General features: G+C 37.4%; 1 protein-coding gene across 8 annotated transcripts; it reads right to left on the reverse strand.

Moving 5' to 3' along the window:
- Nucleotides 1-18,581: 18,581 nt before the first annotated feature.
- Nucleotides 18,582-106,059, reverse strand: LOC131157165 (uncharacterized). 8 transcript variants are annotated; one of them, XR_009137237.1, is made up of 17 exons: nt 105,852-105,991; nt 105,384-105,447; nt 98,262-98,403; nt 97,205-97,434; nt 94,355-94,392; nt 94,176-94,255; nt 90,697-90,764; nt 87,667-87,982; nt 87,231-87,343; nt 87,088-87,153; nt 64,664-64,720; nt 64,341-64,431; nt 64,162-64,229; nt 56,229-56,266; nt 55,981-56,091; nt 25,745-25,810; nt 18,582-18,647 (listed from the first exon to the last, which is right to left on the reverse strand). XR_009137237.1 is itself a non-coding variant. In XM_058111104.1 (16 exons), the coding sequence occupies exons 1-16, from the start codon at nt 105,875-105,877 to the stop codon at nt 46,955-46,957; spliced, it is 1,596 nt and encodes a 531-aa protein (XP_057967087.1). In that variant the 5' UTR covers nt 105,878-106,038; the 3' UTR covers nt 46,710-46,954. The 8 variants fall into 8 exon arrangements, 7 of the variants coding, with proteins under 7 accessions (XP_057967092.1, XP_057967087.1, XP_057967089.1 ...); XM_058111104.1 differs by lacking the exons at nt 18,582-18,647; nt 25,745-25,810 and adding an exon at nt 46,710-47,042 and having other exon boundaries at nt 105,852-106,038; XM_058111105.1 differs by lacking the exons at nt 18,582-18,647; nt 25,745-25,810 and adding an exon at nt 48,712-48,943.
- Nucleotides 106,060-144,179: the final 38,120 nt, after the last annotated feature.

Raw genomic sequence — 144,179 nt, forward strand, 5'->3', positions numbered from 1 at the left:
CATCTTAAAATGAATATCAATGCCCTGGTCGACCGGACTAGCATGTGGGAAATCCCAACATCCTGGCCGACCAAACCTTTAGGTTTAATATGACTTGGTCGACCGAATACATGAAGTTTGGTCAACCGAACTAAATCTGGTCGACCGAACCTTGGAGTTCAAAAATTGCCTTAAGTCTGGTCGACCATCACTGCAGTTCAAAAATACTCTCGTTGACCGAATTGAGCAACCTGGTCGATCGAACCTTAAAAATGGTTGATCAACCCTCTCGGGTTGTCCAATTTTTATTGAAGTTAAACTAGGTTATTTTTAATTAAACTCACTTAATCTTTTTTAAAAATACCCAGCGTGTCTCCAACAGCTATAATTTCTCCCAACTCTATAATTACTTCCTCATTTGCAAAATTAAGAGATAATTAGGATTTTGAGATTAGCCAAATTTCTCTGAAAATCATTTTGGCCAAAATCATTCATACTCCTATATTTCTTCAAATATATTGCCAAAATCCACTTCCTATATTCATCTAGCCATTTATTTTGAGTGAGATTGGTTTGTCATACTTGTAGACACCCTATTTTTGCCTGAACATATTAGGGTTTTGGGAAGAAAGCTTATAAAAAGGCTCTTACGGGGGCACTCACACACAGTCGTGGGGGGAGGAGACAAAAAAACAAAAAACAAAAAAAAAAGACCTAGGCCTCTTATCTCTTCCCTCTCTTTTCCATGCACAGCCTCCCTTCTTGCTAGCCATCTCCATCTTTTCTCCATCTCGCAGCCCCTCACAGGCTCACTTGCAACCGCCACCCCACCTCTCTCTCTCTTCCATCTCTCTTCCCTTTTCTCTTACTGTCACCCCCGCACACATAGCAGCACACCTACCAAGCTGCTCCTGTGATGACCCGAAGAATAATAGTATTTAAATAATGATTAAAAGGGTGGAAAATGGAGACAATAATAGAAGGAGGAAGTCGACGACATTGCACTTTGGAAGGAATAACTGAGAGAAGTTATCAGGGCCTCATCGACGAACACGGGGGATTCGTCGACGAGGGTATAAGAGGACCTCGTCGACGAAGACACGATTCGTCGACGAGGAAATACCAAGAGAGGTTTTGAATAGACTGAATTTCGTTGACAAGGAGTGACTTTCATCGACGAAATTATTGAAGGACTCGTCGACGAGATGACGTGGCTCATCGACGAATCCAATCCTATAAATATCAAAAACCCGAATTTAAATGTCAAAAATTAGCAAAATTTCACACACACACTCTCTCTCTCTCTCTCTCTCTCTCTCTCTTCATTCGGTTTCTCTCTCTCTTCTATCTTCGATTTTAGGCCGGATTTCCGCCGGTTCGACGATTTGAAGGCACCACGATACTTTTGGGGAAGTTCTCTCTGAATCTGCCGGAGCGGATCATTGGTAAAAGCAAGTTGGAAATCATCCCTCAGTTGAGGTAAGACTTTTTAAGTCAAATTTGGTCTTACAGTAGTTATAGGAAATGATATACACGTGAAAATACTGAAGTTTAGTACTGAGAGTTTTCATTTTCAGGGTATTGATTAGGAAATCCTACGGGTGTGAGACTAGTGTTTAAAGGGGCTTTTCTCAATCGTCAGGTAAGAGAATAAACTAAAACAGTTATTTTTCATGCAAATTATTATTATGTATGAGTAAATTTACTTTCAGAAAAGCATGTATTATATTTGTATATTACGAAGGAAATTGTACATTTGGGAAAAATACTGCTAATATGTTGAAATGAATCTGTGTGTATGAGATGTCAAAAACTATGATTTGAGAATACAATGTATGGTTTTATATAGCAAATGTGTGGCATGAATATTATTTTACGAGGAAAATATCATGATATGGCAATCATATAAATGAAAAATATTTTGATAAATTATGAAAGAATATAGTACATTATGATGTTGAAATTACATGATAAATTGATTATTTTCAGAATGATATACATATATGAAATGATTTTGGCGCGAGGTCGTATTTATGTATGATTTCAGCGCGAGGTCATATTTATGAGACGATCGGCACGAGGCCGTATTTATGAAATTATGAAAGATGCTATATTATCATGTACTATATGTTATCAGAACCCAGATATTAGTTTAGTTCAGTTCAGGAGGTCGGTACCGTAATTTACAGATTAGATATCTATGATCAGATTGTTGCTAACCACCCCAAGAGGGGGTGGGAGATGGATAGTCGATGTGGCTTTCAGTAGAGTGTGGACGTCCACCTGGCAGTCCGGACCAGGGTGTGGCGGACCCATTGTACTTACAGACATTTTTGACTCGGCAGTGGTCGACCAGCCATTGTCGGGTCCCGCCTTCGGGTTGCACAACCCGTCATGGGAGGGGGGTAATACATGACATCAACTAACTATTCATCCTGAGTATGTTTTCAGTATTACCAGTTATAATAGATGTTTTATGTACGATATGATTTATTAGCAAATATGAAAGTATATGATTATTCAGTACGATATGATGAATGTTTACAGAAATGTGAAATGTACTTTATATGTATAATTGCCTTAAATGTTCATGTTACCACACAACTGTATTTAGTTTATTTTCCTTTACTAAGAAGTGTCTCACCCCCGAACTTAATTAATTTTTTAGGAGACCCTGAGAGACCAGTGGGTCGTGGCTGCTGTTGAGCTTATTGAGTTACCCTACTAGGAGGGTAAGATTCTGATATAGAAGCAGGAGATTTTTGTTGTATGATCCTAGGATTAATTTGATTTTGGAGATTGTATATAAATACAGTATATTGATGATGTAGTAAACTCTGGTATTATGTTTTATGATTGGATGATTGAGATTTTACACTTACTGCTGCTTAAGTTTCCGCTGTGATTGACAGGTATTCCCGCTACCCACGGGTTCAGGTTGATTTTTCTATTTAATATATTTCATTTTATATTAAGATTTTTAAGGTCGTTACAGTTTAGTATCAGAGCCTAGGATACTAGGTTCTGTAAACTCTAGAGTGCAGCAGTAATAATACCAGAGTATAGGTTAAGAGGATTTGAGGTCTGATTTTGTAGTTTAGATGCAAGACTTTCGTGGTGGGTTGTGTGATTTTCCTGGGGTGACGATTTCAGGAAATTCAAATTATCGTCGGGTTGGGTATCTAGGTTGCAAGATTGAACCTCAAATTAAGATCAGAAGAATATATTATATGATTTGAGTAATATGTATAGTGAAGGGGTTCTGAGTTAAGTTATTTGTTTTCAGGATGGACCCTGGTGGCAATAGTGCGCACGCTAGTGGAAGTGAGGGTGCTGGACCCTCAGGCACCGCGGGTAGTGATTCAGATGCTGTCTTACGTAGCGTGGCACAACAGGTTATGACATAAATTGCCAGGAGTTCGAGGGAACAGGGTGGTCCATTGGCAAGCCATAGTAGTTCGATAGAGAAATTCATAAAGATGAATCCTCCAGCTTTCTTAGGGGGAATGAAACCTGTAGTTGCTGAAAACTGGGTGCAGGAGGTAGAGAAAGTGTTTGCAGTACTACAGTGTTTGAAGGAGCAGAGGGTACTATTTGCCACATATAAACTGACTGGAGAGGCCGAGAGATGGTGGTCGGCGGTGATATTATTAGAGCAGCAGAGGACTGTACTTGTGGAGATGACGTGGGAGTGGTTTAAAGAAATATTCTTCAACAGGAATTTTCCAGCCTCGTTCAGGGAGGCTAAGATTGAGGAGTTCCTGAATCTGAAGTAGGGACAGGTGTCAATGCAGCAGTATGCGACGAGGTTCATCAAGTTATCTCGCTTCGCCCGTACATCATTCCAGATGAGGTGAAGAAGGTACGATAGTTTGAAAGAGGCCCGAGGAAAGAAATTTATAAGCAGGTATCGATACTGAAGTTGCAGGACTTCGCCGAGCTAGTTGACTGAGCTATTATAGCAAAAATTGGTGATCGGTTGGAGGCCGAGGAGCAGAGACAGAAGAAGAGATCTGCACCTTCCGGTTCCTAGTAGGGAGTCAGCCGTGCTTCATGGAAAAGAGGTGTTTATTATAGAGACCGGAGACAGGAGATTGGGAATCGCGGTTTCTAGGGTGTGCAGCCATCTCCATCTTACCCATCTTGCAGGAAGAGACACCTGGGGGAGTGTCGTGCTGGGCGGGGTGTCTGCTACAGGTGTGGGGAGTCAGGACATATGATGAGGGAGTGTCCGACACAGATTGGTGCTGCCCCTGCTCCTAGACCTACTCGAGCAGGTTACCAGGTGCCACGGGGAGGCCAGCAGAGGAATATGGCCCCAGCCAAGGTTTTTTATTTGACGTTGAGCGATGCTAAGGCGGCCGGCGACGTGGTGAGAGGTACGGTTAATATGTTTTCATTTAAAGTTATTACACTTTTTGATTCTAGTGCCACACATTCGTTTGTGTCCTTGGGATGTGTTAAATTATGTGGGGTTGAAACACACTCACTAGGTGTCGAGTTATTAGTGGCTACACCGACCGGGTCAGCGGTGAGATGTAGTAGGATGCTTTATGGTTGCCTAGTTGATGTTCAGGGAAGAATTTTATCTGCTGATTTGGTGGTGCTAGATATGCACGGGTTTGACATCATCTTCGGCATGGATTGGCTAGCAGCTAATTCTGTTATTATAGATTGTCGTGCAAGGGAAGTGATATTCAGACCTCTAGGAAAATTAGAATTCAGATTTACAGGGTCACGAGTGCAATCTTTACCTCGGATAGTCTCATCTGTTTAGGCGAGGAGACTGCTCCAGAGTGGCTGTTAGGGATTTGTGACTTTTGTGAAGGAAATGTCAGAAAATGAATTAAAGCTTATCAATATATCTGTGGTGAAAGAATTTACAGATGTGTTCCTAGATGAATTACCAGGTTTGTCGCCTGATCGTGAGGTAGATTTCCCTATTGATCTACTTCCAAGTACAACGTCGATCTCTAAAGCACCGTACGGAATGGCGCCAGTAGAGTTAGCAGAACTGAAAGATCAGTTGTAAGATTTTCTTGATAAGGGCCTTATACGACCTAGTGTATCTCCGTGGGAAGCTCCAGTACTGTTTGTGAAAAAGAAGGACGAGTCTATGAGGATATGTCTAGATTACAGGAAGATTAATAAGGTGACTATTAAGAATAAGTATCCTCTACCCCGTATCGATGATTTGTTTGATCAGCTCCATGGTACACGGGTATATTCTAAGATTGATCTCAGGTCAGGTTACCATCAGGTAAAAGTGAAAGCAGAAGACGTCTTGAAGACGACCTTCAAGACCAGGTACGGGCATTACGAGTTTCTTGTTATGCCATTTGGTTTGACGAATGCTCCTGTGGTATTTATGAACTTGATGAACAAAGTCTTCTACCAATACCTAGACCAGTTTGTTGTTGTTTTTATTAATGATGTACTAGTTTATTCGAGGAGCTATGAGGAGCATGAGACGCACTTGAGGCAGGTTTTGCAGACACTTCGGGAAAAGAAATTGTACGCCAAGTTCAGTAAATGTGAATTTTGGCTTGAGAAGGTTGTGTTCTTGGGGCATGTTGTATCTGGAGATGGTATTTCTGTGGATCCTAGTAAAATTGAGGCGGTAGTGAATTGGGCTAAACCGATGAACGTCCAGGAGATCATGAGTTTCTTGGGGTTAGCTGGTTCTTACCATCATTTCTTTGAGGGGTACTCAGCTTTATCAGGACCTCTGACACGACTGATTAGGAAGAATGCCAGATTTGAATGGGACGATAGTTGTGAGCAAAATTTTCAAGAACTGAAGTAGAGGTTAGTTACAGCGCCTGTATTGATCATCCCGTTTGGGGGTGAGGGTTATACTATTTACAGTGATACGTCCTTGAAGGGACTTGACTGTGTACTGATGCAGCATGATAGGGTGGTGACATATGCATCAAGACAGTTAAAAGAATACGAAAAGAACTACCCTACCCATGATCTTGAATTGGCTGTAGTGGTACACGAATTGAAAATTTGGAGGCATTATCTGTACGGTGAGCAGTGTGAAATTTTTTCCGACCACAAGAGTTTAAAGTATTTCTTCACCCAGAAGGAATTGAATATGAGACAGATAATATGGTTAGAGTTAATTAAAGATTTTGATTGTACTATCAATTACCACTTAGGGAAAGCAAAAGTAGTAGCTGATGCACTGAGCAGGAAGTCTGGGGAATAAGTGTTGGCAGTTATGGAGATCCAGCGCCCGATCATGATGGATCTAGAGAGACTCGGCATTGAATTGATGGAGAGTAATATTCCAGTATGTATCGCCAGCCTAGTGGTACAGCCTACTCTGCAGGAAAGAATTAAAGCCGCCCAGAAAGAAGATCCAAAATTGGTAGAGGTAATGGACAGAGTGCAGAGTGGTCAGGGAGAGGAATTTTGCATTTCAGATGACGGAGTTTTGCGGTTGCGTTCCAGACTGTATGTTCCTGCTGATGCTGACGTTAGAAGGACTATTTTAGAGGAGGCTCACAGACCCTTGCATGCGGTTCATCCCGGTAGTACGAAAATGTACAGAGATCTGCGAGAGTTTTACTAGTGGAGTGGTATGAAGAGGGAGATCGTCGAGTATGTAGCCCAGTGTTTGACGTGCCAACAGGTAAAAGCTGAGCACTAGAGCGGGTCTGTTGCAGCCGCTATTTATCTTAGAGTAGAAGTGAGATCATATATCCATGGACTTCGTTTTAGGGCTGCCGTCGACATCTCATGGCTAGAATGCGATTTGGGTAATAGTAGACTGATTGACTAAGTTCGCCCATTTTCTCCCTATCAAGATCAGCTACTCCCTTGGCCGATTGGTAGAGATTTACGTTCAGGGGATAGTTCGTTCCCATGGAGTACCAATATCCATAGTGTCAGATCGAGACCCGCGTTTCACGTCACAATTTTGGAGGAGCTTGTAGGAGGCTCTGGGGTCTCAGTTATCGTTTAGCATGACATTCCATCCTCAGTCAGACGGACAGACTGAGAGGACGATACAGATACTAGAAGATATGCTCCGTGCATGTGTATTAGATTTTGGGGGTAGCTGGACTCAGTTCATGCTACTGGTGGAGTTCGCGTATAATAACAGTTACCAGTCCAGTATTGGCATGACACCGTTTAAGGCCTTGTACGGTAGGAGATGTGGATCTCCTTTGTATTGGGACGAGATAGGTGATTGGTGAGTTATGGGACCAGAGCTGGTACAGCAGGCGTACGATAAGGGTCGGCTTATCAGGGAAAGAATCAGTGCATCTCAGAGCCAACAGAAGAGTTATGCCGACAATCGCCGCAAGAATTTGGAGTTTGATGTGGGTGATCACGTATTTTTGAAGATAGCTCTGTTAAAAGGAGTTATGAGGTTTGGTAGGAAGGGTACACTTAGCCCTAGGTTTATCGGTTCATTTGAGATTTTAGAGAAAGTGGGGCCGATGGCCTATAGGCTAGCTTTGCCACCTACACTATCTAGGATGCACGACGTTCCACGTATCTATGTTGAGGAAATACGTTCTAGATCCTTCTCATATTATCATCTATGGTGAGTTAGAGCTCAGTGATTCACTAGTCTATGAGGAGGTACCAGTGCAGATTCTGGAAAAAAAGGAACAAAAACTACGTAATAAGAAGATTCCTCTAGTAAAGGTTCTATGGAGGAATCATGTAGTAGAAGAGGCTTCTTGGGAACTCGGGGAGCAGATCAGACAAAAATACCCGCAACTGTTCCAGGAAGATCAGATGTAATTAAGAAATGTGAGTAATATGTAATGTTTCTTTTGCAGGTACATGTAATATTCTAGTAGTAAGAGGTATTTTAGTTTTAAGGGAAAATTTTCTTTTGTATGTGTAATCTCTCAAGACTTGAAATGTAATCACGGTATTCCTCCGCCATAAGTAAGGGTAAGTAATAAAATAAGTAGACCATTTTGCCTACTAAGGGATGATAAATTACGTGAATAGAAAATTTCAAGGACGAAATTTTATAAGGAGGGGAAAATGTGATGACCTGGCAAATAATAGTATTTAAATAATGATTAAGAGGGTGAAAAATGGAGACAATAACAGAAGGAGGAAGTCGATTTCGTCGACGAACGCGAATGCACTTTGGAAGGAATAACCGAGAGAAGTTATCAGGGTCTCATCGATGAACACAGGGGATTCGTCGACGAGGGTATAAGAGGATCTCGTCGACGAAGACAAGATTCGTCGACAAGGAAATACCGAGAGAGGTTTTGAGCAGACTGAATTTCGTTGACAAGGAGTAGCTTTCGTCGACGAAATTATTGAAGGACTTGTCGACGAGATGACGTGACTCGTCGACGAATCTAGTCTTATAAATATCAAAAACCCGGATTTAAACGTAAAAAATTAGCAAAATTTCACTCTCTCTCTCTCTCTCTCTCTCTCCATTCGGTTTCTCTCTCTTCTCTCTTTGATTTCGGGCCGAATTTTCGCCTGTTCGACGATCTGAAACCACCACGACGCTCTTGGGGAAGTTCTCTCCGAATCCGTTGGAGTGGATCGTTGGTAAAAGCAAGTTGGAAATCATCCCTAAGTTGAGGTAAGACTTTTTAAGCCAAATTTGGTCTTACGGTAGTTATAGGAAATGATATACACGTGAAAATACTGAAGTTTAATACTGAGAGTTTTCATTTTCAGGGTATTGATTAGGAAATCCTACGGGTGTGAGACCAGAGTTTAAAGGGGCTTTTCTCAGTTGTCAAGTAAGAGAATAAACTAAAGCAGTTATTTTTCATGCAAATTATTATTATGTATAAGTAATTTTACTTTCATAAAAGCATGTATTATATCTGTATATTACGAAGGAAATTGTACATTTGGGAAAAATACTGCTAATATGTTGAAATGAATCTGTATGTATGAGATGTCAAAAACTATGATTTTAGAATACAATGTATGGTTTTATACAGCAAATGTGTGGCATGAATATTATTTTACAAGGAAAATATCATGATATGGCAATGATATGAATGAAAAATATTTTGAGAAATTATGAAAGAATACAGTACATTATGATGTTGAAAGTACATGATAAATTGATTATTTTCAGAATGATATACATATATGAAATGATTTCGGCGCGAGGTCGTATTTATGTATGATTTCGGCGCGAGGCCGTATTTATGAAACGATCGGCACGAGGCCGTATTTATGAAATTATGAAAGATGCTATATTATTATGTACTATATGTTATCAGAACCCGGATGTTAGTTTAGTTCAGTTCAGGAGGTCGGTACCGTAACTTACAGATCAGATATCTATGATCAGATTGGTGCTAACCACCCCAGGAGGGGGTGAGAGATGGATAGTCGATGTGGCTTTTAGTAGAGTGTGGACATCCACCTGACAGTCCGGACCAGGGTGTGGCGGACCCATCATACTTACAGACATTTTTGACTTGGCAGTGGTCTGCCAGCCATTGTCGGGTCCCGCCTTCGGGCTGCACAACCCGTCATGGGGGGGAGTAATACTTGACATTAGCTAGTTATTCATCCTGGGTATGTTTTCAGTATTACCAATTATAACAGATGTTTTATGTATTGTAACGTCCCTCAATTTGCTAACATAAATTATCACATAATAAATAAAATGGTCAACCCGAACCCGTGGGTAGCGGGGACACCTATCAAACACAGCGGAAAACCTAACAGCAGTAAACATAAAATCTCAAACATCCAATCATAAAACATAATACCAAAGCTTTCTATAACATCAAAATACTGTTATGATATACAACCTCCAAAAGTCAAAATAACACTAGGATTAAATAAAAAAAACTCCCGATCCTAGTTCAATGTTTACCCTTCTAGTAGGGAAGCTCAAATCACTCAATGGCGGCTCTAGCCCGCCGGTCTCACTGGGTTTCCTGAAAATCATTTAATGTTCGGGGGTGAGACACTTCTTAGTAAAGGAAAATAAATTAAATACAGCTGTGTGGCAACATAAATATTTAATACATTTATATGTATATAGTACATTTCATAATTCTATAAACATCATCATATCGTACTGGGTAAACATATATTTTCACATTTGTTAATAAATCATATCATACATAAAATCATCTGTTATAATTGTAGTACTGAAAACAAACCCAGGATGAATAGTTAGCCGGTGTCATGTATTACCCCCATGACAGGTTGTGCAGCCCGAAGGCGGGACCCGACAATGGCTGGCCGACCACTGCCGAATCAAATATGTCTGTAAGTACGATGAACCCACCACACCCTAGTCCGGACTGCCAGGTGGACGTCCACACTCTACTGAAAGCCACATCGACTATCCATCTCCCATCCCCTCATGCGATGGTTAGCACTAATCTGACGTAGATATCTGATCTACACATATAGCTACGGTACGGAGCCCCTAAACTGAACTAAACTAACATCTTGGTGGTGATAACATATAATACATGATCATACATATAACATCATTACGGCCTCGTACCGAAAATATAGTAATTACGGCCTCGTGCCGAAAACATAAATACATGGCCTCGTGCCAATAACATAAATACGGTCTCGTGCCGATAACATAAATACATGGCCTCGTGCCAATAACATAAATACGGCCTCGTGCCGATAACATAAATACATGGCCTCGCGCCAATAACATAAATACGGTCTCGTGCCGATAACATAAATATATGGCCTCGTGCCAAAATTGTTTCAGGTATATATATTCTGAAAATACATCATTTATCACATAATCGTCAAAACCATCACAACATAACTCATATTTTCATAATACCTGAAATCATGCTTTGTTCGTAAAATCTTTCACATCATAATACATTTCACATAAAATAATATTCATGCCACACATATGCTGTTAAAAGTTATACTTCATATTCTAAAATCGTGAACTACTTATATCTCATACATATATATACATTTTAATCATCATAGCAGTATTTTCCCAATCGTACATTTCATTCGTAATACACAATATAACATATGCTTTTCTGAAAATAAATTTACTCATAATCAATAATAATTTGTATGAAAAATTACTGCTTTAGTTTATTCCCTTACCTGACTATTAAGAAATTCGTTAGGATCCAAAATTTCACGCCCTTGGCGCCCGAAATTTAACTCTTGTAATTTACATTTTTTCTCAAATTAATTAATCTATTTCTCCAAAATAATACTCATCTAGCCTTCCTTAGGCTCCATATACCTCAAATTAACATTTAAACTATTATTTAAATCCCCACTTAATTTTTCAAATTTTGCCTGCGAGTCCCAATATTACACCCGCGGCGCTCACCCGGGTCCTAAATTCCAGAAATCCTACTTCAGTCCCAAATGCTTAATATTTTAGCATTTCTAAATTAATGCTAATTAATTAAAAATAAGTCCCTTAATAATCGCCGCACTCCAAATTTGGAGTTTTGGCCCAACACCCTCACGAGAATTCTGTCCCACTAGACTTGTAGATAATCATCCCTAGATTCTTGTGGTGGTATCCGTTCGTCAATTGGGCTTATATTTTGCAAGAAATTAAAGAAAAAATTAAAAATGGCTTACCCCAGGGAATACGCTTACGCCGCTCCTACCACCGATCCGCTCCGGTAGAAATGATGGCAGCGGCGAATGGAGTCCAGTGGTATCTTCGAATTTTCGATCAGGTGAAAATCCGTCACGAAATCGAGGAGAGAGGGAGAGAGAACGTGAGGAGAGAGAGAGATTACAGATTGCAGGAGGAAGAAAAAAATAAATAAATAAATAAAGAACAAGAAGAAGAAGAAGATGATGTGGGGGGGGTGCTGCGCCAATTTCAAAATCACCTGAAGCTTCCTTAAGCTTCAGGTGATGTAATATATTTATATATATATATATATATATATTAATATAATAATAATAATAATATATTTAATTAATATTAATAATAATATATTTTATTAATAAAATAAAAATAAATTTTAATTAATTTTTTTCCTTTTCTTTTAAATCCGATTAATTAATTAATTAATTAATTTATTTATTTATTAATTTATTTTTATTTATATATATATATATATTTTTGGAAATCAATCCACTAATCTTTATATCTCTTTTTGGATTTTTACATGTACGATATGATTTATTAGCAAATATGAAAGTATATGATCATTCAGTACGATATGATGAATGTTTATAGAAATATGAAATGTACTGTATATGTATAATTGCCTTAAATGTTCATGTTGCCACACAACTGTATTTAGTTTATTTTCCTTTACTGAGAAGTGTCTCACCCCCGAACTTAATTAATTTTTCAGGAAACCCTGAGAGACCGGCGGGTTGTGGCCGCCATTGAGCTATTGAGTTACCCCACTAGGAGGGTAAGATTCTGATCTAGGATTAGGAGATTTTGTTTATATGATCCTAGGATTAATTTGATTTTGGAGATTGTATATAAATACAGTATATTGATGATGTAGTAAACTCTGGTATTATGTTTTATGATTGAATGATTGAGATTTTACACTTACTGCTGCTTAGGTTTCCGCTGTGATTGATAGGTATTCTCGCTACCTATGGGCTCAGGTTGATTTTTCTATTTAATATATTTCATTTTATGTTAAAATTTTTGAGGTCGTTACAACTTCGTTCTCTCCCGCCATCACACTCACCATTTGCAACAACGCACGTCCTCACCCTCATAGCTTAAGAACCTTAACAATAGCTGTGAACTAAGCACGGCCACCCTCGCTACCAAACTTCGGCAACCGCACCTCCATCGGAAACCACCCTCCAACTCTAGTAGTCTCCCACATCGCCACGCAGGCAAGCTGCTGCCCACACCGCTGCGCCCAGTCATAATCACCGTCACCACCTTCCACCCCGTTGCCGTAGCCACCTCACGACTAATCTTCAGCTCCTGCAAACTTAGCCACGACCCATCAACAATAGCAACTCCGGCGATCTTCCATCCGACATCACCAATATGACAACCTTTTCCAACCCCGTTCGCCAACATCCCCTTGTCGTGAGTTCCCTGGTAAACTCCTCTCCACATGCACCCACACACACACACACATACATACTCACACAGAGCATGCACAGGTATATATATATAGATATGTATATGTATATATATTTATTCATTTTGGTTTTATTTGAGTTTCAAAATTTTAATATATATATATATATATATATATATATATATATATATATATATATATATATGTATGTATGTATGTATGTATGTATCTAATGTTAAATTATTTATTTTTTTATTGCAGGATTTTTTTCCTCTTCTTTTGTAATAATGTATATTCAAGTAGTATGTATACATCTAACCTCAAATTTTTTTTTGCAGGGTTTTCTTTCTTTTTATAATAATATTTATTAAGGTTATATAAAAATATATATATATATATATATATATATATATATATATTTAACGTCAAGTCATTGTAGGAGTTTTTTTTTTAGAATAATATTTATTTATGTGCTATATATATATATATATATATATATATATGTACATATCTGACGTCAATTTATTTTTTTTATTGCAAGTTTTTTTCTTCTTTCTGTGAAAATATTTATTTAGGTTTTTATTTTTAGGGTATTGACTATGCATGTTAAATAATGAATATATATTAGGATACAATATTTAACAGTAGATGTTGAGTAAGTATTATTCATATTTATGGTTATATTTATTCAGGGTGTTTGTTATTACGACATATGTTTAATGTTTAACGTTTATATGTTTAGGGATGTGTACTAATTTTGGTGACCATACTGAATAAGTATATATTATTTTTAGAAATAACTCGTTTCCATAACTTCACAACTTCCTTGTCCTCTCATTGGTTTCCATATTTTAACCCTAAGTTCGATTTGTTTCCTTAGTTAATGGTTTACAAATGTGTGTATTGTACATATCCTTAATTGTATATTAATATTAAAGGTAACTATTATATTATTGAAACATGTATATTATCTTTATTACTATTATTAATAATATTTGTTATTATTATTATTATTATTATTATTATTACTATTATTACGTTTATTATTATTAATATTATTATTATTGTTACTATTATTATTATTATTATTATTTATTGTTATTATTATATTTGTCATTATTATTAATATTATTATTACTAATATTATCATTATCACTATTATCATTATTATTATTATTACTATTATTAGTTATTATCATTACTATTATTATTCATTTTTTGAAGTATATGTATATTCAATTGCGTTATTTTTCGTATTTGTATTAATTTGTTATTAGTTTAGTATTATGATATTTTTGTTATTAAATATTCTCAATTTTTTTTCCTATGATTGCAATAAAATGGGTATAAGCTTTTTTAAACTTCACGTACCTCAGTTATGAGGGAATATATATATATAATGTATATATTTTGTATTATTTATTTATTTATTTTGCATGTGCATTTCACAAATTCGTAAAAGGGAGTAATTTTAAAGATTTATTAAATTGGATCAGTGAGTTAATTTTTAATTAGTTAGGTACCGTTCATAAGAATGGGTGTGTAAGAGGTGCTAATACCTTCCTCCTCACGTAACTGAACTCACGACTCCTGCTTTGGTAATGCAGACTGATTCTACCCTTAATTGGGTAGTAATCAAGTGTTTTAACCACACTAAAATGTTAGTGATGACTCCAATATTCCTGTTTTTCCCGAAAATTTAAACCACAATTTTTATCTCGCCACCCAGGGGCACCCGCGCTCTGGGACGTCGCGACAGCTTGGCTACTCCGCTGAGGATGTTTGAGAGTCGAGCCAATAATTAATTAAGAATTGTCCCAATTTAAATTTATTAAGTCTTTTAATTATTCCACTTTATTTTGTAAATAAAATACTCCCATATTTGAATAAAATGGTTTGTAAAAATTATAACACGTTCGGACTTAGTAAAGACATATGTTTCCATAGTCGTAAATATCCTTGAATTAATATTCATAAATATCCTTGAGTAATGTTCCCAAATAGGTAGATGTCCTTGATTAATGAGAATATTTAGTGCCCATATATGTAGATATCATTGATTAATATGAATTTTTAGTTCCCATATATGTAGGTATCCTCGATTAATGAGAATATTTAGTTCCCATATAGGTAGATATTCTTGATTAATATAAATATTTAGTTCCCATATAGGTAGATATCCTTGATTAATGAGAATATCTAGTTCCCATATAGGTAGATATTCTTGATTAATGTAAATATTTAGTCCCCATATATGTAGATATTCGTGATTAATGTGAATATTTAGTTCCCATAGATGTAGATAGCCTTGATTAATGTGAATATTTAGTCCCCATATATGTGAATATCCTTGATTCAATGTGAATATTTGTTACTATGTTTGAAAATATTATGGATTTAATGTGAACATTTAGTTGCCCTATTTAATACCCTTGATTTAAATAATTGTTGTCAGTGTTGTTTGAATAAGCATGTGATTAATTGTGAATAAGCATATGACATGCATGTGGGGTAGCAGGATTTGGCTAAGTTGGGATTCACACACTTTCACACGCCTTCTACCTGGGCTTTCCTTGTTAAGATTAGATAGGAGTGTAATAGTGTCAGTCCCTTCGTGATAGAGTTTGATGAGACCTGCAAACCACTCCGCTCAGTACGGGCTTTATCCGGACCCCTATTGGGGAGGATTGAAGTTCAATCAAGGGACCTTGTCATAAATAAGAAATAGAGCCTAGCCACACATAACTATCCAGAATCGCTTGCCTAGGATATAGCCCTAAAGAACCCTATATATACAATCCTACCTCGGGTCGGGACAAGAGCCACATCATCCTCCACATACTGTCATTTGTATATATGTTTTGAAATACTTTGTGGTATGTCATGCATTTTGCATCCATATTAGGCATCCATATCACTTATCCGATATTCTGGGAAAGTTTAATTTGATAATGGAAGATTCACATTTAACCACCAAATATACCTCGTACCCAAAAATGGAAAATGAGATCTAGCCCTAATCTGTGATAGAAGAACTACCCTGGTATATGCTTGTAGGTTTTCCCTAGAAGAATTGAGCCCACTAGCCCATACCACAGACCCCCAAAGCCCAATAGCGAGACCTAGGCCTACTCTTTAAAAAATAAAGTACTTCGCCTAATCATTTTAAAATATGGGTCGATCCAAACCTTTTCAAATAACTCAGGCCCAAGTCTTTAAAAAAAAAAAAAAAAAAAAAACCGGCGGCCAACCTTTTTCTAATCAAACAACCGGACCTAGGCTCAATTTTCAAAAAGTCAAACCCAAATTTCAAAACCCAAGCCTGAACCCATTTTTAAATAAAAATCAATCCCGACTCCTTTTAAACAAACCAAACTATATGAGCCATCACTAGAGAAGTGAATAATTAAAGAAAGAACTGATTACTCAGCAGATAAGTCAACTTTTCGAGGGTCATCAGAGAAAGTAAATGTCCATCAGAGTTGGTTTAATTTTGAAGTCTTTCATTAGTTGATAAGACTTTTCTCAGAATTCTGGCAAAGTGGTTGTTTGGGTTGCATTGCGCTCATGCATTCATGCATAATTTCACGCATAGTCATGCATGATAGGCTGCATGCAAGTTCATATCTCTGTTTGTATGTCTGATTACACTAGTTACATCCATGCATAAACACCTATCGCATCCCATGATCATGCATTAAACATTCATGCATTCCATAATAATGCATTCATGGTTCTAAAAAAGGAAGTTTGATCCGTAGCTCTCTTAAGGAAAGAAGCCGCCTAAGTAATCAAAAGCAATATTGAGACCACTATGTACCCATACAACACCAGGCAAAAGGCAAGAGAAATGAGTAAACAACTGAAAAACAGAGTTATGGGTCTGGAACAGGGACAAAAGGAAATAAACGATAAAATAAGTAAGGTTCTAGAGCTGTTAATGAACAAAGGAAAAGCAGTGCAGGTTGATCCTGAGACAGATGCAGACCCCACTCATCCTCTAGGGTTCACCTCAGATCATGGACAAACATCAGCTCCACCACCTGTCATCATGGAGGGTTCAATGCCAAATATCTCTCCATTTATCCCTACTGTGCCAGCACAGGGGTTCCTAGTGGTAGGAACACCCCAGGTAGTAGCTTCTGATATGGGGATGAACAGATCTGAAGTTGAGCGTCGTTGTGACGTGCTGGAGGAACACTTGAGAGCCATTGAAGGATCTAATATGTTCGACTCCGTTAATCCTAATGACCTTTTCCTGGTGCCGAGGGTCACTTTGCTGCCAAAATTCAAGATGTCGGACTTTGAAAAGTTTGACGGAACTTGGTATCCTAGAACCCACTTTGTGATGTACTATCAAGCGATGATAGCTTACTCAAATGACAAAAAGCTAATGATGCACTACTTTCAAAAAAGTTTGACCGAGTTTGCTATACGTTGGTACATTCAGCAAGATAAGGCCTAGATCCGCACTTGGAAGGACTTGGCCAACACCTTTGTTACTCACTACCGCCATGTGACGGAGATGGCACCTGACCAAATGACTTTATAAGAAATGGAGAAGAAATCCACAGAAACGTTTAGAGAATATGCTTATAAGTGGAGGGATATGGCGATCTAGGTGGAACCCCTGGTAAGTGAGAGGTCATTTCTTTGTTCGTGAGCACACTAAAAGACCCTACCGCATGCATCTTTGGGGAGAAACTTCCCACAATTTCATTTATATTGTGGTTGCAGGAGGGAGAATTGAAGTCAACATCAAGGCGGGTCTAGTTACGGATGGTGGAAACGAGGCCGGTTCGGGCAAGAAATAGACCAATAGGAAGAAGGAGGAGGAGGCACAAATGATCCAGGGCAGTTTAATTGGAAGAATTAGTACACAAGAGGTGGGAACCAATGGCTAAAGAGAAACTTTGTTGTTGAACCTTCGGTAAATCAAACAGTGCATACGAGCATGAGACCCCAATTCATGGCTCCTAGGCTCATGCCAACCCCTCAGAATCAACAAGCATGAGACAAGAACGTATCTAGAAACTTCCGAAGGGTGGACTCCATTCCCATGACATATGCCGAATTATTTTCTCAGCTATGGGAAAGAGGAATGGTATCTGCAATCCATGGAATGCCCATTACGAACCCTCCTCCGCAGTGGTATGATCCTGAGGCCCATTGTGAGTACCATGCTAACTCTCCCGGCTATACTATTGACCGATGTTGGGCCTTTAAGCATAAAGTGCAATCATTAAGAGATGCGGGATGGTTAGCTTTTGACGACAAACAACCAGAAGTCTAGGGGAATCCTCTACCCAATCACGGGGAAGGAAGTGGTTAACATATCTGGAAGATTCTTGAATCAATGGTTTTACTTGTAACATCCTCAAAATTCTTACCATTTATATATATATATATATATATATATATATATGTATGTATATCTACATCCATACCTAAGCAGAGGAAACAAAAATCATATAACCATTTATATATATGCTATACAATACCAGAACCCAGTGTATACATGCCATAACCATACAAAATAAAACCCCCCAGCATCAACTACCTCAAAAATACAAAACTATACCAAAAACTCACCCTATAACCAGGGTAATCAAAATACTCTCTATCCGCGAGCCTGATTTGCTCGCCCAACTATCTCACCTGAAAAATGGTAATGTAATGGGGTGAGTCAACGCTCAGTAAGTGGAAATATGCTATTACTAGTGTGTGACGACCAAGTCATAAAATTATAATAATAGTATTTGAAAACTGTAGAATCTAGCAATTCTGTACAATACATGTATAATAATTTAAAACATTTGTATCATTTGAACTTTCTATCATTCATAGTGATACATCATACTATATACAACAAAAGCTGTAAAGTTGTATGCATATACATAACTGTGTTCTTTCCTTGGGACTCTATATGTCATGATTTGACCCCTCATGACAGGGTTGTGCGGCCCGTAGGCGGGACTTAACCTGGTCGGCCCTCCAGGTAAGTCACTATACTCTACACTACCTAAGCCTGGTCAAACTGCATACTCTCTTAGGCGCGGGACTGGCTACCTCAGTCCGGCCAAACTGCATACTCTCCTAGGCGCAAGACTGGCTGCTACCTCATCAAATCGATCCCCTCAACCCAACGAATTGGGGAACTGTATACTCTCCGAGCACGGCCGACGGTACCCACATACTATTTGAGATATGTGGTTGCACTCTATCTGTATCTAGCAATGGTACCGTGCTCTGTAATCTATATTTGTACTGTATCTGTCTGTAATTTTTCCACAGGGATCTGATACTATATATATACATACTATACTCTTTATACTGTTTTCATTATATTTCCAAAATAACCATAACACTATATTGCTATACTGTACTGTAATATTTGTAGCATCTTGATGCTATAATGTGTAATCTATCTGTACTTTCTTTCTATATAATCTGTCTGTAATCTTTCTTTCTATATAATCTGAGTGTTATGGCATTTAGGAAAACACAACTTTCTATATATACTGAATATACTATTCTGAATAAATATCTGTATACTGATATATATATATATATATATATGTTTGTGTAATCATCTGAATAAAACTGTATATGTATACAAATTATGTCTGTATAAAATCTACAATTATCTAACTATATCTGTATAACTTGAAATACTAAAAAACTGCATATCAATATCATGTACTCAGGCCACACATACTTTGAAAATTCACATTCTATATAATATTTGGCATACATGCATATATATATATATATATATATATATATATATATAATTTATGATAACATAAATAAGTTCCTAGTATAGCATATTTTCCTTATCTTTGAAAAGCTCCTACTATACTTTAGCCCGATACCCGCAGGGCTCTCCACTCAACACCCTGAAAACTACATCATCCAGAACAAAATATCAGTATTTTCTTACCTACAACATTTCTCATTACTGAGGGAAAGACAAATACTGAATAAAATGTCTTACCTTGAGATTGGGATGAAATCCAAACCAACTTTTCCAACAATCAGCTCCGGCAGACTTGCAAAGAACTTCGCTAGGAGTGTCGTGGTAACCTCAGATCTTTGATCCAGCAAGAAACGGACCCGAAAACGAACAGAGAAGCGGGAGAGACCATATGAGAGAGAGAGAGAGAGAGAGGAGAGAGAGGAGAGAGAGAGGAGCACTGAAATTGGATAAAATCCGAGTTTTTCACTATTTATAGGGCCAAATTCGTCGACGAGACACGTCACCCCGTCAACGAGTCCTTTAGTAATTTCGTCAACGAACCTTACCCCCTCGCTGATGAAATTCAGACTGCCCAAAAACCCCTCTCGGTATCTTCTTATCGACGAAACTTGTCTTCGTCGACGAGGTCCTCTTATGCCTTCGTCGACAAATTCCCTGTGTTCGTCGACGAAGCCCCTTGAAATTCTCTTCTTTTTAATTATTCAAATAATATTATTATTCAGGTTGTTACATTCTCCCCTCCTTATAAAATTTCGTCCTTGAAATTTACTATCTGTATCTCCATCTATACACTTCATCATTCCGTACAAGAAAAAGGTCTACTTATTTTATTTCCTGCCCTCACTTGTAGTGGAGGAATACCGTAGCTACATTTATGTTCTGGGAAATTACACATATAAAACTAAAAACTATCTACTAACTAAAATCAATACATGTACCTGCAAAAGAAATTTATCTAACTATTATACTTTACCTGAGTACCTCTATACCTCTTGGAACAACTGTGGGTATCTCTGTCTGATCTGCTCCTCGAGCTCCCAAGAAGCTTCCTCTATGGCGTGATTCCTCTACAAAACTTTAACTAACTGTATTTCTTTAGTGCGTAAAGTCTGAACCTTTCTATCCAAAATCTGTACTGATACTTCTTCATATGCCAATGAATCCTTAAGCTTTATCTCTGCATAGCTAAGGATGTGAGATGGGTCTAGGACGTATTTCCTTAACATGATAACATGAAACACGTCATGAATTCGAGCCAAAGCTGGCGGCAAAGCTAACCTGTAGGCAACTGACCCTATTCTCTCAAGTATCTCAAAAGGACCAATATACCTAGAACTCAACTTGCCATTCTTTCCAAACTCCATAACTCCTTTCAGAGGAGCTATCTTCAAAAATACTTGATCTCCCACATCAAACTCCAACTTCCGGCGGCGAGTGTCTGCGTAGCTTTTCTGCCGACTCTGTGCTGTACTAATTCTTTCTTTAATTAATCTGACTTTGTCAGACGCCTGTTGTACTATATCTAGACCCAAAACTCACATTTTACCTACTTCATCCTAAAAAAGAGGAGAACGACATCTCCTGCCATATAATGCCTCGTAAGGTGTCATGCCGATGCTAGCCTGATAACTATTATTGTAAGCAAACTCAACTAACGGCATAAACTGAATCTAACTGCCTCCAAAATCAAGCACACAAGCACAAAGCATATCTTCTAGTGTTTGAATTGTTCTCTCAGTCTGATCATCTATCTGGGGATGGAAAGCAGTGCTAAAAGCTAACTGTGTACCCATAACTTTCTGAAAATTCTTCCAAATTGTGAAGTGAACCGAGGATTTTGGTCGGAGACTATGGATACTGGAACACCATGGACGCGAACTATCTCCTGAACATATATCTCTGCTAACCTGTCCATGGAATAGCCGACTTTAACAGAGATGAAATGAGCGGTCTTCGTCAAACGATCCACAATCACCCAAATCGCATTCAACCCCTGTCGCACTGGTGGTTACCCCGTAACAAAATTCATAGAAATGTGGTCCCACTTCCACTCTGGAATAAACAACGGCTGCAACTACCCTATTGGCCTCTGGTGCTCAGCTTTAACCTGCTGACACGTCAAGCATTGCTGAACAAACTCGGCTATCTCCCTTTTCATTTCACTCCACAAAAAGTACTCTCGCAGGTCCCTGTACATTTTTGTACTGTCGGGATGGACCGTGTATAGGGATCGTGAGCCTCCTTTAGTATAATTCTCCTGATTTCAGTATCTGCAGGAATACATAGCCTAGTACGGAATCGAAAAGCTCCGTCATCTGATATACTGAACTCCTCTCCCCGACCATCCCACATTCTAGCCATCACCTCTGCTAACTCTGCATCATCGCCCTGAGCTGCTTTAATCTTCTCGTATAGTGTAGGCTGAACCACTAGACTGGTAATAACTGCTTGAGGACTTTTCTCTACCAATTTTATATTGAGCCTCTCCAAATCCATCAGAATTGAGTGTTGAATCTCCATAGCTGTCAATACGGGTCCCCCTAATTTCCTGCTCAGAGCATCTACCACTACATTTGCTTTTCCTGGGTGGTAACTAATCGTACAATCATAGTCTTTAATAAGTTCTAACCACCTTCTTTGCCTCATATTCAACTCTTTCTGGGTAAAGAAATACTACAGGTTCTTGTGATCCACGAAAATCTTGCACTTTCCACCATATAGGTAGTGCCTCCAAATCTTAAGTGCATACATCACTGCAGCAAGCTCTAACTCATGGACAGGATAATTCTTCTCATATTCTTTAAGCTGTTTGGACACATATGCAATGACCCTGCCATGCTGCATCAACACGCATCCAAGACCCTTCAAAGAGGCATCACTGTATATTACAAAACCGTCCTCCCCAGATAGAATAGCTAATACCGGAGCTAATACTAACTGCTGCTTTAACTTTTGAAAACTCTATTCATAGTCATCAGTCCATTCAAATTTTACATTTTTCCTCGTAAGTCATGTTAATGGACCTGATAGCCTGGAGAAACCATCCACAAAGCGCCGATAATAACCTGCTAATCTTAGAAAACTCCTAACTTCCCGAACATTTCCCGGCCTTTCCCAATTTACCACTGCCTCTATTTTACTCGGATCTACTGATACTCCTACTTCTGAGATCATATGGCCAAGAAAAATAACTTGTCTTAACCAAAACTCACATTTCTTGAATTTCGCATACAATTTTCTTTCCCTTAATATCTGCAACATTAGCCTCAAATGATACTCGTGCTCCTCAAAACTCCTCGAGTAGACAAGTATATCATCAATGAACACAACCATAAACTGGTCCAAATACTAATGAAACACACGATTCATCAAATGCATGAATATTGCTGGTGCATTAGTCAACCCAAATGACATTACTAAAAACTCGTAATGCCCATACCTGGTACGAAATGCGGTCTTCAAAATATCTTCTGCTTTAACTTTCACCTGATGATAGCCTGACCGTAGATCAATTTTAGAGTAAACCTAGGTCTTCTAGAACTGATCAAATAAATCATCAATCCTAGGGAGAGGATATTTATTCTTGACTGTCAGTTTGTTTATCTCCCTATAATCGATGCATAATTTCATGGTTCCATCTTTCTTTTTCACGAACAGAAATGGCGCTCCCCAGGGCGATACACTGGGCCTGATAAAACCCTTATCCAGTAATTCCTGTAGCTGATCTTTCAGTTCTTTTAACTCGACTGGAGCCATACGGTACGGTACTTTAGATACTGGTGCAGATCCTGGCAACAAGTCTATAGTAAACTCAACCTCATAATCTGGTGGCAAACCAGACAATTTTTCTGAAAATACATCTGAAAACTCTCTCACTACTGGTATATCAGCTTGTCTCAATGCTTCTTTTGGCACTTCTTTTATGTAGGTGACATACCCCTGACAACCATCCTGTAGCAGTCTCCTCACCTGAATAGCCGACACCAGTTATAACGAGGCACGCATGTGTGAACCCGTAAATCTAAATTTTGGCTCACCCGGCGGTTTGAAAATTACTTCTTTCTTATGGCAATCAATACTAGCGTGATAAATAACTAACCAAACCATACCCAATATCACATCAAATCCCTGTATATCCAGGACCACAAGATCGACTAAAAGCACTCTCTCCTGAATATTTACTGAAAAATTCCAAAGTACCCTCCTGCATCTAATCACAAATCCCATCAGCGTACCCACAGACAATTCTATATCTAATGGATGTGTCTCTATTCCAGCTATTTTCACATATCCCGCCCATATAAAAGAGTGGGTAGTACCTATATAAAAAAAAATAATAATTTTATATGGTAAAACAATCAGAGTACCTGTGACCACGTCTCTAGTCGTCTCAGCGTCTCTCGGTGTCAACGCGTAGACCCTCGCCGACGCAGTGTTCCTTTGCTGACCACCGCGGGGCGCCTGATATCCACCTTGAACCGGTCTGGGAGCCTGTGCATAATTCGACGGCATCAGACACGATCGAGCCATATGATCGGGCCTCCTACATCGATAACAAACATTCACCCCCAGTCGACACTCACCAGGATGTCTCCATCCACATCTAGGAAAAATGGCAGGAAGCTGTTCGCTTTGAAATCCACTATGCTCTACCATCTATCTCTGGCATTCGCCAAATCTACCCCCTCTCCAAGGGCCTCGACTAGGACCCGCCTAAAAACTCGAGGGCACAGTCCTCTTTCTTTGACTCTGCGTCTCAGTCTCCCTAGGCAAACTTTCCTCTGCTATAATAGTCTTGACAACCAACTCTGAGAAGTCCTAGATCCTCAGTATTGCCACCTGCCTGTAAATATCACACCTCAAGTTTCTCTCAAACATTCTAGCCTTCTTTGCTTCATCTGGGACAATATAGGGACAGAAACGCGATAGCTCAATAAATCTCGCAGCGTACTGTTGTACGGTCAACGACCCCTAGGAAAAACTCAGAATTCCTGTACTCGAGCATCTCTAACTGAAGAAGGATAATATCTATCAAAGAACATATCCCTGAATCGGGCACAGGTCATCAGAACTGGTATCACCCTTTGCTCCTCCAACAGTTTGGTGGCTGACCACCATCTCTCGGCCTCCCCTGCTAGCCTATATGTAACATATAAGACCCTCTTCTCATCGGTGCAGTGAAGTACTATCAAAATCTTTTCTATCTCTTACACCCAATTCTCAGTAACTATAGGATCGATCGCTCCAGAAAAAGCTGGTGGATTCATCTTCATGAATTTCTCTATGGTACATCCCTGAGCTGAAGATGGACCTCCCTACTCTCTAGAGCTTAACGCTATCTCAGCCATAACTTGCTGAGCCACACTACGCAACACAACATCTGAATCCCCACCTACTGCGCCAAAAGGACCAGCATTATCATTCCCACTAGCGTGAGCGCTATTACCTCCTGGGTCCATCTTGCAAACACATAGAACACCGTTTCATAAATCTATTTCCCTACAAACCCAACTTATTCAACTAAAACTCTAAATTTTCTATAATCCCTCATTCCTGATCCTAACCCCAAATCACATCCTATAACCTAAATACATAACTCGTCGATAGTTTGCTATGGCTATCTTGAAGTTGTCACCCCAGGAAAAACACAGAAACCACCACGAAATCCTGTATTCAGATCACAGAACAAAACCTCAAATCATTTCTCTATATTCTGGTATTGTTTTCTGCTGCACTTTAGAGTCTACAGAACCTAGCAACCTAATCTTTAATACCAAATTCTAACATTCTCAAAATTCTTACCATTTTTTTTATATTTTTTATTTTATATATGTATATCTACATCCATACCTAAGCAACAAAAACACAAATCATATAACCATTTATATATATGCTATATAATACCAGAACCTAGTGTATATACGCCATAACCATACAAAATAAACCCCCCCAGCATTAACTACCTCAAAAATACAAAACTCTATCAAAAACTCACCTTATAACCAGGGTAATCAAAATACTCTCTTTCCGTGAGTCTGATCTGCTAGCCCAGCTGTCTCACCTGAAAAATGGTAATATAATGGGATGAATTAACACTCAATAAGTGGAAATATGTTATTACTAGTGTGTGGCGACCGAGTCATAAAATTATAATAATAGTATTTGAAAACTGTATAATCTGGCAATTCTGTATAATATATGTATAATAACTTAAAACATTTGTATCATCTGAACTTTCTATCATTCATAGTGTTACATCATACTATATACAATAAAAGTTGTAAAGTTGTATACATATACATAACTGTGTTCTTTCCCTAGGACTCTATATGTCATGATTTGACCCCTCATGACAGGGTTGTGCGGCCCGTAGACGGGACTTAACTTGGTCGGCCCTCCAGGTAAGTCACTATATTCTACACTACCTCAGCTCGGCCAAATTGCATACTCTCTTAGGCGCGGGACTGGCTAACTCAGTCCGGCCAAACTGCATGCTCTCCTAGGCGCGAGACTGGCTGCTACCTCGTCAAATCGGCCACCTCAACTCAGTGAACTGGGGAGCTGCATACTCTCCAAGCACGGCCGATGGTACCCACATACTATCTGAGATATGTGGTTGCACTCTATCTGTATCTAGCAACGGTACCGTGCTCTGTAATTTATATCTGTATTGTATCTGTCTATAATCTTTCTATAGGGATCTGATACTATATATATACATACTATACTCTTTATACTGTTTTCATTATATTTCCAAAATAACCATAACACTATATTGATGTACTGTAAATACTGTAATATTTGTAGCATCTTGATGCTATAATGTGTAATCTATCTGTACTTTTTTTCTATATAATCTGTCTATAATCTTTCTTTCTATATAATCTGAGTGTTATGGCATTTAGGAAAACACAACTTTCTATATACACTGAATATACTGTTCTGAATAATATCTGTATACTGATATATATATATATATATATATATATATATATATAAAATTTATGATAACATAAATAAGTTCCTAGTATAACATATTTCTCTTACCTTATCTCTGAAAAGCCCTTACTGTACTCTAGCCCGATACCTGCAGGGCTCTCCACTCAACACCCTGAAAACCACATCCTCCAGAATAAAATATCAGTATTTTCTTACCTACAACATTTGTCATAACTGAGGGAAAGACAAATACTGAATAAAATGTCTTACCCTGAGATTGGGACAAAATCCAAATCAACTTTTCTAATGATCAGCTCCGACAGACTTGCAAAGAACTTCGCCAAGAGCGTCGTGGTAGCCTCAGATCTTCGATCCGACAAGAAATGGGCCCGGAAACAAAGAGAGAAGCGGGAGAGACCATATGAGAGAGAGAGAGAGAGAGAGAGAGGAGCATTGAAATTAGATAAAAATCCGAGTTTTTCACTATTTATAGGGCTAGATTTGTCGATGAGACATGTCACCTCGTCGACGAACCTTACCCCCTCGTTGACGAAATTCAGACTGCCCAAAAACCCCTCTCGGTATCTTCTCGTCGACGAAACTTGTTTTCGTCGACGAGGTCCTCTTATGCCTTTGTCGACGAATCTCCTGTGTTCGTTGACGAGGCCCTTGAAAATTCTCTTCCTCTTAACTATTCAAATAATATTATTATTCGGGTTGTTACATTACTCGTCGATCATAGAAGCTAAAATACTAGATTAGCAAGCTTTTGATTATCCAATCCTTTTCATATGATGTGCTTTTGTTTTCCTTATTGTTGTTTTCCTTTTGTAATCCGTTGATGCCTTTGTCTCGGAAGATTTTCTTTCATCAATAAAATGAATTAAGCATTTCATTATATCACTTGCATCATAAGTTCAGTTGCCAAATTTTGTTTGCTTACGTTTCATGCGGGAATAAGGAAAGTAACATTGCCAGTATTCACGAGCCGGAAAGATATGTTAATTTTGAAAATTTCATCCAAGAGGCAGAAGTAGAGAAGGATGAAACAATCGTTCTCACCTTATTGAATTCAGATGTTATGAAGAAGTATTTTACTCTCTAAGGAATGGAACGAAGTGGTTGTGTTGTTTCGACAATTACATGTCAGTTCATCACTTATGTTTTGATCAAATGATAGATGATCATCTTTGGCCAACTAGTTATCTATAAAAAGAACCAAATATTGATTTACCATTTGTTAACCTATTTGAACCTGATTATTAAACCAATTTTTCTTAAAAGTCAGTTCACCAGAAATTTAACTTGTGTTTGGATGCCTTAACGTTTGGCGAGTCGTTCGAGACAATAATTATTACCAAAAGGATGGTAGACCATTTTTCAACTACCCAAAAGAAAGGAAAAGAAGAAATCTCTTACAAGCCCTTTTGAACTTAAAAAAATTTCAATTCTTGATTAACCAGTCAAAGGATCACACCCCACACTTGGACAGTTTTAAAAAGATCAGTCCCAAATGAGGTTAAAATAAAATGCTAAAATGTCCTTCATGAAAGGAAAAACAGAAAGTGTAGTAAAAGAAGAATATGTAAGAAAAATAGAGAAAAAAAGAAAGAAAAATAAGCAACATGATTCATATGTGATCTTTGACTAGCGAATACCTGCGATGAGATTAATAAATTTTGAGCCTTATTTAAATATTTCTTTCTTTAACCCATACCCCTAGTCTACATTATGATTCAAATGAAAGTCCTAACCAGATTGGTATACATTGTTGTCTCAAATAATTTGTCAGACTCAATGTTGAGTCTGAACTACGTAATAACCTGATCCTGAAAAGGTATGTAGGCAGCTTGTTTAAATGACAAGTTCGATCAATATCTTGCAAAGCGCCTCAACTCTAACTGGGGGCATAAAACGTCATTATGAGATAGAATTTTTGAGCTTTAGTTTCCCTTTTATTCTGAAAACCTATATCTTTAAGCCTACGTTTTGTCTCAAGTCTTAAAGACCATCTTGAGATCAAAACATGGATTGAACTTGATTAAACTAAAGACAATAGTTAAATGAGAGATTTCCAGTGGTTTCATAGTAGAAGAGGAAAAGTGATCCTTGAAAAGACTAGGGCATTTGGTAAAAAGAAAGAATCAGTCATTCAATTGGATACATTAACATCAACGTCATATGACTTTTGAATATTTGTATGAATTTTTCTTGTGATAGTATTGAAACATGGTAAAACATTTATTTTGTGCGCGTTACCTTTTGACTTAGTAAAGTGATGTCCTAATTGCATAATCATTCTAAAAAAAAAAACCTTCTTAATCTTCAAAGTGTTAAAAGAGGATGGGTAGTCAAAGGGTTTCAAAATCATCAGTAGTTTCTATAAAGAAGATCTCTGTAAAGGAAGAACAGTCTAACTGGGGCAAATGTCATGTCAAGTTTTAGAGATCTGCTAACATCAGGGTCAAGATCAGTGACAAATAAATTCAACTGGGACAAATTCCGAGTTGAGTTTCAGTGGGACCTATTTAAGCACATTCTTATAAGATTGAAGTATGAAAACAGGGTCAAGATCAACTATAGATCCATTCAACTGAGGCAGATTTTGTGATTGAGTTTTATTTGTGCAAAGTGAATCACCTTCATGACCGGATGAATCAAGAAAATTGAGCCAAGATCAGTTACAGATCCATTCAAATGCGGTAAGTTTCATGTAGAAATTCAAAAAAATGGCCAAAATAAAAGATGAGGTTATTGATCATAGGCGCGCTAGGAGAAAAAATTCATGCATTGCCATGCATTTCATCCACCACCATTGTAATGACCTCAAATTCTTACCATTTTTAATATATATATATATATATATATATATATATATATATATATATCTGTGTATTAACATTCATACCTAAACAGCGGAAACACAAATCATACAACCATTTAGATTTATGCAAAACAACACCAGAATCCAATATCTACAAACCATAGCCATACAAAAATGTCCTTCTATCATCATCTACTCAAAAATATACCCAACTCTATCAAAAACTCACCCTAAATCAGGGTGATCAAACACTCACTCTATCCGCGAGCCTGATCTACTCGCTTAATTGGATCACCTGAAAAATGTTAGAGTAATGGGATGAGTCGACGCTCAGTAAGTGGAAATATGCTATTACTAGTGTGTGACGGCTAAGTTAAGAATACTTTTAAAAATAGCAACTAAATTGTAATGCAACAATTTGTAAAATACATCTTTCAAGCATGTCTATCTTTCTCAATTTAAATTATATTGTATCATCTGTATTTTCTACTTTTCATACTGATAATATCATACTATATTCATCATACACTGTAATACTGTATACATATACATAACTGTGCTTTATCCCTGAGACTTTGTACGTCATGATTTGACCCCTCATGATAGGGTTGTGCGGCCCATAGGCGAGACTTCATTTGGTCGGCCCTCCAGATAAGTCAATATACTCTACACTATCTCAGTCCGGCCAAACTGCATCCTCTCCTAGGCGTGGGACTGGCTACTACCTCGTCTAACTGGCCCCCTCTACCCAGCGTACTGGGGAGCTGCATCCTCTCCGAACACAGTTAGACGATACCCACATACTATCTGAGATATGTGGTTGTACTCTATCTGTATATAGCAACGGTACCGTGCTCTGTAACTGTATCTGTATTGTGTCTGTCTATAATCTTTCCACAGGGATCTGATACTATATACATATATATATATATATATATATATATTCTTTTACTGTTTTCGCCATGTTCCAAAATTACCATAATGCTATCTTTATGTACTGTATATATACTATAAAACTGTATACTGCATCCGTAGCATCTTGATGCTACCTTTGTATCTCTGTTTGTATATTCTGTATGTTATGGTAATAGGAACATGACATGCTAAAACTCTGTGTGTACTGTTCTGTATAAAACTGTAATATAAATATTGATCTGAATAAAACTGTATGCATGTATACATATATATGTATCTATCTGTTTCATGAAATTGTTCATAAGAATACTGTATATGCATGTAAATCTCTCTGTATAGTCTCTGTGAATACATCTCTATATCTACACCTGTATATTCTGTATAATTTCATATACTAAGAAGAACCATATAAACTGTACATACTGTCTACTTCCATGCATTCCGTATAGTATGATATATATTATAAAACCTATATAAATTACTTCATCTCATGAAAATCACTTAGGTCACACAATCATTTAAACTCATATTTGATAAAAATTGTATAATAAACTAGCATGAATATACATCTATAAAATCTTTGTTAACTTTATTAAAACTCCTAGCATAGCATATTTCTCTTACCTTAACTTTGAAAAGTCCCTATATAATGCTGGCTCTATACCCGCAGGATTCTTAATTCAACATCCTGAAAACACAATATCCTAAAACAAAATATTAGTATTTTTCCGCCTACATCATTTCCTATAACTGTCATAAGATCAAAATCTGGAAAAAAGACCTTACCCTAAATTTGGGATGAAATTCAACTTTGTTTTCCCAACGATCTGCTCCGGTAAACTTGTAGAGAACTCCGCCAGGAGCGTCGTGGTAGCTTCGGATCGTCGATCCGGCAACTGGTAGGGCCGGAATCGAAGAGAGATGGGAAAGGATTCGTAGAGAGAGAGAGGGGGGGGGGCATTGGTAAATGGATAAAAATCCTGGTTTTCAAATATTTATACTATCAGATTCATCGACGAGACATGTCACCTCGTCGACGAGTCCTTCATTAAATTCGTCGACGAAGCCCCATGTTCGTCGACGAAATTCAGGCTACCCTCAGAACTCCTCTCGGTACTTTCTTGTCGACGAAGCCCTGTGTTCGTCGACGAAATCCTTTATGCCCTCGTCGACGAACACAACTATGAGCTTCTTCTGTTTTTGCTTCCCTTTTCCTCTCTTTTAATATTTAAATATCGTTATTTTTCCGGGTCGTTACAACCATACATTTCATGCAGTACTATACATTTCATATATTGCATAGAAAAATAAATGAATACATATAGCAACATATCCCTGCATTCTAACATCACAAGTTAGCAACATACATGCATATAACAACATATCATTGCATTCTAGCATCACGAGTTAGCAACATGCATACATATAGCAATATATCCCTGCATTCTAGCATCACAAGTTAGCAACATGCATGCATATAGCAATATATCACTGCATACTAGCATCACAAGTTAGCAACATGCATGCATATAGTAACATATCACTGTAGTCTGGCATCACAAGCAGTAATAGAGCTTCCTTCACACTTGTCTTGTTGAATAAGTTTTTGAAATGATCATTTGGCATCCTGGACTGAGCAATTCCGGTTGTGCTAATATTTGAAACTGGGGCAACCGACCCCAGGCATACATTGATTTACCTAGAAACTGGGGTAGCTGACCCTAGATACACATTGATTTATTTTGAAATAGGGGCAGCAGATCCCAAAGACAAGTGGATTCATTCATTGAAATCAAGGCCCTACACCCAAGTGGATTTCCCCAATAGAGTAACCATTTTTCAAACTTTGGTTTCACACCTTATTACTGCTTGAAGTGGCTCGGATCCTCGTATCCGCTACGGCACAGATTCTTACATTCGCAGCAAGTCATTATTGTGTCTTATGGCTCAGATCATCGTATTAGCTATGACTCGGATTCTTACATTCGAAGTAAGCCATTATTATGTCTTATGGCTCAACTCATCGTATCCGCTACGATTCGGATTCTTACATTCGAAGCAAATCACCATTGTGTCGTATGGCTCGGATCATCATATTCGCTACGGTTCAGATTCTTACATTCGCAGCAAGTCAGCATTGTATCGTGTAGTTCAGATCATCGTATCCGCTATGGCTCGGATTTTTACATTCGAAGCAAGCCACCATTGTGTCGTATGGCTCGAATCATCGTATCTGCTACGATTCAGATTCTTACATTCGCAGCAAGTCATCATTGTGTCGTATGACTTGGATCATCGTATCCACTACGGCTCAGATTCTTACATTCGAAGCAAGCCACCATTGTGTCGTATGACTCGGATCATCGTATCCGCTACGGCTCGGATTCTTACATTCGAAGCAAGCCACCATTGTATTGTATGGTTCAGATCATCATATCCGCTGCGACTCAGATTCTTACATTTGCAATAAGCTATCATTGTGTTGTATGGCTCAGATCATCGTATCCGCTACGGCTCAGATTCTTACATTCGCAATAAACCATCATTGTGTCATGTGGCTCGGATCATCATATGCGCTACGACTCTGATTCTTACATTCCAAGCAAGCCATCATTGTGTCGTGTGGCTCGGATCCCCGTATCTGCCTCGGCCTGGATTCTTACATGCAGTGCAAGTCAATGCTGCATACTCCCCACTTGGATTCTTAGATTTAGTGCAAATCATCCCTAGTTGGTAGAAACAAACGACACTTGATTAACCTGAAAGCCATAGGTAGTTGTATGACCTGGCTAAAATAAGTATCTTTTATCTTTGCAGGCTTGTTGCTATAAAAACATAGGAAAGTTCCTATCGTTACATTGAAGCAACAAAGCCTACAAAGAGGGATAACTGTAGACACCCTATTTTTACTCGGACCAAATATAATAAAGAGTTTTTTATTATTATTATTATTAGGGTTTAGGGAAGAAAACTTATTAAAAGGCTTTTAGGGGGCACTCACACACACAACCGTGGGGGGGGGGGGGGAGACAAAAAAAAAAAGAAAAAGGCCTAGGCCTCTCATCTCTTCCCTCTCTTTTCCACGCACAGCCTCCCTTCTCGCCAGCCATCTCCATCTCGCAGCCCCTCACGGTCTCACTTGCAACCGCCACCCCACCTCTCTCTCTCTTTCTTCAATCTCTCTTCCCTTTTCTCTCACCGTCACCCTCGCACGCGCAGTAGCACACTTACCAAGCTGCTCCATTCTCTCTCGCCATCACGCTCACCATCTGCAACACTGCACGTCCTCACCCTCACAGCTTGAGAACCTTAACAATAGCCATGAACTAAGCATGACCACCCTCGCCACCAAACTCCGGCAACCGCACCTCCATCGGAAGCCACCCTCCAACTCCGGTAGTCACCCACACTGCTGCGCCCAGTCGTAATCACCATCACCACCTTCCACCCCGTTTCCGTAGCCACCTCATGGCTAATCTTCGACTCCTGCAAACTCAGCCACGACCCATCAACAACAGCAGCTCCGACGATCTTCCATCCAGCATCACCATTATGACAACCTCTTCTAGCCCCGTTCGCCAACACCCCCCTATCGCGAGTTCCTTGGTAAACTCCTCTCCATATGCACCCACACACACACATACACACTCACACAGAGCATGCATAGGTATATAAATAATAAATATATATATATATATATATTCATTTTGGTTTTGAGTTTCAAAATTTTAATTTTTTAATTTTTTTTACTGTATGTGTTGTGCCTATTGAATGGTTGAGTTTATATATGTATCTAATGTTAATTTATTTATTTATTTATTTTATTGCAGGATTTTTTTCCTCTTCTTTTGTAATAATGTATATTCAAGTATTATGTATACATCTAACCTCATTTTTTTTTTATTGCAAGATTTTCTTTCTTTTTATAATAATATTGATTCAGGGTATATATATAACGTTATTTCATTGCAGGAGTTTTTTTTTTTTTTTAGAATAATATTTATTTAGGTGCAATATATATATATATACATATCTGACGTCAATTTGTTTTTTTTTTATTGCAGGTTTTTTTCTTCTTTCTGTGATAATATTTATTCAGGTTTTTATTTTTAGGGTATTGACTATGCATGTTAAATAATGAATATATATTAGGATACAATATTTAACAGTAGATGTTGAGTAAGTATTATTCATACTCATGGTTATATTTATTCAGGGTGTTTGTCATTACGACATATGTTTAATGTTTAACGTTTATATGTTTAGGGATGTGTAGTATTTTTGGTGACCATACTGAATAAGTATATATTATTTTTAGAAATAACTCGTTTCCTTAACTTTACTACTTCCTTGCCCTCTCATTAGTTTCCATATTTTAACCCTAAGTTTGATTTGTTTCCCTAGTTAATGGTTTACAAATGTGTGTATTGTGCATATCCTTAATTGTATGTTAATATTAAAGATAACTATTATATTATTGAAACATGTATATTATTATTATTATTATTACCATTATTACGTTTATCATTATTAATATTATTATTATTGTTACTATTACTATTATTTATTGTTATTATTATATTTGTCATTATTATTAATATTATTATTACTAATATTATCATTATTGTTGACCTTATAGGTCACATCCGATTTTAATAATGACAAATACTCTAGTATTTGATAGCTTTCAAGTTTGTGTGCAAGTTTATATTAGCAAATCAATTGATGGCACACAAAGTAAAGCCTGAAGACCCTGAAGACTATTTCTTGTTGTAATTTATATTATTTGGGCCTGTAATAATTTATATCAGTCTATAATAATATCTGCATGTCATACATGTAGGTTTTGTAAGCTCAAAAATGACCGTAAATTGATCATAGGGACTGAATGACCTTAGGGCACACTTCAGTCGACCGAAGGTCAATCGACGCTATGTTTTTGGGAGACCTTAGTAAGACCTTAGAACCCAATACTAATGCACATATATCATATAGAATTTAGGAGTGTTAAATATAAATTGAATTGAATATTATAGGAAAATTTAAGAGAGCTGGGGTGGTCGAACCCTAGGAGTTCAAAATTCTTTGAGTGCCCGGACTGTTGAAAAGTCAACAGATGACCTAGCTCTCGGGCAATTGAACCATTTCTATGCGTATCTTCCACGAGTGCCTGAACCCTCTAAAAGGGACCCCTCACCAACTCGGGCTACTAAGGAATTTAGTTCAAAATAGGTCACGGGTGACCGAACACGTGCGTTTGGGCTACCGAACATAGTATCGGGCACTTGAACCTACGAACAAATGTTTCTGACTTTTGTTCAAGTTATCGAACCTACACTCAGGCCGCCGAAATGTTTTTAAGGATTTTTAAAAAAATGAGTCTGGTTGGGCGACCGAACCTCGATTCAGCCACTCAAACCTTGTCGGGTTAAAATTATTTTAACTAAGGTAAATACAAGTTAATTTGGGTTAATACTTCCTAAGCATTTTAGAACTTTTCTAATAATACTGAAGGTCCCAAACGATTATATTTTTTACCTTACCTATAAATATAGGCTCATTTGTGAGGATTAGTAACAATTAGCAAAAATCATTAGTGCAAAATCCTCTCTTTTTCAAAAACTCATTGCCCAAAATAATCTCAAATACTTATTCTCATGATACATTTTAGCATTGTGAGAGTTTATTGAGTGGACTAATGCTTATTAGAGGTTGCTTATACTCCCATTATTTTTCTTGATTGATTGTTATTGTTTTTAGGGAGTCAAGCAAGAGTTTTCCCATAGATTTTTATTTGATAAATCTAGTGTTGGGAAAAACTCATTAGCTTAAGGATCTTTGCATTGTTATTGCAAAGATTCCTATAGCTTGATTTTGTTGTATAAAATATTTTTAACAAGCTATTATTTTGTTTTTCAAACAGCTCTTGAGCCTACTTTCTTGAAGAAAATATTTTGAGTTGTTTTGAATATTTGCAGCATCTTTGAAACCCTGATTTACTATTGAGATTTGATATATATTGTTTCAAAGAAATAGCTTGATTAGAACACTCTTGATCATATTAGTAATAATACCTTGTTGAGTGTTGCTTGCACAAAATCACATCACTGACCTTACATTTCCTATATGGTTGATGTGTGATTGATTAAGTATACTGTGCGTATTGTAGTACATACCTGCTTAGTTGAGAAGCACATTTCCGTGTACGTCAAATTCCATATTTGTTGTATTTTAGGTGCAGGTCTGAAGAGGGAGACTAGCCCTGTAGAATAGTCCCGATCTGGCTTAGACCCGATTAGGAAAGCTAGGTGCGCTATCCTGGTAAGGTATGTTGGTTGAAGTCAACCCCTTGAATTGACCTAGTTGTAACAGGTGTCGCTCCACCCGTTAAGTGAGTGGTAGTGGAATCCTTGTACTAGTGTAGCCAAGGCGGGGACGTAGGCAGTATTGACTGAACCCCGATAACATATCGTGCGGTTTCTTTACAATTCTGCAATTTATTTACTGTACCTATATGTTTTATTGTGAATGATTGAGTTTATTTTTGCATAGATAGACCCTAGGTTGCGTCACACTGCTGATCTTGTTTAACCTAGGAAGAATTTAAAATACCCAAATCACCCCCCTCTTGGAATACACCAAAACTAACAATTATCACTATTATCATTATTATTATTTCTATTATTAGTTATTATTATCATTATTATTATTATTATTCATTTTTTGAAGTATAGGTATATTCAATTCCGTTATTTTGAGTATTTGTATTAATTTGTTATTATTTTAGTATTGTGATATTTTTGTTATTAAATATTTTCGATTTTTTCCCTATGATTGCAATAAAAAGGGTACAAGCTTTTTTAAACTTCACGTACCTCATTTATGAGCTTTAAACCCTATTATTTTAAGTTTTACATTTGAAAAACATTATTGTGATATTTGGTTAAGGTTATAGAGAGCTTTTGATTAATTACATTACAAGCACATTATCTTAAAATCAAAAATTTTACTCTCACATACACACTTTGACATACATACTGTTGAGAGTTAACACATTAGTTAACAAAATCTCACTTGAGTTTAATATCCTATCATATATAAGTGCATTAATTGATTAAGCATAGTGGTACATATCTGCTTAGCGTAAGAAGCACATTTTTTTGTACATAAATTTGATTATTTGTTGTATTCTAGGCGTAGACCTGAAGAGGGAGACTTGCCCTGTAAAAAGTCTTGAATTGGCTTTAATCCGATTAGGAAAGTTAGGTGCACCATCTTGGTAAGGTGTTGTATTCGATGTCGCTCCACCTGTGAAGTGAGCCCTTAGAGGAATCCTCTTACTTGTGAGCTTGAGACGAAGACATAGGCAGTATAGGCCGAACCCCGATAACATATCGTGCGTGTACTTTATATTTTCGCAATTTATTTTCTACACTTTCATTTTCAACATATGTATGTTACATGCCAGATTCATTATATGCTTCATATGTGTTGATTAGATTTACGATTAGTTAGACAGACCCTAGGTTGTGGTTTTACTGCTGCTGGAGTTTAGTTGAACGTAGACATAAATTTTTAAATACTCAATTCACCCCCTCTTGGGAATACATCAATTTCAACAATATGACTTAATGCTCAGATCGACCATAGACAAACCTTAAGGCAGGTCGACTAACGTTGGATTTTTTGGTTTTTAAATAGTCCCGGTCGACCAACCAAGTAACGTTTAAATCACCACGATTAACCGAACACACTGTAGGCTAGAAGTCAAAATGTTGACCATGTCTCGAGCGACCAACCTAAAATGAACATACCTTCCACGGTCGACCGAACCATGAAACATGGGTTTTCCACCTACCCCGGCCGACCGACCTTATGGGTCAAAAACACCTCACTCAACCGACCCTTATAAACCGGCAGACCAGCCTTATGTTCGAGCGACCGAACTTATGAAGGTTTGGCAAATTGCATTAGCTCAGCCAACCGATCATTACCCACAGCTAACCAAACCTATTTCTGAAAACAAATTGGTTGTGAGTGTTCGATCAACCGACATTGAAGGTTAGCCGACCGAACCTCTCAGGTTCCAAATTTTTTAAGGGATTAAATGTAATCAATTTTTAATTAAACGATTTGAAAAATACCCAACGAGTCCCTAACGGCCATATTTTTCTAAAAAACTATATATGTCCCTTCATAAGCTTAGATTAGTAATTTTGATTAGCAAATAATTTTCTCTCAAATATTTTTAATCTCTTATTAATCAAAATTACCCCACTTATATTTTTATTGCAAAATCATTGTTGGGATAAAATTTTTATATTCTCCAAACTCTCTTTATTTATTACTCTATAGAAAATCTTTTGAAAGAGAACATATACTTTTGTTTGGGCATTTTGTTTTTTTTTCAAAACCACTTACTCTCTCAAGCCTTCGCTTTTGTAAATCAATCTTTGAGAGTAAGATTAAAGGTTTTTCACATTATTTTGCTTTGATAAATATTTTTGTGGATAAATTTTTATTTGGGTTTAAATCTTTACTGTGCATACATATACATTATTTTTCAAAGATTGAAAATGTTATTACGAGAAAAACACCCTTAATCTCTGAGCAATATTTTATATCATTAGAGTGTGCATTTTGAGCTTAAACATGTATATCTTTACTAGTATTTTTTAAAAGCATTTCATATATACAAAAAATATTTTTATTGCACTAGTTAGGTTCATCCCGTAAATTGAATAGGAGAGTTTCCACCCCGTAGGGGGGACCAATTAGTTTCAGCCCGAAAATTGAATTAGGGATTTTCCGCTCCGTAAGAGAGACCAGTTCGGCTCAACCTAATAATTGAACTGGAGTATTTCTCGTTCTGTAAAGAGAGGTGTGAAGGTTGGGGTCAGCCCTATTAATTTGACTTGGGGTTTACCTGCCCCCGTGAGGAAATGTTGTAAACAGCTTCTACTCTCTCCGTTTAAGTGAGCAGAAACAGTGGAATCCTTGGGAATATGTCCAAGGCGAGAAGATAGGCTGATTCGGTCGAATCTCAATAACAAATATCATGTGTTCCTCTTTCCTTATCTCATTTAATTTCTCCACTTTAATTTTCATACGTATATGTTTGTTCATTTACAGTTATAATCATTTGCATGCACACATTCAATTTAAATGAGATTTGCGGCACTCATGTATGTATGTATTTATTTTTCAATTTTTTTACAAACACGTGTATATTTTGAATGAAATATGATATGTGGTGAATCGACGCTTACTTTAAATTAACCAAAAAATTTTGAAACCCAATTCACCCCCTATTGGAATCATACTAATTCCAACATTTTGAAATCCCAGGAGATCTTTGAAATTTTTTAAAAATATTTTAAAAAATATATTTTTTTTGGGTCAAATCTCTCAAGGAGTAGTGTGCTTTGTCCATAAAGATATAATTATATATGATATGATGTTGATGTTGTAGGCTCAACCATCAGAATTGATCCAAGGTCCGACCAATCCAATGATTTCACTAGATTGGCTCACCTAGTTTTCAGAATCATAGAAAATATGCTATCAATATTTTAATAATTATAATAATAACTTGGTGACACTGTAATCATCTAATAAGGCTTCACTGATGACATAACAATTAAATTTGAAATTTCATGTCAAGTAAGAAAAATAAACACAAAAAGAGTGCTTATATATATATACATGCTATATCCATAAGTTAATTTAACTTGGAATCCATATAAGTAGATTTATGTTCGGACCGACAGTATTCTTTATTTCAGAATTAAAGGACTTCAATAGATGTGGCAGTGAAATTTCATAGAAAAATTACTTTCTTTTTTTGGCAATGAAAATTTTGGGGTGAGACTTTTGTTTCACTAAAATCTTTAGGTCCAGCTTAGAATTTAAAAATCTTAATAAAAGAAATTAAAAATGTAAAGAAGTCCACTTCTTATATTTGTTTATAAAATAAAAATGAATGAAAATATGAGTTTTAGGCATCATTTACATTTTTTTTTTTTAATTTTTAACCACATTAAATAAATATTTGTTTTTAGTAATACTTGGTATATAGGGAAAATATAATGAAAAAATTAAAAAAAAAAAATTTTGTTTTTCTTTTCTTTTCCTTGATCAAAACGGACCGTTAATGGCTGTGAGAATGAAATTTTATACCAAAACAAATTTTTTTCTTTGGGCTATGAAATTTTAGGGGTTGGAGATTTTTGCGGATTAGCAGCAGCCTGACATTTGGTTTCATGGATAGACATAAGAGTCCATCCGATCGACAGCGTCCACTTTAAATTATATGGCCCAATTTCTATTGTTTGAAAAATAAAGAAATCCGGCATTGGCACAATTTTAAATGACGGACTGCTTCCTTAGTTAGTGTATAGTAAATGAAGAATGGGACCTATTGGAAAATGACACAGTTTTACAAAATTATGTTTAATGCTACAACTATCTTTATCCTCAGGGAAAGGAAGAAAAAGACATCTCGCCATAAAAAGCAACCTCTAATTTATGATGTTGAAGCCTGAATACTCTAAAATGGCAAAACAAGACGTTGAGCCTGAAGACACGTATCAATTGGCCGCTATCACTTAGTTGGAACCTTAATGGAAGTTTAAGAGTTTTAAAAACTTAAAATTTTAAATTTGAACTTGAAGTTGTGAAGAATTAAACAAGATATCATATAAAATTATATTCAAATTCATCCTAAATCAATACTTTCAAAGATAACGACAATGAATTCAAGAAAAATAAATAAAAAAAAACTACCCTCTCATGTTTGGTTATTGAAAAATAAAAAAAAATAAAAAACTACATATGTAAAAAATAAAAATAAAAAACAACTGAATTTATGTTTTATTCTTATTAATTTTTAGGCCCTAAAATTGTTTCTTTTTATTTTTTGCTTTTTCAAAAGAGGAGAAATGCATTTTTTATCTTTTGCTTCTGTGTTTTTACCACCACACCCAGATCACATTCTCTGATATCATTCAATACTGACAACGGCCAGGAGAGCTTGATAGTAGGCCTTTCCAAACCACCTCATTAAACAATGTGAGCTTTCGATCAACTGAAGCATACTTTTCCCAGAGAAGAGTAGAGAGAAATTATTGGTATCTTAAATGACACCCGCACTAAAAGCCATGGACGAGTAATTTATCATTTACTGAAAAAAAACGATGAGTGGTTGGAAGGGCATAGAAAGCACAGAGCACAAGGGCAGAACTTAATTGGGTTAGATGTGGCAGACTTTTTATCTTGAGTTCTCACTTGCTAAATTCAATGCATGCACAGCTGCCTCTGTACCATGTAGTATTTAGGATCTCGAATTCAGGCATGATCCTTTAGAACATTCATTTCCCCTCATGTTTATAAAATTTCCCACTCAACAGTGATCCCTCACTGTAAAAAATTGATGAGACATCCCTCTAATGACCTAAAAGCCTAAACTGGCCCCCATCCAACCGCTCCAGGTCTATATATATTTAACAAACTTTAATCCCAGACAGTGCTTGAAGCGTAAGTCCATCTCTTCGCACCGGTGCCATGGAAATCTATGGCAAAAGAGCCCCTAGGAGCATCATGGATGAAGAAAGAAAAAATATACATTTAGGCAGGAGAGTTTCCTTTGGAAGCTGTCAAAATACATCGGACTCCACTTGCCACATTGCTTCAGCAAGAACATCATCTGCTTCCGCATCATCGATCCCAATGTCACTTATGAGTCCCGAGACGCCATGGGCACTCTCTCCTGCACACTCATCTCCCTCTCCAACTCTTCTCTACCATTGTTTGGCTTCTGTCCACCGCCATGAAGGTAACATCTTATCTATTGCAGTCTCAAGAGATTTCATATTGACAGGCTCTGAAAGTAGTCGAATTTATGCATGGAAGCAACCGGATTGTATTGAAATGGGCTATATTAAAGCGAATTCTGGAAAAGTTCAAGCCATCTTGGCATGTGGGAACCTGCTCTTCTCTGCTCATAATGACTGCAAAATTCGTGCATGGGATGTCACACTCAAAGAAAATTTTCGACCAAAGAAGATTGCAAGCTTACCTCGAAAAAACTCGTTCTTACTGTTTCCAAAGAAGAATACCAATCAACACAAAGATTCCATCTCCTCCATTGCTTACAACCATGTTGAGAAGATTTTATACACAGGCTCATGGGACAAAACTGTAAAAGCTTGGAAGGTCTTAGAAAATCGGTGTATTGATTCTTTCATGGCTCATGAAGGTCGAGTTAATGACATTGTCATCAATCAACTAGATGGGTGTGTTTTCACCTGCTCCTCTGATGGCACAGCAAAGATATGGAGAAGAGTTTATGGAGAAAGCTCACATAATCTCATCATGACACTGAAATTTCAACTCTCTCCAGTCAACGCCTTGGCATTGAGCTCATCACACAGCACTTGCTTCCTCTACTCTGGCTCGTCAGATGGGCTTATAAACTTCTGTGAAAAAGAGAGAATGTCCAACAGATTTAACCATGGAGGATTTTTAAAAGGCCATAATCTTGCAGTTCTTTGCCTAGTAACAATAGGGGAACTAATCTTTAGTGGTTCGGATGATGCAACAATACGAATATGGAGGAGAGAGGAAGGAAACAACCTCCATTCATGTCTTGCTGTCATGGAAGGACATCATGGGCCAGTGAGATGCTTAGCTGCTTCTTTGGAAAGAGAGAATACTGTTCATGGACTGTTAGTTTATAGTGCAAGCTTGGATCGAACATTTAAGGTATGGCGGGTTAAGGTGCTTCCTACTGAGAAGGTGAATTTTGAGGAGCCAGAAACAAATTATCAGCAAACAGAGATGGCGGAGTTCGAAATGAGCCCAGTATTATCACCTTCATGGGTGGAGAAGAGGCTTCAAGCCAAAAATTTTCAGTAGGGGCGGCAGGGGGGGGGGGGGGGGGGTGGGGAATGTATTGAGAATCTAATCCAAGGTTCTAGCGTAACAAAGGTAGCTTATTTTGTGCCCAGGAACTGTTTAAGAAATTTAATCTTAAAATGAATAGTCTACTGGTGTATATATTCAGAATTTGATATTAGTTTCTTGGAATATGCTTTCCCACCCTATGAACAGGGTGGTAGGCTACATTGACTGCTTTATTTATATCTTTTATTATTACTAGCAAATTTCTTACGTGCAACTTTTTCAAGTGAATAATGTTGATTAAATATGTTTATTATTAGTTCTATAAATGAATATATTTATTAAATACAAGAACTAAAGGTCACATTGTAGTATATATTATTTTTTCTTTTGGTCCAATTTATAGTGCTTTTTTTTCAGTTCATTTGATAAAAAATTCATGAGTTAAAGTAGAGCTTTCTAGTTTCATAATTTTTGGTTTTAATAAGATATCCTTTATGCACAATGCAAACTTGTTTAATCAATAATACATTGGAAGATAAGAGATTACCACTTCAGTTAAAAGCTTACCTGTGCATACCAGTTGCATGTTGAGAGATAACAAATGATAAATAACACCCATAACATGGAATAAGATATTTTTAAAACACATACAATAAATGCAGGCAACAAGATTAGAACCAGGAACCTCCTGGCAACCATTACTCTGATACCAAATTCAATTACCTCTCCACCAAAAAGTTAAAGCTGTTAGATTGTGGACCAACAATGTATATCATGCTTAAAGAAGAATAATGGCATTGGCAACTAGACTTTGGCAATGTGAAGATATTTTGTTTAAGAAAATTTAGAAAGGATAAAATTGGTCAAATAAAACAGCATACTTTTTTAGACCTATTTAAGGGTATTTTTGTGTAAACAAACATAAAAAAATAAAGACATTTTTGTCAAACAATGTTTTACACACACTACACATTCATACTTCTATTATTATTGTTGAAGAATTGGGTAAAATGGAAGACCTAGGCACAACAAGAGATCTCTCCCTCTATTTATAATTAATGTCAAGTACATACCAATGACCGAAAAACTTTATAAACTCACACTTACCAACATAACGCTAACAGATACTAATAATTCTAATGACCATAATAACAATTAATGCTCCCCCTCAAGTTGGAGCATAGATATCATATGCTCCTAGCTTGTTACATATGAATTTAACATAAGCACTCCCCAAGGCTTTCGTGAATAAATTAGCAAGTTGCAAATCAAACAACTAATGAATGATTGTAGTTAGCCTGTGCACAAGTTTCTTCGAAACAAAGTGACAATCAACTTCAATGAGTTTTGTCTGCTCATCGAAGATCGGGTTGAAGTCAATATGAATAGTAGCTCAGTTATCAAACATCAACTTCATAGACAGAGAATGTGGAAAACCCAATTCTTTCAACATGTTTTTCAACCAAACTAGTTCACATGTAGTGTGAGCCATGGGCACTACTATGGTTAGGCATGTTTCTTACTCTTTCGAGAGACCAAATTACTAGTAACAAAGATACAATACCTAATTGTTGATCTTCTATTGGAAATTGACCAAGCTAATTTGCTTTTATATATCCCTAAATATAAGTGTGATCTCAATCTTGATATAAAAGACCTCTCCCAGACGCACCTTTGAGATAGCTCAAAATGCAAAATAACTACATCTTAAAGACTTTTTCTCAAGGAATCAAACTAACTCACAATACTTACTACAAAAGAAATATCCAATAAAGTGACTAAGATGATTCAACTTTCCAACAAGTCAATTGTACCATCCTATGTCAGGCTACAAACCACCCATATCTATCTTACCATTAGGATCCATGGGTGTATCAACATGTTTTTGGATCCTGACAACCCAATCTTATCTAATAGATCAAGAACATACTTCCTCTATTACAAGTGTTCCGTATGAGATGTAGATACTTCTATACCTAGGAAGTAGTTCAGTGGTCTCAAATCTTTGGTCTAAAACTTAGTCTATAGGAAATGCTTTAGGTCGTGTATACTTTGATACACACCACCAATAATCCCAATATCATCGACACACACACACACACACAAAAACACTCATCAGTATTCACAAAATCATCGACATAAACGAAAAAGAATCTGACAAAGTGATATACTGCACAACATTGGAGGCCAAACTCAAGTACTATAGTATTAAATCGTCTAAACTATGCTCCACGAGATTGTTTTAAACCATATAATGATTTTTTGCATAGATGCACCCCATTGAGCAACAAACCTAGGTAGGTTCCTCCATATAGACCTCCTCCTAAAGATCGCCATGTGGGAAAGCATTCTTCACCAATGTCACGTGATGGCTAAGAAGATGAACAAGCGTGCTTTAGTAACTAGATAGACTGTGTCTAAATAAATCAAACCATACACTTGACAATATCCCTTAGCAGCAAGACGAGCCTTCAAACGAGCCATGACACCAACTGGATTGGCATTCATAGCATACATCCAGAGACAAACAACCAGAGACTTATCAAGAGGTACCAACTCCCAAGTATCATAATCTTGTAGCACATGCATCTCTTCAATCATTGCAGTCCTCCACCCATAATCGAGTAGGGCTTTAGAAATAAATTTTGGAAGAGCAACAGAAGACAGAGTACTAGAAAAATTGTGATACATGGGTGAAAAAAAATCATAAGAAACAAAATTTGAGATTGGACGTTGGGTAAAAGTGTGTTTACAAAATCTAAAGGGTTTTTGTGTTCCTGTACTGGCAGTGTAATCCAGGAAGTTTCCAGCAAATGTTGTGGCTTCCGGCAGCTGCTGGCTGTTTTTCAGGCCAATCACATATGGTAGTGCTGGCAATTCTCCTATGATGGTAGACAAGCAGCGGATTTATGGTCATAGGCTTCGGTTTTCAGGGTGGCTGTGGCAATACTCATGCTTACCAACATAAGGCTACGGTTTTCATGGTGGCTGTGGCAATGCTCAAGTTTACCAACATAACACTAGCACATAGCAATAATGATAAATGACCAAACTGACCATAAAAAATTATCTTGCATGCTAACCAATCAAAATATATTAGAATTTAGAACCAGTTTTTAATAATTCAAGCTTCAATACAATATATTGCAGATAGGCAGCCATATAACGCTTTATCCTTGGATGCTTGTCTTATGTGTTTGAACAGGTCAGACTTCTTGGACCATAGTTGCTTGCTGCTTGTTGAATAGACTGTTTAGTTTCTTCGTTCAGAATTGGACATCTGAATTCTCTGGAGTGCTGCTTACATCTTTTAGAGGATTTGGTAAGAACAAGGATGCTAGAAGATTGTGGACACCTGCTCTCTTTGTTGTTTGGGGAATTTGGTTGGAACGAAATGACCATGTCTTTAACGAGTGGTCTTTGACTTTGCTTTGGGATAAAGTTGATTTTCTCACTTTCCTTTGGGATTTTTATTCTGATTGCTTCAAAAGGATCAGATTCTCAGATTTTCAGAGGGTCTGGCTGGCAGTATTACAAATGATGTTTCATTATTCTTTTACTTCTCCTTTTCTTTTGCTCCTTAGAAGGATACTTTATCCTTTGCCTGGTAATTCTTTTCTCTCTTCAGAAATTTCTTTTTCTATCAACAAATACTTCAAGCTTCAATAATCGCCTACTACCATCCTGTGCATTGGCCTGATTCCTCATACTCCTACAGTGCAACTTTGACAGCACTGCCTAAGCTCATATAAAAAAGGACATGATATGTACCGTTTAAATATAGCAATCCTTAAGAAAATACAAATGAGAGCACCAAACTGGGCCTTAGTTGTATTACAGATTACAGTGCACAAATACAGGCATAAAAAATTAGACTACATAGTGTGCAGCCTATAAATTCTGCAATCTGCATTGAGGGGCTTTTTTGGAGAAGCAATTTCTTGATTAAGTGATGGGGATCACACTCAGCAACATTTTTATGTCTACTACAGGCAGAGACATAATATAGGGTCTTTATGATTATCTAGGGTTTCTATGATTTAAATAGTTTACAATTATGTGCTGGGCTATTTTTTAAGGATTTGATATTTTCTAGAGATTGTTTCCTCATCTAGTAACAGGAGAAAGCCTATTTAAAGGCTTGATGTATAACCATGAAAGGCAGATCTAAATATTGAGAATTACGCCTTAAACTGAGTCTTGCTTCAATTTTCCCTCACTTTATTTTTCCCAATTATGTTATGTTCTTCTAGTTTTCTCTTAATTTTCTGTCATTTTCGACCTGACTCTGTTTCCAATCAGTCCTGCACCACAAAGAACTTAAAATATCTAAAGCTATCTTTATTTATTTTCGATAAAAAAAAGAAATGTTAAGAAAGAAAAGGAGTACAATCAATAGCGGAAAATAAATCCTCAAAATAAAAATAAAAAAAACTAAAAAACAAACCTAACATTGGGAAAGAAAGGCAACAAACAAAACCAACGCAACGGATAAATCTTTCCTTGCCAATAAACCAGTGAAGAGCACAATATCCAACAATGACAACCAATAATCGCAGCAAAATATTCAAGTAAGAATCTGCCAGAAGCACACGAAAAATCACGCCCAATAGAGACACAATTTTAATATGAAAAACCCCTTCAATGTGAAGGGTAAAAACCACGGGGCCTAAGAGACCCAATAAAAAAACTCCACTATAATTTAAGGGGCAAGTTTACAACAACTCAAACACCACAAAATACCCACAAACATAGAGCAAAGACAAATCCCCAAACACACACAGATATATATATATATATATATTAAGAATCACAAATAAATAGCAAAGAGTTTGCAAGAGATCACCCAAAACGCAGTGCTGTCAAAATTTCAGCAAAATTGGACCACAAATGACCCTCCGATCGACCGCTTGATAAAAAATGCTCTGATTGAAATTATGAAATTCTGCAACTCCTCGCTATTTCAAAAAAAGATGAAGCCATTTATTTATTTATTTTGCCTCTCTCCACCCATGCCTTATAAATAGCCAGCCCTAATGGGCTTCTAGAAATAAAAACTCGGGCCCCTTTTAAAAATTGGGCTGGACCTAACAAATCTACCCCTCCAGCCCATGAGAGGAACGAGACACTTCAACAAGCTTATCACTGATAATTGACGTCGGCCGTCTTGGAAAACAGCTCAAGTTTCTCACAAGGCACCATCTTTGTCATCATATCAACAACATTTTCATCCGTGTGAATTTTTTCAAGTTCAAGCAACTTAGAGTTCAAAACATCTCGAATCCAATGACATCTCACATCAATATGCTTTGATCTACCATGAAAGGCTGGATTCTTACCAAGATGAAAAGCATTTTGATTATCACAAAATAACACACCTATTCTGAGTGAACCCAAGTTTACGCACAAACTCCTTCATCCACGTCACTCTTTGCATGTCTCAGTAGCTGCAATGAACTTAGCTTTTGTAGCAAAGAAAGCAACACATTTTTGCAATCTGGATTGCCAAACCACAACTCTCCCTGCAAAGGTAATCAAATAGTTTGAAGTAGATTTCCTCGAGTCCAAAGTCCAGCTATGTCTGAATTTGTATAGCCAACGAGCACATGTTTTCTAGACCCATAAAAAAGTTTCAAATCAGTAGTGCCACGAAGATATCTCATAATCCACAACAAAATAATAAAGTCATCATCAGAGAATTTTTAAACAAATAAACAATGATAAGATGTAGTCTTCCTGTAGCCTTGTTGAATCATAACAGACTCGAACTTCTTGTACCATTGCCTAGGAGCATGTTTCAGGTCATACAAGCTCTTCTTCAATCTACAAACATAATTCTATTTTCCTTTCACCTTAAAATGCTTCATATAAATTTCCTCCTCCAAATCACCATGGAGAAAAGTATCTTCACATCCATTTGCTCATCCTCTAAATCAAGACTAGCTTCCAAGCCCAAAAGAACACGGATTGAAGACATTTTCTCTATTAGTATGAAGATATCCTCAAAATCAATCCCCTTTTTTTGAGTAAAGCCTTTGACAACTAATTTGACTTTGTATTGTAGTTGTGAAGTATTATCTTCATGTTTTACCCTATAAACCCATTCATTCTTCAATGTTTTCTTGTCTTTGGGTAACTTGACAAGATCAAATGTATGATTGTCATGTAGAGACTTCATTTCATCTTTCATTTCTTCAAGTCATTCTTCTTTCCATTCACTTTCCATAGTCTCTTCATAACAATCAGGTTCTCCCCCATCAGTCAAAAGTACATACTCACTAGATGAGAACCTAGTAGAGGGAGTTCTTTCTCTGGAAGACCTTCTGAGTGGAGTTGTAGGTTGTTCAACAACTGGCTCTGACTGATTATCAACAATTTCATGCATAGGGGCATCTTCCTTATTTACAACTTCATGATATTCCTTAACATGATCATTTTGAACATCTGCCTCCACATCTTCCCGATTACCAATCTCAACTGCACTAGACAAATCTATAAGAGGAGATGGATCCAAGTCAATCAGGCATTCAGGCAATCACTACCCTGAGACTCTGAATTCTCTATCTTGTCAATATCTTCAATGGTTTGATCCTCCATGAAGACCATGTCACGACTTCTAACAAGTTTCTTCTTTCCTGATCATAAAACATGTAGCCAAATTCATCTTGACCATAACTAATGAAGATACATTGCCTTGTCTTGACATCTAACTTAGACCTCTCATCCTTAGGCACGAGTACAAAAGCTTTGCATCCAAATACACGCAAGTGGTCATAGGAGACAACCTTTCCCATACCAAACGCTGTCAGGAAGATTAGCTTGCAACAATGGGAGATAGATTAATCACATATGCAACAGTATATGATGCCTCACCCTAGAATGATCTAGGTAGTTTTGCTTCTGAAATCAAGCTTCTAACTCTCTCTACCAATGTTCTGTTCATCCATTCTGCTAAACCATTCAACTGAGTTTTATGAGGTGTCTTTTGATGTCTAATGCCCTGCAGTCTGCAAATACACATCAAATGGGCTACAATGTTTACCAACATTATAAGTGTGAATCCATTTCAACTTCTTTCCCGATTCTCTCTCAACTGAAGCCTAAAACACTTCAAACACATCAAGCACCTAATCCTTGGATTTTAAAGCATAAACTCAAAGTTTCATGGAATGGTTGTCATCAATAAAAGTAACAAAATAAAGTGCACCACCATGTGTCCTTACCTTCATTGGACCGCAAACATTTGAGTGTATCAATTCAAGTAAATCTATTTTTCTGGAAGGAATATGGTTCTTGAAAGAAACCCTTTTCTACTTCCCCAGCCAAGTAGTGAACAAATCTTTTCAGCTTTGCACATTTCAACCCTGACAGCAAATTCTTCTTAGCCAAACAATAGAGTCTTTTCTCACTAATGTGACTAAGACTTTTGTGCCATAGTTCTGATGAGTTGTCACCCTCAACCGCATTCACAGAATTTACAGAAATAGAAGCATTCATCAAGCATAAATTATAAAATTTATTGTCTTGGGCCACAACTAGATTACCTCTAGTAAGTCTCCATTGTCCATTGCCAAAGAAGGTACAATAGCCATCACCATCAAGTCTACTAGTAGAGATCAAATGCAGATGAACACCAGATGCATGCTTGACATCATTAAGTACCAACCTTGTTCCAATGTTGGTCTCTAAGCAAACAATCCACATGCCTCCTACCGGTACAATTGAGTCATTTCCCATTTTCAAGACCCCAAAATCATCAAGAGCATAAGATGTGAAGAAATCCTTCCTTGAAGTCACATGAAAAGAGGCACCGCTATCAACCACCCAACTTGTCTCATGACAAGCAATATTAATCACATTATCATCATAGACAAGAACAACATCATTTGCAACAATCGTGGTAACAAACTTATTATTTTCATGATCCTTCTTCTCTTTCTTATCACCGCCACTCTTATTTTCTATCTTCCATTAATAGCAATATTTTTTAATATTGCCAATCTTACCTTGACTTGCTTCGACTTTTATTACCCCTTTCATTTTTTTTGTTTACTTCTCTCCCTATTTTCTGTAACAAGCACTTCAGATTGGGATGAACCCTAAGATCTTCTTCTCATTTCTTCATTCAAAACACTACTTTTGAGTCTTTGACAAGTTCCATGGTCACAGTACCATTAGGAGCAGAATTACCAAGTAAAACTCAAAAAGTTTCCCATGAATTAGGAAGAGTAGCAAGTATCCAAAGTCCTATAATCTCATCATCAAATTGTATGCCCACACCTGACAATTGATCAATAACTCCTTGAAATTCATTTAAATGATCAACCATGTAACTTCCTTCTTTATAGTTCAGCTGCATTATTTTTTTTAAGCAAAAACCATTTATTATTGTCGGTTTTTGAAGCATACAAATTTTCAAGTTTCTCCCACAAAGTTCAAGCATTTGTGCCATGTTGAATATGATTATACACATTCTCTTCAACAAAATGCCGGTAAATCCACAAACTTTCCTATGCTCAAAAATTACATTCCCTATCAATCTTGTATTCGGGTTTTTGAGTAGCAAAAACAGGTAAATGCAGAGCTTTCACAAATAGGAGATCTTTCATCTTATTACTCCACAACAAATAATTTGTGCCATTTAAATTTATCATCCTACTTGTGTTGATATCCATGTTTATACTAAGAATAAATCAACCTTTGCACCGATACCACTTTGTGAGGAAAGAAAGGCAACAAAACGATACCAACACAACGGATAAATCTTTCCCTACCAATAAACCAGTAAAAGCAAAATATCCAGCAATGAAAACCAATAATTTCAGCTAAAAATTCAACTGAGAATCTTCCAGAAGCCCATGAAAAATCACAACCAATAGAAACACAATTTCAACATGGAAAACCCCTTCAATGTGAAGGGTAAAAACCACAGGTCCTAAGGGACCCAATAAAAAATCTCCACTATAATTTAAGCAGCAAGTTTATAGCAGCTCAAACACCACAAAATGCTCACAAACTTGGAGCAAAAACAAATTCCCAAATAAATAGCAAAGAGTTTGCAGGAGATCGCCCAAAATGCAGCCACTGTTCCTTCCACAAAACCTGGGTCTGCAGAGCTCCAAAACAGATCTCCACTGTTCAGAACAAAGGTCGATGAGACTTGAACATGCTATCAAAATTTCAGCAAAATCAGACCACAAATGACCTTCCGATCGATCGCTTGATCAAAACTGCTCTGACAGAAATTCTGCAGCTCCTCTCTATTTCAAGAACAGCTGCAGCCACTTTTTTTTTTTTTTGCCTCTCTCCAGCCGTGCCTTACAAATAGCCAGCCCTAATAGGCTTCCAGAAAATAAAAACTTGGGCTGCTTTTAAAAATTGGGCTGGACCTAACACCAACATGGTACTGCCCACCATCCAAAGAGACCTAACAAAAAGTACATAAGAAATCCCCTTTCAATCTCTTTTCCATCATAGTTAATAAAGCACTGCAAATTCACTAGTTCCCATTGTCCCTTCTTAGCATGACTTTACCACCATCCAAACGAACTTGCTTACCTGCCAAATCAGCTAATCACAAACTCATTTTATCCAGAAAACGTTGAAGATGAGACCCAGGGGTGGCAAATACCAGCCTCAGTGTGCTCAATCATGTCTCTTTTCTCACTTATTCCATCATTCTCAAAAATAGAAGTCACTCTATTCACTGGAGAGGAAGGCTTTGGAAATTTCACCCAACAAATCAAAAGAATCATAAGCATCAACACTCCAAGAACCTCTGAGTGTCAAGAGTTCCATAACCGTCAGACACCAACACTCGTCTGACACTTGTCAGCCCGATGCTTGTCAATCCAATACTTTCCCAACACCTGTCAGAAATTAAATAATTAATTTAATTTTCTAACACAGCTCTGACACTTCCATACACTTCCCAATGCATTAACTTCCTCAGATGGCCCCACTTGTCTTTTGTGTTTTTCTTGTAATTTTTCACTAGATTACTATTCGTTCTTAGAACAATGTTTTTCTTGCTCCTTACTGTCAGTTGCTTAATTTTTATTGTTAGGTGATTTCATTATTTGCTATACTTTTTATGATTATGCTACAGATCTGATGATACTTTTATAGATGTCTAATATCAAATAATAATATATGAATGCAGATTGAAGATGGAATTTTTTTTTGTTAATAGCATGCTTATTAATAATGCCCATAATTTATGATAAAATTACTTAACCACAATATTTACCCTCTTAAAGTAAAAAACAATACTAAATAACCTACATACATATTTTGTTTAATTAAATAAATGACGTATCCTTGCCGTGTTATATTCTCATTTTTTAAAAATTTCCATATCATTAGATCGGTATCGTGTCATGCCCATTTCACTTGTCAGTGTTGGTGCTTCTTAGATCTGATATCACGAACCTCATCCATAAGTAACCCTCCGTGAAAATCAAAATCACTATCCAGCGCACACTCAGCACGATACATCACCCCATCCATCCCCACCTTTGCCTTACTAAATCTCGCACCATCCCGATCTCTTTCCTGATCAGCAATAAAATTTAACTTTGCCTGAACTTTCTGCTTCCTTGAAACCTATGCCTAACAACCATCCTCCATACAAACTCCTTTCGAAAACTCATCAATATTCAAAACATTCCGCCCCCTGCTCCCAGACCACTAGAAAAAAGCTCATGATGCCCACTCACACTAACATCTCTGGCCAGAGAAGACATGCCACGAACCTGTTTTTCCTTCACCAGCACATCTGGCCTGAAGCCAGACCTGTAGTACCCATCCTCTCTGAAACCCTCTGCTGCACAGGCTCAACTACACTCCCATCCTCTAGTGATATTTGTGGGGCTTGAGATGAACTCTTTTTACGCCCTCTCCACAAGGATATTGGACCCCTGAATTCTGTTGGACAGCAGTATGGGCCTGCTAAAAAAAGCAACAGATATCCCTGGAACCTTTAAAGAAGAAGCATCCAATCTCCCTGGCTATACAAAGAAGCATCATCAAATCTACTTGACATCTGTGAAAAGCAGCTAATCTCACATTCTCCAGTGACAATGCAGTCCCATTCAAGCCAGATAATTTCCCTCATGTTTTAGAAATATTAATCCGAGCCTGATCACATCTTTTGCCATCTTTGCAAATGAGCCATATCACCCTTAAAAACCCCTGGACTCCAATCTTGACATCACACCCACTTGGCCACTCTTGAAGCCCTGAATATGGACTCATGAGCACCATTGGAAGGATGGGTTTGACTAATGGGGGTAATGAGCTGGCCCACAGAAATGACCAACAAAAGGTTACTTCCCAATGACTAAGCCAAATGTACCCGTAATATTAAGAATCGCTTGCCCAAAACACTCCAAATTTCACTCTCAGCTGCACATGCAACACCCCCCCCCCCCCTCTACCCGTACTAACCCTACCGTTTCTGTAACCTCCTGAATCACCAGCTGCTGTCACTCCAGCATGCGCCAATTGGAAACCCCATAGTTCCCACATCACCACTCGCCCTTCTCTGCCTCTGAACTACCAGCAGTCACCTCCTTCCATCTCTGGCAAACATGAGTCCCTGCAGATTGAACCACAACCTTTGCCTGTCACTTGGTCATCTTCTCCAAACACAATCTCCTGCAACACTAGCATATACCTCCGCCAACACAAATTGTAAGTTTTTTCTTCAATCAACAATGATTTTTGGAGGTTCTCCTCCGTACTCAGTTCTGATTTCGGAACAACCAGTCATAGGAAACAAAGAAACCATGAAAAAAGTGAGGGAAATTCTCAAAAAAGAATCCACTATAATGTTGATATATTAAGAGAAAACCAAGAAGAAAGCCCAATGAACCCATGCATATGAAAATTAGAACCAGAAAAAAGTGTGCATATATTAGGGCAGCTTATTTACAGTAACCTCAACTTTAAGTACCATTTATGTCAATATTATCTACTCTCCATGGAAAGGCTTACTGTAGCAACATGCCTCTTGGCTGAATTAATAGAAAGAATTTAAGAATGTAGCAAGCAGCTCACTTAAAGTGGAATTCAAGGAAAATTTCAACCACGGTATTCGATACTTTGGTAGCATAGTGAACAAGACAAATATGTTAGTACGCACCGAATAAACACAGGGCAGACATGAACAGAAGTTAAAGCTTGATACTTAAGCTTTTAGGTAAAGTGGTAATTTAACATGGTACTAGAGCTGGTTACTAGGAGATCCTAGGTTCTAGTATTATTGCCCGCATTTATTGTGTGGTGTTTAAAAATTATTGTATTATCTGTAATGGGTGTTACATATCATGTTGGGCTGCATGTGCGGGGGAGTGTTAAAGCTTCATATACATTGTTGGCCCACAAAATAACAGCTTAAGCTTTTAGGTAAAGTGGTATTCTAACAATAGAGAACTACAAATAAGAAGGCCAAAGAAAAATTAAACCCTTTCCAAGTAAAGTTTTTAATCATCCACAGAAAAATTAAAATTAAAACTCATTTTTATCCTAATTGAAGAAACATCGGCCATTAGATGCTCAGTAAAAAAGAGAATCAATCTGCTAACATGTTTTCAGGGAAAGGGATTGAAGCACAACAATGATAGTACCCATTTTCATCAAACACAAACCTTTGCGAAAGGTGGGCTTCACGTATCAGATATTGTCCCCATTCCTCAGTTCCATATTGCTTGGCAATGCCTCGTGCATCAAAGGAATCAAACTTTTTAGACCTTTTCTTCCTGCACAATTCCAATTCCATATGTCAGCCACACAATATAGAAGTGAGAAGCAGAACTTAAGTGGTTAAGAACATCGCAGCATTGGCAGGTGCATAAGCACCAACATAAACACGAAGCAAAGAAGAGACTGACAGCACCTTTTCCTATGCCTTGCATTCATAACGGTCGCATGCAACTGCAGTTTGAAAAATAAAATTTTATATTGTCAGACCAAATCCCAAGATCTAGCAGCAGAAGTCAGTACCTTTTTTTTTAAACGCAAATAACATAGCTAAATGTGCGCAGTTTGTCAGTGTGCTGGGGCAGCAGAGTTGGGTTAAAGTATATGTTATGTCCATTATGAACAATATGAACAGCATGAAAAAAATCTCTCAGGAGTGTTGGACTTTTGACATGCAATTCATGTGGTGATAGTGGCATGAACTGCAGTTTGATAAAACAACAAAGCCTTATTATTAGTATTTTTAAGGTCAAACCCTAAGATATCTAAGTGCAGAAGTCAAGAAAATTTTAATAAAAAACACTGTGAGGCTTGTCCATAGTTGACTCATACATAGATACATTAGGGGCCATAAGTTGGGAATTTTAAATTCTCCAAAATTGGACCAGAAATCTTTCTGTATTCATGCTTGGATGATGAGCTGATGGCTAGACAATACTTTGGTGCCTAAGCAATTTCTTTTCGCATATTTGCATAAAAGAAAATAATAATAAATCAATATGATAGTACTTTGGTGCGGGTTGCCCTTTTTGTATTTTGGTAGTACTTTGGTGCCTAAACAATGCAATATGCAACAATTACAACCAACACTCTGTTCTCAAATTAGCCTCACTTCCCCTTTCCCCTTTCCTCCCAGTCCCACTCTTGATAATAATAAATAAAAAAAACACCATATATCCCTGTTGTATTGAAGGAAGAATTGTCTACATTCGTTTGCAAAGCCTTAAACTCTATAAAGTGAGGGCTTTCTTCTCCCAGCAGTGACTCCTAGAACCTATTAGTGCAGCGCTAATAGTTTTATGCCTTCTTATATCCGTTGCTTTGATTAATAGGCCTCAAACAAAATTTGAGTCCCTAACTGTCTAGCTCTAATTTCACCTATTTTCCAATATCTTCCCCCAACCCAACCCTAAATGTACTTTCCTCATTTTTCACTACTTGTTCTGCATCAATTTGTATCTATAAAAGCGTAAAATTGCCCCTTTGCCCTAGATTGTTGAAATGATCAAACTCAAACTCACATATGCATAATAATTAAATTCAGTATTAATTATACTATGTTTGTATTCTGGAAAGAGGCCAATGTTGGTGGTGCGTGCTGGGATTGGCCATAGAGACATATAGTAGGTCTCTACCAATCCCAAGCTTGGGATGTTCCTGAGAGTTTTGGCTTGGTGGGCTTGAGTCAGAATTCGCTAAAGGGGATCCCCACCCTTTAGCCTTTACTTAAGTTGCTCAAGCATCTGCATGGCACGTGTTCCCTTTTATTTCCTCTCATCCTTACCATGTGTCAGGACCGTATTTGCTAAAAAATCCGTCTTTTTCATTAATTAAGGCATGACATGCCAATCTATTATTGGAAGTGACACCTTGCAACATTCTAACTTTCCCCAATAAATACCCCGAGCTATTCTTTAAAGAGGAGCTTTTTGAGACTCGAAAAATCAAGCCCTCTCTCTCTCTCTCTCTCTCTCTATATATATATATATATATAGATCTCTTTATCTCTCTCCCTTTCTGTCTCCCTCTCTCTCACCCCCTCACTTGGATTCCCACTAGTTCAAGAACCCTTCAGCCATCAGAATATCTTCCCCTGCCACAGTCCACACCTGAGCTTCTTGGGAATTGCTTGGTTCTCCTCTCTGGGCCCTCTCCAGAATATTTATTACTTGTGCGAAACAGGGATCTCCTCCCTTCTCAAGAACACCCCTTCCACAGTATTAAAACAAGTTCTGCCATGATCTCACACTGTGGGAGAACCCACATGCCTACAGTGACATGTTGGGAGAGGATAATGATATATCTTAAAAGAAAAAGTGCATCAAGATACATAAAACCAGAAACTTAATAGTGAGTTCTGTAATTTTCAACAGGATAGCTTAACCAGTGTTCATTATACTCAAAAGTTCAGAGAATTAACGATCAGATGTGGGGCAGTTGAGGATTAGATGACCATATCTTGCTTTAAGAATGACCTCAAATATGAAATTCAAAAAAGATGTCTTAGGCATAATTAGTTGATCCAGAAGCTGCTATTGAAGTGGCTGCAAGTGGGAGAAATTCCTAAGGTTCAACAGCTTTCTGCAGCTACAGGCAGCCAATAAAGCTACCAAGACAAGCTAAGATGCAAACCAGAAAGCTTAAAGTCTCAGACAGGTGATTCCATCGCAAAAGCTGCATTTTGAGAAGCCAAAACTAACAGAACAGCATGCAGGAAATCGTAGGTAGCAAGAAAATCAATTAGCATGGTGCAAACTGCCATTCACGCGTATTATTCACCGCCTATTTCTTTGAGTTATTTATTTTACTTCAGATCTTATTATAGTGGTAAAAGGGAAGACCAGTGCACAAAGCTCCCGCGTATGCAGGGTTCGGGGAAGGGGCGGACCACAATGGATCTATAGTACGCAGCCGTACCTTGCATTTTTGCAAGAGGCTGTTTCCATGCCTCGAACCCGTGACCTCTAGATCACACAGCGACAACCTTACCGTTGCGCCTAAGCTTCCCTTCAGATCTTATTATAGTGGTACATCAACAACAACAAAACAAAGCCTTAGTCCCACTAAGTGGGGTCGGCTATATGAATCCTTTTCCGCCAATTTATGCGATCATGGACCATTTCTTTTGATAGATTCAAGGATATTAAATCTTTACTCACTATCTCCTCCCAAGTTATTTTAGGTCTACCCCTACCCCTTCTACTGCCCCCCACAATAACTAAGTCACTCTTCCTCACAGGTGCACTATAAGGCCTACGTTGCAAGTGTCCATACCATCTGAGCCGTCCCTCCCTTATCTTATCTTCTATAGAAGCAACACCTAACTTACCACAAATATATTCATTTCTTAATTTATCTTTCAATGTTATATCACTCATCCATCTAAGTATCCTCATCTCGGCAACTTTTACTTTTTGGATATTATGTTTCTTCGTCGCCCAACATTCCGATCCATATAGCATAGCTGGTCTTATAGCTGTCCTATAAAACTTCCCTTTCAATTTTAAGGGTATTCTACGATCACATAGCACACTTGAAGCACTTCTCCATTTTACCCAACCTGCTTTAACTCTATGCATTACATCATCTTCAATTTCTCCTTCAACTTGCATAATAGATCCAAGGTATCGTAATCTATAAGTGCTATTTATTTCTTTATCATCAAGTTTAACTTTGTCTCCAATATTCCTCCTATCATTACTAAAATTACATTTCACATAATCTGTTTTATTTCTACTTATCCTAAAGCCTCTAGATTCCAAAGCTTCTCTCCATAATTCTAACTCAGTCTCTACTCCATCCCTAGTTTCGTCAATTAATACAATATCATCTGCAAACAACATACACCATGGAACTTCCTTTTGAATACTCCTAGTCAATTGGTCTATTACTAAAGCAAAAAGATAAGGACTCAAAACAGATCCTTGATGTACACCTATGGTAATTGGAAATTCTCTAGTTTCTCCATCTATAGTCCTTACACTAGTCATTACTCCATCATACATATCCTTAATGACATCAGTATACTTACAACATATACCCTTTTTTTCTAAAACCCACCATAGAACTTTCCTAGGTATCTTATCATACGCTTTCTCAAGGTCAATAAATATCATATGCAAGTCCCTCTTCTTTTCCCTAAACTTTTCCATTAATTTTCTTAAAAGATAAATAGCTTCTGTGGTAGATCTCTCAGGCATAAAACCAAATTGATTTTCTGAGATCTTCGTTTCTAACCTTAATCTTTGTTCAACTACTCTTTCCCATAGTTTCATCGTATGACTCATAAGTTTAATTCCACGATAGTTATTACAATTTTGACTATCTCCTTTATTTTTGTATATAGGTATTAAAGTGCTTTTCCTCCATCCATCTGGCATTTTCTTAGTTTTTACAATTGTATTAAATAAATTAGTTAACCATATAATTCCATTATCACCCAAGCATCTCCAAACTTCAATTGGGATGTTATCTGGTCTCATAACTTTCCCATTTTTCATCTTTTTTAGTGCAAACTTAACTTCGTTAACTCTAATTTTGCGAATAAATCTTATATTTTTAGTCTTTTCCTCATTTGACAATTCTAAGTTTAAGTCTTCTATTTGGTTTTCTTTAAACAACTTACTAAAGTAACTTTACCATCTTTCTTTAATATCTTCGTCCTTAACCAAGACAATATCATCCTCACTTTTTATGCATTTTACATTTCCTAAGTCCTTGCTCTTCTTTTCTCTAGCTTTAGCAAGTTAAGTTTAAATATATCTCTTTCCCCTTCTTTTGTACCTAATCTATCATACAAACTATTAAATGATCTATATTTAACTTCACTAACAGCCCTTTTTGCATCTTTTCTTGTTTCCTTATATTTTTCAAAGTTATCTCTATTTCCACATTTTTGCCACGTTTTATACCAAATTCTTTTTGTCTTTATGATTTTTTATACATCTTTATCCCACCACCAACTTTCTTTGCTATTCGAGAACCTTCCCCTTGATTCACTTAAAATCTCTTTTGCTATCTTTTTAATAGAGCTAACTAATTTATTCCAAAGAGTATTTGTATCTATCCCATCCTCTAAGGTCCAATCCCCATCTTTGATCATTTTATCTTTAAATTTTATTATATTTTCTCCTTTTAGGTTCCACCATCTAGTTCTCCTACACTGGTTTATTTTATCATTTTTCTTTCATTTTTTAATACATATATCTAACACTAAGACTTTATGTTGTGTGGTTACGCTTTCACCTGGAATAACTTTACAATCCTTGCATGATAAACGATCCACCTTCCTAGTTAAAAAAAAAATCTATTTGACTTTTATTTTGTCCACTTTTAAAGGTTATTAAGTGTTTTTCTCTCTTCTTAAAGCAAGTATTCATTATACTAAAATCATATGACATAGCAAAGTCTTAGATCATCTCCCCAGACTCTTTTTTGTCTCCATGTCCATATCCTCTATGTATCCTCTCATAATTTTTATTATCTCTTCCAACGTGTCCATACAGATCTCCTCCTATAAATATTTTCTCAGTCCCTAGTATGCCTTGTATAATACTATCCATATCTTCCCAAAATTGTCTCTTAAGATTTTCTGCTAAGCCAACTTGAGGAGCATAAGCACTAATGATATTTATTATCTCTTGTCCTAATACCATCTTGATTTTTATAATTCCATCCCTTACTCTAGTTACATCCACAACGCTATATTTTAAGTTTTTGTCTATAATAATGCCTACTCCATTCTTATGTTTTTCTTTTCCAGTGTACCAAAGTTTAAATCCTGATTTATCGATTTCTCTAGCTTTCTCCCCCACCCACTTAGTTTCTTGAAGGCAAATTATATTAATTCTTCTTCTAATCATTTGTATCCACAATTTCCATGCTTTTACCCGTAAGTGTCCTTATATTCCAATTTGCTAATCTAATCCTAGTTTCCTGAACTAACGTCTTTACCTGCCCACTTCCAGAATGAAGCAGGAACCCTCGCATAATTGACACCGTACCTGGGCGCCAACACGGCGCGTCGCTTCGGGGCGACGACCTAGATCTTATTATAGTGGTACTTTTATTAATTATTTTGAGTCATTATGGGTCATCAATTTTATTTGGCGAGTTATCTATGGTCAAGATGGATGAGATTAATTGTTTTTAGGGTTAAGCTAGCGAGAGTCCTATCTAACCCTTGTATTGAATTTCAATGAATATGGAAGGAGAATTGACTACATTTGTTGCAACTTGCAAATTCTTAAATCAAATTTTCTTCTATTCCTCAATTTCTCCACAAACAGTGCCCAAAATATATTTTCCTAATTTTCACATACTTTTCTTGCACATTAAGTCTGCTAATTTTTCCAAAAATGAAAAATTCAAAAGAGGGAGTAATGCTCAAAAAGATGTGCTCCAACATAGCCATGCAAAAACCAATGACCAAAGTTTGTATTAAAAGGAAAAACTGAAAGATAATTGGGTTACTTGATTTTTCTTTTGTCGCATCTTGCATCCCTCTCTTGGGTGCGAAATGTGGCACAAGACTGAATAGCTTAAGAAATGGTTTTCTTTGAAAAATCCCCAGAAAAGAAAGAGGGAGGCAAGAGCAGATTGCAGCTCATACCTGATAGGCTATGGGCTTCTACACAGGTTCTATACAGTGGTACATTTTCAGACCCAGAAATGAAATTCTTGATGCCATGAGGCTGTGGAGAGGAATTCTGAATTTGTGACGGTAGCTTCACAGCTTATTTGTTTAGGTCAGCAAAGGAAATAGCCTAGCTATAATTATTAGTTGATGCTCCTGTCTCAAAACCTTGATTCAATGCATCTTACATAGAACCCCAACAAAACTCCATTCCAATCATGACAAAATCTAACTCCATCATGACAAAACCTCATTCACCTTATTATAAACCCCAATTTACTATTGGTAGGTCATAAGCCTAAGATATTATTGTTTTCATTTAAGAACAAACGAAATAGAACGTAATTTCACGACTTTCTTGGCAATGTTCTTTGAAAATACAATATATAATTGTGTTAGTTTATGTGTTATATGTATTTTGTTTTAAAAATATTATAGGGCAAAAGACACTCACCTCCCCCAAGGTTTGGCAAAAAGACAAAAGTCTTCCCTATGGTTTCAAAAATGTCACAGACCTCCCCTAAGATTTCACAATTGTCATAGACCTCCCCTAAAGTTTGCCAAAAAGACACAAGCTTCCTATAAAAAAAACGTCTCTTTGCAAAATACAAGGGGAGGTTTGTGTCTTTTTGGCAAACCTCCGGGGAGGTCCCTAGAATTCTTGAAATCTCAAGGGAGGTCATTGTCTTTTTACCAAACCTTAGGGGAGGTCATTGTCTTCTACCCAATATTATAATATAGTTTCTATTTCATGGTTTTAATTTTATACATATTTTCCAATAATTATGCCTGCTTCCTACTTTGTGCAACTATGAGAAATAGCACATGGAGGCTTTAATGGAGGGCCTCCTTGAAGCTGGCAGCAAGAAGATTAATAAAGAGAGCTGATAAAAAAAGGAGAAGAGAAGGGGTGTTATTATTAGATCAAGACAAGCATTCAGGCATGTGCACACTTAAAAATATGCATGCTAATTTGGAATATGAAAATATTTACAAGTAGCATCCAGCCCCTTCTAATCTTCATCTAAAATTCCATTGTACAAGTGTGCAACATGATGGCATGATACTGTTACGCTTTCTTCGAAGAACTCTAGTAGATGAGAAACTCATGAGCTAGTGTTGTCATCTCTCTCATGCAATAAACAACCAATTAAAAAAAAATTTCAACATGAGGGCAAAATGCATTGAAAAAAAAAAAGGCAGCAAAACAAAGGGTACACGACTCAACTCAACACAAAATAAATTTTTGCTACTGTGTTATGTACTTGAATCTCAGGTCATATCAACTGTGGAACTAAGACTAGCTCAAGAAAGGGAATTTTAAGGATTCATGATCCCCTGGATTAGCTAAAGGTTTTGTGTTAACTGTCAACCTAACATAATCCAACTTTCTCCAGCATTGATGCTCAGAGTGTAAAAAAATACAGCACTAAATGCAGCACTGGCAGAGTAGGAAAGCAAAATTAAGCAACAATTGGCATGCAATTTGAAAGCAAAAACATTCCAAAAACAAAGCGAAAATGCAATAGTTCCTATTCCAAAAGAATTTTACATAGAAACTTGGAGAGCAGCATTTTAAAATGTTAATAAATCCTTACAATGCAATCAGAACAAGAAAATATGCAAGATTTGTCATTCTAGGGGTTATGGACAATACAACTGTCAATATTTAATGAGAAAGAGAGAGAGTGAGTTTAAAGGTCATGTGTTTTACCTTTAACTTTTGTTGTGCATCTTTCTCAAGAACAAGACCAGTTTCAACATATGCATCAATAATAACTTCTACACAAGCTTAAGAAATTCAAAAGGGTATTTTAGAGTGAGAATAACAAACTAGCATTAAAATTGACAAGACGCATCATAACAAAATAACACTAAAGAAAATTTGGATACGACAAGCTTGTAAAAGTCGTTTTTCACTGCCAACTTCTTCCACAGGAGCATATAGAACACGGGCTTTGGATAAAGAACCTCGCATGCAATCCTAAAAAGTACATAAAGGACTATATTAGTGGGAGCCCAAGTCAAAATTATAAGAAATGAAAAAACAATGCCAAATTGATCCTCAACTAAACAACAGCTGAGGCAAGAAAAAAGCAGGAAAAAATATGTACTAAATCAAAATCAGGTGCATGCACATGTGAAAAATGTACTAGATAAGACGTGTGCATGCACAGACAAATACACACAAATCTTCAGCACAAGCACCTAGTTACCTCATAACAGCTCTGATGACAAGGCTTACAGAAAAGGGGAAAATGAATTAACCAGTACTACAAATAGAAAATTAATGAAATTTAGACAAAGTTAAAAGAAGGGGAGACCCCAAGCGCAGCTGGTATTTTGATGCAAGCATGAAGATGAATATGATAGTGACAGTCTGGCTGGAATGACTATTATACAATGAGATCTTGAAGACAGCAAAATACTTGGACAGTGATCAACATATTATCCTTCCACATAACGTAGATATAAAAAGGCTGTAGCAATCATCATGGGCTATGCTTTTGAAGCCTATTATGCATGCTATTAACAGAGGCAAAATACAATCAAGCGAATCAGTTCAACTTCAAGGCAAATTACAGTTTTAATCAACCTAAATAAAGCTTGTGATGAATTAAATCAAATTTGGAGGGCCCTTAAGGAGACTTCAAAAACAGAAATTGGCACAATGAAGGAAATTTACAACAGAATGACAAGTACCAAAATAATAATTGATGGGGAAAGGGGATTCAGCAAGCTTCATTAAATGTTAGGAGTTAGAACTGAGAACAGTTTCTATTCCTTTTTCCAAATTCAGCGCGAGCTAATTGAATAATTATTACAAGATGAGATTCATTTGCTCCAAAGAAGGAGCCAAAAAAAAGAAAGCATAAATCACAGTTAACAAGAGGTGGTGTTTTGATGGTGATGACCCAATGCGTAAACATACTCAACTAAAGAGAGCCCTCAATCCTGACTACTGTAGCATGATTGAATCAGATTTGAATTATTTTTACTATAATGCAATATTAGGCCATATTCCCACAAAGCAACCACATCTCTTTCCTCAACACCCTAACCGACATTTTTACCATGTATCTTGGCCCCATAGCGTGCCAAAACTGTGAATGATTCAGTTGACTAGACTTGAAACAACTAAAAAGAAGAAGAAGAAGAAGAAGAAAAAGAAGAAAGCGGAGCTAGACCCTGGGAGCTTTGTGAGGGATCATAAACAGATTGGAGATGAGGTCAAGAGGTTCAAGCAGTTGTACACAGAGAAGTGTCCACTGTCCGCTAGATGGCTTGAAAGACCTTTTGAAGTTGAAGCAATTAAAAAGTGGTTTTAGTAATGTACAGGGATAAGGCTTCAAGTCCTGATCGCTTTATGATGACTCTTTTTCAAAATAGTTGAGAGGTTGTGCCAGAGGACATTATGAGATTCTTTGAGGAATTTCATTGCAACGTAGGGGAGGTTGAGGACATGAAGAGGAGGGATTAGTACTTCAGCTGGACCTCAAGAAGGCTTATAACCTGGTGAATGGTTTTTTATTTTTTGGATAAAGTGATGGTTAGGAAAGGTTTTGGGTTGGTGTGAAGGAAGCGGATAAGGGGTTGTTTGAGTTCCACAAAAATGTGAGTATCATTAATGGTCAGCCGAAAGAGTGGTTTAGGGCTCCTCAGGGGTTAAGGCAAGCAAACCCATTATCACCATTTTTGTTTACGCTGGGGCTTGATGTTTTAAGTAGGCTGATCTTGCATGCCTGGGGCTTGGGGGTGATAGAACTTTATTAGTAGGGAGGGAGGAGGTGCAGGGGCAATTTGCTGATGATACTATATTTTTTCTCAAGGAAAATGTTGTGAAATTTTGATAGATTACTATTTTGTTGAGAGTTTTTGAAAAGATACAAGACTAAAGATTAACAAATCCAGGAGTGGTGTCTCCGGCATTAATCTGGGAAGTAACAAGGTAAAAGGGTTTAAGACTTTAGCAGGTTGTGTTTCGTTAGCTTGGCCAATCCTACTTCTGTGGCGTTTGACGATTTTCTGCTTTGAAGTGTGGGTAGGAGGTTGGAGTGTGGAAAAAAAATAAGTGTCTTTCTCTTGGGTGCTGTATCACACTCATTGGTGCTTCTCTTTCCAATATGTCCATTTAAATTTTTTCTATATTTAGAGTTCCCACGGGTGTCATTAGAGTGCTAGATAGGTCGATGCGTGATTTTCTTGGTTGGGAAGATAAGAGGGATCGTCCAGTTAGCTAGGAAGCAGTTGAAGTTAAAGACTGAAAGGGGACTAGTGCTTAGCAATGTAGTATATAAAATATCTCTCTAATTAATTGGAAAATTGTTGAGCAAGTTCCCCTTCGAGGTTAGTTCCCTATGTCAAATGGTGATTAGGAATATGGGGCTCATTGAAACAGTTGGGGCACTGAGTATGTGGTACTATTTCTCATGCAAGTCCCTAAAAGTTTGTTTCCCATATTGCTCATTTTTTCTATCCTCTTACCCAGTTTAGAGAGGATAATGGCAACTAGGCTCAGTTATGGGAGGATGCTTGGGTAGGTGAGGTTGCGGTCAAGAGATTTATGCCTCATCTAAGATATCTTCACTTCACAACGTGCAAATCAGCTCTTTCTTTTCTTTCAAGGAGGGCACTCTTTCTTGGGATTTCCATTTCTTTAAGAATCTCAACGAAAGAGAGTTTATGAGCTCATTACATTGCTTATTGTTTTTGGATCATTTTGTTCCCTTCAATAGCGGTGATGAGAGAACTTGGGTGGGGGATTCTTCAGGTTCTTTCTCTTCCAAATCTTTTTGCCTCTTCAAGTCATTTTACTTGGAAGGCAAAGGTTCCCTTTAAGATTCAGCTTTCATTTGGACTGTGACTCTCAACAGAATCAATACGCAGGATTTGATACAAGTTAGAAAACCCTATAAAGAGCTCAGTCCTGCACGATGAAGCCCAGTAGCCGTGAGCAAATGAAACAAATGCACAACGTTTTGGCAAACCAACTGTCAAATGCTCTTTTTCTTTGTTGTTCTGTGGACCCTCTGGATTGAGAGGAATATGAGAATTTTCCAAGGCCTGTATAACCTCTCCCTATTTGTTATGGGGGTTAAGGCAGCTTAAGCTTTTAGGTAAAGTGGTTCTCTAACATGGTACTGGATCTGGTTACCAGGGGGTCCTGGCGTTGCCTGCAATTATTGTGTGATGTTTAAAATATATATATATATTGTATTCCTTGTAGTATGGTTATTTATCATGACTTTATCTCCCCACGTGCTATCAGGCTGCACATGCTGGGAGAGTGTTAAGGCCTGATATACATTGTTGGCCCAACCCCTGATAGCTTAAGCTTTTAGGTAAAGTGTTGTCTAACAAAGGGATAGAGAAGTGTTTTTGGATTCTTCCTGGGCTTATCCATTTGGGTTTTTGGAGGATGTCGCTGTCTGACCTTCAAAGGGATTGGCAAGGGCAGCATTATTGTATTTTTTTATAAGTTTTTTGCATGTCATCCTTTCATTGTACTTTTTTCTCTGCTCTTTCAATATAATTTTTCTTATTCAAAAAAATAATAATAAGACTCACAATAAGCAACCAGCTCCCGTACCATGTCACAACATGAAATCTAGGGAATTTATTGTCCACACTAGTCATGTGTTCTATTAAAACATTTTGCATAACGAAAATTCCCTATATAAAATTACGTAAATTACCTAAAAAGGTAACCTGCAACAAGTCGACAACTCTTAAGATACTGCTTCCAATTAAATTAAAATTTCTTAGTTACTTAGTGATGTATTCAACTTTCCAATTGACATTGGATCAAGAACTACATATGGAATGTCTAATCCATTAAGTTAACAAAAATGTCAGGCAATTGAAAATGTTTTGTAGAATATTTAAAGCACCATTTTCAGTACCTCAACTTGCATACCTGTTAGTAATCAGAGACTGAGAAAATTTTTTGTTTTTAAATGCAAGTAAAACAGGTTACCAAAATCAGAGAATATTAATAAGAGATTTGTAAAAGAGGTAATATAGTCAAATAGAGGAATTTTGTTTAAAAAATTATTAATTCATAGAGCAGAACACAACCCAAAAAATAGATGATAAAATACACTTCCAGGACAATCATGTAGAGCTGTGAGAAGTTTGGGTTTGTCAAATGATGGTGGATGGTATGTTGGCTACCTATTTTGAGGGTTTTGGAAGAAGAAATGATAGGGGTGCTCTGTGTAAATGTGGAACATTTGCAGTGCTGTGGGGTTTATGGTTGGAGCACAACACATGGATTTTTCAGGGATAAAATTGAATAGGTAGCTGGTTTGGGAGGAGATTCATTATTTGTCCTCCTTATGGTTCATTGGCTCTGGAAGCTTTAAGGGAGTGAGCTTTTTGGAAATTCAGCGAGATTGGAGGAATTTTTTGTTTTGATATTTCAATGTATTTTTTTTTTTTTGTGTTTTTAGTTCCTTCTTTTGGATTTTTCCAGAATTTTGATCGGAGATGTCTTATGAGACTCTTTGTAAACTCTTCTCTTTCTAATGAAATCTCTTTTATTTTTTTGCAATCCAAAAAAAAATATGGCAAAACATTGATTAGGTTGTTTGACACATGAACTTACTCAGCTAGGGTAAGTAATTGATGATTGAAAGGGAAGAAAAATTACAAATAGGGCTTAATGAAAAAAAAAAAGAATCTTTCTCTGCAAACAACAGCTTGTTTGATTTAAAAACAAAGTTAAAGAAGTTTCTTTTACCCTTCAAGGATAGATGACTATACAGGAGTGGTCAGATCCTATCAATTACCCCTGAGGGAACACTAGCCAATTGGAAAACAAGAGAGATACCTCCCTTATCTACAAATAATATAGTAACTCTTGTTCAAGGGGAGTCAACCTCACTGTGTTGGCTCAACAAAACATTATATGGCTTAAAAAATTCTTCTAGAGCATGGTTTGGTCAATTCGGTGTTGTAATACTTGAGTTTGGCCTCCAATAGCGTGCAGTAGATCACTCTGTATTTTGATGTCATACTCCAATCCAACGAGATTTTGCTTATTTTGTATGTGGATAATATTGTGATTACTAATGATGATTATAAACACATCCAGTATCTAAAGCTTTTCCTGTAGACTAAATTTCAAACCAAGGACTTGAGACCATTGAAGTACTTCTTGGGCATAGAATGTCAAGATCTCATAGAGGAACCATCTTGTCACAAAGTAAGTATGTTCTTGATCTTTTAGATGAGATTGGGTTGTTGGGATCCAAACCTGTTAATACATCCATGGATCCAAACAATAAGTTAGTTTCAAATATGGGTGATTTGTTGCCTAACCCAAGATGGTCTCGGAAATTTGTTGGAAAGTTGAATTATCTCACAATTACTTGGCCAGATATATCATTCACAACAAGTGTTGTGAGTTTGTTTATGAATTCTCCAAGGACAAGTCATTGGGATGCAATAATTTGCTTCTTGAGATATCTCAGAGGTGCACCTGGTTAAGGTCTCTTATGTCAAGGATTAGAACCACACTGTTGTTCAGGGATTTACAGGTGCATATTAGGCCAGGTCACCTTCCAATAGAAGATCCACAATTGGGTAGTGTGTCCTTGTTGGTGGTAATTTGATTTCTTGGGAGAGTAAGAAACAAAATGTGGTGGCCAAGTTAAGTGTTGAGTCATAGTTTAGGGCCATGGCTCACATTACATGTGAACTTGTTGGTTGAAGAACTTGTTGGAAACTGGATTTTCCACATTCCTAGTCTATGGAGTCGAAGTGTGATAATCAAGCTGCAATTCATATTGCCTCCAACCCAATCTTCCATGAGCGAACAAAGAACATTGAAGTTGATATATAGCCACTTTGTTCAAGAGAAACTTGTGCAAAAGCTCATGACAACCACTTAGGTGAAGTATGTTTCGCAGCTTGCTGATTTATTATGATTTGCAGCTTGCTGATTTATTTACTAAAGCCTTGGGAGGTGCTTGTGTGAAAATCATTTGTAACAAGCTAGGAGCATATGATATATATGCAGCAACTTGAGGGGGAGTGTTGATGGTTATGTTGGTCATTTAGCATTATTGGTATGTAATAAAGTTAATAAGTTTGAGTTAGTAAGGGTATTATGGTCATTGACATGTACTACTTGACATGTTATAAATAAAGGGAGGCCTATCATTTATGTCTTCCATTTTAGCCAACCATTCAATATATACATCAAGAACAAGAACGAGCCTTAAGTAGTTGCTATATGAATCCTTTTCCATTAATTCACTCAATCGAGGGCATTTTCATTGACTAACTTAAAAGTTGTTTAACCCTTCCTCACTATCTCATTCCAAGATATTTTAGGTAGCCCTCCCTCTTCTAATACAATTAACAATAACTAGCTTGCACCTCCTCACTAGTGCTTTACCAACCTTGCATTTCAAATGGTCAAACCATCTAAGTCGTTCCTCCCTTATCTTATCTTCTACCGGTACTATGCATAAATTATGGCAGATTTGTTCATTCCTTAATTTATCATTTACCCTATGCTTGGTTCACGAAATGTCCACTCCTAGGAATAGATTAGTTATAATAGGTTAGGTACAATTAGCTGTACAAAAAATAATGTTGATATTATAAAGCAAATAGGAATGTGAAACATTTTACGAGTCCATAAGGAATAGAAAAGGAATAATTATTTCCAAATTTCATCATTGGAAGTTTATTCCTTTGTTATTACATATTGAATGAAATAATAAGAAACATACAAGAAATAGCCATTACCAACATTCCCAAACTTTTCAATATATTTCATCTTATTCCAAGGAATAGCTATTTTGTGAACCAAACGAACTGTTAATGTTTTATAACTCATCCAGCTTAGAATGATCCATATAACATTGTTGGTCGTATTTCCATCCTATAGAACTTTCCTTTTAGTTTTAGTGATACTATACAATCGCACAACACACTCAAAGCACTCTCCATCTGCTTCAACTCTATGTACAAAAATCTCTTCAATTTCTCCCTCTGCTTGCATAATAGATCCAAGATATTGAAATCTATAGGTGTTGTAGATTTCTTGATTATCAAGTCTAATCTTATCTTCAATATTCCTCCTCACAGGGTTGAAATTACAATTTCATATATTTTGTCTTGTTTCTACTTATCCTAAAACCTTTAAACTCTAAAGCAGGTCTCCAAAGTATTCTACCTCGCTCTCACTTTCATCTATCAAAACAATATCATCTACAAACAATAAACGCCATGGGATCTCATTTTGAATATTCATAGTGAGTTCATCAATCACTAAAGCAAACATATAGGAGCTTAAAGCAAAACCTTGATGTACACCTAATTTTGATTGGAAATTCTTTATACTCTCCTTTTGTAGTCCTAACACTAGTCATTAATTACACATATCCTTCATGACATTAGTATATCTGCTGCATACTCCCTTCTTTTCTAAAACCTACCAAAGGACTTCCCTAAGTACTTTATCATACGCTTTCTTTAAGCCAATAAAGGCAATATGCAAGGAAGGTGACAACGAGGGGAGGCATCATAATGGCAAGATTGACAAGTTGGATGCTAATATTGTACTTGCAATTTCTTGTAAAAATTCATGGAAGCTCATTTTGTGGGAAAGATTCAGATGACTGTACCTCTCTCAAGGTTCAACCATGAAGGAAGGTGACAATGAGGGGAGGTATCGCAAGAAGTGGATTACGGGCCAAATGCTAACGTTGTAGCTAGAGTCTCTCGTCAAAGCTAGCTTTTGAGGGAGACAAGATCAATTGGTTGTTTATATATTGGCTACAATGCTAACCTTTAGAGTCTCTCGCTTTGATTGACCTCCTCTAATGAGATGATTGGCCCGTCATCTCTTCCGGCCTATCCACTGATGGGACATTTAGACTATCTTTGCCAGACCATCTATCCTATCTTCAATAGCTCGACTTGGGGGCCTCAACAATCTCCTCTCTTTTAACTAGATCCATTCCTCCCTTCCTATTGCCACATCCACCACTGTCGCGCCACCACTAGCGAGTTGTTGCAACTACTTCCCACCCAAAACTAAATTCGGTACTCAATATCTCTTTTCCGGTCATAGGTTGAGGACTAGTAAGACGCTAGGCTACAATGCATGTAATCGTAATCAATGCCTCTAACTATTGAAACCCAAAAACAAGATCTTTTCCCCACTTATTTCCTTTTGTTATGTGCATGGATCCTAGACCTGACTCTATGTCAAGCACTAGAAAATTTTGAAGTGGACAAGTTAGAGTAGGAATTGATTTACTAAGGCCTTGTTTGGTAACATTTGTGTTTTCAATTTGTTTTCATTTCTATACGGTGAAAAAACAAATTATGAACACATTTATTTACGTTACGGGTTTTCTGTTTCTGTTGATGGTTTGCAACTGTTTGCAAAAAACTAAAAACTAAATTTTATGATTTTCAGTTGTTTTGGCAACCTATTGCCAAAATATTTTAAAATCCAAAATTAACTTTTTCAAATTAAATCATTCATTTTATCTATACTCTTTAATTAAAATTAAAATAAAATGACCATATGAATTCAAAAATAACTAAAATAATAAATGCCCATAAAATTTAAAAATAAATAAATAAATAAAAGCCCCTTACAAAATATTTTTACTACATTTCAGTGGTCATATATAGTAAGGATGCTCTTTTAAAGTGAATTTTGACATATAATAATTAACTAGAATAATTATAGTCTTTTCAATTTATATTATTTGTATTTTTATTATTTTAATCATATTTTCTTTGAACAAATAGCCAATCCCAAGCCCGGATAAAGGAGTAGAGTTGTGTTAGGTAGCTAATCGCCAACGTAAAACTTTGTCAGATCTTATCATCATGAATTCTTACCGAATTCACCTAGATCAAGGGAATAGACCGGAATAGTATAAAAGGGAGAGGGTTAAGAAGCTAGCACAAGAAACTAAGATAAGATTAGCAACTTGGAATATAGGGACTTACCAGAAAAAGTATGGAAATAGTGGAAATAATGTTTAGAAGGAAAATGAATTTAATCTACCTTCAAGAAACGAAATGGGTAGGAGAGAAAGCTAGAGAAATTGTAAATTTACGATTTAAACTTTGGCACACTAGTAAAGAGAAACATAAAAACGGGGTGGGTATTATTGTAAATAGAGACCTAAAAGACAATGTAGTAAATGTTAAAAGAATAGGGGATAGGATCATTAAAATTAGGATAGTTTTAGGCATGGAGATGGTGAACATCATTAGTGTATGCTCCCCAGATAGGCCTAGCAAAAAATATGAAAAGAAAATTTTGGGAAGATATAAAATAGTCTTTTACAAGGGATACCAATGTCCGAAAAGACAATCATAAGAGCTGATTTGAATGGTTACATTGGCAAGGATAATATAGGATATGAGAGGATACATGGATGTCATGGATATGGAGATAAAAATGAGGTTGGTCATTGGTGATAAAATCTTAGATTTTGCCATGTTTTACGATTTGGTTATATTGAATACTTGCCTCATAAAAAGAGAACAACACTTAATAACTTTCAAGAGTGGGTACACTAAAATTCAAATAGATTTCTTCTTAACTAAGAAAAGGGATCGTCTATCTTGTAAGGATTGTAAAGTTATTCTAGGTGAAAGTTTGGCTACACAACATAGAGTCTTAGTATTAGATATACATATTAAAAAAATGGAAGAGGAGTAGCATAAATCAACACAAGAGGACTAGATGGTGGAACCTGAAGGGAGATAATATAGTAAAATTCAAAGATTGTGATAGGACAATAGAGAATAAGGTTGATACAAATACTGTTTGGAATAAAATGGCAAATTCTATCATAAGGATAGCAAAAATGATTTTAGGCAAGTCTAAAGGAAGATACTTCGGCAGTAAATAAAGTTGGTGGTGGGATCAAGAAGTCCAAAAAGCCGTTAATACAAAAAGAAATTGGTATAAAATATGGAAAAACTGTAGAAATATAGAAAATCTATAAAAAAATATAAAGAAGTAAGAAAAAATGCCAAAAAAACTATCAATGAAGCTAAACATAGAGCTTAAGATACTTTATATACTAAACTAGATACAAAAGAAGGAGAAAAAGACATTTATAGACTTGCTAAAGTTAGAGAAAGAAAATGCAAAGATTTAGGTGACATAAAATGTATAAAGGACGAGAATGATAATGTATTAATTAGAGAAGAAGACATAAAAGAGAGGTGGCGGAGATGCTTTGATAAGTTGTTTAATGAAAGCCAAAATGAAAGATTCAACTTGGAAGTGAGAAATGAAGAGAAGATTAAAAATAGGAGATTTATTCACAAAATTAGAGTCTTTGAAGTTAAGATGACATTAAAAAAATGAAAAATGGGAAATCCATAGGACTAGATAAAATACCAATTGAAGTTTAGAAATATTTAAGGGATTATTTGGCTAACTAATTTGTTCAATAATATTATAAAAACCAAGAAAATGCTAGAAGAATGGAGAAAAGTACGTTAGTACCTTTGTATAAAAACGAAGGCGATATTCAAAACTATAATAACTATCGTGGAATTAAGATTATGAGTCAAACGATGAAATTATGAGAAGGGTAATTGAACATACAATAAGATTAGAAACGGAGATTTTGAAAAATCAATTTGGTTTTATGCCTGGGAGATCAACAATAGAAGCTATTTATCTTTTAAGAAGTTTAATGGAAAAAGTTTAGGGAAAAGAAGAAGGACTTGCATATGGTTTTTATTGACCTAGAAAAAGTGCATGATGGAGTAGCTAGGGAAGTGATTTGGTGGATGTTGAAATGAAAGGAGATTGCAGTAGGTATATAGAGGTCATTAAGGATATGTCGTTAGGACTATAGGAGAAGATTCTAGAGAGTTTCCAATCATAATAGGTGTACATCAAGGTTCTACTTTGAGTCCTTATCTTTTTACTATAGTAATTGATGAAATTACTAAGAATATCTCAAATGAGATCCCTTGGTGTATGTTGTTTGCAAATGATATTGTGTTAATTGATGATAGTAGGATCGAAGTGGAATCTAAGCTAGAACTTTGGAGAGCCACGTTAGAGTCTAAAGGGTTTAAGATAAGTAGGAATAAGACTGAATACATGAAATGTAATTTCAGTAATGTAAGGAGTAGCAATAGAGAGAAGATTAAACTGGATAATCAAGAGATTAATAGCACTGACAGATTTAGATATCTTGGATCTATTACGTAAGGTGAAGGAGAAATTGAAGACGTAGTACATAGAATTAAGACCAGCTAGGTAAAATGGAGGAGTGCGTCAGGTGTGCTGTGTGATTGTAGAATACCTTTAAAATTAAAAAGGAAATTTTTACAAGACAGAAATAAGGCCAGCTATGCTACATGGTTCAAAATGTTGCGCAACTAAAAAACAACATGTACACAAAATGAAAGTTGCTGAGATGCATATATTAAGGTGGATGAGTGGTCTAACGTTAAAAGATAAAGTAAGAAATGAACATATAGGCAACAATTTAGGCGTAGCACCAGTTGAAAATAAGATAAGGGAGGGGCAACTTAGATGGTTTGGGCATTTGAACAATAGAACGCAGACTTAATAGAGCACCTATGAGGAGGAGTGAGTTAGTTATGGTTTCTAGCATAAAAAGGGATACGGGTAGGCCTAAAATAACTTGGAATGAGGTTGTGAGGAAGTATTTAATAGTCCTTAATCTAATAGAAGAAAATGCTTTAGATCAGGTGAATTGGCGGAAAAGGATTCATGTAACTGAACCCACCTCGTGGGACTTAAGGCTTCGTCTTGTTGTTATAATCATATTTTTGTAATTATTATTTGATTCAAGGACAAAAAATGAACATTTTTTTAATTAAAATTTTAATTTTTTTTAGTTCTAGAAACTAACCAAACAAGTTGCTAGTTTTCAGTTTTTAGTTTCTGGTTCTAGTTTATATTTTTCATTTCTAGTTTTCGTTTTCATAATTTTTGACAATGATACCAAACAACCCCATAGAGTTTGGTTTTGGGTTTCTAGTTTCCATGTTTCTTTTTGAATCTATAAAATAATTTGCATCAATTACCTACTAAACTCCAAAAGATAACTTGAATGGTTTACATCTGAACTTCTATACAACTTAAAATCAAACGCTTTTTCCAAGAATACTATAATTTCATGTCAAACTTAAACATTTTAACAACCTCTAATTTTCAAGAAAAACTACCTTTCATTCCTATTTTCAAGTTAGGGCTTGCACAGCCTTTGTTTCCAGCCTATGCACTAGCCAATTTACACCCCAGATTTTTATAAAGCAAATTATATGCATAAGCTTCGTGTCTAATTTTCAATAAAGGACTACAACATCTATCTACTAATTTTTTTTTTAATCTTTCCTCAATCGATTAGATACTTGTACTCTGCCTTTATGGCACTAAATGCCCTAATTATCCCTACACACAACCAGTCCCAAGCTCGGATAGAGGAGGAGGGTTGCATTATGTAGCTGACTACCAAAATAAAACTTATTAGATGTTTATGATATGAATCCTTACCAAATGTTCAATGAGGCATCCCCTATGTTCGTCGCATTGCACTTCTACCACCCAAGCATAACAGAAAATGGACAAGGGCAGGCTAGGGCAGGCCATACTAGAAGGGAGAGAGTTAGGAAGTACAGGAAACTAAGGTTAGATTAGCAACAACATAAGGACACTTATGGGAAAAACCATGGAGTTAATTGATGCCATGATTAGGAGAAAAATTAACATAATCTGGCTCCAAGCGACTAAGTGGATGGGGGAGCGAACTAGAGAATTTGAAAATCAAGATTTAAACTTTGGTACACTGGAAAAGTAAAAAATAAAAATCGGATGAGAATCATTGAAGACAAACACCTAAAAGATAGTGTAATAGATGTTAATGAATAGAAGATAGGATCATAAAAATAAAAATAGCTTTAGGCCAAGAGATAATAAATGTTATAAGTGTGTATGTTCCCCAACTTGGCTTAACAAAAAAATCTTAAGACAATTTTAGGAAGATATGGATATTATTACACAAGGGATACTAGGGTCAAAAAAAACAATCATAGAAACTCATTTAAATGGACACATTGGAAAGGAAAATAAAGGTTAAGAGAGGACACATGGGGGCTATGGATATGGAGATAAGAATGAGCCTGGTGAGATGATTTTAGATTTTTCCATGTCATACGATCTTGTTATAATGAATACCTACTTTAAGAAAAAATAACACTTAATAACCTTTAAGAGTGGACAAAATAAAAGCCAAATAGATTTTTTCTTAACTAGGAGTGGAGATCGTTTATCATATAAAGATTGTAAAGTTATTCTAGGGGAAAACTTGACTTCACAACATATGGTGTTAGTATTAGATACTTGTACAAGGAAATGGAAGAAAAAGAGCAACACATATCAATGCAAGAGAATTAGGTGGTGGAGTCTAAAGGGAGAAAATATAGTAAAACTTAAAGTTAAAATAATCAAAGTGGGTAATTGGACAATAAGGGATAAAGTAGACGCGAACACTCTATAGAATATTATGGCTAACTCTATTAAAAAGATAGCAAAGAGAGATTTTAGATGAATCCAAAGAAAGAGACTCAAACAGCAAAGAAAGCTGGTGGTGGAATAAAGATGTCCAAAAAGCAATAAAGACAAAAAGAATCTAGTATAAAACCTGGAAAATTTGCAGAAATATAGGAAATTTTGAAAAATATAAAGATACTGGAAAAGAGGCAACAACAGCCATTAGTGATGCTAAACATAGAGCTTATGATAATGGTAAGCTAGACTAGATACAAAGGAAGGGGAAAGAGACATATATGAACTTGCTAAAGCTAGAGAAAGAAAGTGCAAAGATTTAGGTAATGTAAAATGTATAAAGGACGAGAATGATAATGTTTAGATAAAACAAGAAGACATAAAAGAGAGGTGGTGAGGATACTTTAATGAATAGTTTAATGAAAACCAAATCCAAAGCTTAAACCTAGAAGTGACAAATGAGGAAAAGGTTAAAAATCGAAGATCTTGTTTGCAAAATTAGTCACTAAGGTTAAAATAGCTTTAAAAAGATGAAACACAGGAAATCTATAAGAATAGAAAACATTCCAATTTAAGTTTGGAAATGTCTAGGGGATAAAGGAAGCATACAGTTAACTCATCTATTTAACATTATTACAAAGACCAAGAAAATGTCATAAAAATGGAGGAAAAGCACATTATTACCTATATACAAAAACAAATGCGATATTCAAAATTGCAACAACTACCACAAAATTAAACTTATGAGTCATATGATAAAATTGTCGGAAAGAACAAAAGAATAGTTAAACAAATAATGAGAATAGAAATGAGGGTCTAAGAAAATTAATTTGGTTTTATGCCTAGGAGATTGACAACATAAGTTTGGACAATGAGAAGAGACAACCCCATGACCTCTTCATGGTTTCGCAAAATTAGGTGTAAGGACAAGACCCTGTTGCTGCACTCAGACTCAAACAAGCATGGCAGGTTTCTTACTCTTATAGAAACTAATTGCAGAGGATGGAGAAACCCAGTCTTTCAAAGTGTCAAGACTCAAAAGGGGTGGCCGAGAATCTTTGCCATGGCAGCTAATCTAGGCCGCCATATTCTTCCACTCTCTAAATAGAAGTCCAAGGCCACTGTGTTCACAAGACCATTATCCCGCCTGTCAAGCGCAAACACTTCTCCTCCAATATTGGGGTGAACCTTGAGGTGGGCCTTGGCAATTCGAACTCAGAGGCTTTTCCCTTCAGCCTCCCAACCCCAAAGACTTTTACAAGGGCCCATCTCAACTCCTTCAAGTCCTTCAAACTCCATGAAGATGGCCAAGACAGCAGAGAAGGTGGTCTGTTTCAGGAAGACTACCCCTGGGCTGGACTGACCCTCCCAGATAACAACTCGTGAGGTAGAGAACAACCTAGAATCAGAACCCCCATACAACAGGTTTCTGTCAACAATCTAACTCTGGTTCCAACTCCCAAAACCACAATGAAGCTCTGGAAACCAATCTCAACCCAGTGAATATGGAGAATAACCACAACTTAGAAACACTGAATGGTTTGGACCCAGATAGCACCCACTTTAAGGAGCAGGTTTCTGATTGGGTTTTATGAAAGTTGAAGTTGGTTAGCTTTGATAGTTTTGGAGATAGGGTTATAAGATTGGAGAAATTGAGGAAAAAAAATATGAAGAGAGGAGGCACAAACAAACTCTAAAAAATCTTTGTGCAGCAACAATAAATTGGACACCAATAGGTAGTTAAAACGCTTGTAATGTTCAGTAAATTACGATAAAATGGGATGATGCCCAGATATGGTGTAAGCAAGAAACAGCCGGGGTTACATTGTTAAACCATGCTAAGAAAACTCTTATCTTGGAATGCAAGGGGGCTTATGACAAATCTCAAAAAAGTCTAATCAAGTCCTTTCTTAAGGAGTGGAGAGGTGGTATTGTCTGCCTACAGGAAAGGAAGACAGTGGATCAGCTCTTGGTAAGAGATTCTTGGGGTCGGGAGGCTTGTCGTTGGATCTCCCTTCGTGCTGAGGGTAGTGCAGAGGGTATTCTTATTTTGTGGAATCTTAATGTTGTGGAATTGCAGGATCATTCCATTAACTCTTACTTGGTCTTGTGTTTGTTAAAAAATTTGGACAACTTTTTGTGGGTTCTTACTGGGGTCTATGGCCCAAGTGAAGGACCCTCCATACTTCTTTTCTAGACTGAGCTTTTGGAGAGTAGAAGCCAATGGGACACGCCTTTGATGATTGGAGGAGATTTCAACATGGTGATGTACCCTTACGACCCTTACTAGGCCCATCTTAGACCACTTTTCCACGGGTTAAATGGGGGCCAACCCCTTTTTTCTTCAAGAACTTGTGGCCATAGTAGTCAAAAGCGTGCCTGAGTCGCGCCTAGGCGCGATGGTGCGACAAGGCTAGCACTTCATTCTTATTGAAGCAAGGTAACCTTTGAGAGGTGCAGGCAGACGCACTGATGCTGCAGGCGCAGTGAGTCGTGCCTTGAAATTTTTGAAACTATTAATAAAGAAAATGTAGCCAGAACGAGCCCTTCATCAGTTCATCTTTGAGCCTTCGAACCAGCAGGAGCCTTCGTCTTCAAGGTTTGAGCGTTCGTGAATCATCAGGCTGCTTCGAAGTTCAAATTAGTAAGTCGTTTTCTGCTGCTGCTGCTGCCTTCTGCCTGCTGCTTACTGAATTTAGCTGCTGTTTTGTAGTTTGTTTGGACACGCAGTATACAAATTATACATTTTTTCTGAAATATATTATACATTGCTTTTGCATTTAGGATAACAGGTCTTAAATATTAAATGGATTCTGGAAGTGGAAACTCTGGCTCTGGAAAGAAAGATCCTACATGGAAGTATGCACATTTGGATGATCAAAAAAATAGAAATAATTTGGCTTGCAATTTTTGAGGCAAAGTCACAATTGGAGGAATATTTCGGGCAAAACAACATATTGTTGGAGCCTTGGAGGATTTCGAAATGTAAAAGAATGCTCTAAGCGCCCTGCTCATGTACGTGAGGAGATTAGGGAGTATATGTTGAAGAAAGATATAGGGAAGGAGGAAAATGAGTTATTGCTTGACTTAGATGACATAGATCGTTATGGTGAAGATGAAGAGGATGAAGTTCAGGAAATTGACTCTCGTGGCAATAGAGTAAATAGTACTGGAAGTCAAAGTTGAAGTTCATACCAATCCACCATGAAGAGAACAAAATAGAAGGGGCCTATAGACTTGTTTTTTACTTCTGATCCAAAGAAAGTGGTTCAAGCTAGGAAAGAAGGGAAGATGAAGCAAAAGTCAATGAATGAGGCATACAAGAAAGAATTAAGACAAAAGGAAATGGCAGATTTTGCTAGGTGGATGCATGATGCTGGAATACAATTTAATGTTGTACGTTTGGACAGCTTTGCAGTGGCACTTGAATTGATTGGGCAATATGGTCCTAGAATAAAGCCACTTATCTATCATGAAGTGAGAGTTCCTTTCCTAAAGCAAGAAGTTAGTCGAACGAAAGAGTTGATGAAGGTCCATAAGGAGGAATGGGCAAAATATGGATGCTCGATTATGTCTAATGGTTGGAGAGATTAGGTTGCTAATAAGGACATAATAAACTTCTTAGTGAACTCTCCAAGGGGATCAGTGTTCATCAAGTCTATTGATGCTTCTAATATCGTCAAGAACACAAATAGAATGTACAAATTACTTGATGAGATGGTGCAGGAGATTGAAGAATCAAATGTGATTCAAGTAGTAATTGATAATGCTTCAAACTATGTTGAAGCAGATAAGAACTTATTTCTAGAACTACATTCTATAGTGTATATATTGTTTATTTTAATATTTTAATGGCTTCACTCATTGATTTTTGAACAGGGATACTGTTGGAAGCAAAGAGGTCACATTTATATTGGACACCGTGTGCTGCAAATTGCCTCGATTTAATATTGGAGGATATTGGTAAATGCCTTCAATTCATACAACTTTGAATAGGGCAATATTTTTAAATGGTTATATTTATAACCGTGTTGGTGTGCTGAACTTGATAAGACACTTCACTAGAGGAAAGGAATTACTAAGGCCTGCAATTACAAAATTTGTAATTGCCTTCATCACTCTTCGTTCGATCCACCTTCAAAAGAACAACTTGAGGAAGATGTTTACTTCTGAAGATTGGAATACTACTAAATGGGCAAAGGATGCAGATGGCAAAAGAGCAGCTAGTATTGTTTTGATGCCTACCTTTTAGAGTACCATTGTCTATGCTCTTAAATTGACAAGCCCACTTGTCCGTGTACTCCATTTGGTTGATGGGAAAAGAAACCTGCAATGAGATATATTTATGAAGCAATGGATAGGGCTAGGGAAATTATAGCTAAGGCTTTCAGTGAGAGAGAGGATAAATTCAAGGAGGCATTTCAAATTATTGATATGAGGTGGGGATGCCAACTCCATCAACCTTTGCATGCAGCTGCACACTACTTGAACCCAAAATATTTCTATTCACACCCCCACATTTTGCAAGACGAAGAAATCATGGTAGGTTTGTACAAGGGTATTGCAAGGTTGGTACCAACCCTTGAAGTGCAAGATAAAGATTTACATGAGTTGGAAAATTACACCAGTGCTAGTGGCCTCTTTGGAATTGATTTGGCAGAGCACCGGCTAAAGTGGAATTTTTACTACCTCGTTCTATCTAAAATTATTTTATGATAGTGCAATGGTGGATATCATTTGGATCATCGGCTCCAAACTTGCAAAAGTTTGCTATGAAAATCCTTAGCCTCACATGTAGTGCTACCAGCAGCAAAAGAAATTGGAGCATATACCAACATGTAAGTCATTAGGATATCGTGGATTAACGAACATGAACTACCAGTCTACTACTTTTTAGAATCATTATTTACTATATTACTTTAAACCTCTTGCAGCTTCCTAGCAAAAGGAGAAATAGGCTAGCCCAACAACACTTGAATGATTTGTTATTTGTGAAATATAGTCAAATTTCGAGGCGTTAATACAACAAGTGTGACACTATTGATCCCATCCTTCCAAAGGACAATGATGATAGTAATGAGTGGTTGATTGGTAGGATGGATGGCAATTCCGATGAGGTTGAAGAACTAGTGTTTGAAGATGATCTTTTGACTTGGGGTTCTATTGTTAGAGCTGCTGGAGTAAATAACCCCTTGCGTAACACTAGATCAAGAATAAGTGCAAATATGTCATCTTCTAGAGGAAGAGCATCATCTAGCAGTGCTAGGGGCCGAACTACAGTGCTGGAACTTGTAGATGAGGATGAGATCCAAGTGGATAATGCAGAGGAGACAGAAAAGGAAAAAGATGTTGGAGAAGAAAATTCTGATGATGAAAAGGAAAATGAAGATATATTGGCAAACTTAGTTGATGATGAGTGATGACTCATGATTGAGGCGGATTTTTAGATGTTAGACATTGAAATCTTTTATTGTACTCTTTTCTTTTTATGTTGAACTATGTTGATGCTTTTCGGCCTTTGGCTTGGCAATTTCATTAAATTTCCAATTTTGGTATTGAATATTTTCGCATTTTAAATTCTAATATTACTATTGATGTGTTCATATATCAATTACCCACAAAATACCCATTGTACACAATTTTAATAATTGTTTGCCTCACCTTCGTGAGGCATGCACCTTCGCCTCGCGCCTCGACTCCAAGTGCCCTCTATGCCTTGGTCCGCCTTGTGCTTTGACAACTATGCTTGTGGCTACAGCAAGATGGCTTCGAGGACCTCGTCAAACTCAATTGGTCTACACTTTAGATAAAGGGGGAAGCTAGCTTTGTGCTGGTACCAAAACTTAAGGGGTTGAAAGAAAATCTAAAGCTGTGGAAAAAAGGCACCCTTGGAGATATCCAAGCAAAAAAAAATGCTATTAATGGTATCAAGGGTCTTGATGAACAAGAGCTAGGTCAAGGGCTTAATGCTGAAGGAAGGGCGAAACGAGTGTCACTTAAAAAAGAACTTAGTGAAATTACTAGCCCCAAAGAGATTTCCTAAAGACAAAAATCTAAAGCCTTATGGCTCAAGGAGGGTGATCAAAACACTAGATTCTTCCACTAGACTGCTAATGCCATCACAAATTGAATACTGTTTCCATCATTGACACTAGGGAGAACACTTTAACACAAGAAGACAAAATCAAAAAGATCAACTGTAAGTTCTATAAAGTCCTCTACTTTGAATTCGAAGGCTCTAGACCTGTGGTGGATGGTCAATTTTAGATCTCTCAGCTCTTCTACCATGGAGTGGCTAGAGAGATCCTTTGAAGAAGAAAAAATCCTTCAAGCCATTAGAGATTGCAATGGGAACAAAGTGCCCAACCCAGGTGGTTTCTTTTATCTTTCTTTCAGTCAAATTGGGGAGTTCTCAAGCAAAAATTTATCAACACCTTTGAAGAATTCTTTAGTTCAGATAGATTTGTGAGCAGCATCAATGCCACCTATTAACCTTGATTCCAAAGAAGATCAAGGCTGTCAATATCAAGGATTTTCCAATCAGCTTGGTGAGAATAATTATAAGATCATTACAGAATTTCTTGCTGCGAGGATTAAAAGAACCATTATTGAAGTCATTGGGTAGTTCCAGCATGTCTTTGTGGCGGAAAGATAGATCATTACGCTGCCCTCATTGCTATTGAAGTTGTGGGTTCTTATCAAAAGGAAGGAAAAAGCAGTACAGTGTGCAAGCTCGACATGGAGAAAACCTTTGACCACATCAACTGGAGTTTCTCTATACCTTCTATGGAAAATGGGAATGGGAAAGCATTGGTGCAATTGGATCACTCAATGCATCAATACTCCAAGCTTCTCAGTGCTCATAAATGGCTGCCCATTTGAATTTTTTCTCTCCTCTAGAGGTTTGAGGCAAGGGGATCCCCTTTCTCCCTTCTTGTTCATTGTGGTGATGGAGGTGTTGAGCCTAATGCTGAAAAAAGCCACCAAAGAAGGGCTCCTTAATGGTCTTAGAGTGGGCAAGAATGGGAGGTCCATGGAAGAGTCACATTTTTGTTCACAAATGATACCATCATTTGAAGGTGAACCTCTCTGAATTCTCAATCTTTGAAGCATATTGGCATGGGTTTGAGGCCATCTCGAGCTTGAAAGTAAATATTGGGAGAAGTCAGCACAAGAGGGCCTTTCCTTGTTGGCCTTCTAGGATGCAAGATGGGAGCTTTCCCTATCAATTATCTTGGTCTCCCTCTTGGAGCCAAATTCAAAGATTGTGGAGTGTAGGACCCCATTATTGAAATCTTCGAAAAAATATTGGTTGGATGGAAAAGGAATTTCTAGTCTAAAGGTGGCAGACTTGCACTTACTAGAAGTACCTTGAGAAACCTTCCCGTATATTTCATCTCTCTTTCCTTTGCCGGCTTTAGTTGCCAAGAGACTTGAAGGAATTATGAGGAGGTTTTTATAGGCGAGCATGTGGGCAGAATTCAAATTCCACCTTGTCAAATTGGGCATGGTCAAATAACCTAGCTCAGGAGGCTTGGGGTTGAAGTCCCTTCTCGCTTTCCATATAGCACTTCTGGGGAAATGGTTGTGGAGATTCATGAAAGAGAAAGACCACCTTTGGCAGGGAATCATTGCTTCCAAACATGGGTTAGAGCATAATGAATGGACTACTCAAGCAGGTAAAGGCTAGGTAGATTTCTTCCCTTTTATTAGATTCCAAGTGAGGAACGGGGACAACATTTTCTTTGGCCATGATTTGTGGCATGACCAAGAGGCTCTAAGTGTTTTAGTTCATGCCATTTACAACTTGGCCTGCGATAAAGAAGCTCTCCTCAGTCATCACCTTCAAGTTTCAGATCATGGGATCTTCGGGAACATTCCTATTTTCAAAAACATGGCAGAATGGGAACTCCACCATCTCATTGATTTTTTCAGCAATCTCTACAACTTCCAACGCAGAAAAATTCCCAATCAACCTGAGTAGACCTTAGATAAAAGCAGGGTCCTCACTACAAGAAACTTTCACCAATGGAATCAAACCACAGCAATCCCCCTTGGACACACACTTGGAGGACAGCTGCCCCTACAAAGGTAGCTTTCCTTGCTTCGGAGGCAACACATGGTAAGATCTTAACCCTGGACAACCTACGAAAAGGGGGCTGACAGTCACCAACAGGTGTTTCCTATGCATGACTGATGCAGAATCAATAGAGTATATCCTCCTTTACTGCCCTTAGACCAGGAACCTTTGGAATATGGCCCTAACCTTGATCAGACAAAGGTTGGCCATTGCCAGCTTGGTGGGAGGGGAGCTCTGGGCATGAAAAGGGATTCAGGCAACCAAGAAGAAGAAAAAGGCTTTGTCTCTCGTCCCTCTTGCAAGTTTCTGATGTGCTTGGAAAGAAAGGAACAAAAGAGTGTTCAAAAATTCAATTATGCCACTTCAGATTAGCAAAGAGCAGCAGATTACAGAGGTTTCCAGCTGGCAGAGTAGGATTGTAATGAACGAACATAATGTAATTTTAAATTTCTGCAACATCCTGCAGGAGGATCAGCTGTGTACTCTGGGTTGGCATCCCCTTGATGCCCCTTTAATAAAATTCTTTTACTGAAAAAGAAATGTATATACCACCAAATTGACCAGTTCAACTTGACAACGTCAGATTTACTCAATAATCCAACCAAAACAATAATAGATGTTCAATTTTGGACAAAGATTTGCACCACGGCATTTTGAACTCTGTTTTGGGGAGCCATAACAACAATAACCAACAACCAAGCCTTAGTCCTAACGAGTGGGGCCAGCTATATGAATCCTGTTTAGCCTTCTGCAGAATCTTGGCAGTATCGTCAGAAAGTTGGAGTGCTGTCAAATTCTTTTGAGATAAAACATATGGTTGACATTTATAGGGTCAGCTGATCATTGATGCCATGTCCAACATTTAAAATTTATGAAATTAATAACGGTATCAAACTGAATTACATGATATCAAGAAATAAAGTATATTGAGCTTTTACCTTTGAAAATCATCTCGTGCTTGTAAAGCAACAAAGACTGTATGACAACAACATAACATGAGAGAATCTTACCAGCCCCTTTAGTTTCACGAAGACAGGCCGACTACCCAAGGCATCTATTACTTTTGAGGAGACACTCTGTATGAATGTATGAAAGGTTTTCTTAGCAAGCAGTATTATTGATAGACAATACTGATTTGACTTACTAACTTTACCTGCAAGACTGCACTAGCTGCATCAATTCGCTCCTTGTTCCACAACTTCAGCATGAGTACAGTCAAGTGAAATGTTTTTGGTTTAATAAATATGGATTTGTCTATTCCCAAGTCTGTCAGATTTAAGGCACGTTGGTGAGATTTTGGGGGAAATTAAGAAGAGGAGAAAGAATAACAAAGAGAAGAAAAAGATAAGAAAACAAAAGAAACACAAGAAAAAGGATATTCATTATAATACATGCAATAAGTGATAACCAGGTATCATAAATGTATCATGGAGAAAAACAATAATATACTTGCATAAGCCTGCAAAGAACTGCATCCAAACAATTAAGAGCACAGAAAATAAAAAAAGCAAGAAAAGCGTAAATATGCGACAGCATGAGCATATGTATATGAGTGTGTGTGGAATCTTTGCATTACATTAACTTCATACCAGTTAAGGAAGAAGACTTCGATGTTGCAGGCGGGTAACTTGTAAGAGGTATATTAGTTATGTCCATTTTCACATCTTTGTTACCATCCTCAACTTTGAGTTGAACTACAACATCAAGTCCTGTATCTAAATGCTTCTCCCTCTCATCATCATCTGGACTACCTCCATCTGAATCACTATCTAGATTCTCTTCAACAGGATCGCTATTTCCCAATATGGAGTTCTGAAAATTGACAAGCTTATCAACCAGTTCGGAGTGTATGGCCAATGGAAGAGATACAAAGTGAGTATAGTCGAGATTTCGGCTTTTCACTGCCTGCAGTACCCCAAAAAACATGTAAACTGTACATTTAACGGTAGATGCTTAAAAGGAAAGCACAAAACCATGCTAAAAGAGCAAATTTAACAACCATCATCCATAAAAGTAAATAAACAATCTTTAGACAATACAAATTGTAAATGACTATGGACACTAAGCCCAGTTCCACATGAGTGTCAAAGATAAGTGAAAAAAGAAGCAACTTCTGAAAAGCAACAAGTAACGAGTAACACATTTTAACAGTAATCTTTACTCTTTAATGCACAACTGGTGTTTACACAGCCTTCTTTCATTTCAATAATAGTTCTCTACTGAATCAAGAAGGGAGAGAGAGAGATCCTACTATGGGCAGTACCTAAGCCCATTAGCACTACTACCACATTGCTCTTCGGTAGTTCTTCACCTTTCCCCATGCACGTCAAATGTCACTGACCATTAGCATAAAAAAATGGAACTACAAAAGACAAAATTAACTTGCAGTTCAAGAAAGATGTTCCGACTAATATAATTGTTCAATATTAATGTAGAGACCCGAAGAATTATAGTAATTAAATAATAAAAGAAATGAGAGAAAATGAATTTTTAAAAAGGGGTTTTATTAGGGTCTCGTTGACGAGTGTAGAAGTGCTCGTCGACGAGCAGGGCTCTTGGGCTCGTCGACGGGGACGCGCGTCTCGTCGACGAGAACTTACCGAGAGACTGTTTTCAGGGCTTGAAACTCGTCGACGAGGTGACATGTCTCGTCGACGAGTCTAAATTCTATAAATATACCTACTTCGAATTTTCAGCGTTAAAATTTTCAGGAAAACCCTCCCTCTCTCTCTCTCCTATGTCTCTCTCATCTTCTCTCTTCGATTCCGGCTTCGTTCTTCGCTGGTTCGACAATCCGAAACCGCCACGCTACTCCTGGGAAGTTTTTCTTCATATCTACAAGAGTAGATCGTTGGTTAGGCTAACTTGAGCACCATCCCGAAATTTGGGTAAGTTGATTATTTTAAGTTTTATTAGGTTTTTGGTGCTTCTGGACTGAGGAGAATATGTTAGGGAAGATAATACTAAAGTTTTGTTGGGGGAAATGTAAATTTCAGGGTGTTGAACTGGGAACACCACAGGTATAATTTTGGATTAATTGGTGGGCTTCTCAGTAAGTCAGGTAAGGGGATAAACTAAGTCAGTATTTTCATGAAATTATTTATTACTATTCAGCCTTTATTTCCATAAAAATTATGTATGTTATAGAAATGGGTTTGGAAATACTGCTGTTAACAAGAAAACAATTTTAATACATTTTAGCAGGGGATATGATTTTTGTGCAGATTTTATGATTAGAACATTATTCACTTTTGAGTGGCATAAGTATGAAATTCTATGATTTTATGTAATATCAGAATATTATGGTTTCAGTATAAGCATATTATCACTGTTTTCAAGAAAATATTAAAAACAGTACAAGAGCTATGTTTTAAATATGGTATTGAAATAGTACAAGGATTTCAAAACTATGTATGTTAAAATATGTCAGCGTAAGAGTCGTGATTTTACATGATATACTATGCCGGCGTAAGGGCCGTGATTTTACATGATATACTATGCTGGCGTAAGAGTTGTGGTTTTACATGTTATAATATGCCGGCGTAAGGGCCGTGATTTATATGATATGTTATGCAAAAATTTATGAAAATATTATCGTGACAGATATTATTATGAAGCAGCCATGTGTCTTTATATATAAAACTTACTATATGTTATCAGAACCCGGATGGCTTAGTTTAGGCTTTCACGAAGCACGGTACCGTAGCTATATGTTCACGATCATGTATATGTTAGTGCTACCACATGTCGTAAGGGACTGTGGGAGAACGGCAATCGATGTGGTTTTATGGTAGTGCAGGCGTCAGTCTGGTAGTCCGAACCAGGAGGGGCAGACCCATCGTACTTACAGACTTATGTTGATCTAGCGTGGTCGGCCAGCCATTGCTAGGTCCCGCCTTCGGACCGCACAACCTAATCATGTGGGGGTAAAACATGACACAAGGCAACTATCCATCCAGGGTATTATTTCATGTACAGTTATATAAAATGTTTTTCATGTATAGAAACTCAGTATGTTATACCATGTTATGATAAATTATGTTTTATCCAGATATGATACAGATAGTCTTACCAAATATGATTTATGTACTGTTACATGTATAACACGAAAATACTCATGAGGTCACACTGTGATGTTAGTTTATTTCCCTTACTGAAAGGTGTCTCACCCCAGCTATATAAACATTTCAGGAAACCCAGATAGAAGAGCAGATAGAGCTCCGCGGCGTCAGAGATTGACAGTCCTACCCTGTCAGAAGGGTAAGTCGTCATGCTAGGGTCTGATGGATTTTTGGGTTATGACCCTAGGGCACTTTTTAGTCTTTTTGGGATGTGTATATGTATATGACAAGTTTGGTAAAACTCTGGTATTGTGTTGGTTGGATAACTTGATATGTGTATGATTTTATGTTTTCCGCTACTTAGGTATCAGAGTTGTATTTCAGGTATATCCCTGGTACCCATGGGTCCAAGTTGATCATGTTTTATCAGCTTAACACGATATCAGGATTATTATATTAAATGTTATTATTTTTAAAAAAATTATTTATGGTAAAATAGGCAGGTCGTTACAATTAACCATGCAAAATCTTATAAAATTGTGTTAATAATCAACCAACCTCATCAATTATAAATTGTATCTCTTCTGAAGCTCGAGTCACACTTTCAATGGAATTGCCTTCAATTACTGCGACATATAACCATATAAAAATTACTCAAAATCTCAAACACAGAAGATTCATTACACAGCTAAAAGCCTAAAACGATTAACTGATGCTCTCAGTCAAACACAAATTTCAATATAAGATACAAAACTTTCATACTGATGCAATCTTGAAAATGAATGAAAGACATAATATAAACCATAATTATTTTAATTTTTGATTGATAAAAAGAAACTTTTTATAGCTAGGCATGCGGATGCCAACACAAGGTACAAAAAGTCAACCACTCTGTAGGGTGTCACACAATTCAAGAATTACATTATGACCATTCAAAATTTGCGCACTATGCCAGCTGGAAACATTAGCGCAATCCACTGCTCTTTGCGAATCTGAAACAGAGTAATTGACTATCTGAAGGCTCTCTTATTTCTTTCTTTCCAGGCACACCAAACCACGGTGAGAGGAATGAGATTCAAAGCATTTCTCTTATCCTTGGTGGCTCCAATGCCTTTCCAAGCCCAAAGCTCCCCTCCCACAGAATTTGCAGCAACCGACTGATGTCCCACCAAGGACAGAGCCATGTTCCATAGATTTCTTGTCCATAGAAGGTTGTGGTCGACTGATTCTACATCAGCCATACAAAGAAAAACCTATTAATTAAGGTTAGCCCCTCTTCTGCAGATTGTTCAAGGTTAGAATTTTTCCATGTGTTGACTACCAAACAAAAAAGGCGCCCTTTGAAGGGCTGTTTTCTTCCAAATACAAATCCAAGGGGGATTGTTGCAATTTGTTCCCATCAGAGAGATGTTCTTGTAAAAAGATCTAAGCCATCTAACAGTGAAGACACCATTTCTCTCCAAAGCCCATTTTTGGTTCGTTAGGGGATGTTTTGGTACTAGAAATTTTAGAGATTGCTTTAGAAGTCAGAGAGTGCTTGTAGTTCCCAATCTGCCACATTCCAAGTAAAAGGAATATTCCAAAAAATTCACTTATCTAAGATTTGGAGATGATAATTGATGAGGATATCCTTGTCACAAGCCAAACTGTATATGGAAGGAAAGGTAGCTCTAACATTTCTGCAGTCACGCCAAACATCATGCCAAAAGTAACATTGGCACCATTCCCCACTTGAAGTCTCTTGGAGGAGACAAAAATCATCCTATCCTTTACCCACTTTGTAGGGTCCTCTACTAGTATGTGTCATCTCTTTGTTATGCTCGAGCCCATATTTAGAAGCTATATTTCCCACCAGAAGTGGTCTTCCTCCTTCAGGAACCTCCACAACCATTTCACGAGGAGCGATTTTTGAAAGTGTAGAGGGATTCCAACCCCAAACCTCCCAAACAAATAGGTTGTTTCATCCTCCCCATTTAACAAGGCGATATTTAAACTCCTCCCGCAAGCTTCCCCAAAGAAATCTGCTCTAAAATCCCTCTAGTCTCCTAGCAACCGAAGCCAATAAGGGAAGGAGGGACATGATTAGATGAGAAGATTTATCAAAGTGCTCCTAATAAAGGCAAGTTTGCCACCTTTTGACAAGAAATTACATTTCCAGCCCGCCAATCTTCTTCGAACTTCTTGATAATGTATCCCAAATTCCTTTATCTTTGAATTTGGCTCCAAGAGGAAGATCGAGGTAACTAATGGAGAAGCATCCCATCTCAAAACCCAGAAGACCAAGAAGGAAGATCCCCCTGTCTTCTCTCCAATCAGAATGAGATCACTTTTTCCAGGGTTCACTTTCAAGTCTGAGACAGCACCAAAATGCATCGGAGGATAAGGATATGAAGGGGATCGTATTCGCAAAAAAAAATGATTATATCATGTGCGAAAAAAAGATCTGAAACTTTTGAAAGCTTTCCATTTTCGCCCACCTTGAGACCTTTAAAAAAACCCTCCTTCCAACATGAAGCTTAACACCTCCATCACCAAGAGGATCCCCTTGTCTTAAGCCACTAGATGAGCAAAAGAAATCAGATGGGCAGCCATTTATGAGCACTGAGAAGCTTGGAGTTTTGATGCATTGTGCAATCCAACCGCACCAAAATTCCTCAAATCCCATTTTCGTAAGTAAATAAAGAAGGAAATTTTAGTTGACATGACCGAAAGCTTTCTCCATATCAAGCTTGCACACTACGCCCCTTTTCCCTCCTTTAGATAGGCATCCACCACCTCATTAGCAATACGTGCAGCATCCATAATCTGTCTTCTAGCCACAAAAGCTTCCAGTACTGGTTTTGTTTTTTTATCCTCTCAGCTAGGACTTTGGTGAGGATTTTACACATGGTTCCCACCAAGCTAATAGGGCAAAAATCCTCAATGTTAACAGCCGCAACTTTCTTCGGAACTAGGGCAACAAAGGTTGTATTGATGCAACTGATAAATTCCACAAAAGCATGCTGATACAAACCATAATCATTCCCAAGGAAAGCCAATACTCAAAAATAAAAATAAAAAAAAATTGTGCATGAGATTGAAAATAGCTGTACTTTGAGCATCTAAGAAGCCTTTCAGAAATGAAACCTCATTCCACTTCTTCAAAAGTGATGGTGAATTCTGAAATTTGATGAGCAATCACTAGTTTGCACACATCTTGTTTACCAACAATAGTCTTCAAACAACAGTAAATTATGATTTAAGAAATAGATCATTTAAAACCTGTAAAGCTTGTAAACTGGCTTTAATTTTCAAGCTGAATAAAACATGAAAAGTCATGCTGAGAGAGAGGGAGAGAGGAAAATGCACCAAATAATGGTGAAAGTAACAAGTGAGAAAGATATGGTGTTGCATCTCAAATTTAGGAAATAAGGATGGAAGGAAGTTAACCTAAGAGTTAGTAACTCTAAGAGAGGATGGCCTACACAAACCAAATAAAGGTAAATACTATTAACAAAAGCAAATATTATGAACCTGCCTAACAAGAGTATAAAAAGATAAGGCCTCAGCACATGTGTATGTGCTGCATCGCATGTGTCTGTGTGTGAGCACCGTGAGGTAGATGGACCCCCAGAGAGAGGATAGAAGAGAAGGGGCAGAAAAGCGGGCATGTGGCGTCTCCAACATCAGTCCTGGGAGGATTCCATGAACCAACTGGCCCCCAAAGATCTTCTGAACGCCAAGCATAAAGACGCACTGCATAATCACGAAAGGTTAATATGCATTACTTGAATACCTCAAACCTTAAGAACTTTCAATTAGGGACATTTCCCTTCACCTAGCCTAATCCCTCTCCCACTTTCTCCAGTCATCCGGCCCATCCATCTCAACATCCTCATTTGACTACAATCATTTTCTAGACATGTATTTCTCTAATTAAATAGTAGTAGAAGAAAATCATATTTTCTTTAAGTACAACTGTGAAGGATAGACAAAGTTAATGTGTAAAATATGATATAAAAAATGTAAAGATTACTGATCAAGAACCAATAGCTTACTAATAGAATCCTCCTTCTTCGATGATGGAAATGTGATTATAACTCCCATGTCCTCTTCAATTTTCTTTTGTGTAGATCCCCTGTGGTTCACAAGGGGATAGAATTTTTTTAAAAAAATACGATATCGAGACAAAAATGGAAAAATAATGAAAACAAGGATTATATGCTGAGTTTCATACCCTTTTCCTTTGATGAAACGAATTAAGGGAGCACCTACCTGGCAAAAAAAGCCATTGAAAAACACACATACAATAAAAAGAAAGAAAATATTTAAAGAAGTTAGCTGTTTAAAAGATTTCAAGAAAAAGATGAGAAATCAAAGCAAACAGTAAGGTTACTGGAATTAAGAAATGTAATGGTACTGGCAAATAGCAAAGACGAGTCTTACCTAACCAGTAGAATGTGAAAAAGTGGTGCTTGAAGGAGGAGAATGATATATGCATCTAAGGGTTTGTGTGCGTATGAATGTTTTCAAAAAAGAAATTTATTAAGAAGAACAAGAGAATATAGAAATGGACAAGTATAAGACCTCCAGCAAAGACAGAAAAAGTACAGAAGTAGCCCTCCAATTTCTTTGCAGATCATTCAAAGAAATATCCTTAAAAGCACTAGATGCTAAAGCCCAAAGAGAGACGAGGAAAAACACAAAATCCAAAAGCAACAAAACATAACTGATCATTAAAGATTCTATGATCCCTCTCCTTACAGAACCCAAAGGAAAGCAAACCAAGTACAGTGACTTAAAAGCTTCCCTTGCTTACTCTTACCAGCACCTAAAACTTCACCTTCATAAATTAACCCACATTTATTAAGCTCACCCATCCTCTGAAAAATAGTGTTACAACTTGATATACATTGTTGGCCCACAATTTAACAATTTAAACTTTAAGGGAAAGTGGTAATCTAACATGGTATTAGAGCTATGCTTCCCAGGAGATCCTGGGTTCTAGTCTTGTTGTCCGTGTAGCTGTGTGGTGGTTAATTTGAGTGTGGGTTATTTGAGTGCGATCCTTGGATCAACAGTACGGTTGCTCCTTTTTGACCGATTGGTCATGGGCTCAAGTCCAAGGAAGCAGTCTTTCTACATAAAAGCAGGGGTAAGGTTGCTTGCAATGTGACAACCCTTTCCCTACTCTCACAAAGTGGGGAGCCTTATGGCCCAGGGACGGTTTTTTTCTTTGTAATGGGTGTTATTTATCCTTTGTCTATCTCTCCACGCGAAATCAGGTTGCACCCGTGGGGGAGCATTAAAAGCTTCATATACGTTGTTGGCCCACAACCGAACAGCTTAAACTTTTAAGCATATGGGAATCTAACAAATAGCCAACTTGCTAGAAGACTGCATAGCTATTTAGCAATTAAAAATCAAATGATCACTTGTTTCGTTGTAAGCTAAAATGTCATGTAAACATAATCATCTACATGCAAGATGCCTTAACAAAACAATGAGTAACAAGGCCAAAGAGACTCTAGATATCCTTTCTTTATGCCACCTCCAATGTGGCGTAAAGTACCCTCCTTGAAATTGTTTTTGGATAGAAAAGGATTTATAGAAGAAGAGAGAAGAAAAAGCACAACAAGAAGGAGAAGGCATCCCATTGAAACATACAGCAAGAAAATTAAAATTAAAATAGCATCAAAGCAGCTGTCCAATCCCACTAGAAATCACCAAGGAATGACCCCCCAAAAACACCAAAAGAAACAGATGGTGAGGCTAAGCACACAACTCTATACTAAAGCAAAAGATGAACAGTGAACTTATCCTGCAAGATCCTCTCATTTCTATATATGGACAACACCCAAAGAATGCCCAAAGAAGCACAGCTCCAAAAATCCTTCCCTTCTTTCCTCTCCCAAATCCAAAAATTGTCAATACTCCAAATTCACTGTCACATCCACATGTACGTTTCTGAAAAGGACAGATGAGCACAGGAAAGTAGGGCAAGGCAATGAATGATATATCAATTCAATTAATGTTTAAAATAAAGCTAAAACTACTTGCCACAGATTTATAATGAATCATTAACACTACTCCTTTAGTTTTTCTCTCACAAGACTTGTCACGGTTAAATGCCCCCCAAGGTTTGCTCAATTGGTAAACTCAAGGATTTCCTGGCTAGATGTCAGGGTTCAAGTCTTGGGAGCAATGGCTTTCCAATGAAGAATAAACTCTAGTATTTAAGTGGATACAGGTAAAGGCCGAGCCCATTAAACCGGTGAATTAGTAAAGCGTTCAAAGGGTCTCAGACAACCACATATTTATAATAAATAAATAAATAAAAGTTATTAAATAGCACAAGATTTACCAGATAAGGTTCTCCAAAATTGAAAACTTAGACCAAGGTAATCTCAAACATGATACAAGTTACTATTATATTTACATATAAGCACGCTGTAGGGCAGGCTTCCAGGTTGATGAGATTGCAGAAGACCATACACAATGTTTGGAATTATGATTTTTTCTTTTTTGTATATCTTTAAGGTCTCCTTCCTCCACTCAAAACCCCACACACACACACACACAAGAGAGAGAGAGAGAAGAAAAAGGGATGCACAAGGGTATTAAACATAATTTACTCCTGTCATATTTATTACAAATAAAAAAAATAGAAATTTTTCTAGTGAAAAAAATATGCAGCAGTAATCCCATTAATGGACAGCAATTATTTTCTTTTTCAGTTTAGTTTGTAACAGTGAGTCCCATGCGGCACTGCTTTAGTAAAGAATGATGTGGGAGGCGAAAAATTGAAATCCAATATGGATCACTACCACTGGGGTTCAAATCCTCAGTTTCACCCCTTCTCAGGGGGGAAAAATTATGAATCTAATAGCTCAATGTAAAAAAATAAAATGCCTTGGCATGGAGAAGAACAATAGCATGGAAAATGTGAGCTGGAGAAAATGCAAAATACACATAGAATGTGACTAGTGGAAATATGAAAAATCCACTGTGAAAATGGATCTGGAATCTGGATAAACAAAATATTCATAAGCCATTCATTTGAGGATTTACCCAAAAAAATTCTTACCTGAATTGATATTGAATGCTTAGCATCAGGAGGAATCGATCTTCCTTCCAAAGTTTTATCCCCATCTATAGCATGCAAGGCGTGAGAGCTAGAACATGCATCAACTTGATTCAGCCCTTCACCTTCCTTGCTGACATCTTGAATGTTTGAAACACCCTTCGAAATGCAATATGACACTTCTGGAGGTTGACTTTCAACTTCCAACTTTTCAACATCCTCCAACAAGAATTCTGCAAATTTAATTATATAATCCATGGACAAAACAGAATAGAAATCAACAAAAAAAAGCATCTAATTATCAAGCCTAGAATCAATTAGTATAAGAATTTTCAGATCAAATCATAAAAAATTTAACCAAAAGCCTATCCAAAATATTAAATTGGCTAATTATGAATTTATGAGATTAACTAAAATCCTATCCAAAATACATAAGAGTCTTAAAAGAGGTAACTTGAAAAGGGAAGCTTGGTTGTAGAATTCTTGAACTAAATCCAGACACTGGCAAGAAAATTTCTGCTATCAAAGCCAAAGAACCTTCCATGGGTAAATTCGAATGACCTCACAAGGGTGTGTAATTGCCCCAGTTAGATGATAGATAAACCAACCTGCAATGCCTTTGGTTTGTGCTCCAAAAGAAAGATGTTAGAGGTCAGAACCATCATCCATATTCAAACAACCCCTTAGGGCAGTTGGCAGGAGAAGAATTGGGTAATGGCCTTTTTAAACTAACCATTAAAAAAAATTCTTCTCTTCAGACCTTTTGTTAGATGAGACAAATTGATAGATTGAAAAAAAAAAAAAAAGGAAACCAATACAGTTTCAGATGAAGAAACAAACCAGTCCATCAACCCATGCTAGCAGGCAACACCTAGTTAGGATCATATTACAGTGCAGGCAAAATGTATTGAGTGCCCTTACTTTCGCTAAGACGACAAAGGGAAAAGAAAAAAAAATAAAAAAATAGAAGGCATAAGATGACCAAAAACAAGAAAAAGAAAATCGCAGAATTTAAGATAACAAACAATAATGCAGTGCATTTCCAGCCAAGAAAACAAACCTTCGTTGGAATTGGATTGAGTGCACTTTGGTTTCCATTCAGTAATCATCCTTGGCTTTTTGTTTCGGTCCATAACATTTTGCATATCTTTTGCTCCATTCATTTTCCTACGATAGCTCAAACCTTGATAATAACAGCATCCCTGCCACAGACCAGCAGCAAAGCTTGAGCTAACAGCAAACTCAAGCAAGCTTCCTATAATTTTCCCATCTAGGGCATTTGCCATATTTGTTACCCCTCAGAGGCAGAATATCCTAAATGCAATTGTCTTTGTAAAAATAATTAGGTTCAAAACAATTTAGGCATACTATAAAAAAATTATTAGAAAATGTATTGTTGCATACTAGAAGTTTTTGAAACACGCTTCTACATTTTTCAATAACTTTTTAGTTTACTTATCTTAAAAGGCACAAGTGAAGAGGCAATGGGAGTGGGGAAAAAATTCGAACCAATAACCACATTTCCCAGCAACAGCCTCCAGCCAAATGAGCTGCGCACTGGGGTTGACCCGGAAGTTTTATTGTATATGTTTAGGGTTCACAAATCCAACAAAGTGTTTCTCAGCAAAACTGAATCATAATGCAGTTCTTTAAATGTAGCTTAAGAGCCATACTTGGTGCAAATTCCAAGAAATTTAATACTTATTTAGTGAAATAATACAACTTCATAAGAAAAAATAAAATATTTATGCATAAAATATAAGCATTGATATGTTCAGAACATCAATCTTGGATGCTATTCCTCATTCAGAATTAAAACTTATGACACGAATCTCAGCCTATTTTCCTTTTTCCTCGTCATCATGACCCCACTGTCACCCTCACAAATACAATATTTGAACAGCTATTCCACATCCACAACCAAAACTTATGTCATGACCATTTAACAACTTTCTGTTTGCCCTTTTGTCACATGACTCTCAACACATCAAGATGTGAAGATAGGGAGAGGGAAAATGTATCAAATTTTATGACATATATTAATGAAGAAGCCAGCATGGAAGTCAGCATGGTGTATCAAGGAAATCAAGGCAAGCTTCAGGATGTATCAGGATAAAACCATCGACCAAACCATCGATGGTTATAATGATTTCACCAACGGTTTACTCTCTGTCTGAAACCAACGACGGTTTGCCCTATAACTGTCGACGGTTTCCTTCTGCTTTATAGACGGTTTTGATTCTGTCTGAAACCGATGACCGTTTGCCCTGTAACCATCGACAGTTTCCTTTCTGTTAAGTTAGTTCTTTCTGTTTTTCACCATTCGTTTGTTGTTAATTTAGCAGTTATTTGGTTTGTCAGTTACAATTCTACGTGTATATATATATGAGGTTTGTGATGTACATGATGATATGCAAGAAATAATACAAGTTGGAGATTTGGTTTTCCCTCCAAGATTCAGTTCTTACTTCTTCGTTTCCTGCAGTATATTTCTTCTTTCATTTCTGACATGGTATCAGAGCCAAGTTCTCATTTTTTGAATGAAGATTTTTCCAATCCATTTGTTCTCCATAATGGAGAAAGTCCTGGTTCAATCTTGGTTTCTCAGCCTTTAAATGGTGAGAATTACTATACATGGAGCAGATCAATGTTGACTGCTCCCAATGCCAAGAACAAAACGGGTTTTGTGGATGGAACATTTTTCCAGCCTGAAGATCAGTCTGATCCATTGTACATTCTATGGTTCCATTGCAACAACATGGTTCTTTCATGGATTTTGAATTCTCTCACACAAGAAATTGCTGCCAATGTTATCAGCACTTCAATTGCTAAAGAAGTTTGGAGGAATCTGAAAATCAGATTCACACAAGGTAATGGCCCCAGCTTATTTCAACTCAAGAAAGATCTTGCTTCGTTAGTTCAAATCAATCTTCTATTAGTTCTTATTACACAAAGTTGAAAGTTGTATGGGATGAATTTTCTACTGTGAAACCCATTCCCAGTTGTTCTTGTAATCCGGGATGTTCTTGTGGAGCTTTAAAAATAGTAATTGAGCAACATCAAAAGGAATATATTGTTCAATTTTTTATGGGTCTAAATAATTCTTTTACACATATTCGAGGACAAATTCTGCTCATGGATCCAATGCCATCTATTGATAGAGTTTTATCTCTAACTTTACAAGAACAAAAGCAAAGAAAGGTGATGGGATCATCTTTGATGACTGAGACTGCTGGTTTATTCAGTAAAAATTTTCCTCGAACAATGGCCAAGAATCATCATAAGCAACGTCCCAGGCTAGTTTGTACTCATTGTGGTCTCACTGGGCATACGGTTGACAGATGCTACAAGTTACATGGATATCCTCCTGGATATCGTCAGAATTCAAGAACCAAGACATCTTCTGTGCATCAAGTTTCATTATCTTCCAATGACTCAGATTTTTCTCCTACAAATCTTCAGTTTCCTTCCACTAAAGAACAGTGCCAACAACTTCTTTGTTTCTACAACCCTCTTCAAAGACACCTCAACCCTCAGCCACGAATGCCATGAGCAAATCAACTGCTGCTTCAAACTCTTTGAGTTTATCAGGTATGATTGATCTACCTGATTCTGTTTCTAAGCATCCAAATTTGTGGATAATTGATAGTGGTGCTACTGATCACATGGTCAGTTCTATTTCGCATCTCACTACAATTAACTTTATTAAAAACACATCAGTAAAATTGCCTAATGAAACATGTGTTCCTGTTACACATATCGGAACTGTGAAAATATCAGACTCAATAGTTCTTCTTAATGTTTTGTATGTTCCATCTTTCTCTTTTAACCTCATTTCAGTCAAACGACTCACAGAAAATTCTTATTGTTTGTTGTTTCTTTCTCATTCTTGTTTTAATACAAGACCTACACTCATGGAAGAAGATTGGAGTGGCTAAGCAAGTAGCTGGACTATATCTGCTGCAAGCATCTGTTGTAAATTCTAGTGTTTCTTCTGCTGTAAATTTCACTTCCACTGTAAATCCTCCTTCTTTTGATCTTTGGCATTTGAGACTAGGTCATCCTTCTCTTCATAAGATTCAAACGCTACAAAAGATGTTGCCTTGATTCCCTTGATACACCATGCTGACTTTCATGCTGGCTTCTTCATTAATATGACCAAGATATACATACTCATTCTGATTTCAATTGTAATATCTGTCCATTGGCAAAACATTAAAAATTGCCAGTCAATACTAGTCATTCTATCAAAAATGAAATTTTTGATTTGATACATTGTGACACATGGGGTCCTTTCTTTGTTGAGTCAATTACTAGTTTTAGATATTTTCTTACAATTGTGGATGATCATTCACATTGTACTTGGGTATATCTAATAAAAAATAAATCTGACACCCGCTCTCTAGTTCAGTCATTTTTTAAGCTCATAGAGACACAATTTGATATTCATATCAAAGCTATAAGGACATAGAGGGGCTGAGTTTGATATGCCTGAATTCTATTCTTCTAAGGGAATCTTGCATTAGCAAACATGTGTTGCTACGCCTCAACAAAATGATGTAGTTGAGCGTAAGCATCAACATTTATTAAATGTGGCAAGATCTCTTAGATTCCATGCCAATTTACGCTTGTTTTCTTGAGTGAATGTGTTCTCACAGCAGCTTACTTAATAAATAGAACACCTTCTCCTCTTCTATCCAATAAAACACCATACGAAGTGTTATTCTCAAAACCACCAATTAATTCTCATCTTAGAGTATTTGGTTGTCTCTGTTTTGCATCTACTCTACCTCATAATCGTTCTTAATTTACACCTAGAGCTCGTCCTTGTGTGCTTCTTGGATATCCATATGGCACCAAGCGATACAAACTCTATGATTTAGAAACCAATGTCATTTTCTTATCCAGAGATGTAATTTTTCGAGAATCTATATTTCCATTCAAAACTGGTCATGATATTCCCACTCCATCAATAGTCATACCAGTTTCTCAAACAGATGATCTCATTCCTATTGATATACTCACAAATCCTACCAATCATACTACTCAAAACATTCCTCCAGATCTTGTTGATATTATTTCCAATTCCATAACTGAACTAGTAAATACTTTAGCTCCAACTACTTCTCAGCAAAATCTTGATTCTCCTACTTCGCAACCTCAGATTAGAAAATCCACTAGAATTCAAAAAAAATCCATCATATCTTGTACATTACCATTGCAACTTAGCTAATAATGTGGATGCCACTTCATCATCTGATTCTTTGAGTAAAGGTCTTCTCTCAGGCACTCAATATCCAATTTCTAATTTTCTATCATATTCTAATCTTTCTTGTTCTCATAAAGCATTCACACTTTCTATTTCTTTGCAAAAAGAACCAACATCTTTTCGACAAGCCATTCAACACACTCAATGGTGTAATGTCATGGCTGATGAAATTCAAGCTTTGGAAGATAATAAAAGTTGGACTATAATTCACTCTCACTTACCTCCTAACAAGCGAGCTGTTGGATGTAAATGGGTTTACAAGATTAAATATAACTCAAATGGTTATGTTGAAAGATACAAGGCCCGATTGGTTGCTAAAGGTTATACACAATAGGAAGAATTGGACTACTTGGAAACTTTTTCACCAGTTGCAAAATTAGTTACTGCAAGAGTTTTGTTAGCCATTGCTGCATCGAAGAACTAGTCTTTGCATCAATTGGATGTCAATAATACATTTTTACATGGAGACTTGGAAAAGGAGGTATACATGTCCTTACCTCCAGGTTTTCATTGCAATTTGAAGGGATCATCTGCTCAAAGGGAGTTTTTACCGTTTGCTCAAGCTACTTCCACTAGCTCTCATCTTGTGTGCAGACTACATAAGTCTTTGTATGGTCTCAAGCAAGCATCAAGACAATGGTTCTCAATGTTTTCCTCTACCTTGCTAGCTCATGATTTTGTTCAATCTTCAGCTGATCACACTTTGTTCAATCTACAGGAAAATAAATCGTTTATTGCATTGCTGGTTTATGTAGATGATATCATCATTACAAGATGATGGTGTTGTGGCTGATTTAAAAAGGTATCTTCATTCTCATTTTAAGCTCAAAGATCTCGGACCTTAGAAGTACTTTCTTGGTCTTGAGATTGCTTGTTCCACAAAAGGTATTGCCGTCTCACAAAGGAAGTATGCTCTCGAAATATTGTCTGATTCCGGGTATTTGGCATGTAAACCAGCTTTATTTCCTATGGATCAGAACTTGAGATTATCCAAAGCAGATGGAAAGCCTCTCTCAGATCCTCTTTGTTACATAAGACTAGTAGGCAGACTTCTCTACTTGACCATTACAAGACCTGAGTTGTCATTTTCAGTTCAAATATTAAGTCAGTATGTTGCAAATCCCACTAAAGCTCATTTGGCTTATGCTTATCGTGTCTTGAGATACATTAAAAGCAATCCTAGTCGAGGGCTATTTTTTTCATCAGTAAATGATTTATAGTTGAAGGCTTTTTGTGATGCAAATTGGGCTACATGTAGAGACAGTAGAAAATCCATTACTAGTTTTTGTGTGTTTCTTGGACAATCCCTCATTTCATGGAAATCCAAGAAGCAGAATACCATGTCTAGGTCTAAAGCAGAGGCTGAATATCATGCCATGGCGTCAACTACATGTGAAATTACTTGGCTGCAACATTTTTTGAAAGATTTACTTGCAATTCAATGTAAACCAGTTGTGCTCTTTTATGACAATGAGGTTGCACTGCATATAGCTGCCAATCTAGTTTTTCATAAGCGTACTAAACATATCGACATTGATTGTCATATTGTTAGAAAAAAAAATTGTTGGCAGGCACTCTGAAAGCTTTACATGTTTCTTCAACTGGTCAGTTAGCCGATATTTTAACTAAGCCCCTTGGTTACAATCTTCTCACTAATATTTTATCCAAGATGGGTGTCATAAATATTTACACTCCATCTTGAGGGGGAGTATCAAATTTTATGACACATATTAATGAAGAAGCCAACATGGAAGTCAATATGGTGTATCAAGGAAATCAAGGCAAGCTTCAAGATGTTTCAGGATAAAACCGTCAACGGTTATAATGATTTCACTGACGGTTTACTCTTTGTCTAAAACCGTCGACGGTTTGCCTTGTAACCATCAACAGTGCCTTCTGCTTTATTGACGGTTTCGATTCTGTCTGAAACCGTCGATGGTTCGCCCTGTACCCGTCGACGGTATCCTTTCTGTTGGTAGGCACTCTGAAAGCGTTACATGTTTCTTCAGCTGGTCAGTTAGCCGATATTTTAACTAAGCCCCTTGGTTACAGTCTTTTCACTAATATTTTATCCAAGATGGGTGTCATAAATATTTACACTCCATCTTGAGGGGGAGTATCAAATTTTATGACACATATTAATGAAGAAGCCAGCATGGAAGTCAATATGGTGTATCAAGGAAATCAAGGCAAGCTTCAAGATGTTTCAGGATAAAACCGTCGACGGCTATAATGATTTCACTGACGGTTTACTCTCTGTCTGAAACCGTCGACGGTGTGCCCTGCAACCATCAACAGTTGCCTTCTGCTTTATTGACGGTTTCGATTCTATCTGAAACCGTCGATGGTTTGCCCTGTAACCGTCGATGGTATCCTTTCTGTTAAAAATTCTTTCTATTTTTCAGCATTCGTTTCTTGTTAATTTAGCAGTATTTGGTTTGTCAGTTACAATTCTACATGTATATATATGAGGTCTGTGATGTACATGATGATATGCAAGAAATAATACAAGTTGGAGATTTGTTTTTCTCTCCAAGATTCAGTTTTTACTTCTTTATTTCCTGCAGTACATTTCTTCTTTCATTTCTGAAAAAATGACTTAAAGTTCATGACAACTCACATATAACAAAGCATTTAGACCTTGTTTAGTTGCATAAAGTTGGAGTCTTCATAATAAAATTATAGCACCTGGCTGAAAAACACATATTGGTTTCCATAGGAACTGCTGAAGTTCAATTAAATTTAGATTCCATACTCCCATACATTCGCATGCCAACGAAAAGATCAATGAAATCGAGATTTTTATAGAAATTCCTATCAATTCCAATTTTGTTCAACCAAAAGCAGCTTTACTGATTTCTTTTCCAACTAGAATTAGACAATTTAAAGAAAAAATAAGTCAATGCTCTAAACCTGAAAGTATTTTACGGGCTTTAATCTGATACTTGTATTTGTAAATTTCCAAGCACGATCAACTCTGCAAATATATTAGAATGAACATGAAAATACTATTTCTCAAAAAAAAAATGGAAGAACTATGAAGGAAGGAAGAAATATTTAGCAAATGAACATAAAAAAGCATTTAAACAGTATTTAATACAGGTCTTTGTTTCTCTTTTGAAATGTAGTATTCAAACCAATTCATCAATGGTCATATGCTCATAGCCAACGGATTAAACACTGAAATGCCATTGAGAAATGTATCTTGAAACAGCTTGTAGAAATTAAAGTCAGCTCAATTAAGTAGTTCGCAGACGATTCGCTTTAACGAAGAATTTCGCTCTCTCGGGTCCAGAGCATTGAAATAATTCAAAATTTTTCATTTTCTTCTCCTTTCCCTGCATTCTTTCGCTGCAACCAAACAGAGGATTCCGAGCGTACCTTAAGAATGACCTGCAAATAATCATTCGTATCTTCGGCTTCGATGGAAGCTGAAGAGTGAAGACTCGCGATTTTCTCCCTCCCCTCGTTCGTATCCTTTGCGCGTGTGAGAGAGCGAGAGAGGGGACTGATTGAAACACTCAAACACGTGTGGAGAGGGAATGGATATATTTATTTATTTATTTATAATTCCAGTGGAAGAATCCTTAAGGATTTAAAAGAAAGTAATTTTCAATTAATGAGTAAAATAGTCATCGATACTTCTTAAAATTATACACAAATGATCCCATGAGAGAATTTTTTACAACTATTCATCTAAATTCTTATAAATATATATATATTTATAATTACAAAATATAACAATACCATGCATTACTTACAGCTAGATATAATAAGTCTGGCTTATTTTTTAATATTTTTCTATTTTAATAAAGTCGTCCATAAATTGTTATATTTTAAATAGAAATACTATTTAGATTTTATTTATTTAGGATATATTTTTTTTATTTTAATAAAGTCTCAAACGGGTCTATTTGAAATAAGGTTGTAAATTGATTATTTATTTGGGACATCTACAAATGGTTATTGGTTTCAAGAAAATAATAAATATTTTTTAAATTAATTATTTAAAATGATTTATTAATGTATGTTGATGTAAAGTGTTAAATAAAACAGGACAAAATGTCGACTTGAAAAATCTAATAAATAATAATTGTTTATATTAATTTTATTTTTTTTACATTTTAACTATACGAGTTAGGTTATAAAAAGGATGGAAAATTGGGAGTGGTCCGATATTTTATATTCTATATAAAGTAAAGACGTGGAATGTTTTTATAGTGCATGTTTTTTATGAAAACACGTATTACATTTAGAAAGATGGAGTTTGAATTTTAAATTTATTTTATACATAAGTTAATAAAGTATAATAACATTTATATTGAATTTTATGAAATTTAAAAGTGCTTCGGAACCATTAAAGTAAAACCAATGGATATATTAATAAAAGCTTAATGAAATTTGATTAAAGATACTTAATCGAGCATAAAATTTAGCAATAATTTTTTTAAGACAAGGAATTTTCATAGTTCAACCATTCAGAAAAAAAAAAAACTAATTGACAAAAATAAAAAAATAATATTTTTTTTGTTGGCCAAAATCGCATTACTTCAATTGCTTCGTCCTTCGACTATGACCACCTGAGAAGAAACAAATAAGAATGGATTGGAGGACCCGGGGTCTACTATAGGGGATCACGCTGATGCATAAATTAGAGAATTTGAGGCTCATATTGCAACGGTAAATGTGAATGAGCAAGAATGAGATGATTACCTCTTTTTTATAGTAATGAGGGCAAGTCTTTCCCCAACTTGGCATTTATAAGGTACCATTATGTCTAGGGGGTTACAAGCAATTCATGGGTTGCAAGTAACTCATAGACAATTATGTAAGCCAACAATTGAAGCCTCTGTAACCGCACTATGAATTATTGATAGTTTAGTGGGAGTTATACAAGACACCCAACATCGTCCAAGATCGACCTTACGGTCACTTGCCTCCATAGGCATATTTGTCAAATTTGGGCGTACTAACTTTGGTTGTATCAGTTGCCCCCCTCCTCCCCCTCCCCCCAAAAATACTCTCGAATATTCAAAACAAGTTTTCTTTATTCGAGAGTAATAACTTGAACTAATCCCCCAAATAACCAATAAGAGCCAATTCCTATCAATTCCGGCTAAATCATATTCGAGGTTTACACAATAATCGGCTCAATCCAAGTTGGATTCAACCTCAATCGGCTCATTTCGAGCCGATGACTCTAGCACCCAGCTTCATTTTAGTCGAGACTACCACAGTAGCCGACTTAATCCGAGTCGGTTTCAACCTTAATTGGCTCAATTTGAGCTGATTTCAACTCCAAAAGGCTTAATTTCGAGCCGAGGCTACCACAACAACCGGCTCAATCAGAGCCAATTTCAACCTCAATCAACCTATTTCGAGCCAACTTTAACTCCAAACGGCTTAATCCGAGCCGATACTTCTCGCACCCAACTCTGTCAGAGCCGAGGCTACCATGATAACCGGCTCAATTCGAGCTGATTTCAACCTCAATCGGCCCACTCTAAGCTGACCTCAACTCCAAGTGGCTCAATCTGAGCCGATACATCTAGTGCCTAACTTCATCCGAGCTGGGGCTATCACAATAAACGCTTCAATCCGAGCCTATATAAACCTCAGCCGACCCATTGCGAGCCAACCTCAATGACAATTGGCTAAATCCAGCTCGATTGCAAAGTCAATCGACTTAACCAGAGCTGGTTTCAACCCTAACAGGCTCAACTCGAGCTGATGTTTCCATTCTTGGACTCATTCCAAGCCAATGTATTCAATGCCTCATGAGCGGTGCTCGTCAATTGGGCTAAGCTTTAGGGCCTCATGAGTTGTGCTCACCAGTTGAGTCAATCTTCAAGGCCTCATGAGCGGTGCTCATCAATTGGGCCGATTTTCAAGGCCTCGTGAGATGTGTTCATTAGTTAGGTTGATCTTCAGGGCCTCATAAATTGTGCTCATCAATTAGGTTGATATTCAGTGCCAACTATTGCTGCTCAGAATCACATTACTTCAATTGCTTCGTCCTTCGACTATGACCACTTTGAGTAGAAACAAATAAAAATGACTTGGAGGATTCGAGGTGTACTATGAGGGATCACTCTGATGCCTAAATTAGAGAAGGGGTGTAACGACCTGCTTAACTTACCACATAATTAATTACATTTACCACCCTAATACCACTGATTAGTCATATAAAAAAGTCACCCGAACTCGTGGGTAGCGGAGATACCCACTCAAACACGTGTGGATATATTTGTTTATTTATTCACGGAAAGTAAATTTCCAATTAATGAGTAAAATAGCCATTGATACTTCTTAAAATTATACACAAATGATCCCATGAAAGAATTTTTTACAACTAATCATCTAAATTCTTATATATATATATATATATATTTATAATTACAAAATATAACAATACTATGCATTACTTACAACTAGATATAATAAGTCTGGCTTATTTTTTAATATTTTTCTATTTTAATAAAGTCAAGGGTGGTATTTGAAATAAGGTTGTAAATTGATTATTTATTTGGCACATCTACAAATGGTTATTGGTTTCGAGAAAATGATAAATATTTTTAAAATTAATTATTTAAAATGATTTATTAATGTATGTTGATGTAAAGTATTAAATAAAACAGGTCAAAATGTTGACTTGAAAAATCTAATAAATAATAATTAACTATATTATTTTTATTTTATTTTTTTACATTTTAACTATACGAGTTAGGTTATAAAGGGGATGGGAAATTGGGAGTGGTCCGATATTTTATATTCTATATAAAGTATAGACGTGGGATGCTTTTATAGTGCACGTTTTTTTATGAAAACATGTATTACATTTAGAAATATGGAGTTTGAATTTTAAATTTATTTTATACATAAGTTAATAAAGTATAATAACATTTATATTGAATTTTATGAAATTTAAATGTGCTCCTGAACCATTAAAGTAAAACCAATGGATATATTAACAAAAGTTTAATGAAATTTGATTAAAGATACTTAATCAAGCATAAAATTTTGCAATAATTTTTTTAAGACAAGGAATTTTCATAGTTCAACCATTTAAAAAAAAACTAATTGACAAAAATTAAAAAAAAATAATATTTTTGTTGTTGGCCAAAATCGCACTGCTTCAATTGCTTCGTCCTTCAACTATGAGCACCTGAGAAGAAACAAATAAGAATGATTGGAGGACCTGGGGTGTACTATGAGGGATCACTTCGATGCCTAAGTTAGAGAATGAGAGGCTCAGATTGTAACAGTAAATGTGAATGAGTGAGAATGAGATGCTTACCTCCCTTGGGATCCCCTTTTTATAGTAATGAGGGCAAGTCTTTCCCCAACTTGGCATTCATAAGGTACCATTATGTCTAGGGGGTTACAAGCAACTCATGGGTTGCAACAAACTCATGGGCGGTTATGTAAGCCAATAATTGAAGCCTCCGTAACCGCACTAGGGATTATTGATAGTTTAGTAGGAGTTATATGAGACACCCAACATCATCCAAGGTCGACCTTATGGTCGCCCGCCTCCATAGACATATTTGTCAAATTTGGGCATACTAATTTTGGCTGTATCAGTTGCCCCCTCCCCTCCCCCCCCCCCCCAAAAAAAACTCTCAAATATTCGAAACAAGTTTTCTTTATTCGAGAGTAATAACTTGAACCAATCCCTTAAATAACCAATAAGAGCCAATTCCGGCTTAATCATATTCGAGGTTTACACAATAATCGGCTCAATCCGAGCCGGTTTCAACCTCAATCGACTCATTTCGAGCCGATGACTCTAGCACCCAGCTTCATTTGAGCCGATACTACCACAGTAGCCGACTTAATCCGAGTAGGTTTCAACCTCAATTGGCTCAATCTGAGTCGATTTCAGCTCCAAATGGCTTAATTCGAGCTAAGGCTGTCACAACAATCGACTCAATCCAAGCCAATTTCAACCTCAATCGACCTATTTCGAGGCAACTTTAACTCCAAACGGCTCAATCCTAACCAATACTTCTCAAACCCAACTCTATTAGAGTCGAGGCTACCACAATAATCAGCTTAATTTGAGGCAATTTCAACCTCAATCGACCCACTCTGAGCTGACCTCAACTCCAAGCGGCTCAATCTGAGTCGATACATCTAGCACCTAACTCTGTCCGAGCCGGGGCTATCACAATAACCACATTAATCCAAGCCTATTTAAACCTCATCCCGCCCATTGCGAGCCGACCTTAATGACAATTGGCTCAATCCGGGCCGATTGCAAAGTCAATCGACTCAATCAAAGCTGCTTTCAACCCTAACAGGCTTAACCGAGCTAATGTTTCCATTCATAGACTCATTCTAAGCCAATGTATTCGATGCCTCATGAGCAGTGCTCGTCAATTGGGCTAAGCTTCAGGGCCTTATGAGTTGCGCTCACCAGTCAAGTCAATCTTCAAGGCCTCCTCAGCGGTGCTCATCAATTGGGTTGATTTTCAAGGCCTCATGAGATGTGCTCATCAGTTAGGCTGATCTTCAGGGCCTCATGAGTTGTGCTCATCAGTTGGGTCGATATTCATCGCCAACTATTGTTGCCCAAAATCACACTACTTCAATTGCTTCGTCCTTCAACTATGATCACCTGAGAATAAACAAATAAAAATGGCTTGGAGGACCCGGGGTATACTCTGAGGGATCACTCTGATGCTTAAGTTAGAGAAGGGGGGGCTTAGATTGCAACAGTAAATGTGAATAAGTGAGAATGAGATGCTTACCTCCCCCTAGGATCCCCTTTTTATAGTAATAGGGGCAGATCTTTCCCCAACTTAGCATTCATGAGATACTATTATGTCTAGGGGGTCATAAGCAACTTATGAGTTGCAAGTAACTCATGGGCAGTTATGTAAGCCATCAATTGCAACCTTCGTAACCACACTAGGGATTATTGATAGCTTAGTAGGAGTTGTGCAAGACACCGAACGTCACCTAAGGTCGGCCTAACGGTTGCCCCCCTCCATGGGCATATTTGTCAATTTTGGGCATACTAATTTTGGTTGTATCAATTTTAATAGTTGATTTTCTATTTTACCATGCGACTTTCAATTCATATTACAAAGATTAAGGGTAATTATTAAATATTTTGAGATTTTGAAAGGAGTATGCAAACGATCATCTCAGTTTAGAAATTCATAAAACTAAAGTTATTTGGTGCATTGCAAGAGGAAACCAAACCGACCGAACTATATTGCCCAAATTGGAATCAAATCCATTGAATTCACCAATTTCATGTGCGGTGAATTCAAACCAACCTAAGCATAAGCCCTATCCCTTTCATCAACATTTGCCTCGTCCATTATTTTCTCTAGTAATTGAGCTCATCCTCTATTCAATCCCTAACAAATTGCAGAAAAAATTGAAAAAGGGTCACCATAGCCATTGTGGAAAAACACGATTTCGAATTGACAAATTAAAAATTTTTATCTTGTGTATTGAAAACGTAGTAACCTTGGAAAATTTATAGTATTTAAATAAAAAGGAAGTAAAGTGTAGTGATCCTAAAAAAAAATTAAAATTTTTTTTTTAAAAAGTATTATTAAAAAAATTAAAATTAAAATTAAAATTTAAAAAATTTAAAAAATTAAAATAAATAAATAAATAATTAATTAATATTATTAATTAAATAATATAATATACTTTTATAATATAATATCATAATTGTAATAACCAAAGGAATTTTTCAGCATCTCGTCGACGAACACAGGGGATTCGTCGACGAGGGTATAAAAGGAGCTCGTCGACGAGGACAAGATTCGTCAACGAGAAGATACCGAGCAGGGGTTTTGGGATTCTGAATTTCATCAACGAGGAGATAGTTCGTCGATGAGTTGTCTTCATGACCTCGTCGACGGGGTGACGTGACTCGTCGACGAAGGTCAGTGTATAAATAGTGGTTAAACGTGATTTTCAGCTTATTTTGGCCGTAGAATTCACTCTCTCTCTCTCCCCCCTTTTGGTTTCTCCTCCTTCTCTCTAAGTTTCTGGGCCGGATTTACACTGGTTTGACGATCTGAAGCCACCACGACACTCCTGGGAGAGTTCTCTTTAGATCTTCTGGAATGAATCGTCGATGGGGTTGAGTTAGAAACCATCCCAGATTCAGGGTAAGGCTTTCTACTTAATATTTGGCTATTTGACAGTTGTAGGAAGTGTAGTACGCATAGAAATACTAAACTTTTAGTTTTGAGAGATGTCGTTTTAAGGGTATTGATCGGGGAACCCTGCGGGTGCAGAACTGTTTTCTTAGGGGGCTTTTTCAGGAATCAGGTAAGGGGATAAACAAAGCTAGTTATTTTATGAAAATATATGTATGTTATTACAACATCTGATTTCAGGAAAATAAATATATTTATATATGTCTTATATTTGGGAAATACTGCTGAAAATGATGGTATGTTAAATATACGAAAAACATGTTTCGTGTGGCATGAGTAGAAATTATTATGAAATACTGTTTTTTGGGAATATGATAAAGATATGGATTTTTATAATGGAAAATCAGTGTACGGGCCGAGATTTTTGTATGTTTTCCGGCGTACGGGACCGTGCTATGTATATGATTTGCTGGCATATGGGCCGAGCTATGGATATGTTTTGACGACATACGGGTTGTGCCATGTATATGATTTGCCGGTGTACGGGCCGAGCTATGGATATGATTTGCTAGCATACGGGCTGAGCTATGGATATGATTTGCTGGCGTACAGGCCGAGCTATGGTAAAATGTGAAATACCGGCGTACGGGCCGATGATTTTCATGATATACGTATATATGCAAAACGATATGAAGATATTGATATGGTAATTAATGGTATGAAATATCCATGAATCATAGTTTCATTATATGTTATATGTTATCAGAACCTGGTTGGCTTGGTCTAGACTAGCACTTGTACGGTACTGGTGCTATATATTCATGATTCATCATGATATTTGTGTTAACGCCGCTGTACGGAGTGGTGTGAGATTGGATGGTCGATGTGGTTTTAAGAAGTGTGAGCACCCCTGGTGTACGGACCAAGTCTGGCAGACCCATTAGACTTACAAACTGTATTTGTGACTTGGTAGTGATCGGCCAACCATTGTCAGGTCCCGCCTTCAGGGCACACAACCCAGTCACGTGGGGGTAATACATGACAACAATCAGCTAACCTACCAAGATTGTTTTCGTATTATGTTATATGAGATGAATTATATTTATGAAAATCATGTATGTTCTGCAATGATATGAGAATATATGTTTCCCAGATATGATATAGACAGTTATTGTAACGTCCTTAAAATTCTCACCACTTTATATATATATACATATAACCATATCTAAGCAGTGGATACATAAGTTATACAACCATTTATACTATACAATACCAGAACTCAAAATATTCACACCATAGTCATATTAAATAACTTCCTCCAGTATCACCTACCCTAAAAATACAAAACTCTATCACAAACTCATCCTATAATTAGGGTAACCAAGTAACCTCCATATCTGCAAGCCTGATCTGCTCACCTAGCTGGCTCACCTGAAAAATGGTAAAGTAATGGGGTGAGACGACGCTCAGTAAGTGGAAATATGCTATTACTAGTGTATGGCGACTAAGTTATATACATATACTTTAAATAACATCTGAGCTGTAATAAAATGATAAATCTGTAAAGCATATCTTACATTTTTCGCAGTTTAAAACATAACTGTATCATCTGAATTTTTTTACTTTTCATACTGCTAGTATCATACTATATTTATCAAATACTGTAAAACTGTATACATATACATAACTGTTTTTTTATCCCTGAAACTCTGTATGTCATTATTTGACCCCTCATGACAGGGTTGTGTGGCCCGTAGGCGGGACTTAACCTGGTTGGCCCTCTAGGAAAGTCATTATACTCTACATTACCTCAGCCCGACCAAACTGCATACTCTCCTAGGTGCGGGATTGACTGCTACCTCGTCAAGCTGGCCCCCTCAACCCAGCAAACTGGGGAGCTGCATACTCTCTGAGCACAGTTGACGGTACCCACATACTATCTGAGATATGTGGTTGCACTCTATTTGTATTAGCAACGGTACTGTGCTCTGTATTCTGTATCTGTATCTGTCTGTAATCTTTTCATAAGGATCTAATACTATATATTTACATATATACTCTTTTACTATTTTCATCATGTTTCCAAAATAACCATAACATTATAATTTTGTACTATAAATACTATAGTATCTGTAGCATCTTGATGCTATAACTGTATAATCTGTCTGTATACTCTGAGTGTTATGGCATTTAGGAAAAACATAACATTTTGTAAATACTATATATACTGATCTGAATAAACATTTGTATACTGTCATATATATATATATATATATATATATATATATCTGTCTGTGTAATCATTTGAATAAAAATTGTATATGTATACACATTCTCTCTGTATAAAATCCATAAATATCTAACTATATCTGTACAACTTGATATACTGAAAAACTGTATAAAACTCCATATCAAATAATATCTACTCAAGACACACATACTTTAAAAATTCATATTTGGTATAATAACTAGTATACATGCATATATATATATATATATATATATATATATAATTTCTGATAACGTAAGTAAATCTCCTAGCATAGCATATTTCCCTTACCTATTTTCTGAAAAGCCTTCACTGAACTTTAGCCCTACACCCGTAGCGTTCTCCACTCAACACCCTGAAAACGACATCCCCCAGAACAAAACATCAATATGTTCCTGCATGCAACATTTCCTATAACTGTCGGGAAAGCATATTCTAAATAAAACACCTTACCCTGAGTTTGTGATGAATTCCAAACTAATTCCATTAACGATTAGCTTCAGCAAACTTGTAGAGAACTTCATCAGGAGCGTCGTGGTGGCCTCAAATCTTCAATCCAGTGAGCAACAGACCCGGAATCGAAGAGAGAAGGAGTGGGAGACGTTTTAGAGAGAGAGAGAGAGGGGAAGATTTACGCAAATTTTTTGTTGAAAAATCTGGGTTTCCACTATTTATAACCCCGGATTCATCGATGAGACACGTCGTCTCATCGATGATTCTTTAACGAATTTCGTCGACGAACTTCCTCCCTCATCGACGAATTTCAGATTGCCCCAAAAACCTCTCTCAATATTTTCTCGTCGACGAAACCTGCCATCGTCGACGAGTTCCTCTTATATCCTTGTCGACGAATCCCCTGTGTTCGTAGATGAGATGCTGAAAAATTCCTTGGGTTATTACATTCTCCTCTCCTTATAAAATTTTGTTCTCAAAATTTACTATCTAGATTGAACACCATTATACACTCTACCATCTCGTAAGGGTAAAGGGTCTACTTATTTTATTACTTACCCTCACTTATGGCGGAGGAATACCGTGGTTATATTCTATGTTCTGGGAGATTACACATATAAAACTAAAAACTATCTATTAACTAAAATCGATACATGTACCTGCAAAATAAATACTATCAAACTATTATACTTTACTTGCTATCACCATCCTCTTGGAACAACTGCGGGTATCTTTGTTTGATTTGCTCCTCAAGCTCCCAAGAAGCTTCCTTTATATCATGATTTTTTCACAAAACTTTTACTAACTGAATCTCTTTCGTGTGCAATTTCTAAGTCTTGTCATCTAATATCTGAATTGGCACTTCTTCATAAGCTAAAGATTCTTTAAGCTCCATTTTTGCATAGCTGATTATGTGGGATGGGTCTAGGACGTATTTCCTTAACATAGCTACATGAAACACGTTATGAATTCTAGTCAAAGCTGGCGACAAAGCTAGCCTATAGGCAACTGACCCTATTGTTTCTAATATCTCAAAAGGGCCAATATACTTAGGGCTCAACTTGCCCTTCTCCCAAACCTCATAACTTCTTTCAAAGGAGCTATTTTCAAAAATACTTGATCTCCCACATCAAATTCTAGTTTCCAGCGACGAGTGTCTGTATAGCTTTTTTGCCGACTCTGCGCGGTGCTGATTCTTTCTTTAATTAGTCGGACCTTATCACACGCCTGCTGTATAATCTCTGGACCTAAAACTTGCCTCTCGCTTACCTCATCCCAGAAGAGAGGATAACGACATCTCCTGCAATACATTGCCTCGTATGGAGCCATGTCGATACTAGCCTGGTGGCTGTTATTATAGGCAAATTCAACTAGTGGTAAAAATTAGGTCCAGCTACCCCCAAAATCCAGCGTGCAAGCACGAAGCATATCTTCTAAATTCTGGATTGTCCTCTCGGTCTGACCATCTATCTGGGGATGAAAATCAGTGCTAAATGCTAATTGTGTACCCATAGTCTCCTAAACACTTTTCCAGAATCGTGAAGTAAACCGAGGATCTTAGTCTGAGACTATGGATACTGGCACACCATGGACGCGAACTATCTCCTGAATATATATTTCTGCCAATCTGTCCATGGAATAACCGACTTTAATCAGAATGAAATGAGCGGTCTTCGTCAAATGATCAACAACCACCCGAATCGCATTCAACCCCTATCGCGCTGGTGGTAATCTCGTAACAAAATCCATCGAAATGTGATCTCATTTCCACTCTGGAATGAACAATGGCTGCAACTGCCCTGTTGGTTTCTGGTGTTCAGTTTTAACCTGCTGGCACGTCAAGTACTGTTGAACAAGCTCGGCTATCTCCCTCTTCATTCCACTCCACTAGAAATACTCTCGCAGATCCCGATACATTTTAGTATTTCCAGGATGAATCGTGTACAGTGATCTGTGAGCCTCCTCCAATATAATTCTCCTGTTCTCAGCATCTACAGCAACACATAACCTAGTACAGAATCGCAAGGCTCTGTCATCTAATATGCTAAACTCCTCACCCTAACCATCATGGCCCCTAGCCATTACCTCTACTCACTCTGCATCATCACCCTGAGCTGCTTTAATCCTCTCGTATAATGTAGGCTGAACCACTAGACTGGCAATGACTTCCTGAGGACTCTCCTGTATTAACTCTATACTAAGCCACTCCAAATCCACCGGAATTGAGTGCTGAATCTCTATAGCTGTCAGTACGGGTCCCACTGATTTCCTGCTTAGAGCATCTGCCACTACATTTGCCTTCCCTAAGAGGTAAATAATTGTGCAGTCATAATCTTTAATAAGCTCTAACCATCTTCTTTGCCTCATATTTAGCTTTTTCTAGGTGAAGAAATATTTCAGGCTCTTGTGATTCGTAAAAATCTTGCACTTTCCACCATATAGGTAATGCCTCCAGATCTTGAGAGCGTACACCACTATGGCTAATTCTAAATCATGGATAGGATAATTCTTCTCATATTCTTTAAGTTGTCTAAAAGCATAAGCAATGACTCTACCGTACTGCATCAATACGTACCCAAGTCCCTTCAGGGACGCATCACTATATATCACAAACTCGTCCTCCCCTGAAGGAATAGCCAGTACTGGAGCTGAAACTAACCACTACTTTAACTCCTGAAAACTCTGCTCACAATCGTCGGTCCAATCAAACTTCACATTTTTTCTCGTAAGTCGTGTTAACAGACCAGACGACCTGTAGAAGCCATCCACCAAGCGTCGATAATAGCCCGCCAATCCTAGAAAACTTCTCACTTCTTGAATATTTCCCAGCCTTTCCCAATTCAGTACTACTTCTATTTTACTCAGATCAACTGATACTCCCACTTTAGAGATCACATGGCCGAGTAACCTGCCTTAACCAAAACTCACACTTCTTGAATTTTGCATACAATTTTCTTTCCCTTAATACCTGTAACACCAGTATCAAATGATACTCGTGCTCCTCAAAACTTCTTGAATAGATCAGTATATCATCAATAAACACAACCATAAACTGATCTAAGTATTGATGGAACACCTGATTCATTAAGTTCATAAATACTAAAGGTGCGTTAGTCAACCCAAACAACATCACTAAGAACTCGTAATGCCCATATCTGGTACAGAATGCGGTCTTTAATATATCTTCTACTCTAACCTTCACCTGATAGTAACCCAATAGTAGGTTAATTTTAGAATAAACCCGGGTCCCCTGAAGCTGATCAAATAAATCATCGATCCTAGGGAGAGGGTATTTATTCTTAACTGTCAGTTTATTTATCTCCCTATAATTGATACATAATCTTATGGTCTCATCCTTCTTTTTCACGAACAGAACCGGCGCTCCCCAGGGTGACACGGTATGGTGCTTTAGATACTGATGCAGATCCCGACAATAGATCTATAGTAAACTCAATCTCTCGGTCAGGCGGTAAACCAGACAATTCTTCTAGAAAGACATCTGGAAATTCTCTCACTACTGGTATGTCAGCTTGTTTTAATTCTTCTTTTGGAAATTCTCTTATGTATGCAACATACTGCTAACAACCATCCTGTAGCAATCTCCTTACCTGAATAGCCAACACCAACTGTGGTGAGGCATGTACACGTGACCCCACAAATCTAAATTCTTGCTCGCTCAGGGGTCTGAAAATCACTACCTTCTGATGGCAATTTATACTGGCATGATAAGTAGCTAGCCAGTCCATACCCAATATTACATCAAACCCCTACATATTCAGGACCACAAGATCAATTGATAATACCCTCTCCTGAATACTTACTGGAAAATTCTAAAGTATCCTCCTACATCTCACCACAGACCTTATCGGCGTACCCACAGACAGTTCTATATCTAAAGGTTGTGTCTCTATTCCAGCTATTTTCATATATCCCACCGATATAAAGGAATGGGTGGCACCTGTATCAAACAAAACAATAATTGTATATGGTAAGGTAGTAAGGATACCTGTAACTATGTCCCCAACTGTCTCAGCGTCACCCGGCGTCAACGCATAGACCCTTGCCGGTTCAGTATTCCTCTACTGGCCTCCACGGGGAGCCTGATATCCTCCTCGAAACGGTCTGGAAGCTGGTACATAACTTGGTGGCATCTAACAGGATCAAGCCATATGACCTAGTCTCTCGCAGCGATAACAGACATTCTCCCCCAGCCAGCACTCACCAGGGTGCCTCCGTCCACACCTAGGACAAATGGCAGGAAGTTGTCCACCCTGAAATCCCCCGTGCTCTACCATCTGCCTTTAGCCTTCGCCAGATTTACCTCCTCTCCAAGGGCCTCAACTAGGACCTGCCTGAAAACTCGAGGGTGCGGTCCTCTTCTTCTGACTCTGCATCTCAGTCTCCCTCAACAAACTTTCCTCTGCTATAATTGCCCTGACAACCAACTTTGAGAAATCCTGGATCCTCAATACTGCCACCTGCCTGTAAATATATCACCTTAGGTTCCTCTCGAACATTCTCGCATTCTTCACTTCGTCTAGGACAATATAGGGGTAGAAACACGATAGCTCAATAAATCTCACAACATCATCACCACTGGCGTGAGCGCTACTACCTCCTGGGTCCACCCTGCAAATATATAGAACACCGTTTTAGAATCCTATTCCCCATACAAACCTAACTTATCTCATTTAACTAGAACTTCAAATCCTCTATTAACCATTCCCCTAATCCTAGCCCCAAAATCCAATCCTGCAACCCAAACACATGACTCGTTGATAGTTTACCATGGCTATCTTGAAATCGTCACCCCAGGAAAAACATAGAAACCACCACAAAATCCTATATCCAGATCACAGAACAAAACTTCAAATCCTTTTTCCTATATTGTGGTATTGTTTCCCGCTGCACTCTAGAGTCTACAGAACCTAGAAAACTTGGCTATGATACCAAAATGTAATGTCCTTAAAATTATCCCCATTTATATATATATATGTAACCATATCTATGTAGCGGATACATAAGTCATACAACTATTTATACTGTACAATACTAGAACTAAAAATATTCACACCATAGTCATATTAAACAACTTCCTCTAGTATCACCTACCCTAAAAATACAAAATTCTATCACAAACTCACCCTATAATAAGGGTAACCAAGTAACCTCCCTATCCACGAGCCTGATCTGCTCGCCTAGATAGCTCACCTGAAAAATGGTAAAGTAATGGGGTGAGACAACGCTCAGTAAGTGGAAATATGCTATTACTAGTGTGTGGCGACTAAGTTATATACATATACTTTAAATAACATCTAAACTGTAATAAAATGATAAGTCTTTAAAGCATATCTTTCATTTTTTGCAGTTTAAAACATAATTGTATCATCTGAATTTTTCTACTTTTCATACTACTAGTATCATACTATATTTATCAAATACTGTAAAACTGTATACATATACATAACTATGCTTTTATCCCTGAAACTTTGTATGTCATGATTTGACCCCTCATGGCAGGGTTGCGTGGCCCGTAGGCGGGACTTAACCTGGTCGGCCCTCCAGGAAAGTCACTATACTCTACACTACCTCAGCCCGGTTAAACTGTATACTCTCCTAGGAGTGGGACTGGTTGCTGCCTCGTCAAACTGGCCCCCTCATCCCAGCGAACTGGGGAGCTACATACTCTCCGAGCACAGTTGACGGTACCCACACACTATCTAAGATATGTGGTTGCACTCTATCTGTATTAGCAAAGGTACTGTGATCTGTATTTTGTATCTATATCTGTCTGTAATCTTTTCACAGGGATCTGATACTATATATTTACATATATGCTCTTTTACTATTTTCATCATGTTTCCAAAATAACCATAACACTATAATTTTGTACTATAAATACTGTAATATCTGTAGCATCTTGATGCTATAACTGTATAATCTGTCTGTATCTTCTATCTGTATAATCTGTCCGTATACTCTGAGTGTTATGACATTTAGGAAAAACATAACATTCTGCAAATACTATATATACTGATCTGAATAAACATTTGTATACTGTCATATATATATATATATATATATATATATATATATCTGTCTGTATAATCATTTGAATAAAAACTGTATATGTATACACATTTTGTCTGTATAAAATCCATAAATATCTAACTATATCTGTACAACTTGATATACTGAAAAGTTGTATAAAACTCCATATCAAATAATATCTACTCAGGCCACACATACTTTAAAAATTTGTATTCTATATAATAACTGGTATACATGCATATATATATATATATATATATATAATTTCTAATAACGTAAGTAAATCTCCTCGCATAGCATATTTCCTTTACCTATTTTCTGAAAAGCCTTCACTGAACTCTGGCCCTACACCCGTAGGGTTCTCCACTCAACACCCTAAAAACGACATCCCGCAGAACAAAACATCAATATTTTCCTACATACAACATTTCCTATAACTGTAGGGAAAACATATTCTAAATAAAACACCTTACCTTGAGTTTGGGATGAATTCCAAACTAACTCCACCAATGATCAGCTCCAGCAGACTTGTAGAGAACTTCGTTAGAAGCGTCGTGGTGGCCTCAGATCTTCAATCCAGCGAGCAACAGACCCGGAATCGAAAAGAGAAGGAGTGGGAGACGTTTTAGAGAGAGAGAGAGAGAGAGAGAGGAAGATTTACGCAAATTTTCTATTGAAAAATCTGAGTTTCCACTATTTATAGCCCCGGATTCGTCGACGAGACACGCCATCTCATCGACGAAACCTATCCTTGTCGATGAGCTTCTCTTATATCCTCATCAACGAATCCGCTGTGTTCGTCGACGAGATGCTGAAAAATTTCTCGGGTTATTACAGTTATACTGATATGTTTATGTATGATTTTATATAAAACACGGAAATACTTATGTTGCCACACACTAGTATTAGTTTATTTCCCTTATTGAAAGGTGTCTCACCTCGAATTTTATAAATATTTCAAGAGCCCCAAATAGGAGAGCGGGTAAAGCTCCGCTGATATAGTACTTTTGATCTGCCCTCCTTGATGGGTAAGTTTTGGTGGGTACAGTTGGATTTTGTGGGAAATGTCCCTAGGTCTTTCTTTTAGGATGTATATACTTAAATATAATGGATGTAGTAACTCTGGTATTGTGATGGATGAGTTTTGTATTTATGATATTATGATTGTATGTTTCCTGCTGCTTAGGCTTCCGTTTGTGTTTCTGTTGTGTCCCTGGTACCCACGGGTCCAGGTGGATTATGATTTGCTGAGTTTTGTGATATTGGTTTTATTATATAAAAAAATGTGGAAATTAAGCAGGTCATTACAGTTTGGTATCAGAGTCTAGGTTGCTAGGTTTTGTAGACTTTAGAATGCAGTGGAAACAATACTAAAGTATAGGAAATGATTTAAAGTTTTGTTCTATAGTCTAGAGGCAGGACTTCCGTGGTAGTTTCTGTGTTTTTCCTAGGGTGAGGACTTCAGGAAAACCATAGTAAGCTATTGTCGGGTTATGTTCCTAGAATGTAGGACTGGGGTTAGGAATAAACTGAGATTGTTAAGATAAGTGGTGAGGTTAGGTAGGTAAATTATAAGGATAGGATTTCTAAGTCATGATTGCTATTTTTCAAGATGGATCAAGGAGGAGGTTGTGCTCATGCGAGTGGCAGTGATGGAGCAGGGCCCTCGAGTGCAGGTGGGACTAACTCTGACGCAGTATTACGTAGCGTGGCTCAGTAGGTTATGGCTAAGATCGCTAGGAGCTCTAGGGAGCAAGGTGGTCCGTCGGTTGGCCATGGGTGCACTATCGAGAAGTTTATGAAGATCAATCCTTCGGCTTTTTTAGGAGAAGTCAATCTTGCAGTCGTTAAGAACTAGATGCAAGAGACCGAGAAAGTCTTGGCTGTGTTGCAGTGTACTGAGGAACAGAGGGTCCTCTTTGCTACCTATAGACTGACAGAAGAGGCTGAGAGGTGTTGGAATGTTGTGAGGCTTCTGGAGTAGTAAAGGACTACGCCGGTAGTCATGACTTGGGATTGGTTTAAAGACTTGTTCTTCAACAAATATTTCCTAGCTACTGTTAGGGAGACTAAAGTGCAGAAGTGTCTGAGTCTGAAGCAGGGACAATTATCAGTCCAGCAGTATGTTGCACGTTTCATCGAGATCTCTTGTTTCAAACCGTATATTGTCCCTAATGAGGTGAAAAAAGCGAGACAGTTTGAGAGAGGCTTGAGGCGGAGTATATTCAAGCAGATGGTGGTGCTACGGATTTAAGATTTTGATGAGCTAGTCGATAGAGTAACCTTGGCAGAGGTGTGTGAGCGTGTGAATGTAGAGGAGCAGAGTTAGGGGGAAGAGATCTGCATCCATGGGCTACCAGCAGGGTCCTAGACAGAATCAGTGGAGGAGAGGAAACCATGGTAGAGGACGGAGGCAGGAGACTGGAGGACGCATGTAACGACTCAGCCTTTTACACGGACCCAGTTGGCTACCGAACATACGTAATACCTGTATCTGATAAACATGCACAAACAACCCACCTTAAACAAAGACAAACGGGTGTAACACATACATAAATGGGATATAAATGTTGCGAAAAAACATAAACATCCATCGGGATTTCCTATTAGACATATACTAGAATTTACTAACTGTAACGTCAAATATAAACGTCCATACTTAGAACATCACCAGTTCTTACAATTTCCAAAAAGGTACTCCGAATAAGTCTATTACACAAATAAAATACTTACGTAATCAAAACTCAAAACACACTCCCCAGTCCCTCCAAGCAACTAGGACCGACCTCCAGAAGGACCTAAAAACTATAATTGTATAATGGGGTGAGACACTTATCAGTAAGGCGGAAGATATTACAATCAGTGTGTGACCATATTTTGTATTCAATTTAAAATGATACATTAAATGAACATTTTCAATACTGAAATGCGAAATATATATCAACATAAATCACATGAATTTCCTATAATAGCTTTTAAATCATGTATATGAGTATTAGAACAACGACCAGCTTGGTATGATATAGTATGCCTATTTTACCCCGTGGCACGGGTTGTGCACTAACAACTCTAACAATGCTTTGTTCGTGCAGGCACTGTTAAGTATCTAATATATAGTCTGACTGCCCCCATTTGGTTTATTATTTCACCAGTGGTTTCATTTCTCCTGCTAGCCGACTATCTATGTGTACCCACACTGATTTACATGTGTGGTTGCACAGTACCCTTCCAGCTGAGGAATATGCTCTGCCATTGGGGGTTATCTTTGAACCCCATAACTGAAGCTTTTTCAACTTATGACTGGAGTATATTTCAACTCCTTTGGCGGCAAACTGTGGTTCCATTCATCATATATACAATTTATAATAAAACAAACAACCTGTGCAATTTTAGTATTTTCGCAAACTCATACAATTGCATCAGGTATAAACCGGCACATACCCTCTCGGTTTAACCCCTTTTTCGTATATAGCTCGGTATTTAATCGGCACGTATTTTTCATAATTTCAGATAGTATAATGGAACCTTAGTTCCTATAGTTCATAATTGTATATACCACTGCATTATAAGTCCATTTAACAACATATATCACGTTCGTTTCATCAAAAACTGCTCAAAAAGTCATTTAAATGAAAAATGAGGGTTCAAGCATATCCTACTAGTAGTTTAAAGCAACTAGGTAAGTTTTTAAAACGTTTGGAGATCATAAGCAAAATCCCTAAATTTAACAAAATCGTAAAAATAATTAAACCGACACATTTACTCAGTAGAATTTTGCAAACGAACAATCATAACGTACATAATAGTATAGACTACAGTTTTACCAGTTTAATTTTTAAAATAAACTGATGTAAACAAATCCCCATACCTTAAACTCGAAAATGAAAACATGAATGGTTTGGTCCAAAACAACGACCTTGGATCCTCGAAACCTAAAAATCACAGAATATTACCTCACTGCAATCTTGACTACTAACAAATACCTAATCGAAATTGGAATCAGATCCTTACCTTGATTTTTGGGGAAAACCCAAAAATCTTCAAAACGATGATCTGATCCGCTATAGTTGTATAGTTTCTCCTTCTGATCCATGCAAGAACCTTCGATCGTCGAAACGGACGACGAACGGCGAAGGATCTTAGAGAGAGAGAGAGAGAGAGAGAGAGAGAGAGAGAGAATGAGAGAATTTATAGAATAAAACCTAACTTAGCCTTTAAGTAATCTAAATAAATATTTCCTCCAAGATATTTGTATATAAATATCTCAAAATATCTTCTTTCAAAATATCTTCTCCAAAATATCTCTTCCAAAATATCTCTTTATTTATTTATTTATTTATTATTCATTATTTATTTAGTTATTTATTATTTTTTTTCGGGGTCAGGTTACTACAATCTCCCCTCCTTAAAATAATTTCATCCCCGAAATTCACCAACTGATACCAAGCATACTCTACCTTACGTCGGAGACCTACAGAAGAGTCAGCAGCCACACTCAAAGCAGCTCCGACCCGAATTTATTATCTACCCTCGCTTATGACGGAGGAATATCATGGTTACAATGTGATGCTTCGGAAGATTACACACACACAAAACTCTCCCGAAGACCATACCACCTATACTACTATACATAACTACGTACCATCCGAAGATAACTACGGGTACTTCTGGTGTATCTCTATCTCTAACTCTCATGAAGCTTCCTCCACTGCATGGTTACGCCATAATACATTCACTAGTGGTATTTCCCTAGTCTGTAATTGCTGAACTTTCCGATCTAATATCAGTACTGGTACCTCCTCATATGATAAAGTCTCACTGATTTCTAGAGGTTTGTAACTCAGCACATGCGAAGGATCCGACATGTACTTCCTCAGCACTGAGACGTGAAACACGTCATAAACTCTGAATAGTGTTGGAGGTAAAGCCACTCGATAAGCAACCAAACCTATCCTTTCCAAGACCTCAAAAGGCCCGATATACCGAGGACTTAACTTCCCCTTCTTTCCGAACCTTATCATCCCTTTCATCGGAGGGATCTTAAGAAAAACCCTATCCCTTACCTCAAATTCTAGTTCTCGACGACGAGTATCTGCATAACTCTTTTGCTGACTCTGAGCTACCTTGATTCTTTCCCTGATCAACTCGACCTTTGCAGAGGCTTACTGAACCAGTTTCGGACCTAGTAGTTGCCGCTCACCTACCTGATCCCAGAACAACGAAGATTGACATCAGCGACTATACAATGCCTCATAAGGTTCCATCTCTATGCTAGCCTGGTAACTGTTGTTATACGCAAATTTGACAAGCAGTAGATACCATATCCAACTATCACCAAAATCCAGTACACAAGCCCGCAACATATCCTCCAACGTCTGAATAGTCCTTTCAGACTGTCCATCTGTCTGCGGGTGGAAAGATGTACTGAACGTGAGTTGTGATCCCAAGGAATCTTGTAGACTCTTCCAGAAACGAGACGTAAAACGAGGATCTTGGTCTGAAACAATAGAAACAGGAACACTGTGTAGTCGTACAATCTCTTGCACGTATAGCTCTGCCAGCCTATTTAGAGAATAGCTGACTTTGATTGGTATGAAATGTGCAATCTTCGTTAGCCGATCTACTACAACCCATATAGCATTCTGCCCATGCACCACCACAAGTAATCTCGTCACAAAATCCATCGAAACGTGCTCCCACTTCCACTCGGGGATGACAAGTCGTTGAAGTGGTCCTGCTGGCCTCTAGTGCTCTACTTTGACCTGCTGACAAGTTAGACACTGCTATAAAAAACGGGCGATCTCTCTTTTCATGCAAGATCGCCAGAAATATTCCCTCAAATCTCGATACATCTTCGTTCTACCAGGATGCAGAGTGTAGAGTGAATGGTGTGCCTCCTCTAGAATGACCCGTTTAATCACAGCATCATTCAGTACACACTCTATTGCGAAATCTCAATATCTCATCGCTTGAGATATTGAAATCTGGCTTCAACCTATTCTGAACTCCTTCCATAACCTCAACTAACTCCGGATCTTTTTTTTGTGCCATACGAATCCTCTCTTGTAAGGTCGGCTGCACCACCAAGCTGGCAAGAATAGCCTGATGATTCCTTTCTACCACTTCCAAGCCCAACCTTTCCAGGTCCATACAAATCTGATGCTGAACTCCTACTACTGAGACCGACGCATTAATAGACTCCCGACTCAGAGCATCAGCCACCACATTAGCCTTTACTGAGTGATAGCTAATAACACAGTCATAGTATTTTATCAACTCGAGCCACCTGCGTTGTCTCATGTTCAGCTCTTTCTGGGTGAGAAAGTACTTAAGACTTTTATGATCGGTAAAAATCTCGCACCTCTCACCATACAAATAATGCCTCCATATTTTCAATGCAAACACTACCACTGCTAATTCCATATCATGTGTTGGGTAGTTCTTCTCATATTCTTTAAGTTGACGAGAAACATACGCAATTACTCTACCCTATTGCATTAGAACACAACCAAGACCCTTCTTAGAGGAATCACTGTATATAACGAATTCGTCATCCCCAGAAGGAATGGTCAGGACTGGAGCAATAACCAGCCTCCTTTTCAGCTCCTGGAAACTTCGCTCGCAATCTTCAGTCCTATCGTACTTCACGTTTTTTCTAGCGAGTCGTGTCAAAGGACCTGCTAAACTAGAGAATCCTTCTACAAAACGACGGTAGTAGCCTGCAAGACCCAGAAAACTTCTAACTTCCTAAACATTCTTCGGCCTTGCCCAGTCCACTACTGCCTCTATCTTACTCGGGTCCACCGATGCACCTTCCTTGGATACTACGTGACCAAGAAATGCAATTGCTCTAACCAAAACTCACACTTATTCAGTTTGGCATATAATCTTTTATCCCTAAGCATTTGCAAAACCAACCTCAAATGAACTTCATGCTCTACAGTGCTCCTAGAATACACTAGGATGTCATCAATAAATCCCACGACGAATTGGTCTAAATATTCGTGAAAGACCCTGTTCATCAGATCCATAAATACTGCAGGTGCATTAGTCAAACCAAAAGGAATAACCATAAATTCAAAATGGCCAAACTGGGTTCGAAATGCAGTTTTCAAGACGTCCTCCACTTTCACTTTCAACTGGTGATACCCAGATCGTAGGTCAATCTTGGAGAAAACCTGTGTGCCCTGAAGTTGGTCAAACAAATCATTGATCTTGGGTAGCATATATTTATTCTTTATTGTTACTTTATTCAGTTCTTGGTAGTCGATGCACATCCTCATCGACCCATCCTTCTTCTTCACAAATAACACTGGTGCTCCCCAAGGAGAAACACTAGGTCTAATGTACCCCTTGTCAAACAGCTCTTGAAGTTGTTCCTTTAATTCTCTCAATTCAGCTGGCACCATTCAATATGGATCTTTTGATATCGGTGCCATACCTAGAGCTAATTCTATGGCAAATTCCACCTCAAATGAACTTCATGCTCTACAGCGCTCCTAGAATACACTAGGATGTCATCAATAAATACCACGACGAATTAGTCTAAATATTCGTGAAAGACCCTGTTCATCAGATCCATAAATGCTACAGGTGCATTAGTCAAACCAAAAGGCATAACCATAAATTCAAAATGGCCATACTGGGTTCGAAATGCAGTTTTTGAGACGTCCTCCGCTTTCACTTTCAACTGGTGATACCCAGATCGTAGGTCAATCTTGGAGAAAACCTGTGTGTCCTGAAGTTGGTCAAACAAATCATTGATCCTAGGTAGCGTATATTTATTCTTTATTGTTACTTTATTCAGTTCTCGGTAGTCGATGCACATCCTCATTGACCCATCCTTCTTCTTCACAAATAACACTGGTGCTCCCCAAGGAGAAACACTAGGTCTAATGTACCCCTTGTCAAACAGCTCTTGAAGTTGGTCCTTTAATTCTCTCAATTCAGTTGGCGCCATTCAATATGGATCTTTTGATATCGGTGCTGTACCTGGAGCTAATTCTATGGCAAATTCCACCTCACGGTCTGGAGGTAATCCTAGTAAGTCCTCTGGAAACACGTCAGGGAACTCACGCACTACAGCAATCATCTCTAATTCCCGTTCTTCTGCTAGCATGTCTTTCACAAACGCCAGATATCCTTGGCACCCTTTAAGAAGTAGTCTTCTAGCTTGCATAGCAGAAAGGATACGTGGTGTAGAACTCACACATGATCCAAGGAACTAAAATTCTTGCTTTCCTGGCGGTCTAAACAACACCTCTCTCCTGTGGCAATCAATACTGGCATAACTGGCAAACAACCAGTCCATCCCTAGGATATTATCAAAGCCATACATGTCATATACCACAAGATTAACTGGTAGTATCCTCCCCTGTATTTCAACCGGGAAGTCTCGAACTACCTTGCTACACCTAACTATAGATCCAGACGGTGTAGCCACCACCAGTTCATAATCTAACAATTGCACTTCTAATCCACACAATTTAAAAAAATATCAGGAAATAAAAGAATGTGTTGCCCCGGAATCAAATAATACTATAGCTTTATGAGAAAACATGTAAATGATACGTGTGACTACATCACCAGCGTTCTCTGCGTCGCCAAGTGTCAGGGAATACACCCTAGCCTGCGTGGTACCCCCTTGCTGACCACCACGTTGCGCCTGAGTATTTCCCCTGAATGGTTGTTGCAGGGCTCCACTGTTTCCCTACATACTACAGTCTCTCGCCTAGTGTCCTTGTTTACCACACCGCATACAAGCCCCCGTAGCCAACCAACACTGGCCCGCGTGTCTCCTACCACACAACGAGCAACGTTGGAAATGTACGGTGTTCTGAGACGGACCACCACTGTTCTTCTTCCAGTTACCCTGCCTCGTCCCAGACAAAGAATTGGGAGGCGTCAACCTTTTCTTCGGGACCTGAACCTCTGTGTCCTCCAGTAGACTCTCCGCCACAGTGGCTTTATCAACCAATGTAGCAAAGTCTTGCAACTGCAAAATCATCGTCTGCTTACGGATCTCGCTCCTCAGACCCCCTCTGAAACTTCCAGGCCTTCTTTGCTTCATCAGGAATCATGAATGAAGCAAATCAAGATAGCTCCTAGAATTTAGCAGCGTACTACTGCACTGTCAGCGATCCCTGCGTCAGATTCATGAATTCCTCCATCTTCGCATTTCTAATTGTGGTCGAAAAATAACGTTCAAAGAAGAGCTATTTGAATCGGGCCCATGTCAACGCTATTGGTATCGGTTGGTGCTCTTCCATCTGCTTTACAGACACCCACCATCTTTCAGCTTCCCTTGCCAACTTGAACGTGGCGAAGGTGACTTTCTGCCTTTCAGTGTAGTTCAACACATATAAGATCTTCTCGATCTCCTGGATCCAATTCTCAGCACGAACTGGATCTGTACCGCCCATAAAAGCTGAGGGCTTCAATCTGGTGAACTGCTAAATGGAGTAACCCATCTCAGTCGTAGGACGATCCTACCCCTTATTCGTCTGCACTACCTCAGCCATAAGCTATTGTGCGAAGTCACGCAACACACTAGTAGTGTCATTACCAGCCTTAAATCCGGCACCTTCAATACTACTGCCACCCTCATTGGCCGTGATATCCCTGGATTCCATCCTGAAAATAATTACAAGAACCCATTAGAAAGGTAATAACCTACCCATCAACTACTACTATCACAATATAAGGTCAATTCTCCAAGTTCACATTCTTAACATTGACATACTCCATAAATTTGAAATCCTCATTCTAACTCGAATTTCACCCTTCTATTAGGAAACAAAATCGTCAATGGATTGCCGTTATTTTTGGAACCTTTTGACTGATCCAGAAAAACACAGAAGTCTAACAAAAAATTTTCATCTCTAGATATACAAAGCAAAATCTAAGGTCTTATCCTTGTCCTATACTTTGGTATCTTCTAGACTATCACAACTAGCAACTTCATAGTTTAGCACATATCCCTAACCGGGCAGCATGAATCAAATCATACTTCTGACTGGTTACGGGCTCTGATACCAACTGTAACGACCCGACCCTTTACACGGACCCAGGTGGCTACCGATCATACAGAATACCTGTATCTGATAAACATGCACGAACAACCCACCCTAAACAAGGATAAACGGGTGTAACACATATATAAATGGGATATAAATGTTGCGGAAAAACATAAACATCCATTGGGATTTCCTATTAGACATATACAAAAATTTACTAATTGTAACATCAAATACAAACGTCCATACTTAGAACATCACCAGTTCGTACAATCTCCCAAAAAGGTACTCCGAATAAGTCTATTACACAAATAAAATACTTACGTAATCAAAAATCAAAACAAACTCCCCAGTCCCTCCAAGCAACTAGGACCGACGTCCAGAAGGACCTGAAAACTATAATTGTATAATGGGGTGAGACACTTCTCAGTAAGGCGGAAGATATTACAATCAGTGTATGACCATATTCTGTATTCAATTCAAAATGATACATTAAATGAACATTTTCAATACTGAAATGCGAAAGATGTATCAACATAAATCACATGAATTTCCCATAATAGCTTTTAAATCATGTATATGAGTGTTAGAACAATGACCAGCTTGGTATGATATAGTATGCCTATTTTACCTGGTGGCATGGGTTGTGCACTGATAACTCTAACAATGCCTTGTTCGTGCAGATACTGTTAAGTATCTAATATATAGTCTGACTGCCCCTATCTGGTTTATTATTTCACCAGTGGTTTCATTACTCCCGCTAGTCGACTATCTATGTGTACCCACACTGATTTATATGTGTGGTTGCACTGTACCCTTCTAGCTGAGGAATATTCCCTACCATTAGGGGTTATCTTTCAACTCCATAACTGAAGCTTTTTCAACTTCTGACTGGAGTATCTTTCAACTCCTATTACAGAATTATCTTTCAACTCCTTTGGTGGCAAACTATGGTTCCATTCATCATTTATACAATTTATAATAAAACAAACAACCTGTGCAATTTCAGTATTTTCGCAAACTCATACAATTGCATCAGGTATAAACCGGCACATACCCTCTCGGTTAGACCCCTTTTCGTATATAGCTCGGTATTTAACCGACACCTATTTTCCATAGTTTCAGATAGTATAATGGAACCTTAGTTCCTATAGTTCATAATTGTATATACCACTGCATTATAAGTCCATTTAACGGCATATATCATGTTCATTTTGTCAAAAACTGCTTTAAGGTGTAATCGGTTTAAAAAGTCATTTAAATGAAAAAAGAGGGTTCAAACATCTCCTACTAGTAGTTTAAAGCAACTAGGTAAGTTTTTAAAACATTTAAATATCATAAGCAAAATCCCTAAATTTACCAAAATCGTAAAAATAATTAAAATGACACTTTTACCCGATAGAATTTTGCAAATGAACAATCATAATGTACATAATAGTATAGACTACAGTTTTATCGGTTTAATTTTCAAAATAAACTGATGTACACAAATCCCCTTACCTTAAACCCAAAAATGAAGACACGAATGATTTGGTCCAAAACAACGACCTTGGATCCTCGAAACCTGAAAACCACAGAATATTACCTCACTGCAATCCCGACTACTATACAAATACCTAATCGAAATCGGAATCAGATCCTTACCTTGATTTTTGGGGAAACCCGAAAATATTTAAAACAACGATCTAATCTGCTATAGTTGTAGATTTTCTCCTTCTGATCCACACAGGAACCTTCGATCTTCGAAATGGACGACGAACAGCGAAGGATCTTAGAGAGAGATAGAGAGAGAGAGAGAGAGAGACAGAGAGGGAGAGAGAGAGAGAGAGAATGAGAGAATTTATAGAATAAAACCTAAGTTAGCCTTTAAGTAATCTAATTTAATATCTCCTCCAAGATATTTATATACAAATATCTCAAAATATCTCCTTTCAAAATATCTTCTCCAAAATATCTCCTCTAAAATATCTCTTTATTTATTTATTTTTTATTCCTTATTTATTTATTTATTTATTATTTATTATTATTATTATTTTTTTCGGGGTCAGGTTACTACAATGCGAGGTTTAGGCAGGGCAGGGTCCTCTAGTCTGTCAGACGTGTGATAGGAGACACTGGGGAGAGTGTCGAGTAGGTGGGGTAGTCTACTATCGCTACAGTAGACTGGGGCACATGGTGCAAGACTACCCTTACCCCACCAGATGCAGTTCCAACTCTCAGACCGTACCGGGGAGGTTATCAGGTGCCACGTGGGGGCCAGCAGAGGAATATGGCTTTAACCAAGTGTTTACTCTGATGCCGGGTGAGGCTGAGACGGTAGGTGACGTGGTGACAGACATGGTTATTATGTTTTCTTTTAAATTTATTGCATTGTTTGATTCAGGAGCCACACACTCATTTTTGTCTTCAGAGTGCACTAGACTATGTGGGGCAGAAACACAATTGTTAAGTATTGAATTGTTGGTATCTACGCCGGTTGGGTCAACAGTGAGATGTAGTAGAATGTTCTAGGGTTATTTAGTTGATATTGTTTGCCTTACAAGGCTTAACATCTTGTTTTGATGCAAACAAACAAGTAGAACTTAACATGTTTTGTTTAAGTGATGTATTTTCAGGACTCAATGATGAATGCAAGGATAAAGAATTCATGAAAGCTTATACTTCAAAGAAGGATGATTATATCAAAGCTTGAAGCATAGAATAAAACTTGAAGATCATGAGAGCATTTATATTAAAGAAAAAGCTTCAAGAATGAAAGCCCAAGTGATCAACATGGAAAGCTCAAAGAAAGATGAAGCAAGCATAAAGACCTCAAGGAATTCAAGAATTGGAAACTTGAAGGAGTTTATAGGAAATTTCATGTAAGTACTTCAAATAATTTCAATATGGATACATGAAGCTCTTAGGTTAATTTATTGGACCTAGATATCTTTAAAAATACTTGGAAAATATTTTTATAAGGTCAAAAATTATTTCAAAAAGGTTAGAATCATTTTTGGAATGAAAAGCATTAGAAAGAGGATTTTCAAAATGCTGATAATTTTTCCACATCTGCATTGAGGTGTATTTTTATCTATCAAAAAACTCTTTATTTTAAAAGGTATTAAACATGAAAGTTGTAGGATTTTCTATTAGCTTTCATTTGACACCAAGATCATCAAATTTGGAATTATACAGAAAAAGTTATGATCGAAAAACAGAAAGGTGCTCGAAGCTGACAGCAGCATGTGTGCAATTAGTGGACTGCTTGAACTAGGACAGGTGCTTGAGTGAACATGACAGGCGACTGCCTTAGTTCTGGCAAGCGACTTCCAAGCTACTGCCCCTACTGTTCCTTTAAATAATTTCATGGCAGGTGACTGGGGGATTGGGCAAGCGACTGCCACACAGTTGTTTTGATTTTTCTCATAACGGTCAAATTTTTAAATGGGGTTGTTTATGGTTCAAAATTTATGGAAACTTGGGGTAGATTTCAACACACTTGGGGACCAAGTTACTTACCTTTTAAAGTTTATAAATAAGCCTCAAATATTATTGAATCAACACACTAAGAATTAAAATTCAGCAAAAATTTAGCATCTCTCTCAAATTGCTCTCAAGCTCTCAAGTCTCTCTCTTGCTCTCAAGCTCACATATTGTGCACGAATTCAACTGAGCTTTGTTGATCTTCTTCCACCAATATTGTGCTACAAATTCTCAATCTTTCAATCATTGAAAGAATTAATCGGTGATATGCTTCATTGAGCTTCAAGTTAAATTCCATATTGTTATTTACTTTGAAGTGTATTAGTTTCTAAATTGTTGTACTAATCAGCTCTTTGTGTGAGCAAGTTCTTGTACACAAATATTTGATTTGTATCTTGTAGATTGACGATTCCAAGGGTTGTTTGGATCGTTGGCTAAGCAAGGAGATATTGCTTAGAGAGGCGGGCTCTAGCCTTTGTAAGGAGTGACCGGACGAGGGGATATCGTTTGGAGAAGGCAGGCTCTAGCCTTAACCAAGGAGTGTTGTAAAGGTTTGTTCCACCCATCAACGGAACAAGTTTAGTGAATCCTTTGGTGGTTTTTCTAAAGGCAAGGACGTAGGCTGTCTTGAAGCCAAACCTTGTAAAAATCTTCGTCTCACTCTCTCTTTCCCTATTCTTTATTTTCAGTGCATATTTAAATTGTGTGGATGGTTTAAATTTTAAAATCAGATAAACTACGTATATTTGGAAATCAAACAAACTTAAGGTTTAATTTTGATTTGGGTTGCGGAAACCGAAAGGGAATACGTTGGTTACACCATATCTTGCGGAAACCATATAGGAGTACGTTACTTGGTTAACATCCCAAAGATAAATTTACCAAGAGTTTATTTGAGTTCTAAATATTTGGAAAGAGTGAATGAATTCATCTATACAGGGCTTTACATCAGCAAGCATATATTCGCATTCACTACAGGGCTTAGTTCAAATTTGGCTAATATCAACCAACAACCATTTTGAGTTTTTATATTACGTAAGTGCTGTGTATTGGCTTGGTTGTTTGCTTTCTAATTATAGTTGATAGTTTAGTTGAATGATTGGATGTTTGTATGGTTAAGGATTAAATAAAGAAACTAAGTTCTCGAGTGCTTAACAAATTAAACAAACAAGTCATGAATTGGTTAAAAGAAATAAAATAAGTTTAAGAATTCTAAAAAGGAATTAAAAGAAATTTTTAAAATCCAATTCACCCCTCCTCTTGGGAAGCTATTCCTAATTTCAGATATTCAAGGGAAAATTCTGTTTTCCAATTTGGTAGTACTTGATATGCATGGATTCAATGTGATCTTCGACATGGATTGGCTAGCAACTAATTTCGCCAGCATAGATTGTCATTCACGAGAAGTGTTATTCAGACCTCCGGGACGAGTAGAATTCAAATTAGTAGGGTCGCGAGTGCAATCCTTGCCTCCGCTAGTTTCAGCTATCCAGGCTAGGAGACTTTTGCTGAGTGGTTGTCAGGGGTTTGAGGCAGTTGTAAAGGAGGTGTCAGAGAATGAATTGAAACTTGCTAGCATGCCTGTAGTAAAGGACTTTACAAATGTTTTTCTAGACGAATTACCAGGCTTGCCACCTGATCACAAGGTAGATTTTCCTATTGATCTACTTCCAGGTACAACGCCAATTTCTAAGGTACCTTACTGGATGGCGCCAGCGGAGTTAGCAGAATTGAAGAATCAGTTGCAATATCTGCTTGATAAGGGTTTTATACAACCCAATGTATCTCCGTGGGGAGCTCCAGTTTTATTATTGAAGAAGAAAGACGGGTTGATGAGGATGTGTATAGATTATAGAGAGATTAATAAAGTGACGATCAAGAACAAATATCCTTTACCCCGTATAGACGATTTGTTTGACCAACTCCAGGGTACACGGGTGTATTCGAAGATTGACCTCAGATCAGGCTATCATCAAGTGAAAGTGAAAGCATAAGACGTCTCGAAGACGACTTTCAGGACCAGGTATGGGCATTACGAGTTTCTTGTTATGCCATTTGGTCTGACGAATGCTCCTGCTATATTTATGGATTCGATGAATAGGATTTTTCATCCATATTTAGATCAGTTTGTTGCTGTGTTTATTGATGATGTATTGGTCTATTCGAGGAGCATGAGGCACACTTGAGGCAGGTTTTGCAGACGCTATAGGAAAAGAAGTTGTATGCCAAGTTTAGTAAATCTGAATTATAGCTTAAGAAGGTCGTGTTCTTGGGGCATGTTATATCTGGAGATGGTGTTTCTGTGGATCTAAGTAAGGTTGAGGTCGTAGTGAATTGGGCTAGACCGAGGAACGTCCAGGAGATCAGAAGTTTCTTAGGGCTAGCTGGGTATTACCGTCGTTTCGTTGAGGGATTCTTAGCATTATTAGGGCCTCTGACATGATTGACTAGGAAGAATGTTAGATTTGAGTGGGATGACAACTGTGAACAGAGTTTTCAAGAGTTAAAACAGAGGCTTGTCATGACCTCAGTATTGGTCATCTCGTTAGGGGGTAAGAGTTATGTCATTTACAGTGATACGTCCTCGAAAGGACTTGACTGTGTGTTGATGCAGCATGGTAAGGTGGTGGCGTATGCTTCCAGACAGTTGAAAGAATATGAGAAGAACTACCATACCCATGATCTTGAGTTGGCTGCAGTTGTACACGCATTGAAGATTTAGAGGCATTACCTTTATGGCAAGCGGTGTGAGATCTTTTCAAACCATAAGAGTTTGAAGTACTGTTTCACACAAAAGGAATTAAATATGAGGCAGAGAAGGTGGTTGGAGCTAATTAAGGATTTCAATTGTACCATCAATTATCACTCGGGGAAAGCAAACGTGGTAGCTGATGCGTTGAGCAAAAAATCTGGGGAATCAGTATTGGCGGCTATGGAGATCTTGTATCCGATCATGATGGATCTGGAGAGACTCGACATTGAATTAGTGGGAAGTAGTTCTCAAGCTCACATTGCCAGTTTAGTAGTGCAACCTATCCTACAGGAAAGAATTAAAGCTGCTCAGAAAGAAAACCCAGAATTAGTAAAGGTGATATACAGAGTGCAGAATGGTCAGGGGGAGGAATTCAGTGTTGCAGATGATGGAGCTTTGTGGCTCCATTCCAGGTTATGTGTTCCTGCCAATGCTGACATCAGAAAAACTATTTTAGAAGAAGCTCATAGATCTTTGTATACAGTTCATCCAGGCAGTACGAAGATGTATAGGGATCTATGAGAGTCATACTGGTAGAGTGGTAAGAAGAAAGAGATCGCTGAGTATGTAGCGCAGTGTTTGACGTGCGAGCAGGTAAAAGCTGAGCACTAGAGGCCAGCGGGTCAGTTGCAACCGTTATTTATCCCAGAGTGGAAGTGGGATCATATATCCATGGACTTTGTTTCAGGGCTACCATCGATGTCGCATGGCCAGAATACGATTTTGGTGATAGTAGACCGACTGACTAAGACCGCCCACTTTTTACCTATCAAGATCAGCTACTCCCTTAACCGTTTAGTGGAGATCTACATTCAGGAGATAGTTCGATCTTATGGAGCGCCAATATTGATTGTGTCAGATCGAGACCCGCATTTTACGTTACATTTCTGGAGGAGCTTGCAGGAAGCTTTAGGGTCTCAGTTATCGTTTAGCATGACATTCCATCCTTAGTCAAATGGGCAGACTAAGAGAACGATATAGATATTAGAGGATATGCTCCGAGGGAGTGTAATGGATATTGGGGGTAGTTGGACTCAGTTCATGCCGCTGGTGGAATTTGCGTATAATAACAGTTATCAGGCCGGTATTGGCATGATACAGTTTGAGACTTTATACAGTAGGAGATGTCATTCTCCTTTATTTTGGGATAAAGTAGGTGAGCGACGAGTAGTGGGACCAGAGCTTGTTCGGCAAGCGCGTGAGAAGGTTCGGCTTATCAGAGACAGAATCATTGCAATTTAGAGCCGACAGAAAAGTTACGTAGATAACCGCCGCAGGGAATTGGAGTTTGATGTTGGTAATCATGTATTTGTGAAAGTAGCTCCGTTAAAAGGAGTTATGTGATTTGAGAAGAAGGGTAAACTTAACCCTAGGTTTATTGGTCCATTTTAGATTCTAGATAAAGTGGGGCCGGTTTCCTACAAGCTAGCTTTGCCACCTGTATTGTCCTGGATCCATGACGTATTCCATGTTTCTATGTTGAGGAAATACGTCACAGATCCTTCTCATATTATCAGCTATGGTGAATTAGAGTTCAGTGATTCACTGGTGTATGCAGGAGGTGTCAATATAGATTCTGGATAGGAAAATATAAAAGTTGCGTAACAAGAAGATTCCTCTGGTAGAAGTTTTGTGGAGGAATCATGCAGTGGAAGAGGCTTCTTGGGAGTCCGAGGAGCAGATGGAACAGAAGTATCCGCACTTATTCCAAGAAGCTTAAATAGTTAGGTGGTATTTCTTTTACAGTTACATGTAAAAAGTTTAATTAGTAAGTGACATTTTAGTTTTGGGAGAATTTTCTTTTGTTTATGTGATCTCCTAGGACTTGGAATGTAACCACGGTATTCCTCCGCCATAAGTGTGGCTAAGTAATAAAATAAGTAGACCTTTTTCTTGTTAAGGGATGATGAGTTACGTGAATACTAAATTTTGAGGACAAAATTTTTACAAGGAGGGGAGAATGTAATAACCCGAGGAATTTTTCAGCATCTTGTCTACGAACATAGGGGATCGTCGACGAGGGTATAAGAGGAGCTCGTCAATGAGGACAGGATTCATCGACGAGAAGATACCGAGCAAAGGTTTGGGGATTCTGAATTTCATCGACGAGGAGATAGTTCGTCGATGAGTTGTCTTCATGATCTCGTCGACGAGGTGACGTGGATCGTTGATGAAGGCCAGTGTATAAATAGTGGTTAAGCACGATTTTCAGCTTATTTTGGTCATAGAATTCGTTTTCTCTCTCTTCCCCTTCGGTTTCTCCTCCTTCTCTCTAAGTTTGTGGCCAGATTTTCGCTGGTTTGACAATCTGAAGCCACCACGACACTCCTGGGAGAGTTCTCTTCAAATCTGTTGGAGTGAATCGTCGGTGGGGCTGAGTTGGAAACCATCCCAAATTTAGGATAAGACTTTCTACTCAGCATTTGGCTATTTGATAGTTGTAGGAAGCGTAGTACGCGTAGAAATACTGAACTTTAGTTCTGAGAAATGTCGTTTTTGGGGTATTGATCGGGGAACCCTGCGGGTGCAGGACTGTTTTCTTAGGGGACTTTTTCAGGAATCAGGTAAGGGGATAAATTAAGTTAGTTATTTTATGAAAATATATGTATGTTATTACAACATCTGATTTCAGGAAAATAAATATATTTATATATGTCTTATATTTGGGAAATACTGCTGAAAATGATGGTATGTTAAATATACGAAAAACCTGTTTCATGTGGCATGAGTAGAAATTATTATAAAATACTGCTTTCTAGGAATATGATAAAGATATGGATTTTTATAATGGAAAACCAGCGTACATACCGATATTTTTGTATGTTTGCTGGCGTACGGGACATGCTATGTATATGATTTGCCAGTGTACGGGCCGAGTTATGGATATGTTTTGTCGGTGTACGGGCCGTGCTATGTATATGATTTGCCGGTGTATGAGCCGAGCTATGGATATGATTTTCCAGCGTATGGGCTGAGTTATGGATATGATTTGCCGGCGTACGGGCCGAGCTATGGTAAAATGTGAAATATAGGTGTACCGGCCGATGATTTTCATGATATACGTATATATGCAAAACGATATGAAGATATTGATATAGTAATTAATGGTATGAAATATCCATGTGTCACAGTTTCATTATATGTTATATGTTATCAGAACCTGGTTGGCTTGGTCTAGGCCAGCACTTGCACGGTACCGATGCTATTTGTTCATGATTCATCGTGATATTTTTGTTAACTCCGCTGTATGGAGTGGTGTGAGATTGGATGGTCGATGTGGTTTTAAGAAGTGTGAGCGCCTCTAGTGTATGGACCAGGTCTGGCAGATCTATCGGACTTAAAGACTGTACTTTTGACTTGGCAGTGGTCGGCCAACCATTGTTAGGTCCAGCCTTTGGGCCACATAACCCAGTCATGTGGGGGTAATACATGACAACAGCTAGCTAACCAACCCAGATTTTTTTCGTTTTATGTTATATGAGATGAATTATATTTATGAAATTATGTATGTTCTACAATGATATGAGAATATATGTTTCCCAGATATGATACAGACAGTTATACTGATATGTTTATGTATGATTTTATATGGAACCCGGAAATACTCTTATTGCCACACACTAGTATTAGTTTATTTTCCTTACTAAGAGGTGTCTCATCCCGAATTTTATAAACATTTCGAGAGCCCCAGATAGGAGAGTGGGTAAAGCTCCTTTGATGTAGTACTATTGATCTGCCCTCCTTGAAGGGTAACTTTTGGTGGGGACGGTTGGATTTTGTGGGAAATGTCTCTAGATCTTTCTTTTGGGATGTATATACTTAAATATAATGTAGTAACTGTAGTGTTGTGATGGATAAGTTTTGTATTTATGATATTATGATTGTATGTTTCCCGCTGCTTAGGCTTCTGTTTGTGTTTCTATTGTGTCCCTAGTACCCACGGGGTCAGGTGGATTATGATCTGTTGAGTTTTGTGATATTGGTTTTATTATATAAAAAAATGTGGAAATTAAGCAGGTTGTTACAATAATGATATTATATATATATATATATATATATATGAAATAGAGGCGCCCCCACGTCTCCTCCATCCCCTCTCTCCCACTCTTCTCAATCTCGTCTCCGATTTTCGGCCGATCGAAAATCCGAAGATACCGTTGGGTTCCTATCACCGCCACCGAAAATCTTACTTGAGTGGATTTTTCGTAGGAGCAGCGTAGGCATATCTCCTGGAGTAAGGCCAATTTTCACTCTTACCTCTGTTTTTATTAAACTATAAGCCTAATTAACGAACGAAAATTGCCAGGAGATTCGTGGGGAGAGCTCTACAATCTTGCCCGAGCGAGTTATCGAATTGGAGCTCCGGGGTACCAATCCTAAATTGGGGGTAAATTTAATAATTTGAGCTTTATTAGGCTATTTAAGGTATTTAGAACCTAGGGGAATTGTAGGAAAAGTTACTCTAGGGATTGTGATGAGTAATGTAGTGAAGTTTGAATTTTAGGGTTTCAGGGATTTGGAGCGTCGTGGGGCATAGATCAGGGTGTTAGCGGGATTTTTTCAGGAATCAAGTAAGAGAGTTAAGTTAAGTCAGTAATTTTATGAAATTTGAATCAATTTAATTTTTATGTTTATATAAATTTATTTATTTATTTATTTGGGAATTTAAAGGTTATTTTGAAAACCAACCGTTCGAAATGGATTTTATAAACCTAGGATATATGGTATGGTATTTTTGAATAAAATCATCGGTGGAAAGCTTGTTTGTTTATATGAATATGTTAAAATGTGAAAAATTGTGTGGCAGATGATTTAATTTGTATGGATTATTGTATATCTGGATTTGAGATTTTGAAATACTGAATTGTTTGAGAAATACTGGAATTGTTATGAAAAATATTGGAACTGCTTGTGAAAAATGCAGGACTTTGATTTGACGGTTGAGGGCCGGAGTTTTGTTTAAACGGCTTTGAGTCAGGTTGTATTTTGTGGTCGAGGCCTAGGTTTTGGAAAAACAGGGAATATATGTGAATTAATGTTTTAAATGGTATTTTCTGTTATCTAAATTGCATGATATGCTTTAAGAACCCTGGGGACTAGTGTATTGCGAGCACAATACTGTTGCTAGAAATTTGTTATATGGCCGTGTGCGCCCACACCTGTGCTAAGAGGTGTAGGGTGGCCTTGTCCGATTTGCCTACGTGAGGTGAATGCCCCCCCCCCCTTTGGGTGAGGGCAATCAGACCGGCAGTTGGAGCTGCGTATACCCGCGGAGTATGTTAGCGGAGGGTACAAATGACAATTTTCTGGGTGGATCCCCTAGGAAATTAGTCCAGCCTTCGGGCCACAAAACTTATGCCATGGGGGATGTAAATGATGTGTTTGTTGCAAGGAGTGTCTTATATGCATATCTATTAATTTATGTGAATACAAATAATTAATAAGATAATTTTGAGGGCTTACTGAGAAAGGCGAGTGCCCTAGTAGCAGTAATGGTATTAGAACAGAGAGAAGCTACTTGTATGGGTGGGTAATTTTCCCTATCCTCTGCTAATTGTGTGTGTGAATGTGAAATAAGAATGTTTTCATAAATGTGTTTATCTACTTAGGGAACTGGTTATTTTCTGTACACTAAATGCATGCTGGCCACACACTGACATTAACTTAGTGTTTCCCTTATTGAGCTGTGCCTCACTCCTACTTTACAAACTATCTTTTCAGGAAATCTTAGAGATCGAGTCTAGAGGGCTAGAGGAGCCGGGCTAGAGGTGTAAATTCATGTAGGTAGTGTGTAGATAGTGATTTTATTTTTGTTTAGTTTTATGGGATGTAATTATGTGAAAATGGATATATTTGTGTACAAAGATAGTTAGAACTCTGGTAATGTAATTTGTGGATTTTGTATTTTATTTCCGCTGCATATACGTGTTATATATATGATGAACAAGGTATTAGGTGCATAGACGTCACTAAAGTAGCACTTCGGGCCCACGTGGTGGGTTGGAGTCGTTATAGGTGGTATCAGAGCCCACATTTACTAGGTTCTGCAAACTTTGAGGATTGATAATTACCAAAGTATAGGTTGAGATAAGATAGGGATAGGAGTGGGTAGGTTAAATAGGTTTTGGTCTGGAATCTTGAAGGCAGAAATCTATTGACGGACTTTTTTGATTTTCTGAATCAGTCACGAGTTTTAGAAAGCCATGGTAAATCCATTGATGGTTTCATTTTTGGGTTGAGGGACTGGAACTTCAAAAATTTAGGTTGGAATGTTAGGATAAGTGGGTATGTGTGTGAATTTAATGTTAGGATGGAGATTTTTAACTCAATGGTTTTGTGATACAATTGGAATATGAATTATTAAATTAGAATACGTATACTATATCAATTCCATTATTCCATATTTGTATTAATTATGTTAAATATGAAATTTCTAAGTCTGGTTATATCCTATTTACATATTTATTATTTGATTCAGGTGTAACCCACTCGTTTGTGTCTCGGGGATTTGTTAAATTATGTGGCTTAAAGGTTCAATTGTTAGAGACAGAGTTAGTAGTGGGCACACCGACA

Source organism: Malania oleifera, chromosome 6, assembly GCF_029873635.1.
Source record: "Malania oleifera isolate guangnan ecotype guangnan chromosome 6, ASM2987363v1, whole genome shotgun sequence".
Taxonomy (NCBI): domain Eukaryota; kingdom Viridiplantae; phylum Streptophyta; class Magnoliopsida; order Santalales; family Ximeniaceae; genus Malania; species Malania oleifera.

Excerpts from the sequence above, each read along its gene's own strand:
- LOC131157165 (XM_058111104.1), bottom strand. The coding sequence starts at position 105,877 with ATGATTATTTGCAGGTCATTCTTAAG. Across the intron at positions 98,404-105,383 it reads AGCCCGTAAAATACTTTCAG|GGATGCTGTTATTATCAAGG; the intron begins GTTTAGAGCATT and ends GGTCTGTGGCAG. Across the intron at positions 94,256-94,354 it reads CGTTTCATCAAAGGAAAAGG|GGGATCTACACAAAAGAAAA; the intron begins GTATGAAACTCA and ends TGTGAACCACAG.